Here is a 143626-nt window from a genome sequence, read left to right on the forward strand (position 1 = left end):
GTGTACACTTTCCCAGGTTTCCCTCATCACAGCTGGGATCTTGGCATTGAGGCAAGCCTCCGAGCTCATCCAGCCGTCCCCACTTTCCTATATTTGTGAATGTGTGTGTGTGTGTGTGTGCGTGCACATGTTTACTGTTGAGTTTTGAGAGGTCGCTGGGTGTTCTAAATGCTAGTGCATCGTTAGATGCACGGCCTGCAAATATTTCCTTCCAGACTGGAACTTGCCTTTTCATGCCCTCAAACAGCGTCTTTCCCGAAGCAAAAGTTTTTAATTTTGAAGAAATCCAATTTATCGACCTTTCCTTCACGGACGGTGCTTTCTAGGGTCAATTCTAGAACTCTTTGCCTTGCCCTAGAGCCTTTTAAGGGTCTTTCCTTCAAAGTTTCATAGTGGCACATTCTGCATTTAAATCCGTGACCCCCTCTGTTGTACATTCTACACTAAATCCATGAGCCCCTCTGACTTAATTCTGTGTAACCATGAGGTTTGGCTTAAGCTTCTTTTTTGTTTGTTTGTTTGACCTGGGGATTCCAACAGGTCTGGCACCATTTGTGGAAGTTTCTCCTTCCTGCATGGAAATGCTTTAGCACCTTTCACAAGCATCGGAGGGGCACTTTGACTTCTCTTTCTGGGTCATCTGTTGTGCGCCGCCGATAAATATTTTTGAAATCTGGGTGAAATCCAGGCAATGTGAAATCAACCATTTTAAAGGAAATGATTCAGTGGCACTTGGTGCTTTTGCAACGCTGTGAAGTTGCCAGTGCCCTCCAGCTCCAAAGCATTTTCGCAGCCCTTTCCCTGTCAGCGGTCACTCCGTCCCCTCCTCTTCCAGCCCCTGGTCCCCGCACGAATCTGCTTTCTCTTTCTTCCCATTTGCCTGGCCTGGACCTTTCACAGTGAGGGAATCAGACAATAGGTGGTCTTACCTTTCTTTCTTCTTTCACGAGCACCATGTTTTCAAGGTTTGACCACATTGAAAATATCAGAGCTTCCTCGGTTCTTTTCTCCCAGCCCCCCTCCCGCCTTCCTTTCTGTCATTAAGGAAAATATATTTGGAATAGGCTTAGAGTTATTTTATTTCCTAGATGGAACGCATATAAAATGCACTTGTGCTGCAACGACTCTGCAACTCCCCCGGAGACTAAATGCTCTCCCTGGTGAGACTCACCCTTGGGTAGTGTGTGTGCGTGGCTGTAACCGATGACCGACTGGTGGGGTCAGGGGAGGCTTAGGTCCCCCAAATCCGTGAGGTCACCCCAAATCCCCCCTGGGCAGGATGGGGAGTGACATCCCCTGCCCCCGCCCCGGGTCCCACCTACTATAAGCCCCACACTCCACCCACCCCCCACCTACCCCAGGAAAGGAGATCTCTCACTTTCCACCCCACCCCCACCCCCGCCGACCGCCACCCCAGGGCCTCGGGGCTTGTCAGGTCACCTCACCAGGGGCATCACCCTTGGGACCGCCTTTGTCTGGCCCTGTTTTCTTTTGCCTCCTGAAAAGGGGGCGATCCTGTCTCCTGGGTCTCCTGCCTTGCCTTGGTACCTCCACGATGTGCCAGAACTGGCAGAGCTGGATATCTCTGTGCAATGCATAAGAATTTGGAAACCCAGGACCTCCCTAGAGGGTGAAAGTGTGGAATGGGGGCTATGCGACTCCCCCCTTGTCTCCAAATTACCAGAATGGACAAAATAGATGGTGCGACATATTTTCTTACAGAGACAGTAAAGGGTGGCTCTTTGAATTCTTGATGCATGTTGGGGAACCAGATTTGGGGCTGAAGGAGGTTGAGGTCCGGGCCAGGTCTCCCATCCCCACCCCCTGCAGCTGGGACCCCCACCCCAAGATAGGGGCCTCACACATTACCCAGGAGGTGCACTGCAGGGAGGCGTGTGTTACAGCCACCCACTGCTGCATAACAAACAGCCCTCAGACTCAGTGGCTTAGAACAACCATTTTATTTACTTGAAACTTTTTTTTTTTTCCATAGACGGGCACCGGGAATCGAACCCGGGTCTCCGGCATGGCAGGCAGGAACTCTGCCTGCTGAACCACCGTGGCCCTACTTTACACTTTCTATGTCAAAATCGTTCCAAACTCCCATGACGGTTGTAAAATAACATACTAAATCTACACAGAGAACCCCACGATCATTTTATCTGGCCTGTGATTTTGTGGGTCCAAACTCCAGGAAGGGCCCAGCCGGGCAGTTTGTCTCTACAGAGGTGGTCTCTCTCCAATTGACACAACCTGCTGGGGAGGAAGCCGCAGCTCAGGGTACACACCAGGCATGCCAGATGCCCCTTTTGTCCCAGACACCATGCAGCTCTCTTCTTTCATTTTCCCAGCCTCCTCCCCACCTAAAGAGCTGCTCATTTCAGACAACCTAGAAGACGGAACATAGAATAAATGTCACACCTAAGCTGGCCCTCCTGGAGATAAGGATGGCAAACACCAGGGAGTGACTCCACCCAGACTTGTCTCCAGGTGGTGTTTACATAGCATTGAGGCTCCCCCCCACCTTGCTTAGACTCCCAGCTTTAAACACCCTTTCGTCACCTGCTGTGCCAGGTAACTTCCATGTGTCAAGGGTTCCCTCTTCCCACATGTCACCCGGGAAATAAAAATTATACCTCCCAAAGCCTTGGTGCAGCCTCTGTTCAATGAAAAGAAAGTAAACCTCATTACTGAATCTCTTTAATTAAAAACCCTTTTGTGTGGAGGACTTTGAAGTTTCCAGGTTGTTCTAGGCTAGTCCTTGCCCAGTCTGATAAGATAAAGGAGAGGCGATGGTGTGGGTAAAAGGGAGAGTGTTGGGGCTGAGGTGGGGTCCACTCACCTTGATTCAGGTTCATTACTTGTTGCTTTAGTGAGAAGCTTCCAGGGAGCTGCACATCCCTTCCTGAGCAGTGTGCAAAGTTCTTCTGGAATATTCCAGAATATTCCGATTTATGAAATTATGAAGTTCCTGGCCAACATGCCTGGACTCAACCCTGATGCGAACACAACTTGGGATTGTTTGGTCGATCTCTAGAATGCCCTCGATGTAGGGAGCAGTTTGCTCCCTTGGGTTGTAAAAACAAACAAAAGTTACAGCCCAAGTCATCTTATAGGACATTCTGTTTATCTGAGCAAGTGTGGACCCTTGATTTTGGTTTTGGACCTTTTTGGCGCTGTCCCCAGAAGTGGATCCTGGGATGGGTTTTTGTGGGAAGATGATTTATTAGGATTCTGCAGGAAAATCTGGTAGGGCAGTGATTCTCAACTGGGGTGAATTTGCCAGGGGGACACTTGGCGATGTCTAGAGACATTTGTGGTTGTCATGACTTCGCGGAGTGGGGTGCTATTGGTGTAGAGTGAGGAGAATCCAGGGAGGCTGCTTAACACCCTACCCCACCCTGGAGAATGACCCGGCCCCTTTGTCAATAGCATGGAGGGTGGGAAACCCTGGCTAAAGGAGTGGGAAACCCTGAAGTAAAGGAAGCTGACAACGCAGCTCAGAGCCTGCTTTCTAACAAAGGATGGCAACTGTCAATATGTACCAATAGATCAGTCAGAGGGCCTGAGCCCGGATCTCCTACTGACCCAAAACAGAGAAGGGTGGAGACCGATCGAAAGACCCTCTACCTGGGGTTGTTGGGTGGAGCTGCTCATCTGGGTTGCCTTGCTCTAGTTCAGGGTTTAGGGTCACGTTGGCTCATTTCATTCGCTCCTTCAAGATGGCACTCCCTGCTTCTGCTCCCGGGAATTCACACCATTGTGTATTCCCCACCATGCTGAATGGGGCTGGTCTGAAGGACCAACGGGAGACTGGAGAATTGCTGGAGAGTGGCTTCCAAGATTGGGCTGTAAAAGGCACCACGGTTCCCTCTTGCGTTCCTGGATCAGGCGCTCTGGGGGAAATGGGATAAGGAGACCAAGCCACTTGTCCTGCTGAATGTACCCCCTTTGGGCTAGGTCCAGTTGCTCCCTGATGGGGTCATTTGGCTTTGCTTCTTGACCCCCGGAATTTCTTATACACAGGAAATTAAATTGGAAGATGATGGAATCAGGTGAAACCATTCTGGCTTGACTGTTTCAGAGGTGGTGCCAGCTAGTTCATATTGGAGACTCCCCATATGGTGGCTTCACATTTAGGGGTGCCACAGTTCACCCTGGAACTTAGAGTGACGAGTCTGACCTCTTTTCTGTAAAGCCAGGAGGGTACATCTAGACGGGATTGTTTGTGATGAGATTTTGGCACACATGGGACCCTGGGTTCCCCTCCAATGACTCACCTCAACACAACCTTTATCTGGAGGGATAATGACACCAAGAGATGCAAACTTTAAAAAAAATGTATAATTTTTAAAAATATAATATATATTCACCTACCATGTAATCATCCAACATGCACCATCAGTGGTTCACAATACATCATATAGCTGTGCATTTAGCACCACAATGACTTTTTCTTCTTTTTTGTGAAAAATAACATTTATACCAAAAAGCAATACATTTCAAAGCACATCACCACAATTAGGTGTAGAACGTATTTCCAAGTTTGGTATATGGGTTACCACTCCACCATTTTAGGTTTTCACTTCTAGCTGTTCTAAGAGACCGGAGACTAAAAGAAATATCAATATAAGGATTCTGCAATCATACTCACTTGAGACGCGAACTTTTGTTGGTCCCAGCGGAAACATGCCTCCTTCCTTTCCCAAACCCAGTTACCCACTCAGCTCATGAGCTGCCGGAGTTCATGTTGGGTGGCGCTCAAGATGAGATCCTTGTCTCTGTGGAGGAATATTCCCGGCTGGGCCTGGGCAGATCTTGCAGCCCGATGAGGCCTGAAAATCTAAACAGTCCAGATATTAAGGAGGTCACCGGCACCCAGGGACTGATTGCGGCCGGGTCTCACCTGCTCGGGGCTGGTCACCCGACCACGCTGCCATCACGAGGCCGCTCCCCAGGCTGAGACCAGGCTGGCTCTTCGGAGGTGTTTCCCCCATAGACCCTGTGCCGATTTGAATGCACTTATATACCCTAGAAAAGCCATGTTTGAATCCCAAATCAATCTTGTGGAAGCCACGGTTTCCTCTAATCCCTCTTCAGTACTATAGGTTGGAAACTGGATTAGGTCATCTCCATGGAGATGTGACGCAATCGATTGTGAGTGTTAAACTCGATTAGATGGAGATGTGTCTCTATTCATTCGAAGCGGGTCTCGATTAGTTTACTGGAATCCTATAAAAGAGGAGATATTCAGGAGAGAGAGAGTTCCTTCGAGAATGAGGAGAGAGCCTCAGAACCGCGACAGAACGATGAGAGAACCACAGAGCCCAGCAGCCAGTGACCTTTGGAGGTGAAAATCGAGAAGGCCACCCGGGACCGTTATGAAACAAGAGGTCTGGAGAGGAAGCTAGCAGATGTCGCCATGTTCGCCGCGTGTCCTCCCAGCTGAGAAACACTGAATTTCATTGGCCTTCTTGAACTCAGGTATCTTTCCCTGGATGCCTTTGATTGGACATTTCTATAGACTTGCTTTTGTACATTTCCATGGTCTTAGAACCGTAAATGAGCAACTTATTAAATTACCCCTTTTAAAAGCTGCTCCAGTTCTGATATATATTGCATCCCAATAGCTAGCAAACTAGAACAGACCCTGACAGATGAACATAGAGTAAATACAACTAAGAAGCATCGACCCACCGCTGACCTGTCTGGCACATTCCAATCGTCCTGCCTCCCCTCTCCCCGCCCCCACAATGCTTTCTTTAATATCAGGCATATTGGGTGCACCTGGGTGACAGCCCCAGGATCCCAGATCTGGGAGGAGGTGGGAGAGGGGGCGTTCCACCCTGGGAAAGGGGCAAACCCTGTTCATCAATGGTGGTTTCGTAGAAAATTGTAGAATCTCCAGAAATTCAGGGACATTTCAGGGATAGGCTTTGCACGGAGCGCCCTCTGGAGGCCGCCACTGATGTTGGTAAACTGGTAGCAGAGAGAGGAAAGCCATGTAGAGAAACTCAAAAAATTATTCCAGTGGACTGGGACAGGCATTTGATCAGCAAACAGCAAAAAAAAGAAAAAGAAGAAAAAAAAATTGATCCATGAGGCGGGCCAGAAAGACTCAAGAACCTTCTGCCATCTTCTCTTGTCACCGCTGGGGTGGCTCAACTTTCCCAAATAAAGACAGAACTTTTTTTATTAAGGTGAATTTGCTTGCAGGGAAATGCGTAGCTCTAAGTGCCCAGTTTGACGAGTTTTGACAAACGCTTGCCCTGACAGCGCCCTTACCCCATCAAAATCCAGAGCATTTGAGAAAGTTCTCTCCCCTTCCAACAACCATCTTTCTAATTTCTACCACCGTATATGTTTTGTCAGTTCTGGAAGTTCAGCTAGAAGGCGCCATCGAGACAGAATCCTTCGGGGTCTGGTAAAGAACTGTGATCTGGCAAATGTATTACATGAGGTAGGAAGATTCATGTCAAGGAAAGAAGTCTTTAAGATTATTTTGTTTCTGGAAAAGATGACTTCTACGTGAAATTTTTGTTTTTTAATTTGAATTGTAACACGAACTGCTTTTTGGATTAAATGAGTTAGTCTCTTCCCTGGCAGTCATGGAAATGTGAGATGGTTTAAAATAGAAAGGTCTTCACGCTGGAAAACAGCTGGGCATTATCCGCTAAAGCTGCATTCATGCCTCTATATCCTAGGTCCATACTCAATAGCAATGTGCACATAAATTCCACAAAAGACATGCAAGAGAATGCTTGTGGCCAGCTTTATTTCTCATAACCCTCCGCTAGAAATAATGGACATATCCATCGATGATAGAATGGACAGCTCAGTCGTGGGATGGTCCTACAATGGAGCATGAGACTGATGAGTTGTCACTGGGAGTCCCATAGATGGTGGGGGCACAAAAGAACCCGGCTGAATGATTCCATTTGTAAAAAGTTCCGATCAGGCAAAACCTGTTCATGGTGATAGAAGTCAGAGGACTGGTCACTTTTGGGGGGAGGTGGTTCACAGTTGAGGGGACCTGGGGCAGGCTTCTGAGGGTGCTGGTGATTGTTCTAATCCTTGATTTGGGTCTCGATTGCCTAAATGGGTTCTCTTTGTAAAAAACATCATCAGGCTGATGCAAGCCTTTCCTTTGAGGGTATAACTATAACAAAATGCTTTCTTTAAACAGTGACACCCAAAAGTAAAGATCCTTGCAAAAGTGGTTGTAGCTCCCTTGACCACCTAAAAGTCTAAAAAAGGGTAAGCTGAAATAGAATGGTTACTGATTCGCTGGTTTTGTGGGTTTCATCCTGACTTCGCTGACAAAAGCAATCATAGTAATGGTGATGAAAAGCAGGGGATGAAAGACATTCATCCTTTTCCCCCAAAGCGCTGATATTTTAAAGCGAAGAGACTAGCAGTCAGTTCCCTTAACAGAAGGTATTTTGTTAAAGGTTTTGCACATTTACAGTGTCTGCAAAATTAGGCGCTTTTGACAAACATTTTTAGTATAAAACAGGATAAAGGAGATGGCATATTAAATTGAACTTTTATTTTTCACACGTAATAATATTTTCTCTATTGCTAAAGGAAATATGTTTCAGGGATTTTTTTTTTCAACATTGCATTTCATCTCTGTGGCAATGAATGGGATGGTTTTGGCAGGAGGCAAAATTGTGGGTCCAAGCATGGAGTATTTTAATCCCAGCAAAGGCTCACACTTTGGCATCACAGCTGAAATGGTTAAAACTTTCTGAATGCCCTGTATTTGCCTTAATAAAAGCACCACCTTTCGATGAGCTGCTATTTTAGAGAATATAAAATAAATTGTGCATGCAGCTTTGAGGCCCAAATGTGCTCTAACCTAGCTGTGGTCTTACAGGTTTTTTTTTGTGTATGTGTGAAAACTGTTTTATCGTGACGTGTAACCCATGTTCAGAAAAGCTTATACAACACACATGGGTAATTTAACATGTTGTCATAAAACCAACACATGTACCTCTGCCAGGACCCAAGAAGCCCCACTCTACCTTAACTGTGAAATCTGTCAGAAAGCCCATCTTTGTCTTCCCAGACATAACCAGTTAACTTGAGTTCGAGGATCATTACTTCCTGGCTTCGTTTGGACTTTGCCCACATGAGTATGAGCCTAAATAAATTTAGGTTCTCCTCTTTTAAAACTTTACATACATGGAATTATACTGTTTTTATTCTTTTGCATCTGCTTTCTTTTTATTAATATCTGTCCATGTTATTCCATGTATGTGGTGGTTTGAAGCTGTATGCACCCCTAAAAAACATGTTCTTAAATTTAATCTGTTCCTCTAGGTATATAGTCGCAGTAAGTAGGATCTTTTGATGAGGATATTCAGTTAAGGTGTGACCCAGCTCATTCAGGATGGGACTTTATCCACTTACTAAGTCCTTTATAAAAGAATGAAATTCAGAAAAGGAGATAGAAAGCCACAGAAAAAGAAGCTGACATTAATGGAACCCAGAAGAGAAGGGAGAGGCGAGAAGATACTGCCACATACCTGCCCACAAGGCAGAGGAGCCAAGGATCACTGGCAGCTGTTTTGGGAAGAAAACACTGCCATGCTGATGCCTTGTTTTGGACATTTTCTCATCTTTAAACCATAAGCTGGTAAATTCCCATCGTTTAAGCCAAGCCATGTCACGATATCTGCTTTAAGCAGCCCAGGAAATTAAAACCATGCAATTGAGTTCATTCATTTTCATGACTGTGTGATCAAAATACCGTTAGGTTATTTACCCATTTGATCTGAGTTTTCCAAGTCTTGGGCTCTAATTTTTCTTAAATGCTGCTACGAACACTCTTGTTCACATGTCTCCATACACATATGTGGACATGTGTGGATTTACCAGGTTGTGGCATTTGGTTATCTTCAAACTCACTTGATCATCCCAAAGTCTTTTTCAAAGTCATTGCACCAGTTTACATTCCCACCGTGAGGTTCTGATAGCCTCCACTGCCTTACATCCTTGCCAACGCTTGTTATTAGCAGACCAGAAATTTTGTTCCCAACCTGTTGGGTCTGTCTTGATATCTCATTGCAGTTTTCATTTCCATTTCTCTGTTTACTAATAAGGTTGAACCCCTTTTCATACATACATTGGTTATTTGGATTTCCTCTTTCATGAATGATCCTATCAAGTGTTGCCCTATTTCAAACTTGCTCCCTAACCTTTCCTTATTGATGTCTACAAATTCTTTACATATTCTGGATATGAGCCTTTTTTATCAGTTACGTGGGTTACAAATATTACTGATATCTTTTGGCCAGCTCTTTTTTTTTTCTTTTTTATCGCTACCAAATTGTTTATAGTGAACGCATCAGGACCACTGAAAAAGGAAAGGTGGAGAAGGGTACATTTTAGATATTTCTTCATCGTTTGCATTGTTACAAAAGATAAGCATATTTTTACAGTTCGAATGACTGCAAATTTCCACAGAATTAAAAAGACAGTTCAAAGTAAATCAAATTGCTTTGACAACTGAATGCAGGGTGGTGCTAGCCTCCTGGATCCAGTCTTTTATTTTTATTTTTCTTATCACCACAATTGACTTTATTTTTCTCCTTTGTGAATTATAACATATTTACAAAAAAAAAAGCAATACATTTCAAAGCACATCACAATTAGTTGTGAACAGATTTCAGAGTTTGGTCTTGGTTACAATTCTACAATTTTAGGTTTTTACTTCTAGCTGCTCTGAGATACTGGAGACTAAAAGAAATATCGATATAATGATCCTGCAATCATATTCGTTTGTTAAACCTGACATTCTCTGTATAACACTATCAACTTTGATCTTTCTCCCACTCTTTAGGGGTGTTTGGGCTATATCCATTCTAACTTTTTCACGTTGGAAAGGGCCGTCAATAATATGAGTTAGGGGACTGGAACTTGTTGATGTTCTGGAGAGGCTGGTCTTTTAGCCAATTCTTAATTCTAATATTAGAATTAGAATATTAATTAGTTCTTAATTAATTAGTTCTTAATTCTAATTTTAGATTAGAATTCTCATACTCTAATATTTTTAATTCTAGGATCATTTTTTCCCTTTACTGTTAGGGCTTTATGCATTCTCTTCCAGAATCCCTTCACCCCCAGGTTATAAAACTATTATCCTATATCATCTTCTAACGCTGAATTGTTTTACCTTGCCCGTTGAGATCTACCGACCTCCTGAAATTGGTTTTGTGCATGGCGTGAAGCATGGGCCTCGTTTTCTCTTTCTCCCATCGTGATCATCTTGGCACCATTTGTGGAAAAGTCTCCCTTTCTGCTCTGCCCTGCCACCTCCACAGTAAATCAGCCCTTGATTCAGGGGCTGGGGGCCTTGGAGCCCCCAAGGGCCCCCAGGTGTCTGTCCATGAGCCTGTCTTAAGGATGCCAGGTGCATGACAAGTCCTGAGTGCGATGCTATGGCACGTGAGGGCAGTTCGGCGGTATGGTCACCAGGTCCCTTCAGTAGGTCACCCAACCATCTCAATACCATGGGAACTCTCGCCCTAATCAATAGCTTCATGAAGAGTTTGCAGACTCTTGGGGGTATCGTTTGCGCCACTGGATGAGCAGGAAGCACTGGCAATCAGGGCACCACCAGCACCCCAGAACTCTACAACTTAAACAGAGAGCCCCAAGGGCTTGGGGCGGGACTGCACAATGCCCACAGAACCTTCCTGCCCTATGCACTCCCATTTGCAGTGGGATTTTGACAAAGGGGCATCGCTCTCTCCACCCCCTGAGCTCAGGAATGGTTTGCACATGCTTTGACCAATGGAATGTGCTGGAAAAGGTCGGGCGTGTTCTGTAGTCCAGGCCCCAAAAGACTCCAAGAAGTCTTGCAGCATCTGCCTTTTCCCCGACATCGCAATGGAGGCAGGAAGCTCCCAGCCAGCCGCAGCCAGCACTGCCTGCCCAGTACAGGAATGGAGCCATCTCGGGCCACCGGGCCCCGCTGCCCGCCCCAAGTACCCGTGGCTGCATAGCTTAGTCCCAGTTAGACCAGCAGTAGGACTGCCCAGCCAACCCATGGGATGATGAAAAGCAAAATGTCTAGTTTCCCTGCCCCTTGACAGTTTATTATGAAAAATTTCAAACGTACAACACATTCTAAATAATTTTATAGTGTGCATCCCAGACTGAACATCTACATTCCATCATGGCTATTTTAGTATCCCTGTCTTATCTCCAACCTTCGGTCCCTTCATCATGCCAGTTTATTTATTTATTTTACTTTTTATGGTATTAATATCTGTACCACTCAAAATTTCAATTTTAGCAACTCTCAAGTGTACTTTAGTTGTATTAACTATAATATTGTGCCACTACTGCCCCATCATCCATCACCACAACTTTTGCATCATTTCAAATAGAAACTGTGCATCCATTTAAGCAACAGCTTCTTCTCTCCCACCTGCCCCACACCCTGTTCCCTTGGTAATCTGGAATCTTCTATCTGCCTCTAGGAAATCTGTTACTTCCGAGTATTTTATGTATGCATGATTATACTATATCTGTCCTTTTGTGTCTGGCTTACTGCACTCAACATGATGTCTTCCAGCCTCATTCATGTTGTCATATGTATCACAACATCCAGTATTACAGCTGAATAATACTCCATTGTGGGCATGTTTATCCGTCACCTGTTGATCGACCCTTGGGTGGCTTCCACCTCTTGGCTCTTTGGAATAACACTGCGATGAGCATTGGTGGACAAATATCTAACCGAAAACTGCTTTCGGTTTTTTTTGCATATATACCCTAGAAGTGGAATTGCCAGGTCACTCATTAATCCAATGTTCAACTTCCTGAGCAACTGCCTCATTGATTTCCACAGCAGCTACACCATTTCAAAGTCTCACGAGCAACATAGAAAAGTCCTTATTTCTCTGCATCCTTGCCAGCATTTGTTTTTGTGTTTTTTTTTGTTTTAAGTAATGGCTGTCCGAGGGGGTGTGAGGTGGTATCTCATTGTGGTTTTGATTTCCCTTCTCCTGATAACCAGTGATTTAAGTATCATTTCATGCATGTATTGGCCATGTGTTCATCTTATTTTTCAATCATTTCCGGGTTGCAAGCATCAGTTTACTGCCTCCCGAATAAGTCAGTGTGAAAACCACCAGCATATCGGTCACCTGAGTTTGATATTTGCTTATTTTATTTTTTTTGAGGTGAAATCTACAGGTAATGACTTGCATGTTTCTGAAAAGGAAACTTCTGTTAAGATCCAGAATGCCCCATTCATCCCCTGGTTGGAGAATAACGGCTCCTAAAGATACCATGTCCTAATCCTGGAACCTGTGACAGTCCCATCCCGTGGCAAAAGGAACTTTGCAGACGGGATTAAGTGAAGGGCCTTGAGATGGGGGATTCTCCTGGATTATCTGGGGGGTGGGGGCTCAATGTCATCAGAAATGTCCTTTTCAGAGAAAGACTCCAAGGTCAGCATCAGAGAAGAGGACGTGATGACGGAGGCAGAGATTGGAAAGTGATGGGTGGCCACAAGCCAAGAAATGCGGGTGGCTTCTAGAAGCTAGAAAATGCAAAGGGCATTCTCTTCCAGGACCCCCAGAAGGAAGGGATGTCCTGTTGACAGCTTGGCTGTAGCCCAGTGAGGTCCTTGCTTCTGATCTCCAGAACGTAACATAATAAATCTGTGCTGTTTTAAGCCCCTAACTTGGTGGCAATTTGTTTCAGTATCCTTAGGAAGCTGACAGACAACCCCAGAAATGTCCCCCCCCCCAGGTGACACATCTATGTCTCAAGGCGGTTGCTGTGTGGTAACAGGTATCTAACTGAAACAATGACTATTTATGTAAATAAGCACACGGTGTCTGGGATTATTACAAAGATGCAAGAACAAAGCCACTTCTTTGTCATCAGTGGGAGGTGTTCACCTGGGGCAGGTGCATGAACTACGTGCCTTTAGCCACGAATTACAGGAAATCAGACTTAACTTGCTTAAAACTGTAAAGACGTTTATTAGCTCATAGAACAGAAAGCCCCAGGCTAGTTCGGCTTGCAGGTATGGTATGATCAGGGTGTTTCAGCCCAGTTACGCAGACCCAGACTCCTTCCATCCCTCTGCTCTAACCCTAACCTTCAGGCCCCCTCCTCCTTCTCATGCACAGAACCCCTTCCTGAATTTCCCGCCCTGGCAGACTTTCATCACATTGGCAAGGTTTGTTTGCCCATCCATTCCCGAACCAAGCAACGGGCGAGGCACTAGCTCTCACCACTTTAGTGACTGTCATCTTGGATCTTAGTTTCGAATCAGCAGTTATTTTAGGCACTGTTGATACAAATATCATGGTCTGTATTTATATTTTATGTTAACAGATTAAGAAAATAAGAAATGAAACAGGTTATAATCAAGATCTTCAGGGACTTCTATGGCTTATCTATTAAATTATAGTTGGAGTGAGAAACTAAGGATTTAATTAGGCATATGATAGAGCAGGGGTCTGCAAACTTTTTCCATAAAGGACCAGACAGCAAACATTTTCTGCGCTGCAGGCTCTGTGTTTCTCTGTTGCAATTACTGAACTCTGCTGCTCTATGGTAGAGGCAGCCAGAGGTACATGCAAATAAATGGCTGTGGCTGTGTACCAATAAAACTTTATTTACAACCATAGGTGGAGGGCCATATTTGGCTCATGGGCAGGCCATAATTTGCCAAGGGGGACAATGTTAGAATTACATTGGAAATAGCAGAATGAAGTTACGATTTAAAAAATATACTTTTTTGAGTCCATCAGTGAAGGAGCCTCCGAAAGGTTTTCTGCCAAAAACTCATGTTTGATAATTGGAGAGCTCTCCCAACAGTTAAACTCTTCTCTACCTGAAGAGTTCCCCATAACTGGGTCTGTACTCATGGACAAGGAAGGTGCAATGTGGCATATGTTTGCTCAGTGTGGCATATGTTGAGCCAGGAGGCTTAAAATTCTGGGTGGGAGTGGGTTGTAAGGGTAGTTCAGTGGTAGACTTCTCACCTACCATGCAGGAGATCCGGGTTCGATTCCCAGTTCATTCACCTCCCAAAACATAAAAACAAATGGTGCTGCAATAATAGGATACTCACATGGAAAAATAACGAATGACCCTGCGATACAGCATACAAAAAAAAAAGAAGGTCCAGGTGGCACATCTAGGGGAGCCCCTTATCAACGAACATTAGAGTTAACTAAAACAACTCTAGACTGTGAATGCACATGGATGCATAAGGATTCTCAAAACTGATGAACGAGGATTTCCTTTCTTTGTCCAGGAGCTAGTACTATCTCTGAACCTGATTTTATTCGGATGAAAAAAAAAGTTTTCATTTCTGTTTGTCCTTTTTCAGCACTCCTGTCCCAAAAGAGTGATATCCTCTTATCATATTACATATATTCATGAAGATTCCAACTCTATAAGATGGGTCTATTCTTTGTATGACACAAAGACAACAAAGTAATATGCCAAAGTGCTAATACTGGTAAAATTTGGAGGGTGGATGAGAGATGATATTAATTTTTATTTTCCTATATATTTCCTATCTTTTCCAAGTTTTGTTTTATTTTTCTCTTTCGTTTTAATTACAGAAGTTGTAGGTTTACAGCTGTCCATAAAATCCTGAGTTTCCATATAGCACCCTATTATTAATACCTTATATTAGTGTGCTAATATTTTTCATATATTACTTTCAGAATTAAAAAAATTTTTTTTGCATCCCCTCTCCCAGGCTGAACCTCCCAGGCTGCATCCCCAGATGAAGGGACCCTGTTGTGGGCCCTCCTGGCTTCCTGTCCCTCAGTTTTTTGACATTTGGTCACTGATGCCCTTGGACGTGCTTTGATTGTGCTTAGTGGTTTGGGGGGTTTCCAGCTCTGCCCACGCTGCCCAGCGAGCCCTGGCCCAGCAGAGGCCCCATCTACCTGCTGGGTCCCCAATGCACGGACGCCCCCTCGCCAGGGGCCCCAGTTTGCCCCCTCTGTACTAGGGGGTCCCCTACACTGGAGGAGTAGAATACCTGGGGCTAAGGTCTGGGTCCGGGATCCAGGTCTGGGGTTTGGAGCCTGGGGTGCAGGGACTAGAATGTGGGGTCGAGATTTAGAGTCGGGGTCTGGAGTTAGGGATCTAGGGACGAGACGCCCGGGAGAGGTATCTGAGTCTGGGTCCGGCCCTCCCCTCCCCACCCCTCCCCTTTCCGCTCGTCTCCCCTCCCCCTCCTCTCTCCCCTCCCCGCTCTCCCCTCTCCCCTCTCCCCTCCCGGGTCCCTCCTCTCCCCTCCCCCTCCCCCTCCCCCTTCCCTGCCCCCTCCCCCTCCCCCCTCCTTCTCCCCCCTCCCGGCCCCGCCCTCCCCCCGCGGCGCCGCACCGACAAGATGGCGGCGGGTGGGAGCGGCGGGCGCGCGTCGTGCCCGCCGGGGGTCGCCGGCTCCGGCGCGGGGGGCGGCCCGGGGCCCAGCGCCAACGCGGCCGCCCCGGCCCCCGGCAACGCAGCTGCCGCCGCCGCCGCCGCCTCCGCCGCCGCCCCCGGCTCGGGCCCCGCCGCCCCCGGCGCGCCGCCCCCCGTGCCGGGCCCCGGGCCGAGCGCGCAGGCCGCGGCGGGCTGCGGGGAGCGGGCGGCCGAGGAGGCGGCGGGGCCCGGGCCGGGGGCGGCGGGGCCGGGGGCGCTGCTCCGCGAACCCGCGTACAACTGGCAGGCCACCAAGCCCACGGTGAAGGAACGCTTCGCCTTCCTCTTCAACAACGACGTGCTCTGCGACGTGCACTTCCTGGTGGGCAAGGGCCTCGGCGCGCAGCGCGTCCCCGCGCACAGGTGGGCCTGCCGTCCCCGACCCCCGCCGACCCCGGCCCCCGGGCCCCTCACGCCCGGGCTCGTCCGGATTCGGATCCCTGGGCCCCAGCACTCGCAGGCCCCCCGTCCCCGGCCGGGGACCCTGGGTGCCGCCACCCACCTTCCACTCCCCCCACCCTCGAGACCCCCGGGGCCCCCGCTCCCGTTAGAGGCGCTTGCCCCAGCGACCCCTGGAAGCCAATCACACGAGCCCTCCAGGGATCCCTGGGATCTACGACCGGAGATTCCTACCCGGGACCCCCTGCCCTTGATTGATCGGTGGGCCCCGCCCCCAACTGCGCCCCTGGTCCGAACACGCACACCCCCCCTACCCCAGCCTCTTGGCTACCCACCCACCCCCAACCCAGACCTCTGGCCTTAGAAACCCACCCCCCCCCACCCCCCCCACCCCCCCCCCCGCCCATCTCCTCAGCCTGGGCTCAGGAACCTGGCACCACCACCCCCAACCACCACCATTTGCTCCTGGTTCAGGGGGCTCTACCTTGCTCTTCTTCCCTCAATTTGCCCTAGAGGGATCTCTTCTTCCAAGCCTCTGCCCCTTCCGTGCACCGTGAGCTCAAGTGCAGCAGCACCCCTGTTCCCCTCCCCTCCCCGACCTGTAGTCACCGGCCATCCCCAGGCCTCCTTTCTGGAAGGAGGGGTTGCTCCAGCCTTCTTCTCTGCCACCCCCCTGCAGAGTGCAGCCCCCAGACTCCAGGGTTCTTCCCATCCTGGGTGACATGCAGCTCTTACTGAACTTGTGTCTTTGAGACCCTTTGTTTCCGGCTTGCTCTTGGCTTTTTCTGCCGGTCGTGGTCCTCCCTGTTTGGGTCTCTGGGGATTGGTGGCCGTGTCCCTTGGCCCGTGCTTGTCTCTGCATTCCAGCCCTTTCCTTCTCCATCCAGGGGGCCTGGCCTCTGCTGCTGCCCCCCAAGCTTGGAATGGGAGGCCTTGGGGGTGGGCAGCCTGTGAACCCTCTCTACCCCTTGCCCCCCTGCGCCTCGGCCTGCCCATGGGGTTCCTCAGTTGCCGCCTGGCACCATGGGGTCTTGAAAGATGTTCCTTCTTTCCCATCACCTCCCTTGAAACATGCTGGAATAAGTAAAGCGAAGTTGGCAGCCCCCTCTCCCTCCCAGCTCACGGTCAGCTCTTTGGGGTGGAGTGGGCCATTTGGGGATCTGGGTTTTCTGTTGGAAGGGGCTGGTGGAACCCTGTCACTGTGAGTTTTGGAAGTACTGGACTTTGGGCGTGTGTCTGGTTCCTGGAGTGTCTGTTTGCATGTTGACCAAGGGGGACCAAGGATCCCCTGAGCAAAGAAGGAGGCAGGTGGGGGTTAAGTGAGGATGGGGTAGCTAATGACGATTTCCGGGCATGTGGGGGGCTCTCCAGGTTGCCCAGGAGTGGTAGTGGTCTGACCTTCTCCAGGGGTAGCCGCCTGAGCAGATGATACCGAGTGGGCAGCATGGGGAGCTTCAGAGTCAGGGGTGTGCAGGCCAACTGGAAGGAGCTGGGCAAGTGGGAGCCACAGCAAGGCTGGAGCCAGAGGAGCAGGGGGGCGGGGCGCAGCTTGTGGAGTGGTATTCAAGGGCTCTCAGAGGTGCTTGGGAAGGTTGACCGAAGGGGGAAGTGGAATGGTGCAGTTTTTCTTTGGGACAAGGTATGTCCCATGGCTCCCTGAGAAAGTGGCTTGGCAGATGAGGGAGAGTGGGGAATGGGGGCGGTGGGCTGTAATGTTGGGGTCTCCTGACTTCTGACTTAAGTGTGTGCAGGCAAGGACAAGCTGGGGTGGGGGTTAAGTGTTCCCTGGGGCACGTGGTGCTAGGGGGGTCTGATATCCCTGGCGGGGTGATGTATCAGCATTTGGGTTGGGAAAGTGGCGTTGCGCCCGGAGCAGGTGTGATCTGGGGTTTGCAGCATGTGGGGCTCCATGAGTTGAGCAAGTGACTGGAGAAGGGGGGCCCTGGAACCATTTCTCAGTAATGCCAGTGAGGGGCCTCCTGGAAAGTGGGGTCTCAGGGCACAGGGACGGGTGGGTCCTTCAGTGCTGGGCAGGGCAGAGGCGTCAGAGTTGTAATGCTTCCTGGGGATGGGGGGCAGGCCGTGAGGTGTACCCACATATAGGGCTTGAAGGCCATGGTCCTGGGGCAAGCTGGGCACCGGGGCTGCAGGTTTGTTTTGGTTTAAGATGGGGTGGGGGTGAGTATCTAAATGCCATGTCGGTGAAGCCTGTCCTCTCTGGCAATAGTAGCTGCAGCGACTTGCCCTGAGCTCGCGTGTTGGACGTGTCTGCCGCCCCCCAGAAGCGCCCAGAGGCCCTGCCACTGGAGCCCCGACTGTACGCTCGCACTTCTCCTTTCTTTCCAGGCCTCAGGTTGTAATTCCACTCATGCTCTTGACACTTTACCTGCGTGGGTGGCGCAGGCCATTGCTGGGCCAGGAGTGGCTGCGTGGCCTGGGCGGGTACCCACTGGGCCTCAGTGTTTATACCTGTGAGATGGGGCGGATGGGACACCTGGGTTAGCTGGAGATTAAAGGCCCTGGCAGCACATGCAAGGCCGCAGACAGGCTTAACGCTGGTTGACCTGAAGAAGAAAGTAAATCCTGGGGAGTCCACTCCAGAGAAAGTGACGGCCTTTCATTGCAGGAGAATCCCAAGTGTAAGGTGTAGAGACGCACCAGCCCGAGGTGAACTCTGGCTGGACTGGGCTGGGTGTGGGCACTGGCTTCAGGAGAGCAGAGCAGACAGGGGACAATGGTAACTTGAACGTGGGAAAGCTGAGCGGGTCCATCCAGGGGTCAAGGTCAGGTCACCAGTAATGTCATGTGGGTGTCAGGTGCCCCAGGCCAGGATGGGAGGAGCAGGGCACAGTTACCTCCACATTGTGGATTGAATGGAGCCCCTGCCACAAGCCCTGGAACCTGTAAGTGGGCCCTTCTCTGTCTCCATTACTTTGCCTTTCTAGTTATTTCATATGAGAAATTACACACTATTTGTCCTTTTGTGTCTGGCTCATTTCACTTAATACAATATCTTCAAGATTCATCCGTGTTGTAGTAGCGTGGACCAGCCCTTCACTTCTTTTTACAGCTGGACAGTGTGCCATTGTCTGGATGAACCGTATTTTGTTTCTCCAACTACCTGTTGATGGACCCTTGGGTTGCTTCCACTTTTTGGTCATTGTGAATCATGCAGCGATAGATGTTGGGGTAGAAATATCTGAGTCCCTGCTTTCAGCTCTGTGGGGCATATACCTTGGATGGGCAGTATATCTTCATTCTGTAATTATATATATATATATATGGTAGTTCTTTATGAGAATCTGCTAATTATTTTCCACAGCGGAGCCACCATTTTACATTTTCAGGGTTCTTTGATAGGAGCCATGCTTCTGGGGTGAGGTAGCTCATGGTTTTAGTTCGCCTTTCCCTGATGGCTAATGAGGTGAGCATCTATCTGTTCATGTGCTTTTTTTTTTGGCCATTTGTAGATCTTTGTTGGAGAAATGGCAATCAGTTCCTTGTCCCATTGTTTAATTAGGTTGTTTGTCTTTGTTGTTGAGTTGTAGGGGTTCTTTATATGTTCTGGATGTTAAGTCCTTATTAGATTGGGGGTTTCCAGATATTTTCTCCTATGGTGGTTTTTTCACTTCCTTTCTTTTTAATGTTTTATTTTGAAATACTTTCAAACGTACAGGACACTTAAAAAAAATGTGCAACCCTCGTAGTCAACTCCAAAGTACCCTCTCCCTGCCCAAATACCTAGATCCACCAGTGTTAACATTTTGCCATATTTGCTGAATCTATCTGTCCACCTGCCTGTCAGTCCATCTAGGTAGCTGTCTGAGGTTGTACACATGATGCTCCTTGAACACTTAATGATTCCATGTACATTTCTTAAGACCGAGGCTATTCACTAGTGAAACCACTGAAGTGCAGTTATCAAATTCAAGAAATTTAACATCAGTCTAAGGCTTACAGTCTACATTTCAGTTTTTTCACCTGTCCTGTTATTGGGAATTGAATCATGTCCCCACAAGAGACATGTTCTCAACTACTCAACTACTGGTCCTGTGAATCCATTTGTAAGTTGGACCCTTGAAGATGTTATTGCTTAAGGTGCTCACACTGAATGAGGGTGGCCTTAATCCACTAAGCCGAAGTCCTCATCAGGAATGGAAATTGGAGACAGAAAGAGAAGCCACAGGGATTAGCTGCAAGCTAGAAGTTGGCTGAATCTGGAAGAGAGAGGGAGGATGCTGCCATGACCATTACTAGGTGACGGAAATGCCAAGCACTAGGGACGCCCAGCAGCCCGGAACCCAACAGTCCTCAGGGAGAAAGCATCGCCTTGCTGACACCTTGATTTTGGAGTTCTCCTATCCACAACACTGTGGGCCAATAAATTCCTGTAGTTTTAGCAAATCCATTGTTGGTATTTCTTTTAGGTATTTGTTTCATTTGGCTAAGGAACAAGATGGTTTTTAGTACCAGGAAGTGGGGTGCTGCTATTGCAAATACCAAAAATGTGGAAACAGCTTGGGAGTTGGGTGATGGGTGGAGATGGATGGATCTGAAGAGGCCCAGATGGCTTTGAAGAATACAGGTGGAATATGGAAGCTAAAGCTACTTCTGTTGGGGTACTTACATCCTGTTGTTCAGGAAGAGTGCGGCACCCCAGTGCTGGAGAGGGTGGGCCCTGCACCCCAGTGTTGGGGGCTTGGGAGGGGAGGAGTGCTGCTTTGTCAGGCCCAGAGGAAAAAAACCTTGATTCATAGATGACTCTCAGACCTTGAAATCTAATGGAGTGTGCCTTCTGGGTTTCAGAGTTGTTTGGGACTTGTGGTGCCTGTTTTCATTCCAGTTTCTCCCTTCTGAACTGGGAATGTCTGACCTCCACCTGTCCCACCATTGTACATTGAAAGCAGGTCCATCAGATGGGCTTTTTGCCCCAGGAAGGACCAAACTCATAGCTGGTTTTGATGAGACTCTGTACTTAGCATTGTTCTAAGATGGCATCAGGCTTCAGGGACATTGTGGTAGGGTGAATGTACTTTGAATGTGGGAAGAATGTGTCTTTTTGGGATCCAGAGGATGGACTGTGGGGATTTACTAATTTACCCCCACAAAAGACATGCCCAGGTCCCAATTCCTGGCCCTGTGGGTGGGAACCCTTTTATAAATAGGTCCTTTGAAGGGGTTGTTCGTTAAAGTGGGCACAGACTGAATGGATTGGATCTTTTTTTTTTTTTAATTTTTTAATTTTTAAGAAAAAAATTACAGGAAACACAAACATTCCCAATATGTGATCATTCCATTCTACATATATAATCAGTAATTCACAATATCATCACATAGCTGCAGATTCATCATCATGATCATTTATTAGAACATCTGCATCAATTCAGAAAAAGAAACAAAAAGACAACAGAAAAATAAAACGAAAGCAGAAAAAAAAAACCGTACACACCATACCCCTTACTCCTCCCTTTCATTGATCACTAGCATTTCAAACTAAATTTATTTTAACATTTGTTCCCCCTATTATTTATTTTTATTCCGTATGTTCTACTCATCTGTAGACAAGGTAGATAAAAGGAGCATCAGACACAAGGTTTTCACAATCACACAGTCACTGTGAAAGCTACACCATTATACAATCATCATCAAGAAACATGGCTACTGGAACACAGCTCTACATTTTCAGGCAGTTCCCTCCAGCCTCTCCATTACATCTTGAATAACAAGATGATATCTACTTGATGCATAGGAATAACGTCCAGGATAACCTCTCGACTCTGTTTGGAATCTCTCAGCCATTGACACTTTGTTTCATTTCACTCTTCCCCCTTTTGGTCTAGAGGATTTTTTCAATCCCTTGATGCTGGGTCTCAGCTCATTCTAGGGTTTTTCTCAATCCCTGGATGCTGAGTCCCAGCTCATTCTCAGATTTCTGTCCCACGTTGCCAGGAAGGTCCACAACCCTGGGAGTCATGTCCCACGTAGACAAAGGGGGAGGGTGGTGAGTTTGCTTGTCATGTTGGCTGGAGAGAGAGGCCACATCTGAGCAACAAAAGAGGCTCTCTTGGGGGTGACTCTTAGGCCTAAATTTTAAGTAGACTTGACCTATCCTTTGTGAGGTTAAGTTTCATATGAACAAACCCCGAGACTGGGGGCTCAGCCTATAGCTTTGGTTGTCCACACTGTTTGTGAGAATATCAAGAATTCAACTTGGGGAGGTTGAATTTTCCCCCGTTCTCACCATTCCCCAAAGGGGACTTTGCAAATACTTTTCCGCTCACTGATCAAATCACTCGGGGATTCATCGGGGCATCACTCTGGACAAACCAACGAAATCTCATGTCTTACCCAAGGTTCCATGTACTTATGTTGTTCAACCAAGCTATCTACATAAGTTATATTAGGAAATGCACTAGTCAAAATATAAATTTTGTACCAAATAAACATTTTTTTGCTTTAGTTTCACACCTAAGTTGAAATTTTAAAATATTAATTACCATCTATTTTCAGCACCCTGCAGTAATGACATTCCTTTGTTCTTCCTCATGCAAAAACATTTTTTAAATTTGTACATTTAGTCACTGTCATTATATACTCTAGGCAACCCTAGATTATACCATCTCAATCTTTGTCATCTATCTTTCTTTCTGATTTCATTTGTGCCCCCAGCCCTCCTCCCTCTATCATTCTCACATGCAGCTTCATTCAGTGTTTTAACATAATTGTATTACAGTTAAGTAGTGTTGTGCTGTCCATTTCTGAGTTTTTATATTCAGTCCAGTTGCACAATCTATCCCCTTCAGCTCCAATTACCCAATATCTTACCCTATTTCTATCTCCTGATGGTCTCTGTTACCAATGAAATTCTCCAAGTTTATTTACTAGTGTCAGTTCATATCAGTGAGACCATACAGTATTTGTCCTTTTGTTTCTGGCTAATCTCACTCAGCATAATGTCCTTAAGGTTCACCTATGTTGTTACATACTTCATAACTGTATTCTGTCTTACAGCTGCATAATATTCCATCGTATGTTTATACCACAGTTTGTTTAGCCACCTGTCGGTTGATGGACATTTTGGCTGTTTCCATCTCTTGGTAATTGTAAATAATGCTGCTGTAAACATTGGCGTGCAAATGTCTGTTTGTGTCCTTGCCCTCATGTCCTTTGAGTAGAGACAGCATATAGATGGGTCTCGTTCCCTAATCCATTCTGCCAGTCCATGTCCCCCAACTGGAAGCTTAATCCATCAACATCAGTGTTCTTACTGCCTGGGCTTTTTGCCTTTTGGCTTTTATATGTCCTAATTTTCCTTCTTTTTACCTTTACTCATGGTCTTCCTTTCTACACTCTTCTCCACACCTCTCTCTTCTGCCTTCATATCTGTCTCTAGTGCCCCCTTTACTATTTCTTGCAGAGCTGGTCTCTTGGTCACGAATTCTCTCAGTGATTTTTTTGTCTGAAAATGTTTTAATTTCTCCCTCATTTTTGAAGGAAAATTTTGCTGGATATAGAATTCTTGTTGGCAGTTTTTCTCTTTTAATAATTTAAATATATCATCCCACTGTCTTGTCGCCTCCCTGGTTTCTGCTGAGAAATCTATGCATAGTCTAATTGGGCTTCCCTTGTATGTGATGGATTGCTTTTCTCTTGCTACTTTCAAGATTCTCTCTTTCTCTTTGATCTCTGACATATTGATTAGTAAATGTCTTGGAGTACTTCTATTTGGATCTGTTCTCTTTGGGGTACAGTGTACTTCTTGGATCTGTAATTTTAAGTCTTTCATAAGAGTTGGGAAATTTTCAGTGATAATTTCTTCCATTAGTTTTTCTCCTCCTTTTCCCTTCTCTTCTCCTTCTGGGACACCCACAACACGTATATTTGTGCGCTTTATATTGTCCTTCAATTCCCTGAGTCCCTGCTCATATTTTTCCATTTTTTCCCTATATTTTCTGTTTCTTGTCGGATTTCAGATGTTCTGTCCTCCAGTTCACTAATCCTATGGTCTGTCTCTCAGAATGGAAATTGTAGGTTTCCATTGTTTTTTTTAATCTCCTCTACTATGCCTTTCATTCCCATAAGTTCTGTGGTTTGTTTTTTCAAACTTTCGATTTCTTCTTTTTGTTCATTCCTTGTCTTCTTTATATCCTCCCTCAATTCATTGATTTGGTTTTTGATGAGGTTTTCCATATCTGTTCGTATATTCTGAATTAATTGTTTCAGCTCCTGTAGCTCATTTGATTTGTGGTTTGTTTCTTTGACTGGGCCATATCTTCAATTTTCCTAGTGTGATTTGCTATTTTTTGCTGGTGTCTAGGCATTTAATTACCTTAATTAGTTTATTCTGGAAATTGCTTGCACTTCTTTTACCTAGGGTTTTCTTGGTGGATGAATTTTTTGTCTATTTGTTCTTTGACATTCAGTTCAGCTTTATCTGGACCTCTAGCTTAGTTTTTGTTTAACAGAGGAGAATTTTTCAGTTCTTGTTTTCTTGTTTCTTGCCCTGCTTGTATGGTGCCTCCCCCCACACATACACTTAGGAGGGTCTACTTAGATATTATAGACCCCAACTGGATTTTCCCAGACCAAACTGGCCTCCTATCAGGAGGAAAGAGTCACCTGTGTCAGTTTTCCCTGAGGGTGAGATCCAGCAGGTTGAAAGACTTTCCTGTGAAGTCTGTGGGCTCTGTTTTTCATATCCTGCCCAGTATGTAGCGCTTGTCTGCCTGCAGGTCCCACCAGCATAAGATGATGTGGTACCTTTAACTTTGGAAGACTCTCCCTGCTAGGGGCATGGTGAAGACAGAGGAGAGGTTGTAGTCTGGTTTTAATGGCTTCAAATTACCAAGCCCTGGTGTCTGAATTCCTTGAGAGAGAGATTCTACCTGAGTTGGGCTTCACCCCTCCCCTGGAGAAGGCAAAGGCTCCAGACAAGCTCTCAAACAACCTTGTTTCTGCCTATGTCTGAGGCAGTTGCAGCCTGAGAAGTCCTACCACTGAGTCCAGAGGCATTCAAGCCTTTGTAGAAACACAGCCACAAAAACCTCTGTTTCCTTTTTTTTTTTCTTTTTCCGTCAGCCCTGCCTGCTTGGCTCCAGGGCAAAAATCAGTGAACTCTGCTTTGACCAGGTTCACCTGAGCTGGGGACCTAATTTTAGTAGTCAAAACTTGTTAATTAATTCCACAATTGTCCTTTAGTTGGGCTCAGTAAAGTCTCTTTCCTTTCCCCTCTGGGAAGCAGCCTGTGGGGGAGGGGCGCCGGCCACCACGGCTTGGGGAACTCACGGTTCTGGGGGACTCGCAGCTGGTCCAGCTGGTCCAGACTGGGGTACGCTGTGTGTCCAGTCACTGACGTGGCCCAGGAGTTGTTCTGTACCGTTTCTGGTTATTTAGTAGTTTTTCTGGAGGATGAACTAAAATGTGCACATTGTTATGCCACCATCTTGGCCCGGAAGTTCTCAATGGATTGGATCTTAACCCAATGTGGCTGAAGTCCTTAGACAGAGGAAATTGGACACAGAAGCCACAGGAGCAGCCAGATGCTGAAAGTCAACAGAACCGAGAATGTTCTAGTTGTGTTGGAATCACACAACATCTATTCCTTTGTGTCTGGCTTATTTCACTCAATAGGATGCCTTCAGAGTCCGTCCATGTTGTCACAGGTATCAGAACTATGGCCCACTTCATGGCTGAATGATGAATAATACTCCATTCTGTGGATGGGCCACAGTTTGTTTCTCCATTCATTTATAGATGTTTGGGTTGCTTCCACTATTTGGCCATGATGAGTAACAGATGTGCAAAGATCTGTCCAAGTCATATGATATTCTACAACTTTCTGTTCAAGGCTTACTATTTCTTTACAACCTCTCCAGAACTTATTATTTTCCTTATTCCCGCCCCCCATGTTCTCCTCACCTCTGCTCTATGATCATTGGTGGTTTTTTTTTTAAATCAGATTTCATTGAGATAAATTTATATACCATAATAACAGCCATTGTAGTTGGTGAGATGCTTTCTTGATTTGCATTTCTCCAGTGGCTGATGATGTTGAGCATCTTTTCATGTGCTTCTTGGCCTTCTGTTTATCTTTGGAGAAATGGCTATTCAAGTTCTTGGCCCATTTTTTTTTTATTGTATAGTGTAACATATATACAAAGCAAAGAAATAAAAAAGCAATTGTTTTCACAGAACTCTTCAAAAAGTGGTTACAGGGCATATCCCAGAGTTTGTCATGGACTACCATACCATCCTCTCATTTTTTCCTTCTAGCTGCTCCATAATTTAGGAGGCTAGAGGGCTTAAATACTTTTTTATCATCCCAATCGACTTTTTTTCCTTCTTTTTTTGTGAACAATAAAATATATACAAACAAGCTATAAATTTCAAAGCACAGCATCACAATTAGTTGTAGAACATATTTCAGACTTTGACATAGGTTACAGTTTCACAATTTTAGGTTTTACTTCTAGTTGCCTAAAATATTGGACACTAAATGAGATATCAATTTAATGGTTCAGCATTCATATTAATTTGTTAAGTCCTAGCTTCTATGTATAATTCCATCATCACCTTTGATCTTTTCATACCTCTGTGGGGTTGTTTGGGCTATGGCAATTCTAAATTTTTGATATTGGAAGGGTCTGTCACTAATATGGGGTAGGGTGATGAAACTATCTGATGTTCTGGAGAGGCTGGCCTAGGTTTCAGGACTTATCTGGACCAGGGACCCATCTGGAGGCTGTAGGTTTCTGGAAAGTTACTCTAGTGCATGGAACCCTTGTGGAATCTATATTACCCTAGGTGTTCTTTAGGATTGGCTGGAATGGAGGTTGGCAGGTTATGATAGGTAGCAATGTCTACCTGAAGCTTGCATAAGAGCAACCTCCAGAGTAGCCTCTTGACTCTGTTTGAACTCTCTCAGCCATTGATACTTTATTAGTTACACTTTTTTTCCCCCTTTTGGTCAGGATGAAATTGTTGATCCCACGGTGCCAGGGCCAAATTCATCCCTAGGGGTCATTTCCCACATTGCTAGGGAGACTTGCACTCCTGGATGTCATGTCCCACGTAGAGGGGAGGGCAGTGATTTCATTTGCAGAGTTGGGCTTAGAGAGTGAGACCACATCTGAGCAACAACAGAGGTCCTCCAGAAGTAACTCTTAGGCATTCCTATAGGTAGTCTAAGCTTCTCCGCTACCTACATAAGCTTCACAAGAGCAAGCCTCATGATCAAGGGCATGGCCTATTGATTTGGGTGTCCCTAAATTTTGACACAGTATCATGGGATTCCCTTATGGTAAGGTTTAATATTTCCATATTTTTCTCTCATCCGTCAGGGGACTTTGCTAATACTTTTTGATTATCTGCTTAATATACTCTAGGATGTATCCAGGCATTACAATATTCTATACAGGATTATAGAATCCTCTTTTATTTATTTATGTATTTATTTTTTAAATAAAAAAACCCCAAATAAACGCATACATTCCTATTCTGATAATTTCTTTCTACATATATAATCAGTAATTCACAATATCACCACATGGTTACATATTCATCATCATGATCATTTCTTAGAACATTTGCATCAATTCAGAAAAAGAAATAAAAAGACAACAGAAAAAGAAAACAAAAACAGAAAAAAAATATATATATATATACCATACCCCTTACCCTTCCTTTTCATTGATCACTAGCATTTCAAACTAAATTTATTTTAGCATTTAGGACCTCTTTCTTATTCTAGGCTCCTTGTGTTTCAGTTGTTCAAATGAGCTATACAGATAAGTTATATTATGCCCTACAGAAAATTTCAGTTCCAGACCAAATAACCTTTCTTCCATTGGTCTCAAAAGGTATGTGAGGTTCTAAAATATAGACACTGTCTTCCTTACCCGTATATTCTGAATTACTATAACCCCAACCTGTTCGGCTTCATTCTTATCTCTAAATATCAGGTCATATATATAAAACAGCCTCTCAAAATCCAGAAATAATCACTACTCTGGACTTTTAATGTGTCTGCTCTAGAAACTTACAATCTAGGCCCCTGTTTTCTTATAAGCATTTTCTAAAGGTGACCATACCATTCTTGTTCTTTTGTTTCTGGCGTATTTTGTCTCACCAAATGTCCCACATGTTCATCACATCATTGCATGCCTCACGACTTTGTTCCTTTTTGTAGCAGCCCAACCTCCGTTCATGAGTACACACCATCGTTTGCCAGTCTACTTCTCCGTCGGTGCATCCCGCAGCCACCTGCATTCATCGGGCATCATGTAGAGGGCCCAAAGTCCACAGTCTACCAATGTTCTCAATTTTAGACAATTTTATTGTTCCCAAGAGAAAGAAAACCAATAAACACACCCTCACCAAATAGGAAATCTAAACCTCCTCTTAACTCTTGTCCCTCACCCCATTATTTACCTCTGCTGTTGCTGTGATATTGCTGATGGTTTCCTTTTGAACATAGCTCATAGCATGCAATAGCAATTTTCCCCCTGCAACCTGGACTTAAACACTCTTTCTACAAGAATCCTATCTTTGAAGTAATTCTTGTGAGAACTAATTCATATTTCTAGTGTTTATCAGTTGGACACATAGGTCTATACAACCCATTTTAATCTTGTTCATCTTCAACATGGTTATATTACTTCTAGACCCACTAGAGAACCACCTTCACCCCTATCCCCTTCCATTGGAGTTCAACCTCATTAACTAATGAGGTTCACCCATCTCTGGCTTCTATGTATTTCTAAATTGCCTATACTCTGTATTATAAGCCTTTGATTATACATTTATGCTGGTCATAAAAGTGGAATCATACAACATCTATCCTTTTGTGTCTGGCTAATTTCACTCAGCGTTATGTCCTCAAGGCTCATCTATCTTGTCATGTGCTTCAGAACATGTCATTTTGTCTTACTGCTGCATAATATTCCATCGTATGTGTATACCACATCTTGTTAATCCACTCGTCTGTTGATGGGCATTTGGTTTGTTTCCATCATTTGATGATTGTGAATAATGCAGCTGTGAACATCGGTGTGCAAATGTCTGCTTGTGTTATTGCTTTCAGCTCTTCTGGGTATATACCAAGTAGTGCTATTGCTGGGTCATAGGGCAACTCGATATTTAGTTTCCTAAGAAACTGCCAAACAGTCTTCCATAGTGGCTGCACCATTATATATTCCCACCAGTAGTGCATAAGTGTCCCAGTTTTTCCACATCCTCTCCAACATTTATAGTTTCCTGTTTGTTTAATAGCAGCCATTCTTAGAGGTGTGACATGGTATCTCATTGTAGTCTTGATCTGCATTTCCCTTATAGCCAGTGAAAATGAGCATGTCTTCATGTCCTTTTGAGCCATCATATTTGCTCTTCAGACAAATGCCTATTCATATGTTTAGCCCATTTTATAATTGGGTTGTTTTTTTGTTGTTCAGTTTTTTTTATTTCTTTGTATATATAGGAAGCCAAACCTTTGTCTGATATGTAATTTCCAAATATTTTCTCCCATTGAATTGGCTGCCTCTTCACTTTTTAAAAAAATTTTTATTAATAAAATCAATCAACATGCAACATCTTAACGTATGAACATTCCATACTTGGTGTGCAATCAGTGGCTCACAATATCATCACATAGTTATTTATCACCGTGATCATTTCTCAGAACATTTACATCACTCCAGAAAAAAAAATAAAGAAGAAAAAAAGAACAAACCCATACATACCATACCCCTTCCCCTCCCTCTCATTGAACACTAGTATTTCCCTCTACTCAATTTATTTTAGCCTTTGTTCCCCCTATTATTTATTTATTTTAAAACTTTTTAATTGTATAATATAACATATATACAAAGCAAAGAAATAAAAAAGCAATAGTTTTCAAAGCACTTTTTTTCATTTGGTAAGTGTCAGTTTAATTTTAGTACGAAACACTAAAGCAACCCATTTTCCAAATAATTTCCATCCAACCAGCAATATATGAATAGCTCCGCATCCTTATCAACGTTTCACTGTCAGTCATTTTGACGTGGCTGTTATAGTGGCCTGTGGTGTTCTCTTGTGATTTTAGTTTTGTGTGTTTTTTTAAACTTATTAATAAAATCAGCATACAACATGAATATTCTTAACGTATGAACATTCCATACTTGGTGTGCAATCAGTGGTTTACCGTATCATCATGTAGTTTATATTCACCACCATGATCATTTCTCAGAACATTTGCATCACTCCAGAAACAGAAGTAAAACGAAAAAACTCATTCATACCGTACCCCTTCCCCTCCCTCTCATTGACCCCTAGTATTTCCCTCTACCCAATTTATTTTAACATTTGTTCCTCCTATTATTTATTTATTTTTAATCTAATTTTTTTTACTTACCGTCTATACCGTAGATAAAGGAGCATCAGAACAAGGTTTTCACAGTCACACAGTCACTTGCGAAAGCTATGTCATTCTACAATCATATTAAAGAAACATGGCTGGGCAGGCCACGGTGACTCAGTAGCAGAGTTCTCGCCTGTCATACGGGTAACCTGTATTCATTTTCTGTGCCTGACCATGTACATATATATATATTATATGTATATATATATACATAATATATATAATATATATATTATATATATAATATTATATATATAAAACAAAAAGAAACATGGCTACTGGAACACAGCTTTACATTTTCAGGCGCTTCCTTCCAGCCTCTCCATTACACCTTAACTAAAAAGGTGATGTCTATGTAATGCGTAAGAATAACCTCCAGGATAACCTTTCGACTCTATTTGAAACTGTGAGCCACTGACACTTTATTTTGTCTCATTTCTCTCTTCCTCTTTCAGTCCAGAAGGTTTTCTCACTCCTTTGATGCTGAGTTCCAGCTCCTTCTAGCATTTCTGTCCCATGCTGCCAGGGAAGTTTACACCCCTGGGAGTCATGTCCCACGTAGAGTGGGAGAGGGCAATGAGTTTGCTTGCCATGTTGGCTGAGAGATAGGCCATATCTGAGCAACAAAAGAGGTTCTCTGGGGGTGACTCTTAGGCCTAATTTTAAGGAGGCTTAGCCTATCATTTGTGGGGATATGTATTATATGAACAAACCTCAAGATTGAGGGTTCGGCCTATTGATTTTGTTGTCCTCACTGCTTGCAAGAATATCAGGCCTTCTCCATATGGGAGAAGTTGAATTTTTGCTCTTTCTCACCATTCCCCCAAGGGGGCTTTGCAAATAACTTTCTTTTTTTTTTGTCCACATGGGCAGACACCGGAAATCAAACCCAGGTCTCCGGCATGGCAGGTGAGAATTCTGCCACTGCACCACCATTGCCCGCCCCTGCAAATGCTTTTTTATTCACTGTTCAAATCACTCTGGAATTTATCAGGGCATCACCCTGAACAAACCTACAAAATTTCATGTCCTACTCAAGGTTCCGTGTACTTATAGTGTTCAGTAATGCGTAAGAATAACCTCCAGGATAACCTTTCGACTCTATTTGAAACTGTGAGCCACTGACACTTTATTTTGTCTCATTTCTCTCTTCCTCTTTCAGTCCAGAAGGTTTTCTCACTCCTTTGATGCTGAGTTCCAGCTCCTTCTAGCATTTCTGTCCATGCTAGTTATATTAGAAAATAACTGTCCATACAAGTTATATTAGAAAATTCTCTAGTCAAAATATAAATTTTGTACCTAATAAACATGTTTTGCTTTACTCTCACACATAAGTTAATGTTTTAAAATACGAATTAACATTTATTTTCAGCACCTTGCAATATTGACATTCCTTTGTTTTTCCTCATATAAAAACATTTTTTAATTTGTACATTTAATCACTATCCTTGTACACTCTAGGCATTCCTAGATTATACCTGTTGCACAATTTGTATCCCTTCAGCTCTAATTACCCAGTATCTACTCTGTTTCTATCTCCTGACAGTCTCTGTTCTTAACTGAAATCCTCCAAGTTCCTCCAGTGAGACCCTACAGTATTTGTCCTTTTGTTTCTGGCTAATCTCACTTGGCATAACGTCTTCAAGGTCCATCATGTTGTTGCATACTTCATAACTTTATTCTAATTTACAGCTGCATAATATTCTGTCATATGTATATACTGCAGCTTGTTTAGCCGCTCATCTGTTGATGGACATTTGGACTATTCCCGTCTCTTGGCAATTGTAAATAATGCTGCTGTAAACATCAGTGTGCAGATGTCTGTTTGTGTCCTTGCCCTCATGTCCTCTGAGTAGATACCTAGCAATGGTATTTCCAGATCATATGGCAATTCTATACTTAGCTTCCTGAGGAACCACCACACTGCCTTCCACAGCGGTTGTACCATTTTAATTCCCACTGGCAGTGGATAAGTGTGCCTCTTTCTCCACATCCTCTCCAGCACTTGTTGTTTTCTGCTTTATTGATAATGGTCATTCTGGTGGGTGTGAGATGATACCTCATTGTGGTTTTGATTTGCATTTCTCTAATAGCCAGGGAAGTTGAGCCTCTTTTCATGTGCCTTTTGACCACTTATAATTCCTCTTCTGAGAAGTGTCTGTTTATGTCTTTTGCCCATTTTGTAATTGGGTTGTCTGTCTTTTTGTTGTTGAGTTGAAAAATCTCTTTGTATATTCTGGATACTAGACCCTTATCTGATATATCGTTTCCAAATATTGTCTCCCATTGTGTAGGCTGTCATTTTACTTTCTTGACAAAGTTCTTTGATGCACAAAGTGTTTAATTTTGAGGAGTTCCCATTTATCTATTTCTTTCTTCAGTGCTCATGCTTTCAGTGTAAGACCTAGGAAACCGCCTCCTATTATAAGATTTGTAAGATAATTCCCTATATTTTTTTCTTTACGTTTTATGGTCTTAGATCTAATGTTTAGGTCTTTGATCCATTTTGAGTTAATTTTTATATAAGGTGTGAGATATGAATCCTCTTTCATTCTTTTGCATGTGGATATCCAGTTTTCTAGGCACCATTTATTGAAGAGGGTGTTCTGTCCCAGGTGAGTTGACTTGACTGTCTTATCAAAGATAAATTGCCCATAGATAAAAGGGTCTATATCTGAACACTTTATTTGATTCCATTGGTCAGTGTATCTATCTTTATGCTAGTTCCATGCTGTTTTGACCACTGTAGCTTTGTAATATGCCTTAAAGTCAGGTAGCATGAGACCTCCGACTTCATCTTTCTTTTTCAGGATATTTTTAGCTATTTGGGCACCCTGCCCTTCCAGATAAATTTGGTTATTGGTTTTTCTATTTCTGAAAAGTAAGTTTTTGGGATTTTAATTGGTATTGCATTGAATCTATAAATCAATTCAGGTAGAACTGACGTCTTAACTATATTTAGTCTTCCGATCCATGAACAAGGTATGCTCTTCCATTTATTTAGGTCTTCTGTGATTTCTTTTAGTATTTACTTGTAGTTTTCTTTGTATAGTTCTTTTGTATCCTTAGTTAAATTTATTCCTAAATATTTTATTTTTTTGGTTGCAATTGTAAATGGAATTCTTTTCTTGATTTCCCCCTCAGGTTGTACATTATTAGTGTATAGAAACACTATAGATTTTTTTTAACTTTTTTTTATTAATTAAAAAAAATTAACAAACAAAACATTTAGATATCATTCAATTCTACATATACAATCAGTAGTTCTTAATATCATCACATAGTTGCATATTTGTCATTTCTTAGTACATTTGTATCGATTTAGAAAAAGAAATAAAAAGACAACAGAAAAAGAAATAAAATGATAATAGAGAAAAAAAAGATTATACATACCATACCCCTTACCCCTCGCTTTCATTTACCACTATTTCAAGCTGAATTTATTTTAACATTTGTTCCCTCTATTATTTATTTTTATTCCGTATGTTTTACTCGTCTGTTGACAAGGTAGATAAAAGGAGCATCAGACACAAGGCTCTCATAATCACACAGTCACATTGTGAAAGCTACATCATTATTCAATCATCATCAGGAAACATGGCTACTGAAACACAGCTCTACATTTTCAGGCAGTTCCCTCCAGCCTCTCCATTACATCTTGACTAACAAGGTGATATCTACTTAATGCGTAAGAATAACCTCCAGGATAACCTGTCGACTCTGTTTGGATCTCTCAGCCATTGCCATTTAGTCTCATTTCACTCTTTGCCCTTTTGGTTGAGAAGGTTTTCTCAATCCCTTGATGCTGAGTGAGATTGCTTGTTGTGCTGGCTGGAGAGAGAGGCCACATCTGAGCAACAAAAGAGGTTCTCTTGGGTATGACTCTTAGGGCTAATTTTAAGTAGGCTTGACCTATCCTTTTGGGGTTAAGTTTCATATGGACAAACCCCAAGACTGGGGGCTCAGCCTATAGTTTTGGTTGTCCATACTGCTTGTGAGAATATCAAGAATTCTCCATTTGGAGAAGTTGAATTTTCCTCCTTTCTCACCATTCCCCAAAGGGGACTTTGTAAATACTTTTTTTATTCACTGTTCAAATCACTCTGGGATTTATCAGGGCACTACTCTGGACAACCAACAAAATCTCATGTCCTACTCAAGTTTCCATGTACTTATGGTGTTCAGTTAAGCTGTCTACATAAGTTATATTAGGAAATGCACTAGTCAAAATATAAATTTTGTACCAAATAAACATTTTTTTGCTTTAGTCTCACACATAAGTTGGAATTTAAAATACTAATTACCATCTGTTTTCAGCACCCTGCAGTAATGACATTTGTTTTTTCTTCCTCATGCAAAAACATATTTAAAATTTGTACATGTAGTCACTATCATTATACACTCTACGCATTCTTCGATTATATCCCCTCAATCTTTATCGTCTATCTTTCTTTCTGATTTCATTTATGCCCCCAGCCCTCCTCCCTTGATCATTCTCACATTCGGCTTCATTCAGTATTTTAACATAATTGTATTACAGTTAGGTAGTTGTGCTGTCCATTTCTGAGTTTTTACATTCAGTCCTGTTGCACAGTCTATATCTCTTCAGCTCCAATTACCCAATATCTTACCCTGTTTCTATCTCCTCATGGTCTCTTTTACCAACGGAATTCTCCAAGTTTATTTACTAGTGTCAGTTCATATCAGTGAGACCATACAGTATTTGTCCTTTTGTTTCTGGCTAATCTCACTCAGCATAATGTCCTTAAGGTCCATCCATGTTATTACATACTTCGTAACTTTATTGTGTCTTATGGCTATATAATATTCCATCATATGTATATGCCATAGTTTGTTTAGCCACCTGTCTGTTGATGGACATTTTGGCTATTTCTATCTCTTCGCAATTGTAAATAATGCTGCTATAAACATTGGTGTGCAAATGTCCGTTTCTGTCCTTGCCCTCATGTCCTCTGAGTAGATACCTAGCAATGGTATTCCTGGGTCATATGGCAATTCTGTATTTAGCTTTTTAAGGAACTGCCAAACTGCCTTCCACAGCGGTTGTACCATTTGACATTCCCACCAACAGTGGATAAGTGTGCCTCTTTCTCCACATCCTCTCCAGCATTTGTCATGTTCTGTTTTATTGATAATGGCCATTCTGGTGGGTGTAAGATGATATCTCGTTGTGGTTTTGATTTGCATTTCTCTTATAGCCAGGGAAGTTGAGCATCTTTTCATGTGCCTTTTGGCCATTTGTATTTCCTCTTTTGAGAAGTATCTGTTCAAGACCTTTTCCCATATTGTAATTGGGTTGTCTGTCTTTTTGTTTTTGAGTCGAACAATTTGTATAAATTCTGGATACAAGACCTTTATCTGATATGTCATTTCCAAATATTGTCTCCCATTGTGTAGGCTGTCTTTTTACGTTCTTGATGAAGTTCTTTGATGTGCAAAAGTGTTTAATTTTGAGGAGTTCCCATTTATTTATTTATTTCTTCAATGCTCTTGCTTTGGGTGTAAAGTCTAGAAAACTGCCCCCAAGTATAAGATTTATAAGATATTTCCCTACACTTTCTTCTCACAGTTTTATGGTCTTAGATCTAATGTTTAGGTCTTTGATCCATTTTGAGTTAACTTTTTTATAGGATGTGAGATATGGGTCCTCTTTCATTCTTTTGCATATGGATACCCAGTTCTCTAGGCACCATTTATTGAAGAGACTCTTCTGTCCCAGGTGAATTGGCTTGACTGCCTTATCAAAGATCAATTGTCCATAGATGAAAGAGTCTGTATCTGATCACTCTATTCGATTCCACTGGTCAGTATATCTATCTTTATGCCAGTACCATGCTGTTTTGACCAATGTAGCTTCATAATATGCCCCAAAGTCAGGTAGTGTGAGACCTCCAACTTCATTTTTTTTTCTCATGATACTTTTAGCAATTCGGGGCACCCTACCCTTCCAGATAAATTTGGTTATTGGTTTTTCTATTTCTGAAAAGTGTGTTTTGGGAATTTTAATTGGTATTGCATTGAATCTGTAAATCAATTTAGGTAGACTTGACATCTTAACTATATTTAGTCTTCCAATCCATGAACACGGTATGCCGTTCCATCTATTTAGGTCTTCTGTGATTTCTTTTAACAATTTGTTGTAGTTTTCTTTGTATAGATCTTTTGTCTCTTTAGTTAAATTTATTCCTAAATATTTTATTCTTTGGTTGCAATTGTAAATGGAATTCTTTTCTTGATTTCCCCCTCAGATTGTTCATTACTAGTGTGTAGAAACACTACAGATATTTTTTTCAGTGTTGATCTTGTAACCTGCCACTTTGCTGTACTCATTTATTAGCTCTAGTCATTTTGCTGTGAATTTTTCGGGGTTTTAGACATATAGTATCATATCATCTGCAAACAGTGAGCGTTTTACTTCTTCCTTTCCCATTTTGATGCCTTGTATTTCTTTTTCTTGTCTAATTACTCTGGCTAGAACTTCCAACACAATGTTGAATATCAGTGGTGATAGTGGACAACCTTGTCTTGTTCCTGATCTTAGGGAGAAAGTTTTCAGTTTTTCCCCATTGAAGAATATGTTAGCTGTGGGTTTTTCATATATTCCCTTTATCATGTTGAGGAATTTCCCTTCTATTCCTATACTTTAAAGTGTTTTCAACAGGAAGGATGTGGAATTTTGTCAAATGCCTTTTCTGCATTAATCGAGATGATCATGTGGTTTTTCTGCTTTGATTTGTTGATATGGTGTATTACATTAATTGATTTTCTTATGTTGAACCATCCTTGCATACCTGGGATGAATCCTACTTGGTCATGATGTATAATTCTTTTAATGTGTTGCTGGATTCAATTTGCTAGAATTTTGTTGACGATTTTTGCATCTATATTCATTAGAGAGATTGGTCTGTAGTTTTCTTTTTTTGTAATATCTTTGTCTGGCTTTGGTATAAGGGTGATGTTGGCTTCATAGAATGAATTAGGTACCTTTCCCTCCTCTTCAATTTTTTTGAAGAGTTTGAGCAGGATTGGTACTAATTCTTTCTGCAATGTTTGGTAGAATTCACATGTGAAGCCATCTGGTCCTGGACTTTTCTTTTTTAAGACCTTCTTAATGACTGATTTAATTTCTTTACTTGTGATTGGTTTGTTGAGGTTGTCTATTTCTTCTCAAGTCAAAGTTGGTTGTTCGTGCCTTTCTAGAAACTTGTCCATTTCATCTACATTGTTTATTTATTAGCAATAAGTTGTTCATAGTATCCTGTCATTACTTCCTTTATTTCTGTAGGGTCAATGGTTATGTTTCCTCTTCCATTTCTGATCTTATTTATTTGCAACCTCTCCCTTCTTCTTCTTGTCAATCTTGCTAAGGGCCCATCAATCTTAATGATTTTCTCATAGAACCAACTTCTGGTTTTATTAGTTTTCTCAATTGTTTTCATGTTCTCAATTTCATTTATTTCTGCTCTAATCGTCATTGTTTCTTTCCTTTTGCTTGCTTTGGGGTTAGTTTGCTGTTCTTTCTCTAGTTCTTCCAAGTGGACAGTTAATTCCTTGATTTTTGCCCTTTCTTCTTTTTTGATATAGGCATTTAGGGCAATAAATTCCCCTCTTAGCACTGCCTTTGCTGCGTCCCATAAGTTTTGATATGTTTCATTTTCATTTACTTCGAGATATTTAGTGATTACTCTTGTAATTTCTTCCTTGACCCACTGTTTGTTTAAGAGTGTGTTGTTGAGCCAACAAGAACATTCTTTTTTTTAAATTTATTTATTAATTTAAAAAAATTTAACAAGCGAACTAAAACATTAACATATATAATCAGTAATTCACAATATCATCACTTAGTTGGATATTCCATAATTTCTTAGAACATTTGCATCAATTCAGAAAAAGAAATACAAAGGCAACAGAAAAAGAAATAAAACGAAAACAGAAAAAAAAAAGATGATACATACCATACCCCTTACCCCTCGCTTTCATTAGCATTTCAAACTAAATTTATTTTAACATTTGTTCCCCCTATTGTTTATTTTTATTCCATATGTTCTACTCGTCTGTTGACAAGGAAGATAAAAGAAGCATCAGACACAAGGCTTTCACAATCACACAGTCACATTGTGAAAGTTATATCAGTATTTAGTCATCATCAAGAAACATGGCTACTGGAACACAGCTCTACATTTTCAGGCAGTTCCCTCCAGCCTCTCCATTACATCTTGACTAATAAGGTGGTATCTACTTAATGCATAAGAATAACCTCCAGGATAACCTCTCCACTCTGTTTGGAATCTCTCAGCCATTGACACTTTGTCTCATTTCACTCTTCCCCCTTTTGGTCCAGAAGGTTTTCTCAATCTCTTGATGCTGAGTCTCAGCTCATTCTAGGATTTCTGTCCCTCGTTGCCAGGAAGGTCCACACCCCTGGGAGTCATGTCCCATGTAGACGGGGAGGGTGGTGAGATTGCTTGTTGTTTGGCTGGAGAGAGAGGCCACATCTGAACAACAAAAGAGGCTCTCTTGGGGGTGACTCTTAAGGCCTAAATTTTAAGTAGACTTGACCTATCCTTTTGGTGTTAAGTTTCATATGAACAAACCCCAAGACTGGGGGCTTAGCCTATAGCTTTGGTTGTCCACACTGCTTGCACCATGAACATTCTTAACGCATGAACATTCTGTACTTCTTGTGCAATCAGTGGCTCACAATATCATCACACAGTTGTATATTCATCACCATAGTCATTTCTCAGAACATTTACATCACTCCAGAAAAAGAAAAAACTCATAAAAACTATACCCCTTACCCCTCCCTCTCATTGACCACAGTATTTCCCTCTACCCAATTTATTTTAACATTTGTTTCCCCTATTATTTATTTATTTTTAATCCATATTTTTTACTCAACTGTCCATACCATTCCATTCACCTTTTGATGGACATTTAGTTGTTTCTGCCTTTTGATTATAGTGAATCATGCTGCAGTGAAGTTCAAATAAAAATATCTGTTTGAATCCTTACTTTTAATTTTTTTACGTATATATGAGGAGTGGAATTGCCAGGTCATACAGTAATTCTGTGTTTAACTTTTTAAGGAACTGCCAAACTATTTCCCCCAGTGGCTGCACCATTTTCTGTTCCCACCAGCCATGCACGACATTCTAATTCCTCCCTATCTTGCCCAAGGCTTGCTGTTTTCCATTTAAAAAATAATAGCCATTCCAGTGAGTGTGAAATGGTATCTCACTCTGGTTTTGTCCAGAATCTTGTGATGGAAAATCTTACTGATTTTATTTATTCCATTCTAATACAAGTATATTAGATATATAGTGCAGTATGATATGTCACAAATTTACCTCTGAGCATGGCTCAAATGCATCATTTAAAATTTTTTTAAGGAAATTTTGAGATAAGTTCATATACCATAGAATCCATCTGAAGTGTACAATCGCTGTCTTCTAGTATGCACAGAGTTGTGCGTTCATCACCACGATCAGTTTTAGAACATTTTTACCCTGAAGTGGGTTTACTCTGTCCCATGTTCCATTCTCTGGCTTTCCTTCTAGTGATGGACAGGACCCTAAACTTTCTTTTTCGACCGCATTTGCACCCACATGCCACTATTGTTAGTTACGCTTTCTGTCATGTGCCTCCACACCTCCGTCCATTTCCAGACATTGAGAATCAACCCTATTACAGACTCTGCACAAATTCAGCATCAGCCCCCAATTCTCTGCCCTCATTCCACCTTCTGGAGATCCATGTTCTACACACTAACACCAGGAATTTGCTAGTTATATTTAGCTCCTATCAGTGACATCATACAATTGTTGTCCTTTTGTGTCTGATGTATTTCACTCAGCGTAATGTCCTCAGGATTCATCAGTTTAGTCACAATCATCAGGACTTCCTTCCTTCTTTTTTTCAATAATAATCAATGTTATTGATGAATAATTTACATACAATAAAATATACCAATTTAAAGTGTCCATTTGCATGAGTTTTGACAAATGTTACGCGTGTGTGTGCAGTACAACACCCAAAATAGAAAATGCTTCTATAATTCTGGAAAGTTCTCTCGTGAGGCTCTGCAGTCAATACTGCCATTCCATCCTTGGTCCCAGGCCACCACTGTCTGCTTTCTACCACAATATATTTGCTTTTGCCTTTTCTAGAATTTCATATAAATGGAAACATATGGTCTATACTTTTACATTTCTAACTTCTTTTCCTTAGTGTAATGAACTTCAATTTTGTTGTATCAGTTCATTGTTTTTATTGCAGAGTAGGGTTCTGTTGTATGACTGTACTACAATCTGTTTATGCATTTAATTGTTGATGGACATGTGGATTTTTTTTTTTTTTTTTGCATGGGCAGGCACCAGGAATCAAACCTGGGTCACTGGAATGGCAGGCGAGAACTCTGCCACTGAGCAACCATTGCCCGCCCCATGTGCATTCCTTTTATTTTTAGGAAATTACAGACGGTGCTTCTTTAAATATTTGCATACAAGTTTTTTGCACATATATTTACATTTCCCTTGGGCACATCCCTAATTATGATGGCATGAAATATCTTTTTTAATCCTTTTACTTAAATTTTTTTTTTATTTGAAAGTCTTCACATGCATACATTTTATACATGGTGTACAATCAGTGGCTCACAATGTCACCACATAGTCATGTATTCATCACCATGATCATTTTTTAGAATATCTGGTGGTCTGTTCTCTGCTCTTAATTGATTCCATTGTTCAATACTTCTATCTTTGTGCCAGTGCCATCCTGTTTGACCACAGTTTTAAAATCAGGTAGTATTAGTCCTCCCACTTCGTTCTTTTTTAGGATGCTTTTAGCTATGTGGGGTCTCTACCTTCCAGATGAATTTGGTGACTAGCTTTTCCAAATCTTCAAATTAGAATGTTGGAATTTTTTATTCAAGCATTGAATCTGAAGATCAGTTTGGGGAGAATTGACATTTTAACTATATTTAGCCTTCCTATCCTTGAGCAGGGAATGTTCACCTATCTAACTCTCCTTTGATTTCTTTTAGCAGTGTTGTGTAGTTTCCTGTGTACAAGTCCTTTACATCCCTAGTTAAGTTCATCCCTAGGTACTTGATTCTTTTAGTTGCTATTTTGAATGGAATTTTTTTCTTTAATTGACTTGCCAGTTAAGTCATTGCTTGTGTATAGAAATGTTACTGATTTTTGCACATTGATTTTATATCCTATCACCTTGTTGTATTTATTAGCTCAGGTAACTTTGTTGTAGATTTCTCAGGATTTTCCAAGTATAGTATCATGTCATCTGCAAATAGTGAACGTTTTACTGCTTCTTTTCCAATTTGAATGCCTTTTATTTCTTTTCCCTCTCTGATTGCTCTAGCTAGAACTTCTGGTATGATGTTGAATAACAGTGGTGACAGTGGGCATCCTTGTTTTGTTCTCGATCTTTGAGGGAAAGCTTTCAGTCTCTCTCCATTGAATACGATGCTCGTTGTGGGTTTGTCATATATGACCTTTATCATATTGAGGAAGTTACCTTTGATTCCTACCTGTTGAAGTGTTTTTATCAGAAAAGGGTGTTGAATTTTGTCAAATGCCCCTTTTTCAGAATCAGTCGAGATGATCATTTGATTTTTCCCTTTTGATTTGTTAATGTGCTGTATTACATTAGTTGATTTTCTTGTGTTGAACCATCCTTGCATTCCTGGTATAAACCCTACTTGGTTGTGGTATATAATTCTTTTAATGTGTTATTGGATTCGATTTGCTAGTATTTTGTTGAGAATTTTTGCATCTATGTTCACTGGGGAGATTGGCCTATGGTTTTCCTTTCTTATAGCATCTTTACCTGGTTTTGGTATTAAAGTGGTGTTAACTTCATAAAATGAGTTAGGTAGAGTTCCTTTTCCCTCAATTTTTTGGAAAAGTTTGTGCAGGATTGCTGTTAGTTCTTTTTGGAATGTTTGTTTCCCCCTTTGAAGCCTTCTGTCCCTGGGCTTTTCTTTGTGGGTAGATTTTTGATGACTGATTGAATCTCTTTACCTGTGATTGGTTTGTTGAGATCTTCTGTTCCTCCTGAGTCAGTATAACTTGTTTGTGTGTTTCCATGAAATTGTCCATTTCATGTAAATTGTTTAGTCTGTTGGCATATAGTTGTTCGTAGTATCCTTTTATGATTTCTTTTATTTCTTCAGGGTCTGTGGAAATGATCCCCCTCTCATTTCTGATTTTATTTGCATCCTCTCTTTTTTTCTTTGTCAGCCTTGCTAGTGGTCCACTGATTTTATTGATTTTTCTCAAAGAACCAACTTTTGGCTTTATTGATTCTTTCTGTTGTTCCTTTGTTCTCCCATTCATTTAACTCTCTTTTAATCTTTGTTAATTTTCTTCTGTTTGCTTTGGGGTTAGTTTGCTGTTCTTTCTCAAGTTCCTCCAGGTAAGCAGTTAAGTCTTCAATTTTTTTTCTGTTTATTTTTATTGTGAAATACAACATTTATACAAAAATGCAATAAATTTCCAAGTACATTGTAACAAGTAATTATAGAACAGTTTTTAAAGTTTGGTATGAATTAGAGTTTTCTTCTTTTTTAATACAGGCATTTAGGGCAATAGATTTCCCCCTCAGCACAGCCTTTGCTGCATCTCATAAGTTCTGATATATTGTATTCTCATTTTCATTCATCTTCAGATAGCTACTGATTTCTCTAGCAATTTCTTCTTTGACCCACTGGTTGTTTAAGAGTGTATTATTTAATCTCCATCTATATGTGAAAATTCTAGTTCTTTGGTGGTTATTGATTTCCAGCTTCATTCCGTTGTGATCATAGAAAGTGCTTTGAGTGATTTCACTGTCTTTAAATTTATAAAGACCTGCTTTGTGTCCCAGTATATGACCTATCCTGGAGAACGTTCCATGTGCACTAGAGAAGAAAATATATCCAGGTGTTTTGGGATATAATGATCTGTATACTACGTCTATTAGGTCTAATTTATTTATCACATTGTTTATGTTCTCTGTTTCCTTTTTGATCCTCTGTCTGGTGGTTTTGTCTAACAGGAGAGTGGTGTATTGAAGTCTTCTACTGTTATTGTTGAAATATCTATCGCGTCCTTCAGTTTTGCCGATGTGTGTCTTATATACTTTGGAGTCCTTGATTAGGAACATAAACATTTATGATTGTTATATCTTTTTGGTGAATTGTCCCTTTTATTAATATGTAGTATCCTTTGTGTCTTATGACATAAAAGTCTATTTTGTCTGTTATTAGTATAGCTACTGCTGCTTTCTTTTGGTTACAGCTTGCATGGAACATTTTTTTCCATCCTTTCACTTTCAATCTATTTGTATCCTGTCTAAGATGAGTCTCTTGTAAGCAGCATATAGCTGGATCATATTTCTTAATCCATTCTGCCAATCTGTGTCTTTTAATTGGTAAATTAGTCTGTTAACATTTGAAGTTATTACTGTATAGGTGTTTCTTGAATCCACCATCTTATCCTTTGGGTTTTAATTGTCACAACTATATATATTTGTTTCCCTCTTTCTCTTTTTATCCTTTAAGTTATCCTTACTGGTACTCTTCAAATCTGTGCCCTCCTCCAGACCTCCCTCTCCTTTTTTTTTTTTTCTAGCTGGCAGAACTCTCTTTAGTATTTCTTGTAGTGCTGGTCTCTTATTGACAAGTTCTTTCAGCATTTGTTTGTCTCTGAAAATTTTAATCTCTCCCTCAGTTTTGATGGACAGTTTGGCTGGGTACAGAATTCTTGGCTGAAAGTCTTTCTCTTTCAGGATCTTGAATATATGATACCACTGCTTTGTCCCCTCCATGGTGCCAGCTGAGTGTCTGAACTCAGTCTTATGTGATTTCCCCCGTATGTAGTAGATTGTTTTTCTGTTGCTGCTTTCAGGATTTTCTGCTTCTCTTCAACATTTGACTGATTAGTATGTGTCTTGGGGAAGGCCTGTTTGGATTTATTCTGTTTGAAGTTCATTACGCTTCTTTGATTTGCTTATTTATGTCCTTTATAGGGGTTGGGAAGTTTTCCCCCATTATGTCCTCAACTAATCTTTCTAGCCCTTTTCTCTTCTCTTCTCCTTCAGGGACACCAGTGATTCTTATATTTGTGAGCTTTGTTTTGTCCTTCATTTCCCTGAGATCCAGTTCAAAATTTCCCATCTTTTTTGCTATTTGCTCTTTTATGTGTTCAGAATCAGTTGTCCTGTCCTCTAGTTCGCTTATTCTTTCTTCTGCCTCTTCAAATCTGCTGTTGTGTGTCTCTGATATATATATACATATATACTTTTTTTTTTTTTTTTTTTTTTTGCATGGGCAGGTACCAGGAATCAAACCTGGGTCTCCGGCATGGCAGGTGAGAATTCTGCCTGCTGAGTTCTGATATATTTTTTTTCAAAGATTTACAAATTTATTGAAGGAATAAAGTAGGGAGGCAGCAGGTGGGAGAGCAAAAAGAAGAAAGCAGGTAGGAGCCTGCAATTGGCTTCCTCCTGGGGAGCCAGCAGAAAGAAAAAGAAAATGGCTCTGGTCCTTTGTTCTGGGAGCTGTTTTTTTTTTTTTTTAACTTTTTTTGTTAATTAAAAATAAGTTAACAAACAAAACATTAAGATATAATTCCATTCTACATATACAATCAGTAATTCTTAATATCATCACATAGTTGCATATTCATCATTTCTTAGAACATTTGCATTGATTTATAAAAAGACAACAGAAAAAAAATAAAACGACAACAGAGAAAAAAAAAGATTATACATACCACATCCCTTACCCCTCGCTTTCATTTACCACTAGCATTTCAAACTAAATTTATTTTAACATTTGTCCCCTCTATTATTTATTTTTATTCCATATGTTCTACTCTTCTGTTGATATAGTAGCTAAAAGGAGCATCAGACACAAGGTTTTCATATTCACAGAGTCTCATTGTGAAAGCTATATCATTGTTCAATCATCATCAAGAAACATGGCTACTGGAACACAGCTCTACATTTTCAGGCAGTTCCCTCCAGCCTCTCTGCCACATCTTGAACAACAAGGTGATATCTACTTAATGCATAAGAATAACCTCCAGGATAACCTCTCGACTCTGTCTGGAATCTCTCAGTCATTGACACTTAGTCTCATTTCACTCTTCCCCCTTTGGTCAAGAAGGTTCTCTCAATTCCTTGGTGTTAATTCTCAGCTTATTCTAGGGTTTTTCTCAGTCCCTTGATGCTGAGCCTCAGCTCATTCCAGGATCTCTGTCCCACGTTGCCAGGAAGGTCCACATACCTGGGAGTCATGTCCCACGTGGTGGGGGGGTGGTGGTAGTGAGACTGCTCATTGTGTTGACTGGAGAGAGAGGCCACATCTGAGCAACAAAAGAGGCTCTGTTGAGGGTGACTCTTAGGCCTAAATTTTAAGTAGACTTGACCTATCCTTTGTGGGATTAAGTTTCATATGAACAGACCCCAAGACTGGGGGCTCAGCCTATAGCTTTGGTTGTCCACACTGCTTGTGAGAATATCAAGAATTCAACTTGGGGAAGTTGAATTTCTGCCTACTCTCACCATTCCCCGAAGGGGGCTTGCAAATACTTTTCCAGTCACTGATCAAATCACTCTGGGATTCATCGGGGCATCACTCTGGACAAACCAACAAAATCTCATGTCCTACCTGAGATTCCAAGTACTTATGACAATCAATCAAACTATCAACATCAGTTATATTAGGAAATGCTGTAGTCAAAATCTAAATTTTGTACCAAGTAAACATTTTTTGCTTTAGTCTCACACATAAGGTGACATTTTAAAGTATTAACATCTATTTTCAGCACCCTGCAATAATGATATTCCTTTGTTCTTCCTCATGGAAAAACATTTTTAAAATTTGTACATTGTACATTTCACTATTCTTATTCACTCTAGGCGTTCCTAGATTATACCATCTCGATCTTTACCGTCTATCTTTCTTTCTGATTTCATTTATGTCCCTAGCCCTCCTCCGTCTGTCATTCTCACATGCAGCTTCATTCAGTGTTTTAACATAATTACATTACAGTTAGGTAGTCTTGTGCTGTCCATTTCTGAGTTTTTATATTCAGTCCTGTTGCACAATCTGTATCCCTTCAGCTACAATTACCCAATATCTCACCCTATTTCTATCTCTTGATGGTCTCTGTTACCAAGGAAATTTTCCAAGTTTATTCACTAATGTCAGTTCATATCAGTGACACCATGCAGTATTTGTCCTTTTTTTTCTGTCTAATCACACTCAGCATAATGTCCTTAACGTCCATTCATGTTGTTACATACTTCATAACTTTATTCTGTCTTACAGCTGCATAATATTCCATCTTATGTAAATGTCACAGTTCGTTTAGCCAACTGCCTGTTGATGGACATTTTGGCTGTTTCCATCTCTTGGTAATTGTTAATAATGCTGCTGTAAACATTGGTGTGTAAATGTCCATTTGTGTCCTTGGCTTCGTGTCCTTTGAGTAGAGACAGCATATAGATGGGTCCTGTTTTTCAATCCATTCTGCCAGACTATGTCTTTTGATTGGAGAGTTTAATCCATTACCATTCAGTGTTATTACTGCATGGGTAGTACTTTCTTCTACCATTTTGTCTTCTGGATTTTTATGTCATATCTAATTTTCCTTCTTTTTACCTTTACTCATAGTTTTCCTTTCTACACTCTTCTCCACACCTCTCTCTTCTGTCTTCGTATCTGTCTCTAGTGTTCCCTTTAGTATTTCTTGCAGAGCTGGTCTCTTGGTCACAAATTCTCTCAGTGATTTTTTTGTCTGAAAATGTTTTAATTTCTCCCTCATTTTTGAAGGACAGTTTTGCTGGATATAGAATTCTTGGTTGGCAGTTTTTCTCTTTTAATAATTTAAATATATTATCCCACTGTCTTCTCGCCTCCATGGTTTCTGCTGAGAGATCTGCTCATAGTCTTATTGGGCTTCCCTTGTATGTGATGGATTGCTTTTCTCTTGATGCTTTCAAGATCTTTTATTTCTCTTTGATCTCTGACATTCTGATTATTAAATGTTTTGGAGTATGTCTATTTGGATCTATTCTCTTTGGGGTACGCTGCACTTCTTGGATCTGTAATTTTAAGTCTTTCATAAGAGTTGGGAAATTTTCAGTGATAATTTCCTCCATTAGTATTTCTCCTCCTTTTCCCTTCTCTTCTTCTGGGACACCCACAACACGTATCTTCATGCGCTTCATATTGTCTTTCAATTCCCTGAGTCCCTGCTCATATTTTTCCATTTTTTTCCCTACAGTTTCTGTTTCTTGTCGGATTTCAGATGTTCTATCCTCCAGTTTTGAAATCCTATGTTCTGTCTCTTGAAATCTACCATTTTAGGTTTCCATTGTTTTTTTCATCTCTTCAACTGTGTCTTTCATTCCCATAAGTTCTGTGATTTGTTTTTTCAGACTTTCAGTTTCTTCTTTTTGTTCTTTCCTTGCCTTCTTGATATCTTCCCTCAATTCATTGATTTGGTTTTTGATGAGGTTTTCCATGTCTGTTCATACATTCTGAATTAATTGTTTCAGCTCCTGCATGTCATTTGAATTGTTGGTTTGTTCCTTTGATTGGGCCATATCTTCAATTTTCCTAGTGTGAGTTGTTATTTTTTGCTGGCGTCTAGGCATTTAATTACCTTAATTAGTTTATTCTGGAGATTGCTTTCACTTCTTTTATCTAGGGTTTTCTTGCTGGATGAATTTGTTTTCTATCTGTTCTTTGACATTCCGTTCAGCTTTATCTGGACCTTTAGCTTAAGTTTTGTTTAACAGAGGAGAATTTTTCAGTTCTTGTTTTCTTGTTTCTTGCCCTGCTTGTGTGGTGCCTTCCCCCCATGCACACACACTTAGGAGGGTCTACTTAGATATTATAGACCCCAGCCAGATTTTCCCAGACCAAACTGGCCTCCTATCAGGAGGAAAGAGTCACCTGCATCGGTTTTCCCTGAGGGTGAGACCCAGCAGGTTGAAAGACTTTCCTGTGAAGTCTCTGGACTCTCTTTTTCTTATCCTGCCCTGTGTGTGGTGCTTGTCTGACTGCAGGTCCCACCAGCATAAGATGATGTGGTACCTTTAACTTTGGCAGACTCTCCCTGCTGGGGGCATGGTGGAGACAGAGGAGAGGTTGTAGGCTGGTTTTAATGGCTTCAAATTACCAAGCCCTGGTGTCTGAATTCCTTGATGGAGGGATTCCACCTGAGTTGGGCTTCACCCCTCCCCTGGGGAAGGCACAAGTTCCAGATAAGCCCCCCAAAGAGCTCACTTCTGCCTATGCCTGGGGCAGTTGCAGCCTGAAAAGTCCTGCACTTTATCTAGAGGCAGTCAAGCCTTTGTAGATACACAGCCACAAAAACCTCTGCTTCCTTCTTATTTTTTCCCCCTTTTTCTGTCAGTCCTGCCCCCTTGGTAGCGGGGCAAAAATGAGCAACCTCCACTTTGATCAGGTTCACCTAAGCTGGGGGCCTGTTTTTAGTAGTCAGAATTTGTTAATTAGTTCCACAATTGGCGTTTATTGTGCCCATTCCCTGCTGCTGGTCAAGTCCTTTCCTTTCCCCTCTGGGAAGCAGCCTGTGGGGGAGGAGCGCTGGCCACCACAGCTTTGGGAACTCACGGTTCTGGGGGGTGCTCGCAGCCAGTTCAGCTGGTCCAGACTGGGATATGCTGTGTGTCTGGTCACTGACGTGGCCCCAGGAGCTGTTCTGAACTGTTTCTGGTTATTTAGTAGTTGTTCTGGAGGACGAACTAAAACGCGCACGTTGTTAAGCCGCCATCTTGACCCGGAAGTGGAAGCTGTGTTTTAAAGGGAAAGTGATGCTAGGAGGGGAAGGTGTCCACTAGGTGGTGTGCTGTCCCCTGGCTGGATGGGCTTGTTGACTTAAGGTGTGATGGGTGGCTGAGGTAGTCCCTTTGATGTGCAGGTGCGTGCGTCAGGCAGGGTGAGATGCTGGCGGGGAGGACAGTATCAGCAGTGCTGTCTGGAGGATACAATACTAGCTAGTATGGCAGTTGGTTCTTATCTGGGTCCTTGGACCTGCCAAGGATGCAGAGGAGGGGCTGAGAGAGTGCTGCATCGAGTTCCTTTGCTCTTAGAATTCTTTTTCTGAAATCCCACAAGTGTGTCCAAGGGGGTGGGGTGGGGGCACGGCTGTCAGACTATTTCATGTGACAGTTCATTGTGGTACTGTAGTGTCTCTTCTTGCTGTGGAGGGGGGTGGGCTGCAGCCTGATGACAGCCAACTGAGGGAGGAACTTCCTTTCCCTTCCCTCACCCCTACAGCCTTTCCCCCCACCCCAAACCAAGCCCAAGGAAAGGGTGGGGATCCTCATGCTGAGCCTTCCGTTCAGCAGGAGGGAAAGGAAGGCTAGTAGCTGTACCCCCTGACCTCATAGTTAGGTGGAGGGAGCAGGAGCATGTGGCTACTACCAGTGAGGGAAAAGTCGGGGAGCAGTAGAAAGGGGAGGAAATGGGAAAAACAGATCTTACATATTCAAAAAAATGATTGAAGACTTAAATGAGGGTTTTAACAGAAAGATGCAGGTGGAATAACTCACTGTGGTCTGTGATCAAAATGGTATGGAGATACCATGGCAGGGTTCTCCCCCGCCTCCCACCCCCGCGACGTCCGAGTGTTAAAGGTGATGGGTCAGTGTGGGTTGCAGTCGGGTCACACGGGTGGAGGGGGTGGGGGCAGTGGGCAAGCAAGAGGGGCTCAGTTGCTGCAGTGCTGTCTCTGGCCGGCGGGGTTGTTCTCCTGGAGGTCCACTCTTCAGGTTACCCTGGAACATCACTAACATATTTTTTATTTGGTCTACATCATCTTTAATCTCTGTGATGTCTCCTATTTTTCTGTTTATTCTTTCACATTTCTCTTTATGCTCTTCTAGTATCTTGATTTCCTTTACATCTTTAGCCATCCCGTTGATTTTATTTAGTATAGTTTTATGAACATCTTTGATTAGTTGTTCCAAAATCTGTGTCTCCTCTGATGTTTTAATCTGGTCATTAGGCTGGGCTGTATCTGTCTGCATCTTGATATGCTTAGTGGTCTGTTGCCTTCAAGGCATGTAAATATCTTTATAGGGTTACTTTGGAAGTTGATTTCCTTCAGTAGTCTGAAGCCTTGTGTTTGTGGGATGGGTGTGGAGCAGGATGTGGGGTGTGGGGCAGGGCACAATAGGGTGGTGACAGGTTGCAGTGCAAGTAGAGGCACAGGTTGGGGACACTTCGCTGGTGTCTGTGAGCATGGGGTACAGAGCCCGTGGGGGCCAGTGCAGCTCAGGCAGGCCTTGGAGCTCAGGCTCAGGGTGCTGCATGGGGGACACAGAGGTAGGGCGTGGTGGGTGGCAGGTGTGGGGGCTGTGCAGATGCACAAGGGCTGGTGCACACAGGCAGGATGTGGGTGGGTGCGTGCAGGGTGGGGGTATTGGTGTGGGGTGGGGGGCACAGAGGTCAGGGCACAGGACGGGTAGGGCGTGGGTTTTTATTTGTTCAGGGGGAGGGGTCCGTGGATGTGGATGTGCAAGTGTGTAGGGACGGGGCACAGGTTGCAGGGATTGCAGGATGTGGGTCAGGGTGGGTGATGTTGGGTAGGTGGGGCCCTGTCGTGAGTGCGTGGGTGGCGGGAGGGGTTAGGGCAGGGCTGCACGTGTGTGCAGGGCAGAGGCTGTGTAGCTCCGACGTGCACGTGAGCACCTTTTAGCAGTGTTCTGTAGCTTTATCTATGTGGGTCCTTTACATCCTCGGCCAAGGTTTTCCTATATATTTGGTTCTTTTAGCTGCTATTGTATATGGTATTTTTTTTCCTGATGTCTTGCTCACATTGTTCATTACAGTGTATGGAAGCACTGCTAATATTTGTGAGCTGATCTTCTGTGCTGTCACTTTGCTAATTCATTTATTAGGTCTGGTAGCTTGTGGATTTTTTTGGACTTTCCCAATATTGGATCATATAATCTGCAGATAATGAAAGTTTTACTTCTTCCTGTCTGATTTGAATGCCTTTCATTTCTTTTTCTTGCCTGGTTTCTCTAGTTAAAACTTCTAGTGAATGTTGGATAACAGTGGTGACAGTGGGCGTCCTTTTGTCTTGTTCCCTGTTTAAAAGGGAAAGCTTTCAGCCTCTCACCATTGAGTACGATGTTAGCTGTGGATTTTTCATATATGTCCCTTCAGTTCCTATCTTTTGAAGTGTTTTTAAAAAGACGGAATGCTGGATTTTGTGCAGTGCCTTTTCTGTGTCAGCCGAGATGATTGTGTGGTTTTCCCCCTTCTCTTTGTTACTGTGGTGCACTGCTTTAATCGGTTTTCTTGTGTTGAACCGCCCTTGCATACCTGGGATAACACCAACTGGTCATGTGCATAATTCTTTTAATGTGCTTTAAGATTCGATTTGCAAGTGTTTTGTGAAGGATTCTGGCATCTGTATTCACTAGTGAGGTTGGTAATTAGCAAGATCGGTAATTAGTGAGACTGGTAATTTTCCTTCCTTGTAGTATTTTATCTGGTTTTGGTATTAGGGTGCTGTTGGCTTCACAGAGTGGTATTAGGGTGATGTTGGTTTCATGGAATGAGTGAGTCCTCTTTGGTTCTTTGGAAGAGTTTGAACAGGTTGGTATTCTTCTTGGAATGACTGGTAGAATCCACCTGTGCAGCCATCTGATCCTGGGCTTTTCTTTGTTGGGACTTTTTTTTTTTTTTATTCGATAGCTTGATTTTTTTTATTGTAAAAAACAACATATATACAAAAAGCAATACATTTCAAAGCACAACACAACAATTACTTATAGAACATATTTCAGAGTTTAGTATGGGTTATGGTTCCAGTGTTAGGTTTTTACCTCTAGCTGCTCTAAGACTCAGGAGACTAAAAGAAATATCAATAAATTGATTCAGCAGTCATACTCATTTGTTAAATCCTGTCTTCTCTGTATAACTCCACCATTACCTTTGATCTTTCTCCCAGTCTTTAAAGGGTATTTGGGCTATGGCCATTCTAAATTTTTCATGTGGGCAAGGGGTATCAATAATATGGGATAGGTGGATGGAACTATCTGATGTTCTGGAGAGGCTGGCTTCTCTGGGTTTCAGGACTTATCAGGCCTAGGAACCCATCTGAAGGTTTTAGGTTTCTGGAAAGTAATCATAGTGCCTGAAACTTTTGTAGAATCTCCGATTCTTTAGGGGTAACAGGAATGGTTTTGGTTGGATTTGGCAAACCGTAATAAATGGAGATACCTAGATGAAGCTTACATAAGAGAAGCCTCCAGAAGTTTGTGTAAGAATTGCCTCCAGTTGTTGGGAGATTTTTGATAACCATTTCAATCTCTTTGAATGGTGAGTGGTGTGTTGAGGTCTCCTGTTTCTCCTCTCGAGTCCATGCAGGTTGTTCATGGGTTTCTAGGAAATTGCCCATTCCATCTGAGTTGTCTAGTTTGTTAGTGTATAGTTGTTCACTGTATCCTCTTAGGATCTTTTTGATTTCTGTGGGGTCAATAGTGATGTCCCCTTCTCATTTCTGATTTTATTTATTTGCCTATTCTCTCTGTTTTTCTTTGTCAGTCTAACTAAGGACTTATCAATTTTGTTGACCTTTTCAAAGAATCAACTGTTGGTTTTCTTAATTCTCTGTATTTTTTTTCTCATTTTCATTTATTTCTGTTTTAGTCTTTCCTATTTCTTTCTGCTTGCTTTGGGATTAGTTTGCTGTTCTTAGAGCAGCTAGAACTAAAATATCAATGAAATAGTTCAGCAATCATACTCATTTGTTAAATGCTGAACTCACTGTTATAACTCTTCGCTTTTTTTTATCCTTCTCCCAATCTTTAGGGGTATTTATGAGCTATGCCCAGTCTCACTTTTTCATGTTGGAAAGGGCTGTTGATAATATGGGGTAGGAGGATGGAACTGTTTGATGTTCCAGACAGGCTGGAGCCCTCTGGGTTTCAGGACTTATTTGTCCTAGGAGCCCTCTTGGAGGTTTTAGGTTTCAGGAAAGTAAACTTACTGCATGAAACTTTTGTAGAGTCACATTTAGAGCACTGGATGTTCTTTAGGGTTGATGGGAGTGATGTTAGTTGGGGAATGTCAAACCATGGCAGTTAGCAATATTTAGCTGAAACTTGCCTAAGAATAACCTCCAGGATAACCACTCAAATCTGTTTGAAATTTCTTAGCCACTGAAACTTTGTCTCATTTCTCTTCCCCTTTTTGGTCAAAAAGGCTTTCTTAGTCTCCTGATGCTGGATCTAGGCTCATCCTGGGAGTCCTGTCCTATGAGTTTTGAATCTAATGTGGCTGTGCTGTGCCCTCTCTCCATGGTGTCAGCTGGCACCTCAGGTCATGATGTCCCATTTCCGGTGCTGTGAGCCTCGATCACGACAGCGTCTGCCTGGCTTCTCCCTTCCATGCCACCATTTTCCCTTGACATCAGCCAGGGCCTTTCAAGTGATACTCTGAGACTACATCGATATCCTGCTTTTTTTTCCTGTCTTGCTTTTGCTTCATTTCAGCAGTTGGAGCTGCTGGTAATAATTGCCTGAAACTCTTACTGCTTTAGTGTTTGCCATAAGGTGAGTTTCCACCTCCATCATGCCTTTTGCGCTTATTGATTGGGATTCTGCTATAAGCAGGGCTATCCTTTCTCCTTTATTTATTCACTTATTCCTTTCTCCGTTATTCATTCATTCATTCATTCAGTTGTTCACTTATATCCGTCAGGACTCACGGATATTGATTACATCCTTTGGGTCAGAACCCAGTACTCTCGTTATTTATTCTGTTGCTTATGTTGTCCCAGACTTGGCCATCAGGAGCCCCTTTGCATTGGCCCTGGATCCTTTCACTGCTTCCCCACCATTTTTTGAGAATTTATTCCCTTCCTGGCTCTAGAAGGTGCTCCAGGCTCATCCAGGGTGTCCCCTGCCCCAACCAGGAGGCAGCCAGTTCTCCAGGGAGCCCTGGATCTTTTTATTGTTGAGTGGTATCTGGACTCCGTGTCTGCGCAGCAGACGGGGTGCCTGCTCCTTCTCCCAGGGTCTTCTCAGCTGAACGAACAGGGATATGGCCTCTCAGGCTCCCATGCGCCTCCACTGCTCCAGGTGCCTCCACTGCTCCCATGCGCCCCCACTGCTCCCACGCTCCTCCACCGCTAGGTGCGCCCCACTGCTCCAGGCGCCTCCACCGCTCCTAAGCATCTCCTCTGCTCTCACCTGTCCCGTCTGTCCTCAGGAACCATGACACCCGCAGCTCTGACCCAGCCCCACACCGCAGACTTCATTCTCACCCCTACTCCTTGTTTCCCTCACAGGGAAGCCTGCTCTCCTGACCGTGGGTGTTTGCAGGCTGCACGTGACTGGGTGCCAGGACGGCCAGCGCCTGTCCTGGGAAAAGCACATCTGCCACACAGAATCTGCTGTGTGGGGGCAGTTTTTGTCATCAGTCAGTTTTCTGAAGGTGCTTAGAAAAGTGCTGAGTCCCCCAGGGGCAGAACCAGCCCCCAGCTGAGATCCCCTGGGTGAGGGGATTTCACTGAGCCCCCAGAGACTCTGTGTCCCACAGACATCTGACCTGACAGCCCAGGAGTGAACCCCAGAAGCTGAGGGCTCACCCCGGTTTATACGGTCGCCACCTGTTGGGGATTTTTTCTGGGATGTGGCATGAGCTGGAATCCAACTCAGCTTTTTTCCCAAATGATTACACAGGTTTCCCACCACAGCACTGTTGGTATTTGGAACGGGATTGTTCCATGTAGGGGCCTGTCCTGGGCACTGTAGGGTGTCGAGCAGAGTGCCTGGTCCCCCCACTCAGCGCCAGTGGCACCCTCTGCCCCGTTATGACAGATGTCCCGTGACACCGCCCAGGGTCCCCAGGGCAGTCACACCAGGGTCCCTGCCTGGCAGATGGGGATTTTGTGCATGGGTTAAGGTGCCCTTGGGCGCGGCCGCTGTGTCCCTGAAGCAGGGGGATGCCCTGTCCACGAATGGGTCAGCAAACGTTGGCTGGGAGACAACTTGAGTGGAATGGATAGACTTAGGGACAGGTGGAGAGGGATAGGAGGTGCTGAGCTAGGTGCCCCAATTTTTGGTTTGAATGTGAGGGGGCCGGTGTCTGCTCAGGCTGGTGAGAGAGCAGGAGAGGACTGGGTGGGGTACCCAGTGGGGAGGGGGAGGGTCACTGAGGTCCTCAGAGGTCTAGGGTGCAGAGGCTGGCCCCCCGAGCTCAGGTGTAGTGTGACTGTGATGGGGAGGACACCTAGAAAGGGGCTGTACCCATTGGTTAGTGAAGGAGGAAGTGGGGCTTCTGGCAGAGAGGAGTCGGCCTTTGGGAACCCTCTTGCCGTGGTTGCTCTTTTTTCCCCAAATCACCTCCTCCTCCTCTCTGCCTTTTAGGACCCGTGGTGGGGCGGCATGTGGGGGCTGGAGGGTGGGGCAGTGACTCCGGGGGCTTGGATGGGCAGGCGGGCTATGCTGTGGGACCCCTTCTGAGTGGGAAGGGGGCGAGGGGGCACCACTGGCTGACAAGGGTCTCTCGGGCCGGCAGGTTCGTGCTGGCTGTGGGCAGTGCCGTCTTCGATGCCATGTTCAACGGGGGGATGGCCACAACATCTACAGAGATCGAGCTGCCCGACGTGGAACCTGCTGCTTTCCTGGCCCTGCTCAAGTGAGCCTGGGGGGGCAGGGGAGGGTTGGGAAGGGCGGGAGGTTGTGGGGCTGGGCACAGGGCAGGGGCCCAAGGGTAGTTCTGGGCCCTCCCTCCAGAGGAGGAAGGTCTTTGGCTTATTCTGGATGTAAGGTTTAAAAAAATCAGGAACTATGGCCCCAGTCATATTGAGTTATGGCTTCCCTTCTCCAGTTTGGCCTTGTTTTCCCCTGAAAACACCCTTAATCATTCTGCCCTTAATCACCCTATTTCTAGATAGCATCCCATCCTAAGGGACTGGGGACTAGGACTTCAGTATATCCCTTATGGGGACACCACCTGTTCTAGTTGGAAACTGTTTTGTATCCCAGAAAAGCCATGTTCTTCTAATACAGCCTTGTGGGGGCAGAACTCTGTTGGGTGGGGCCCTGTACTTAGGTTGTCCCTATGGAGATGTGACACTACACATTCAGGGTGGGTCTTAATCTGCTTACTGGAGTCCTTTAAGACAGAGAGATTTTGGAGAAAACACAGATGCTTAGAGACAGAAAATGCCTCCAGGAGATGCTAAACTGAGAGATGAAATCTCACGTTTGCCCTGGAGAAGCTGAGAGAGGACCCACCATTGCTTAAAGGAGGAAAATGTCCCAGGAGAATTCAGAAGGCCCTGTCACAGGATCTGAGAGAGCCATTTTGAAACCAACCCAAGAGAGAAGGGCCAGCAAACCTCGCCATGCCCCTTCCCACATGGCAGAGGAACCCTGGACATGATCAGCCTTTTTTCAGTGAAGATATCCTCTTGTTGATGCCTTAATTTGGACATTTTCATTGCCTTAGAACTGTAAATTTATAATCTAATCCCCTTTGTAAAATTTGCTGTTATTTGCAAATACCAAAAGTGCTAGAACTGCTTTATAAGTGGATAAGGGGAAGATTCTGGAAAAGTTGTGAGATGCTTGATAGAGAAGGCCTAGATTGTTTTGAAGAGACTATTGGTAGAAATGTAGACTCTAAAGATACCTCCCATGAGGTTCTTAGAAATGAGGAATGGTCTTTGCCAACTGGAAGGAAGGCAATCCTTGTTTTAAAGTGGGAAATTGAATCCTGATGCTGGATGGAAGGTAGAATTTGAAAGCAACGAGCTGGGATTTCTAGCTGAGGAAATTTCCGAACTAAATGTGGAAAATGCAGCCTGACTTCTCCTTGCAGCTTATGATAAAATGCAATAGAAAAGGATAAGCTGAGAACTGAACTCTTGGGTACAAAGAAACCAGAAATTGATGGTCTGGGGTCTGGAAAATTGGGGACTTCCAGAAATTCTGTTTCTTTATTGATCCTCTGTCTAGATGTTCTGTCCATTGATGAGAGTGGGGAATTGACATCTCCAACTATTATGGTAGATGTGTCTATTTCCCTTCTCAGTGTTTGCAGTGTTTGCCTCATGTATTTTGGGGCATTCTGGTTCGGTGCAAAATATCTATGATAGCGACTAAATGAACAAATTTTTAAAATATTTTTGCATGAGGAAGAAAAAAGGAATGTCACTCCTACAGGGTGCTGAAAATAGATGGTAATTAATATTTTAAAATGTCATCTTATGTGTGAGACTAAAGCAAAAAATGTTTATTTGTTACAAAATTTATATTTTGACTAGTGCATTTCCTAATGTAACTTATGTAGATAGTTTGATTGAACACCATAATTACTTGGAATCTCAGGTAGGACGTGAGATTTTGTTGGTTTGTCCAGAGTGATCCCCCGATGAATCCCAGAGTGATTCGATCAGTGAGTGGAAAAGTATTTGCAAAGCCCCCTTCGGGGAATGGTGAGAACGGGGAGAAATTCAACTTCCCCAAGTTGAATTCTTGATATTCTCACAAGCAGTGTGGACAACCAAAGCTATAGGCTGAGCCCCCAGTCTTGGGGTTTGTTCATATGAAACTTAACCCTGCAAAGGATAGGTCAAGCCTACTTAAAATTTAGGCCTAAGAGTCACCCCCAAGAGAGCCTCTTTTGTTGCTCAGATGTGGCCTCTCTCTCCAGCCAACACAACGAGCAGTCTTACCACCCTCCCCCGTCTACGTGGGACATGACTCCCAGGGGTGTGGACCTTCCTGGCAGCGTGGGACAAGATCCTAGAGTGAGCTGGGACTCAGCATCAAGGGATTGAGGAACTCCTAGAATGAGCTGAGACTTAGCATCTAGGGATTGAGAAAACCTTCTCAACCAAAAGGGGAAAGAGTGAAATGAGACAACGTGTCAATGGCTGAGAGATTCCAGACAGAGTCGAGAGGTTATCCTGGAGGTTATTCTTATGCGTTAAGTAGCTATCACCTTGTTAGTCAAGATGTAATGGAGAGGCTGGAGGGAACTGCCTGAAAATGTAGAGCTGTGTTCCAGTAGCCATGTTTCTTGAGGATGATTGAATAATGATATAGCTTTCACAGTGTGACTGTGTGATTGTGAAAACCTTGTGTCTGATGCTCCTTTTATCTACCTTGTCAACAAACGAGTAGAACATATAGAATAAAAATAAATAATAGGGGGAACAAATGCTAAAATAAACTTAGTTTGAAATGCTAGTGATCAGTGAAAGCGAGGGGTAAGGGGTATCGTAGGTATAATCTTTTTTTTCTTTTCTGTGTTCATTTTATTTCTTTTTCTATTGTCTTTTTATTTCTTTTTCTGAATTAATGCAACTGTTCTAAGAAATGATGAATATGCAACTAAGTGATATTGTGAATTACTGATTATATATGTTGATGTTTTATTTGGTTTTTTAAATTTTTTAATTAATAAATTAAAAAAAATTAATTGGCCATAGATCTGAGGATCTATTTCTTAACTCTCACTTTGATTCCATTGATCTATATTTCTGTCTTTTTGCCCGTCTCATGCTGTTTTGACCATTGTGGCTTTATAATATGCTTTAAAGCCAGGAAATGTGAGTCTTCCCACTTCATTCTCTTTTTCATCATGTTTTTGGCTATTTGAGACCCCTTACCCTTCCAAATAAAATTGATAATTAGCTTTTCCATTTCTGCAAAGTAGACTGCTAGAATTTTTATTGGTATTGAATTGAATCTGTAGATCAATTTAGGTAGAATTGACATCTCAGTGATATTTAGTCTTCCATTCCATCAACATGGAATGTCTTCCCCTTTACTCGGGTCTTCTTTGATTTTGTTTAGTGCTTTGTAGTTTTCTGTGTACAAGTCCTTTATATCTTTGTTCATTCCTAGATATTTTACTTTTTTAGGTGCTTTTTTCCTTTCTGATCTGGATGCCTTGTATTTCTTTTCTTGTCTAACTGCTCTGCCTAGAACTTTTAGCACAGTGTTGAGTAGCAGTGGTGCCCATGGGCATCCTTGTCTCATTCCTGATCGTACAGGGAGAGCTTTGAGTCTCTCACTGTTGAGTATAATGTTAGCTGTGGGTTTTTCATATACACCCTTTATCGTGTTGAGGAAGTTTCCTTCCAGAACCCACGGCTACCAGGCTTGTGGACTTTATCCCACCTGTGGTGTGCGCATGTGCCCAGGGTCTGCTGAGACGGCGTGTGCCTGCAGTGGGCTCTGGCCTCTCGCTCACGGCCGCCTCCCCCTCCCCAGGTTCCTCTACTCGGACGAGGTTCAGATCGGCCCCGAGACCGTCATGACGACTCTTTACACCGCCAAGAAGTACGCCGTGCCCGCCCTGGAGGCCCACTGCGTGGAGTTCCTCAAGAAGAACCTTCGCGCCGACAATGCCTTCATGCTGCTCACCCAGGTGAGAGTGCACCCAGGTGAGATGGAGTCACCCAGGTGAGACGTGTTCACATAGGTGAAATGAGTTTACCCAGGTGAGATGGGTTCCCCTAGGTGAGCGTTTACCCAGAGATCTCAGTCTCCAAGATGAATCACATTTCAGCTAACCCCCTCGGACTCTGGAGTCCCGTGGCTGTGGGTGGGTGGGTTGGGTGGCACTGCCTCCAACCCGTGGCTGTGCCTGCCCCCCTTCTCCACCTGACTCACAGTGCCACAGGCCATGAGCCTTGTGGCTGAGACGCTCTACTCTCACACTCGATGCACAGGCCCTGGGAGGGCAGGCATGTGCTCAGATATGCACAGACCCCACGAGGGCAGGCGTGTGCTCAGATACGGGCATATGACATTCCTACGATGGGACAAGTATGTAACTACCTCATTGGTAAAGTTGTATCTTTGATTTGCAAAAGATTCCTGAAGAAGCCCATCTCCCTTCAGTTTAGTTCACCTGTCTTTAAAAGAAAGTTCAGTGTAGCCGTTTTATTGGCTCGATAATCCTTTTGGGGAAAAAACCTCTGTGCTGTGGATGAGCAGTGAGCATGTGCTGTGGGAGCTGGCATCACTCACGCACGGCGATCACCTGATTAAGCAGAGCCATGTGGCCCCAGTGATATCGAAAGGCAATTACGAATCACAAGTATTCCTTTATGCTAAGCTTTCCAGATTTAAGCTACATTTGTAAGTGTCAGGGATTTGCGGTATCCTTAGCTCCCTAAGCTATAATTTATTTGAATCCACTCTTCAGTGATCAGCAATAACTGCAATTGCTTTGAATGCATGAACTGAGTAATGGTCCCCCAGTTAGTGTCTGAAGTCACCATATGACAGAAATATTTACTACACGTATCCCATCTGTCATTTCTTGGAAGGGCTAAGGATTGCTTGAGCTGGTAGCTCTGTGGCACCCCTGCTCGTTTTCTCTGCACTTCACAGGGTATTTAGCATGACCAAACTGTCATGTTTTCTGGTTAGCCTGAAATACGGTATTATTTGATATGTATCTTGTATTTGTAACCTGAGCTTTACCACCTAAGTGTAATTTTCACCTGTTGACTCCCCAAGAGTAAAATGAAGGCACTGTATGTTAAAATATTTTTTGTAAGAAATTTTGTCACATGGAGCAGCATTTTAGCATGGGAAGTTCCATTGGTCATGACAGCTTTTGGAATGTTTCAGAGGTCCGCAAATACTACATGAATTAAAGGATCTGTGGTGAACAAAATGCCAGTATTTTACCCAAAGGCAGGATCTGGGCGGGGAGGAGAGCCAAGTGACTGCAGGCACGGGACCCATCTTGGTGTAAAACGTTGATACTTTGTTCTGCTTCTCTCCAAATCCATTTTTGCATGGATTTTGTGTGCATGTGGTAAAAGAGAAATAGTGAAATTTGCCCCTTTAACCCCTTTCAGGGGCTCTACATGCAGAGGGTGGGGTTCCCACCCCCCAAACAGACCCCCACACCCTGTAAGCAGAAACGCCCCTTTCCCCACCCCCGCCCCGGCATCCTGAATTCCAGCTTTGGTGTCTGTGAGGTTGCATCATTTGGGGCATTTCATATAAGTGAAATTATTTAAGATGTGGCCTCTTTTCACTGGCTTATTCCACTCAGCATGAAAACTTCAGGGTTAATCCCTGCTGTAACAGGAATCAGACCTTGACTCCTTCTTACGGCCGAGTAATACTGCATTTCTGCAGGGCTGCTTCTCCCTTTCGGGCGTCTGCTGCAGACACTTGGGCCATGTCCAGCCAGCGCAGCTCAGGCAACCGCGCGGACATCAGAGCACAGACACCCGTCTGGTCCTGCCCTCCCTGCTTTGGGTCTGCTCCTACAGGCGGGGCTGCCAGGGCATGCGGTGGTTCCGTGCCCAGCTGCTCGGAACCCTGGCCTGGTGCCTGTGGCGGGGGCTCCAGTTCACATCACAGTGCATGCGTGCCCCTGGTTCTCCGCATCCTCGCCAACACTTATTGTCTTCTGTTTGTTCGTAACGGCCGTCCCGGTGGGTGTGACATGGCGTCTCCTTATGCGTTTGATTTCCCTTTCACTGATGGCGTGTTTTCATGAGCTTGTTTGGCCACCTGAGTACCTCCCTTGGGGAAATGTCTAGTCCTCGGCCATTTTTAAATTGGGCCCTTTGTTTTTTTGTTGGTGATGTAGACATTCTTAATAGAGTCTCACTATCAAGACCTTATCAGATATATGATTTGCCACTATTTTCTCCTATTCTATAAGTTGTCTTCACTTTCCTTATAATTTCCTCCAGCGCACAGAAGTTTTAAATTTGCATGAAATCAAATTTACCTGCGAAATTTTTCTTCTGTTGCTTGTGCTTTCAGTGTCACATCTGAGAATCCACTGTCCACTGTCTTGTCCTAAAGAGATTTTCATGTTTTATTGTAAGAGTTTTGCAGTTTTAGCTCTTTTATTTAGGTCACTGCTCCATTTTGAGTTAAATTTTTATATGCTTGGGGATGATGCAAGATTATTTTGTCTATTTGGGGCCCCTTGTGCCATATGAATTTGAGGATCAGCTTTTTCTTTTCTGCAAAAAAGGCTGCAGGAAGTTTGGTCGGGAGTGCTTGAATCTACAGGTGGCTTTGGGCAGTCCAGACGTCTCAGTAATAAATCTCCAGTCTTGAACATAGGATGTCCTTCCATTTATTTAGGTCTTCAGTTTTTCTCAGCAATGCTTGTAGTTTTTGGTGTACAAGTCTTTTAACTCCTTGGGTAAATTTATTCCTAGGAATTTCATTCGTTTAAATGCTATTATAAGTGGAATTGTTTTCTTGATTTCCTTTCCAGATTGTTCATTACTGGTGTATAGAAACCCACCTGCGTTCTGCATGGTTATTTTGTATCCTGCAACTTTGCTGGATTTGTATATCCGTTCTAAGAGCTTTCTTGTGGATTCTTTCACATTTTCTCTATATAGGATTGTGTCATCTATAGTAGGGATAATTTGGCTGCTTCTTTTCCAGTTTGGATGCCTGTTATTTCTCTCTCTTGCCTGATTGCTAGTATTTTTTTCTTTTATTCCTAGGTATCTTATTTCTTTTAGTTGCTGTTGTAAATGGAATTGTTTTCTTGGTTCCTTTGGGGATTTCCCATTGGTGGTTTGCAGAAACACAACGCATCTTTGCGTGTAGATCTTATATTACAGGGCCCTGTGAAATCCGTTTCTCAGCCTCAGTAGCTTTCCCATGCATTCTTTGAGGCTGTGCGGGTCTTTACAGGTGCTGTCGGCCCAGCTGCCTGGAAGGCCCGAGAATCCATTCATTTAGAGCATCTGTGTCACGTCCTCTCTCGGCCGGTTTGGGGAGAAGCGCCTTTATCCTGACAGCCATCCCACTGTTTGTCTGCAGCTTGCCCTTTTCTTGCTGCTTCCTACCTGGCATTGATCAGAAATTAGTCTTCCTGGCAGACTGCCGTGCGGGGTCAGGGTGCCCGAGAAGGGGTGTGGGGGTCCTGGGGCGTCATGTGGGCCCCGAGATGGCCGGAAGAGTGGGAGGCTAGGCTGGGCAACCGTTCACCACCAGGCCTAGGGCCCCAAGCTCGAGGGGTGAGGGGGTGGGGTGAGGTGCAGAGGGGCCCAGGGCGGTTATTGGGGACGGAGCCGGAACCATCCCTGAGCTGGGGGCATGTGGAGAGCCCCGGCTCCCCCAGCTCTGCAGGCGGCCTTTCTGACCCCTCTCCCGCCCCCAGGCGCGGCTCTTTGATGAACCACAGCTCGCCAGCTTGTGCCTGGAGAACATCGACAAGAACACAGCTGACGCCATCACCGCCGAGGGCTTCACTGACATCGACCTGGGTGCGGTGGGGAGTGTGCACCCTGGTTGGGGGGGAGTGCCGGCCTCGTGGGGGGGGAGTGCCGGCCTTGGGTGGGGGTGCCGCCTGGGGGGCGTCCCACCGTGTGCGGGGCTCCTGCCTTTGGGGGGGTGGCACATCGTAGGGCCCAGTGAGGAGGTGAAACAGCCCCTTCCTCGAACTCTGATGGAAGGTTCCACCCTCAGCTGGGCCTCGCAGGGGGATCCTGGGGGGAGGCAGGGAGGCTGGGGGTCCGGCTGCAGAGGCGCTGCTGAACCCGGTCCCGGCTGCAGCCACAGACCCCGCGCCCGCATCCTGGCGGCCCCCCCACCCCCATGGCGCCCTCACGCCCCTTCTGCCCCCCAGACACGCTGGTGGCCGTCCTAGAGCGCGACTCCCTGGGCGTCCGCGAGGTCCGGCTCTTCAGCGCCGCTGTCCGCTGGGCCGAGGCTGAGTGCCAGCGGCAGCAGCTGCAGGCGACGCCCGAGAACAAGCGCAAGGTGCTGGGCAAGGCGCTGGCACTCATCCGCTTCCCGCTCATGACTGTCGAGGAGTTCGCTGCAGGTAGGCCCTCCTGGAGCCCTCCCTGCAGACGCCCCCACATCCCTCACAAGGACAGGTAAATGCCCTGAGTATAAAGAACAGAGTGAGCCTTACCAGAGGCCCCTTCCCCACCCATCGCCGTGCCCCAGCTCAGCACACATGCAGGTGCCTGCTGGGCTCCAGGCTGGGGGGCCCCGGGAGTGGCCTGGTGTAACTGCCCCGTGGGGAGGGGTGGGCGCGGCCCTGAGCCCCGCTGTGTGGACACTGACGTCCAGGCTGGGTGCTGCCTCTGCTCACCGCTGTGTGTGGTGGTAACAGGGCACAGGTTCACATCAGCACAGGAGAAATGAGCAGGGTGGGTCCTGGACCCCAGGCCTCCCGCGTCCCCTCCTCACGGGCTGCAGGATGTGGCAGCATGCAGGGAGCGCCTGACGGGAAACCCCCCATCCCGAGCTGGTGCCCGGGGTCTTCATTGGGGTCCCCCCACGGGCCTGGTATGTAGTGGGACCGGCCTCCGTCACTCAGACCCAGGGCCCACCTCCAGGGCTACACGGGCCCTGGGAGACCCCAGGCTCGGCCAGGCCCGGCCTTCCTCTGGCACACATCTCCGTCTCCCTTGATGCCCGCACCCAGGTTTGCAGGGCCCCAGTCAGTGCAGGGACAGAGACTGTGGCCTGCTTGGGATGTTCTCTGGGCTCCAGCCAGGCCCCGGGCTCAGGGGCAGGGTCCACACCACAGGGACCCTCAGTCACGAGTGGCCACTGGGCGTCCAGCATGTGCCTGGCCCTGTGAGTATCGTGTCCTGGCTGACATCAGGGCTGGACCTTTTTCTGGGCTGGGGCCGTCCTGGGCACTGTGAGGTGTTGAGCAGCCTCCCTGGGCCCCCCGACTCGAGGCCAGCAGCCCTCCGAGGAGCAGCAACCACAGAAGATCCCAGACATGTCCCCTGGGGTCAGATGCCCAGGTGAGGGCCTGGCCACCCCTCTGTGTCATCCTCGCATTCTCACACGACCCCCTCTGATCCGGGTTCTCCCCCAGACTGCCCTCGCCATGGTCCCCCACCTCCTCATCAAACCCTCTGGACAATCCTCAGTCCCCTTTGACTTCCCTCCCAGTCTGCTACCTCTTGTTACCCTGTCTGCCCCTTTCCTGGGCCCCCTCACCCACCCTCCTGACTTGGGGTCCACTCAGACCTTCAATTTTTTTTAAAATTTTTTTTAATTTATGATACATAACCACATACAAACACAAACATTCTTACCATACGATCATTCCATTCTTGTTATATAATCAGTAACTCACAATGTCATCACATGGTTGTATATTCATCATCACAATCATTTCTTAGAACATCTGCATCAATTCAGAAAAAGAAATAAACAAAAAAATTCATACATACCATACCCCTTAACCCTCCCTTTCATTGCTCACTAGCATTTCAATCTACTAAATTTATTTTAACATTTGTTCCCCCTATTATTTACTTATTTTTACTCCATATGTTTTACTCATCTGTCCATAAGGTAGATAAAAGGAGCATCAGACACAAGGTTTTCACAGTCACACAGTCACATTGTGAAAGCTATATCATTATACAATCATCCTCAAGAAACATGGCTACTGGAACACAGCTCTACATTTTCAGGCAGTTCCCTCCAGCCTCTCCACTACATCTTGAATAACAAGGTGATATCCATATAATGCGTAAGAACATCTCCAGGATAACCTCTCAACTCTATTTGGAATCTCTCAGCCATTGACACTCTACTTTGTCTCATTTCACTCTTCCCCCTTTTGGTCCAGAAGGTTTTCTCAGTCCCTTGATGCTGAGTCTCAGCTCATTCTAGGATTTCTGTCCCATGTTGCCCGGAAGGTCCACACCCCTGGGAGTCATGTCCCACGTAGAGAGGGGGAGGGCAGTGAGTTTGCTTGTCATGTAGGCTGAGAGAGAGAGGCTGCATCTGAGCAACAGAGGAAGACCTTCGACTTTGAACCCCACACTACCCAAGCTCTACCTGGCTTCCTCCAGAGCCTGTGAGGCGTCTCCATCCACACCCAGCCCCCTTCTTGGGCTCCCATCCGCAGTCCTGCAGGGACTGGCCTCTCCTTCTCCCTTATCGATGCTTGGCCTCTGGGCAGCCAACCTCACCTGTACCTGCATTGTCTGGCTCTGGACTCAGACCCCAGGACCTCCTGTAGCGATGTCCTGTGCATGGAGACAGGTGTATTTCTGGTGTGCTGGGGCTCTCCCTGCCCTTCTCCTCTCTGCCAGGTGCCCACGGCGGGGACATGGTACAGGGCTGTACCAGGCGGGCAAGGGTGGGTATCTCCACGGGGAAGAGCAAGTGACAGGGACATGATGTCATCACCTGGGGGCCTCTGAGGAGCCCCCTCCCTAGGAGCTGCTCACTCGTTTTCAGAGCGGAGCGTGCCCATGAGTAAAGGGCCTTTGGCCAGCCCCCGACCCACCCCTGGGGACCATCACCTCCTTGTCCTTCCAGACTTTTCCTCCTGGGTGTCTGCCCCTGCAGACACGTTTTAAACACCCAGCCGATGTTCTGGGTTGTTTTGTATCTTCCTTCCACAAGTCACTCGTGTGACCCATTTTCCTGGAGCTGCTCGCAGTCAGGGTTGTGCTGAGCTTCCTGCTTGTTCCCCTCGCATCTGCCTGGGCCCTGAATCCAAGGGACTGAGACTGGAGATGCCACTTCCCACTGCCCCTGCCTGAGTGACGTGATGGGGGTGACAAGGACGAGGTCTGACTTGAGGCTCATTGTCCCAGATTGGGTGGGTCTGTCTCATTGCCTCCTGGTTACAACCTTCTGGAACCTTCCAGGCCCTGGGCCTGCGTGTTGGGGCCTGTCTGTGCATTCTCCAGGAGCTTGGCCGGGGCTTTAAGCTGGGGAGCGGGGGAACAAGGGAATGGCGTAAGTGTCCCCGTGCTGTGGGGCTGAGAGGCTTGGGGGATGCAGGGGCCCAGTAGGACCCAGGGGGATCTGGGCCTGTAGGCTGCCTGTGTTCCCCGCTGCCTGGAGAAGATCTGAGGAGTGACCCGCTGCCTTCCCTGGCCTGCAGGCCCCGCGCAGTCTGGGATCCTCATGGACCGCGAGGTGGTGAGCCTCTTCCTGCACTTCACGGTCAACCCCAAGCCACGGGTAGACTTCATCGACCGGCCACGCTGCTGCCTCCGCGGGAAGGAGTGTAGCATCAACCGCTTCCAGCAGGTGGAGAGCCGCTGGGGCTACAGCGGCACCAGCGACCGCATCAGGTGGGCCTCGGGCGTGGCACCCAGGTACAGGGTACACTCAGCCGGACCTGCTGGGGTGGAGCTGTCGGGGTCCCGGTGGCCTTGCTGCAGCCAGGCCTGCCCACCTGGGGACACTGCCACGGCTCTTGGCAAGTCGCTGAGGTGGGCCCCACAGCCGCAGCCCGTGACCCCAGTTGGCACTGACAGGGGGACCCTCTGAGCCATAGCAGCATCACCCTCACAGGGAACGTGTCCCTAGTGTCCATCTGTTGGACCATGTTTTAAATCACCGCTGTCTGCCTGTGACCTTCAGGTTCTCGGTCAACAAGCGGATCTTTGTGGTTGGGTTCGGACTGTATGGCTCCATCCATGGCCCCACTGACTACCAAGTGAACATCCAGGTGCTGCATCAGGGGTCATGGGCCCCACAGGGAGGGCAGGGTGCTGGTCCTGAGTCCACGGGGGAGGGCTGGGTCCACGGGGGAGGGCTGGGTGCTGGTCCTGGGCCCCACGGAGAGGGCAGGGTGCTGGTCCTGGGCCCCACGGGAAGGGCAGGGTGCTGGTCCTGGGCCCCACGGGGAGGGCAGGGTGCTGGTCCTGGGTCCACAGGGGAGGACTGAGTGCTGGTCCTGGGCCCCGGTCTCCCTGGCGACGTGTCCGCCCCTCCTCACAAGTGGGCCGAGCTGTGGGGTGGGGGTGCCCCTGGCCTGGTGTCCCCGTTGGCCGTCCCCGGCCCTGGTGCAGCTGCGTCCCCCCAGATCATCCACACGGACAGCAACACCGTCCTCGGGCAGAACGACACAGGCTTCAGCTGTGACGGCTCCGCCAGCACCTTCCGCGTCATGTTCAAAGAGCCTGTGGAGGTGCTGCCCAACGTCAACTACACGGCTTGTGCCACGCTCAAGGTGTGCCCGCCCGCCCCTCCTCTCACTGGTCCCGACCCAGCCAGACACAACCCCGACCCCAACCCCAAACCAAAACTTGGCCCCAATCTGACCTGGCCCCAGACCCTGACCTAACCCTGACCCAATTGGTCATGACCCCAAGCTGACCCCATTCCCAGGCCCCTGACCCCAACCCTAACCCGGACCTAACCCTGACCTGATCCCGATCCTGACCTGATCCTGACCCTGACCTGATGAGGATCCAGCCCCTAACATGACCCCAGCCCCAAATCCAGACTCCTGACCTGAACCCCGACCTTGAACCTGGATCCCAACCTGACCTGAACCCAGACTCTGACCCCAACCTTGACCCTGGATCCCCTACCCAACCCGGACCCCGACCTGGACCCCCAACCTGACCCCCACTCAGACCTTAACTCCCAGACCAGACCCTGACCCGGACTCTGACCCCCAACTTGGACCCAAACCCAGAACCCTGACCCTTGCCCCAGCCCCGCCCTGACCCTTAGCAGCCTCTGCCCCTCCGGGGGGGGAGGGTGGTGGGTCCCCTGTGGCCCCGGGCCTGGGCGCTGACGGCCGTGCCCCACAGGGCCCCGACTCCCACTACGGCACCAAAGGCCTTCGCAAGGTGACCCACGAGTCGCCCACGACAGGGGCCAAGACCTGCTTCGCCTTCTGCTATGCGGCCGGGAACAACAACGGCACGTCGGTGGAGGACGGCCAGATCCCCGAGCTCATCTTCTACACCTAGGGCCCGGCGTCCCGGGGCGCGGGCGGGCAGGGGCCGGGGCCACAGCTCAGGGACCCGTGTGGGCGGCGTCTCACGTTTATTTTTCTAACTGCACATGGCAATGCATTTTGGATTTCCAGTTCCGGGTAGGAGACAGCATGGGCGGCTCGTCTTGCATTTAGGTTTGGGTCTTGTTCTTTGTGTTCTTGTCCATTCCCCCAGGGCCACCCTGAGCCTGGAGCCCTCCTTCCCCCCAAGCCTGCAGGGCGCCCCCCAGGAGCCGGGGTCCCGAGGGACCTCCAGCCCAGGGGTGAGGGTTGACTGATGGGGTGCCTGTCCCCTCGGGACCAGCACAGGCTTCCCCCAGGGGACTCGGCCCTGCGGGCGTCAGGGCGGACAGAGTCCCCAGCTGGGTGCAGCGTGGAATCCGGAAAGGGCCCCCAGCCCGCGCCCGCCTGTCCGTGTAGCCCCCCCACCACAGCTGTTCCCCAGCCCCCTGTGTGTTTCTGCCCTATGACTCCTGCAGACCCTGTGTCCTCCCCAAAGCTGTGCCGAGGGGTGCCCCTCCCCTCCCCTTGTCCCCTACGTGATCTTTTTTAATAAAAGAAAGAAATGTTCCCACCCCGAGCTGCGTGCTTCTTCTTGGGGGCCCTTCCCTGTGGCCCCTCCAGCCCCAGGTGTTGAGGAGGGGCAGGTGGTCCCGGGGCCGGCCTGATGCCCCTTCCCTTTTCTGCACGTGTTGTCTACTGTGTGCGAGGGTTGGCTTTTGGGGGCCCCGTTTTGTGGGACCACCCTTGGAACCCCTTATTTGCTGGCCTTCAGGCTACGAGCCTCCCTTCCTCCTGAACGACCAGCGGCCGTGGGGTCCGTCATGTCCCTGGGCCCACTCCTTTTCACAGGCCCTCTTTAGCTCCTCTTGTGCCCTCTGTGCAGTACCCATTGGCAGGAGCGAGGTGATGACGCCACGCCGCAGGGCAGGAACACATCCTGGCTGGGATGGGTGGGCGGCACATTGGTTTTCTGAAGGACTGCAGTGTAGATGGCGGGTGTGATGGCAGCTGTAGACACCCGTATGGGAACGGAGCATGAGGGGCGCATGACCAAGGGGGAGTCACCATGGGCCTAGCAGAGCAGAGCCGGGGCCAGGGAGCAGCACAGTGTGTGCTCGGCTGGTAGCGACTCCTGTGACCACGTCCTGACCGCGGCCCTGTAGGTCTCGGGCTCTGCATGGCAGAAGGGGCAGTGCGGGTGGAGCAAGGGCCACAGTGTGGAGGGTCTTCCTGCGTCACCCCAGGTCCTTACAGAGGGAGGCCCTGTAAGGGCCTCTGGGACGAGGGTGCCTCTGGGAGCCTGGAGAGGCAGGGGAGCAGATCCTGCCTGGAACCAGCCCTGCAACACTTTCACCGTGAGGGACTGCTGAGGGCTGAAAGCACTGGCTTTGGCGGTCTGCTAGGCCGCAGGGGGCACTCGAGCAGAGAGCACCTGGCTGAGAGATGCCTCGGGCATGGGGTAGAGAAGGCGGCCGAGAGGAGGGACCCCGGGTGGCAGTGGCTGAGCATCACTTTGGGGTTTGGGGCTGTCTGGTGGAGGTGTCTTTGCCAGTGTGTTCGTGGATCACACTTGCTTGGTGCTTATGATTTTTATGATTTTTCTGGCTACTCTGTCTTCAATACCTGCAATCTTGCATGTTCCCTCCTCCTGGGCTTTAGGGAACAGGGCTGGTGTGCGGTGCTTTTGGCTGGTTGTGGCCCCATGGCTTGGTCCTCTTGGGTGGTGGCAGCTAAAGACGACATGGTATCTGAGTTAAAGCAGACACGTCTCTGAAGCTGTGCCAAGAGTGGCAGGTGTGGTGTGAGGAAAGTGTCCTTCGGGGCAGGATGCCAGTGGCCTCTCAGGAGACAAGTGGGCAGAGCCTGGGACGAGGTGCTCTGGGGTAGCAGCGGGTGCCAGAGCTCCGGCCCATGGGAGAGTTTGGCCTGTCGGGTCAACAGGGAGGCCAGTGAGTGGATCATGGAGGGCAGCAGGTCAGAGATGAGGTCCCAGGAGGTGGCTTTGTTACAGCGCAGTGCAGCTATGATCTGGTTTACATTTGGGAGGATCCCACTGGCTGCGGGGGAAGGGCAGCTGGCAAGGGGGAGAGAGGGATAGGGTGCCCATTTCCAGCCATGGCAACATCCTGCTCCCACACCGTGAAGGCTGGACCGCAGGTAGAGGCAGTGCAGGCTGACAGCACAGGTGGTTGGAGGGAGGAGGCCACCAGGTGAACCCCACACTTACCCCAGCTTTGCCTGGGGGCATTTCCTTAATGCTGGTGAAGGGAAATGGAGCAGAGGAGAAAGCAGCAGACTTACCAGCTTCGAGAACACAGCATTTAGAATTTGTTGGCTGATAACATGGCTGGAACTGGAAGGAAAAAAATTCCAGAGAAAAGGCAACTGCAGATAAGGAGGCCCCCAAGATTGGCTGATTGTTAAAAGTGCACATGCCCAGTGTGGGACTCAAGAAACCTATCAGAAAGCAGCCACTGGGCGGCCACCAAGCCGCAGAGCAGAAATTTTAGAAGTAGGAGGGCTGGGGTCAGAGGAGGGCAGTGAGGTTTTCGATTAAACGCAAGAAGGTCCTGCCCACAGGGTAAGCACAGCACCCCTGGGCGGAGGGCAGGGCTGAGACTTGCTTTAACAGTGCCTGAAGCGAAGACACAGTAGGGAACAGGGCACAGAGCACATTAGAGATGACAGGTAAGTATTTCCCAATGTGAATGAAAGATGTCAGCTTCCGTATTTCTTTTAAAAGAGGATTTAAAAAAATAAGTCACGGTGACTTCTGGAGAAGATGGCGGCTTAGTAAGATGCGCGGGTCTTAGTTCCTCCTCCAGAACAGCTACTAGGGAAGTAGAAACGATACAGAACAGCTCCCGGAGCCACGACAGAGACCAAGAAGACAGCGTACCCCATTCTGGAACGGTTGACTGGCTGGGAGAACCCGCTCCGGTGAGATCGCCGAGGGGCATGGGCTTCCCCGGGCCGGGGCGGCAGGCGGCCGGAGTCCCTCCCTCCCTCCCTCCTTCCCGGGCCGGCTGGGAGAATTGGACAGGCGGTCCCCTAAGCCGCGGTGGCTGGCGTCCCCCCCCACGCGCGGCCCCTCCGGACCAGCTGGGAGAATTGGATCAGAGATACCCAAGCCGCAGAGAACAGTGACCGGGGTCCCTTCCAAACACGTGGCTTCCCGGTCCGGCTGGGAATGGTGGATAGGCACTCCCCCAAGCCGCGGCGACTGGCGCCCCCCCCGCCATGCTTGGTGCCCCGGGCCGGCTGGGAAATTTGGACAGGCGCTCCCCCAAGCCGCGGAGGCCGGCGCCCCCCCACCACGCTTGGCGCCCCGGGCCGGCTGGGAAATTTGGACAGGAACTCCCCCAAGCCACGGAGGCCGGCGACCCTCCCCGCGCGCGGATCCCCAGGCCGGCTGGGAGATTCGGATTGGCACTCCCCCAAGCCACTTCGGCTGGCGACCCGCCCCTACAGCGAGAGTTTTCCAAAGTTAAAGGAGCCACAGCATCTTTTACTGGTGGGACCCGCAACAGATGAGTGCCATGAGCACCACCTACTGGGCAGATTAAGAAAAACAGAGCCCAGAGATTTCACAGAAAAATCTTTCAACCTGCTGGGTCTCACACCCAGGGAAATCTGATTAAATGCCCAGACGCCAGCAGAAGATAACGGATCACGCTCAGAAAATTGAAGATATGGCCCAGTCAAAGGAACAAACCAACAGTTCAAATGAGATACAGGAGCTGAGACAACTAATGCTGAATATACGAACAGAAATGGAAAACGGAAAAATAAGAAATTATCACTGAAAATTTCCCAACTCTTATGAAAGACCTAAAATTACAGATCCAAGAAGTACAGCGCACCCCAAAGAGAATAGACCCAAATAGGCGTTCTCCAAGACACTTACTAGGTAGAATGTCAGAGGTCAAAGAGAAAGAGAGGATCTTGAAAGCAGCAAGAGAAAAACAATCCATCACATACAAGGGAAACCCAATAAGACTATGTGTAGATTTCTCAGCAGAAACCATGGAAGCTAGAAGACAGTGGGATGATATATTTAAATTACTAAAAGAGAAAAACTGCCAACCAAGGCTTCTATATCCAGCAAAATTGTCCTTCAAAAATGAGGGAGAAATTAAAACATTTATAGACAAAAAGTCACTGAGAGAATTTGTGACCAAGAGACCAGCTCTGCAAGAAATACTAAAGGGAGCACTAGAGTCAGATACGAAAAGACAGAAGAGAGAGGTATGGAGAAGAGTGTAGAAAGAAGGAAAATCAGATATGATATATATAATACAAAAGGCAAAATGGTAGAGGACAATATTATCCAAACAGTAATAACACTAAATGTTAATGGACTGAATTCCCCAATCAAAAGACATAGACTGGCAGAATGGATTAAAAAACAGGATCCTTCTATATGCCGTCTACAGGAAACACATCTTAGACCCAAAGATAAACATAGGTTGAAAGTGAAAGATTGGGAAAAGATATTTCATGCAAATAATAACCAGAAAAGAGCAGGAGTAGCTATACTAATATCCAACAAATTAGACTTCAAATGTAAAACAGTTAAAAGAGACAAAGAAGGACACTATCTACTAATAAAAGGAACAATTAAACAAGAAGACATAACAATCATAAATATTTATGCACTGAACCAGAATGCCCCAAAATACATGAGGAATACACTGCAAACACTGAAAAGGGAAATAGACACATATACCATAATAGTTGGAGACTTCAATTCACCACTCTCATCAATGGACAGAACATCTAGACAGAGGATCAATAAAGAAATAGAGAATCTGAATATTACTATAAATGAGCTAGACTTAACAGACATTTATAGGACATTACATCCCACAACAGCAGGATACACCTTTTTCTCAAGTGCTCATGGATCATTCTCAAAGATAGACCATATGCTGGGTCACAAAGCAAGTCTTAACAAATTTAAAAAGATTGAAATCATACACAACGCTTTCTCGGATCATAAAGGAATGAAGTTGGAAATCAATAATAGGCGGAGTGCCAGAAAATCCACAAATACGTGGAGGATCAACAACACACTCTTAAACAATGAGTGGGTCAAAGAAGAAATTGCAAGAGAAATTAGTAAATACCTCGAGGCAAATGAAAATGAAAACACAACATATCAAAACCTATGGGACGCAGCAAAGGCAGTGCTAAGAGGGAAATTTATTGCCCTAAATGCCTATATCAGAGAAGAAGAAAAGGCAAAAATTCAGGAATTAACTGTCCACTTGGAAGAACTGGAGAAAGAACAGCAAACTAACCCCAAAGCAAGCAAAAGGAAAGAAATAACAAAGATTAGAGCAGAAATAAATGAAATTGAAAACAATAGAGAAAATCAGTAAGACCAGAAGTTGGTTCTATGAGAAAATCAATAAGATTGATCAGCCCTTAGCAAGATTGGCAAAAAGAAGAAGAGAGAGGATGCAAATAAATAAGATCAGAAATGGAAGAGGAGACATAACCACTGACCTCACAGAAATAAAGGAGGTAATAACAGGATACTATGAACAACTTTATGCTAATAAATACAACAATTTAGATGAAATGGACGGGTTCCTAGAAAGACATGAACAACCAACTTTGACTCAAGAAGAAATAGATGACCTCAACAAACCAATCACAAGTAAAGAAATTGAATCAGTCATTCAAAAGCTTCCTAAAAAGAAAAGTCCAGGACCAGACGGCTTCACATGTGAATTCTATCAAACATTCCAGAAAGAATTAGTACCAACCCTGCTCAAACTCTTCAAAAAAATCGAAGTGGAGGGAAAACTACCTAATTCATTCTATGAAGCCAACATCACCCTCATACCAAAACCAGGCAAAGATATTACAAAAAAAGAAAACTACAGACCAATCTCTCTAATGAATATAGATGCAAAAATCCTCAACAAAATTCTAGCAAATCGAATCCAACAACACGTTAAAAGAATTATACATCGACTTCCGGAGAAGATGGCGGCTTAGTAAGACACGCGGGTCTTAGTTCCTCCTCCAGAAAAGCAACTAAAGAAACAGAAACAATACGAAACAGCTCCCGGAGTCACGACAGAGACCAAAAAGACAGCGTACCCCATTCTGGAACAGCTGAACGGGCAGGGAGAATCTGCTGCGGTGAGATACCCGAGGGGCGCGCGTTTTCCCGGCCGGGGCGGCTGGCGACTGGGGTCCCCTCCACGCACGTGGCTCCCCGGTCTGACTGGGAACATTGGATAGCGGGGCCCTCCCATCACGCTTGGCGTTTCGGGCCAGCTGGGCAATTAGGACCGGCACTCTCCCAAGCCGCGGCGGCCAGCGACCCCCGCCTCCATGCGCGGGTTCCCGGGCCGACTGCCGTGCAGACAGACGAGCGCCACGAGCGCCACGAGCGCCACCTACTGGGCAGGAAAAGAAAAACAGAGCCCAGAGATTTCACAGAAAAAGCTTTCAACCAGCTGGGTCCCACACCCAGGGAAATCTGATCAAATGCCCAGACACCAGCAGAAAATAATGGATGACGCTCGGAAAATTGAAGATATGGCCCAGTCAAAGGAACAAACCAATAGTTCAAATGAGATACAGGAGCTGAGACAACTAATGCTGAATATACGAACAGAAATGGAAAAACTCTTCAAAAACCAAATCAATAAATTGAGGGAGGACATGAAGAAGACATGGGCTGAACAAAAAGAAGAAATAGAAAATCTGAAAAAACAAATCACAGAACTTATGGGAGTGAAGGACAAAGAAGAAAAAATGGAAAAAACAATGGATACCTACAATGGTAGATCTAAAGAGACAGAAGCTACAATTAGTGAACTGGAGGATGGAACATCTGAATTCCAAAAAGAAACAGAAACTATAGGGAAAAGAATGGAAAAACTTGAGCAGGGGATCAGGGAACTGAATGACAATATGAAGCGCACAAATATACGTGTTGTGGGTGTCCCAGAAGGAGAAGAGAAGGGAAAAGGAGGAGAAAAACTAATGGAAGAAATTATCACTGAAAATTTCCCAACTCTTATGAAAGACCTAAATTTGCAGATCCAAGAAATGCAGCGCACCCCAAAGAGAATAGACCCAAATAGGCGTTCTCCAAGACACTTACTAGTTAGAATGTCAGAGGTCAAAGAGAAAGAGAAGATCTTGGAAGCAGCAAGAGAAAAACAATCTGTCACATACAAGGGAAACCCAATAAGACTATGTGTAGATTTCTCAGCAGAAACCATGGAAGCTAGAAGACAGTGGGATGATATATTTAAATTACTAAAAGAGAAAAACTGCCAACCAAGACTCCTATATCCAGCAAAATTGTCCTTCAGAAATGAAGGAGGAATTAAAACATTTATAGACAAAAAGTCACTGAGAGAATTTGTGACCAAGAGACCAGCTCTGCAAGAAATACTAAAGGGAGCACTAGAGTCAGATACGAAAAGACAGAAGAGAGAGGTATGGAGTAAAGTGTAGAAAGAAGGAAAATCAGATATGATATATATAATACAAAAGCCAAAATGGTAGAGGAAAATATTATCCAAACAGTAATAATACTAAAAGTTAATGGACTGAATTTCCCAATCAAAAGACATAGAATGGCAGAATGGATTACGACCCAGCAATACCACTGCTAGGTATCTACTCAAGGGACTTAAGGGCAAAGACACAGACGGACATTTGCACACCAGTGTTTATAGCAGCATTATCTACAATTGCAAAGAGATGGAAACAGCCAAAATGTTCATCAACAGAGGAGTGGCTAAACAAACTGTGGCGTATACCTACGATGGAATATTATGCAGCTTTAAGACAGACTAAACTTAGGAAGCATGTAATAACATGGATGGACCTAGAGAACATTATGCTGAGTGAGTCTAGCCCAAAACTAAAGGACAAATACTGTAAGGTCCCACTGATGTGAACCGACATTCGAGAATCAGCTTGGAATATATCATTGGTAACAGAGACCAGCAGGAGTTAGAAACAGGGTAAGATAATGGGTAATTGGAGCTGAAGGGATACAGACGGTGCAACAGGACTAGATACAAAAACTCAAAAATGGACAGCACAATAATACCTAAGTGTAATGTAACTAGGTTGGAACACTGAATGAAGCTGCACCTGAAATATGGTTTTTTGTTTCTTTGTTTGTGTGTTTGTATCTTTTGTTTTTGTTTTTTTCTTTTTCCTTTATATATATATATATATATTATTAGTATTATTATTTTAATTCTCTTCTCTATATTAGCATTCTATATCTTTTTCTGCTGTTTTGCTAGTTCTTTTCCTAAATCGATGCAAATGTACTAAGAAATGATGATCATACATCTATGTGATGATACTAAGAATTACTGAGTGCATTTGTAGAATGGAATGATTTCTAAATGTTGTGTTAATTTCTTTTCTTTTTTTTTGATTAATAAAAAAATTTAAAAAAAAGAGAAGGAGGTATTATAACAGAGAAGATAGGATTTAACAAATGAGTGTGACTTCTGAATCACTATAATGATATTCATTTTAGCTTCCAGTGTTTTGGAGCAGCTAGAATTTCATTAAACCTGAAAATGTGGAATGGTAACCCATGCCAAACTTTGAAATCTGTTATGTAACTACTTGTCAAAATTTACTTTGAAAATTATTTCTTTTTTTTTTTTTGCATGTATGTTATTTTCACAATAAAAATATGTTTTTAAAAAGACAACAACAACAACAACAACAACAAAAAAGAATTATACATCATGACCAAGTAGGATTCATCCCAGGTATGCAAGGATGGTTCAACATAAGAAAATCAATTAATGTAATACACCATATCAACAAATCAAAGCAGAAAAATCACATGATCATCTCAATTGATGCAGAGAAGGCATTTGACAAGATTCAACATCCTTTCCTGTTGAAAACACTTCAAAAGATAGGAATGCAAGGGAACTTCCTTAAAATGATAGAGGGAATATATGAAAAACCCACAGCTAATATCATCTTCAATGGGGAAAAATTGAAAACTTTCCCCCTAAGATCAGGAACAAGACATGGATGTCCATTATCACCACTATTATTCAACATCGTGTTGGAGGTTCTAGCCAGAGCAATTAGACAAGAAAAAGAAATACAAGGCATCAAAATTGGAAAGGAAGAAGTAAAACTATCACTGTTTGCAGAGGATATGATACTATACATCGAAAACCTGGAAAAATCCACAACAAAACTACTAGAGCTAATAAATGAGTACAGCAAAGTAGTAGGTTACAAGATCAACATTCAAAAATCTGTAGCATTTCTATACACTAGTAATGAACAAGCTGAGGGGGGAAATCAAGAAATGAATCCCATTTACAATTGCAACTAAAAGAATAAAATACCTAGGAATAAATTTAACTAAAGAGACAAAAAACCTATACAAAGAAAACTACAAGAAACTGTTAAAAGAAATCACAGAAGACCTAAATAGATGGAACGGCATACCGTGTTCATGGATTGGAAGACTAAATATAGTTAAGATGTCAATCCTACCTAAATTGATCTACAGATTCAATGCAATACCAATCAAAATCCCAACAACTTATTTTTCAGAAATAGAAAACCAATAAGCAAATTTATCTGGAAGGGCAGGGTGCCCCGAATTGCTAAAAGTATCTTGAGGAAAGAAAACGAAGCTGGAGGTCTCACGCTGCCGGACTTTAAGGCATATTATGAAGCCACAGTGGTCAAAACAGCATGGTATTGGCATAAAGATAGATATATCTACCAATGGAATCGAATAGAGTGCTCAGATATAGACCCTCTCATCTATGGACATTTGATCTTTGATAAGGCAGTCAAGCCAACTCACCTGGGACAGAACAGTCTCTTCAATAAATGGTGCCTAGAGAACTGGATATCCATATGCAAAAGAATGAAAGAAGACCCGTATCTCACACCCTATACAAAAGCTAACTCAAAATGGATCAAAGATCTAAACATCAGGTCTAAGACCATAAAACAGTTAGAGGAAAATGTAGGGAGATATCTTATGAAACTTAGAATTGGAGGCGGTTTTATGGACCTTAAACCTAAAGCAAGAGCACTGAAGAAAGAAATAAATAAATGGGAGCTCCTCAAAATTAAACATTTGTGCATCAAAGAACTTCATCAAGAAAGTAGAAAGACAGCCTACACAATGGGAGACAATATTTGGAAATGACATATCAGATAAAGGTCTAGTATCCAGAATTTATAAAGAGATTGTCCAACTCAACAACCAAAAGACAGCCAACCCAATTACAAAATGGGAAAAAGACTTGAACAGACACCTCTCAGAAGAGGAAATACGGATGGCCAAGAGGCACATGAAGAGATGCTCAATGTCCCTGGCCATTAGAGAAATGCAAATCAAAACCACAATGAGATATCATCTCACACCCACCAGAATGGCCATTATCAACAAAACAGAAAATGACAAGTGCTGGAGAAGATGCGGAGAAAGAGGCACACTTATCCACTGTTGGTGGGAATGTCAAATGGTGCAACCACTGTGGAAGGCAGTTTGGTGGTTCCCAAAAAAACTGAATATAGAATTGCCATACGACCCAGCAATACCATTGCTAGGTATCTACTCAAAGGACTTAAGGGCAAAGACACAAACGGACATTTGCACACCAATGTTTATAGCAGCGTTATTTACAATTGCAAAGAGATGGAAACAGCCAAAATGTCCATCAACAGACGAGTGGCTAAACAAACTGTGGTATATACATACGATGGAATATTATGCAGCTTTAAGACAGAATAAACTTATGAAGCATGTAATAACATGGATGGACCTAGAGAACATTATGCTGAGTGAGTCTAGCCAAAAACTAAAGGACAAATACTGTATGGTCCCACTGATGTGAACCAACATTCAAGAATAAACTTGGAATATGTCATTGGTAACAGAGACCAGCAGGAGTTAGAAACAGGGTAAGATAATGGGTAATTGGAGCTGAAGGGATACAGACTGTGCAACAGGACTAGATACAAAAAATCAAAAATGGACAGCACAATAATACATAATTGTAAAGTAATCATGTTAAAACACTGAATGAAGTTGCATCTGAGCTATAGGTTTTTTTGTTTGTTTGTTTGTTTGTGTCTTTTTTTCTTTTTTTTACTATTATTATTTTTATTTTTTCTCTATATTAACATTCTATATCTTTTTCTGTTGTTTTGCTAGTTATTTTCCTAAATCGATGCAAATGTACTAAGAAATGATGATCATGCATCTATGTGATGTTAAGAATTAGTGATTGCATATGTAGAATGGAATGATTTCTAAATGTTGTGTTAATTTCTTTTTTTCTTTAATTAATAAAAAATATATATATGGAAAAAAAAATAAGTCACAAATAGTCAACTATCCTAGAACATCCAGTAGAGAAAAGAGAAAGCGGGAGAAGAGAGTTTACTTTTGAGAAACAACAATCATATCGAATGGAGACTTCAACAGAGACTGTGGAGCAGAAAACAATGGAATCACTTAAACTTTTGAAAGAAAGTATATATTGCCAACTAGAATTTTGTGCCCTTCAAGAATGCAAGTAAAAACAACATGGTATCAACACACTTCAACTGAACTGTTGAGTAATTATATCAAAGCTAAAAAAATTTTAAACTCCAATTAAAAGGTAACAGTTGTAGGGTGTGAGGTTGGTTCAGTGACGGAATTCCCAACTGCCACGCAGGAGACCCGGGTTTGATTCCCAGCCCATGTACTTCCCAAAAACAAAGAAACAAAAAGAATAATTCAACAAATGGTGCTGAAATAAGGGGCTACTCACATGGAAAAAGAATGAAATGTGATCCCGCCATACAGCATACAAAAAAAGATAACAGTTGTCAGATTGGATACAAACAAGTAGCAAAACTATTTCCTAATTACAAGAGATATTTTGATTATAAAGATATAAAATAAATGAAGACAAAAGATGGAAAAAAACATGCTACTATACAAAAACATATTAACCAAAAGAAAGTTGATGTACCTATATATATATTTTTTACATTTTTTAATTGTGAAATACAACTTATGTATAAAAAAGCAATAAATTTCAAAGTACACAGTAACACGTAGTGATAGAAGAGATTTCAGAGTTTGGCATGAGTTACTTTGTAAATACCAAGCCTCCGTTTTCGGACTCCATCACCAGCGCGAGCTGACTCTAGTCCCCTGTCCACTGGAAGGGTCCGATCGGGTCCGTGACCCAGCACGGCTGCTGCATCCTGCCCCCAACTCCAGGGAACCCAGAACTCAGCCCGGATCACCTGGGATCTGGTCAGCTCGAGAATGCGGGAAGGGAGGCTACCTCCATCCACCGCCACACTGTGGTTGATTTTGTTATAATTAAGCGATTTTTAATTGGGGTAAAATATACATGATGTAACAATTGTTTTAACCAGTGTATGTGGGCAATTCTTCGACATTCGGTACATTGACCAGACTGGAACCTTCGCCGCAATCTGCTTCCCAACCATTTTCACCACCAGCCTCTTACTCATTTAGCTATAACTCTCCATTCCCGCACCACCCCGGGTAACCACTGTTTGCTTTCCGTCTCTCGGTTTGCTTGTTCGAAGTACTGCATGTAAGAGAAACCATACAGTATTTGTCCTTTGGTGTCTGGCTTCTTTCACTCAACACAGTGTCTTCAGGGTTCATTCACGTTGGCGCATGCATCAGGACTTCAGTCCTTTTTACACCTGAATAATATGCTGTTGAGTGGATGGACATTTCGCTTATATCATCATGTGTTGACGGACACTTGGGTTGCTTCCCCCTTTTGGCTGTTGTGACTCATGCTGCATTCGAACATGGGTGCACAGGTATCTGTCCAAGTCTCTGCTTTCATTTCTTAGGGGGTCCATACCTAGGAGGAGAATGAACGGGTCCTGCAGTAATCTAGGGTTGACTTTCTGAGGAAATGCCAAAGTGTTTTCCAGTGACTTGACCATTTCACATTTTCATCTCACAGTATTTGTGGGTTCCAATTTCTCTGCCTCCTTGCCAAAATTTGTTATCTTCAGCTTTTTAAATAGCCATCCTAGTGTGTGTGAAGTGACATCTCATTGTAGTTTAAATTTGTATTTCTCTAAAGACTGGTGAAATTGACCCTCTCTTTTCATGTGTTCGCTGGCACTTGAATATCTTCTTTGGAGCAAGGTCTCTTCAAACGCTTATTCCGCCTTTTTTTTTTTCTTAATTGTGAAAAATAAAAGAAGCAATAAATTCAAAGCACACCACAACAATTGGTTGTAGAACAGATTTCAGAGTTTGGTATGGGTTACAACTCCACAATTTTAGGTTTTTCCTTCTAGCTGGTCCAAGACACTGGAGACTAAAAGAAACGTCAATGTAATGATTCAGCAGTCATACTAATTTGTTAAGCCTATCTTCTCTATTATAACTCCTCCTCCTTTAATCTTTCTCCCAGTCATTAGGAAGAATCATTTCGGCTATACCCATTCTAATTTTTTTCACATTGTAAAGGGCTGTCTATAATATGGGATAGGGGCATGGAATTAGTTGATGTTCTTGGAGAGGCTGGCTCCTCTGGGTTTCAGGATTTATCTGGCCTAGGAATCCATCTGGAGGTTGTAGGTTTCTGGAAAGTTACCCTAGTGCATGGAACCTTTGTAGAATCTCAGATAAAGCCCTAGGTGTTCTTTAGAATTGGCAGGAATGGTTTTGGTTGGGGGTTGACAAACATGATCAGTAGCAATGTCTAGCTGAATTTTGCATAAGAGTAGTCTCCAGAATTGCCTCTCGACTCTATTTGAACTCTCTCAGCCACCGATACCTCATTTGTTACACTTCTTTTCCGGTCAGGCAGGCATTGTCGATGTCAGAGTGCCAGGGTCAGGCTCATCATGCCTAGGCATCATATCCCATGCCGCCAGGGAGACCCTGGATGTCATGTCCCATGTAGGGTGGAGGGTACTGATTCTACTTGCGCAGTTAGGCTTAAAGAGAGAGAAGCTACATCTGAGCAACAAAAGAGGTCCACTGGAAGTAACTCTTAGGCATAACTATAGGTAGGCTAAACATCTCCAAAATAAGCTTTACAAGAGCAAACCTCAAGATCAAGGGCTTGGCCTGTTGACTTGGGAGTCCCTAATGTTTGAGACAACGTTGGGTTTCCCTGGTGGTAAAAGTTAATAGTGTCATATTTTCTCTCCCATCCCTTGACTTTGCCAATACTTTTTAATTATCTGCTCCACATACTCTGGGATGTATCCAGGCATTACAGTAAGCTACACAGAATTACAAGCCCTCAATCCCATTCTGGGCTCCATCTGTTTGGCTTTTTTAAGTGAGCTATCCAGGCAGGCTTAATTAGATTATGTGCTACAGAAAATTTAGGTTCTGGACAAAATAAACCTCTCTTCCTTTGGTCTCACAGAGTAGGTTAAGTTCTAAAATACAGACAGTGTCCTCCTCACCTGTGTTTTCTGATCTACCATAGTCCTGACCTGGTCAGCTTCACTCTTATCTCTGATTGAAGCCTGGTCTGTTCTTCAGTTTCTTTAACAGTTGTCGTATGTGGCAATGTTGACCTTCAGAACTGCAGAGCTCCAGCTCTGAGCCTTAGGTGTCACACAGGTACCCAAAGTTCCAGGGAAATACCAGGTTTTACATACATAGCACAGCCTCTCAAAATCTAGAAATAACAGTTACTGCTTTGGACTCAGTGTGACTACTTAAGAGCTTACAGTCTAGGTCCCAGTTTTCTTATACCTGTTTTCTAAATGAGACCATACAGTATCTGCTCTTTTGTTTCTGGCTTATTTTGCATCATATACTGTCTCACAGGTTCATTCACAATGTTGCATGCCTCAAGACTTCATTCCCTTGCTCCATTTTTAAATTGGGCTATTTGTCTTTTTGTTGTTGAGTCCTTTATATAACTGGATATTAACCCTTATCAGATACATGGTTTCCAAAGATTTTCTCCCAATCTGCATGTTGTCTTTCACTTTCTTGATAATGTCCTTTGATTGACATAAGTTTTTAGTTTTGGTGAATATCATTTATCTATTTTTGTTTTACTGTTGCTCATGTTTTGGTGTAAAATATAAAAATCCATTGCCTATTACAAGTTCCTGACGATATTTCCCTGTTTTCTTTCTAAGTGTTTTATACTGTTAACTCTTATATTTAGGTCTTTGATCCACTTTGAATTAAATTTTGCATATGGTGAGAGGTAGGGATCCATACTTGTTCTCGGGCATGGGGATTTCCAGTTGTCCTGGTAACCATTTCTTGGAGAGATCTTGGATATGTTGCTCATGTCCACACAGCAACAGAACTAGGTGCCTCCACCTGGCCAAGTTGACAACTGAATGTAACTACCACAAATTGTATTGTTTTTGTGGATGGAGTGTTCTATATTTATCCTTTAGGTCTGAACTGATTAATATGTTATTCAAGTCCTCTATTTCCTGATCAATATTCTGTTTAGATGTTGTACTGGTTTGAAAGGATTTTGTACCCTAGAAAAGCCATGTTTTAAACCTGATCCATTTATGGAAGCAGCTGTTTCTTCCTATTCAGTACTATAGGTTGGAATAGATGATCTCCACAGAGAAGTGACTCACCTAATTGTGGGTATTAACTTTTGATTAGATGGCTTCCATGGAGTTGTAACTCTACCATTTCCAAGTGGATCTTGATTGGTATACTGGAACCCTTTAAAAGAGGAAGCATTCTGGGCGGGCCATGGTGGCTCAGTGGCAGAGTTCTCTCCTGCTGTGCTGGAGACCCGAGTTCAGTTCCCGGTGCCTGCCCATGTTAAAAAAAAAAAAAAAAAAAAGAGGAAGCACTTTGGAGAGAGTCCCCTTTAGAGCCACAGGAGAGCCACGAGAACCAGCAGAGCCCAGGCAGCCAGAGACCTTTGGAGTTGAAGAAGGAATATGTCCCTGAGGGAGCTTCATGAAACAAGAAGCCTGGAGAGAAAGCTAGCAGATGTCGCCATGTTCACCATGTGCCTTTACAGTTGAGAGAGAAACCCTGAATACCACTGGCCTGCTTGAACCAAGGTATCTTTCCCTAGATGCCTTAGATTGGTGGACATTTTTATAGTCTTGCTTTAATTTGGACATCGTCACAACTTTAGAACTGTAAACTTGCAACTTACTTAATTCTGCCTTTTAAAAGCCATGCCATTTCTGGTATATCACATTCCGGCAGCTTGCAAACTAGAACAGATGTTCAAAAATTATTCAAAGTGGTGAACTGAAATCTTTAACCATTATTGTAGATCTACTTTCCCTTCAATTCTCTCAATTTTTCTTTCATATTTTGGGGGCTCTGTTTAAGGCACATATATGTTTATAAGCATTATACCTTCTTGCTTTATGTTTATAATCATAACTACTTACTGAATTAGACCTTTTCTTCAATATATAATATTCTTCATTGTCTCTAATAATCTTTTTCGACTGTTTTGTCTCATGATAATTTAGCCACTGTGCCTATCTTTTGATTACTATTTGCATGGAATATCTTTTTCCACCCTTTTACTTTCAACCTCTTTGTGTCTTTGTGCCTAAAGTCAGTCTCTTTTGTAGACAGCACACAGGTGGATCATACTTTTTCATTCAATCTGCCAATCTCTGCCTTTAAGGTAATAACTGAGAAGGATTTGCTTCTGCCATTCAGCTATTTGTTTTCTGCCTGTATTTTATATATTTTTTATTCTCTGTTAATCTGTTACTGACTTTTTGCGGGGTATTTATTTACTCTTTTGTAATGCACTATGTTGAGTCCCTTCCTCTTTCCCTTTCCTTACATTTTCTGGTTGCTTCCTTAGTTGTTACTTTTTTAAATATAATTAATAACCTTAAAGCATTAACATCCTAGATATTGCAGTATACAAACTCTCTACTCCTATGTATCACCTTTCCTCCTCTATATTGTTATTGTCTCAGAACACATCTTTATATATTGTGTACCCATTAACATAGATTTTAAATGTTATTTTACACATTTGTCTGTTAAGTCATTTTGTAAGGAAAGGTAGTTACCCAGCAACAGTACAATGACACAGTATTTCATATTTTCCTAGGTGGTTACTTTTATCAGTGTTCTTCTGTGACTTTGAGTTATTGTCTAGGGTCCTTGTATTTCAGCCTGAAGGACTCCCTTTAACATTTCTTGTAGGGAAGGTCTTCTGATCATGAACTCTTTCAGCTTTTGTTTACCTGTAAATATCTTAGTTTGTCCTTCATTTTTGAAAGATCCTTCTCCTGGATACAAAATTCATAGTTGACTTTTTTTCTCTAAGGACTTTAATTAAATAAACCATTCTTCTACTTCTGGCCTCCATGGGTTCTGATGAGAAATCCATTATTCAGCTTATTGGGGATCCCTTGTATGTCCCCCTGTATGAAGAAGATGAGTTGCTTCTCTCTTGCTGCTTTAAAAATCCTCTCCTTGACTTCAGATGTGGACGCTTCACTATAATGTGTCTTGGTGTTGAGCTCTAGGAGTCTATTCTGTTTGTAGTTCATTGAGCTTCCTTCATGTGTACATTCACGTCTTTCCTCAGATTTAGAAAGTTTTCAGCCATCATTTCTTCAAATACTTTTTCTTCCCTTTTTCTCATCCTTCTGGGACTCCAATGATTTATTAATTGGTTTACTTGATCATGGCCACAGGTCTCTCAGGCTCTGTTCATTTATCTTCATTTTTTTCTTTCTGCTCCTCACACTGGATAATTTCCAGTCTTGTCATCAGGTTCCCTGATCTTTCCTTCCTATACAAATTCGCTCTTGAATCATCTAATGAGTTTTTTTATTTCAATTACTTTGCAGCTCCAAAATTTGCTTGGTTTCTTTTTACTGTTTCCATCTCTTAATTTTGGTTCAGACATTTTCCTAACTTCCTTTAGTTCTTTGTATATGGATTCCTTTAGCTCACTGAACATATTTAAGACATTTGATTGAAAGTCTTTGACTAATATGAACTTCCTTATGGATGGTTTCTGGCAAATTGTTTTTTTTTTTCCTTGAATGGATGGTACTTTTCTGTTTCTTCATATGTTTGTAATTTTTTGTTGAGAACCTGACATTCTGAGTATTAACTTTGTTCTAACACTGGAAAACTAGTTCTCTCACGCCTCAGTGATTGCTAGATGCTTTTTGTTACAGTTATTCTTGGACAATGGAGCCATCGGTTTGGAACTTTTTAAAACTATTTTTGCTTCTAAATGAGGAATGGAAAAATGGAAGAGAAAAGTCTTGCCTCTTTTAAAACTCCTCTGCTGCTTTTGCCTAAGGGGAGTTGAAACAATGGCTATCTTCAGAGACAGCCCCCGCAGTGATCTAAAGGCAGGGAACAGCAGTCAGACCACACATCCCTGGATTTTGGAGCCTACTCCTCATATCCCACCCTGGCCCCACCTAGGCAGCCCACCCCAGGAACTGCACCAGGAACCTGGGCTGCAGTCCCCACTGCTGTTGGCTACGAGGCTGCAAGGAGGGTAAGATTCGCCAAAATCTACCAGTTGGCTAGCCTGTTCTCCAGCTCCTCTCTGCATGCTGCAGCATGTTCCTCTAGATGACACAGAGTTCCAAGACAGTTAATGCAGACAGCTTGCCCGCTCAGTAGTTGGTGGAGGGACCAATTCCTCAAGCCCCCTACTCTGCTATCTTCCCAGTCACTCTCACCATAGTTGATTTTAATGATTTATTTAAAGTGTGGGACTCCATCATGATTCTAAGATATAAAAAGCAGTTGTTCTCAATATTATCCTCCAGTGTCCATCTTTTCCACCCTGTTCCTCTCACCCCTACAAGGAGCGAGTCTCAGTGTCTGGTTCATCCTTCCTGTATTTCTTTTGCACAAATGAACAGATTAGTGTGTATTGGCTCACATCTCCTTTCTAACGTGAAGGGTACCTTGCTGTGGATACAATTTTGCACTTTGCTTTTCTCACTACTTTATAATGGATATTAAGGAAGCCATTCCATATCAGTTGAGAATCTTGTACTTCACCATGCACGCACATAGAACTGGTGTCCTGGAAATCAAACCTAGTGTGTATGAAACAACCCATGGACTCACTGTCCGTTCCACTTTTCCTCTCCCTTCTCCCTTTTATGGAAACATTATTTCTTTTTTGTCACAGCATATAACATGGGTACATCAGACTTCTGCCCTAGTCCTCACCTTTGTTTCAGCCTTAGATGTACCCATATATTATTGTTAAATGCTCACCATCCGTCGCTTGCTGATACTTTCTATCTCATGGTTGGGTAAATCTCATGCTCTAATAGTTTCCTCAGGAAATGTCAATGGGTGCACTGTTCCCTAAGTCCTTGTACATGAAAAACAAATTTTTCCATAGCCTTGATATTGGAGGACATCTTGGCTGAATATGAAATCTTTGGTTCATACTTGCTTTTACTGAGAGTTAAAAACAGCTGCTTCCATTCTTGCCTTGCATGTCAGGTTTTAAAAGTCTGGTGCCAGTCTGATTTTTTTGCCTTGAATATTATGTTTTTGTCTGTGGATTTTATCATTATTTCTTTTTTCTTTTTAAAACAGCGTTATTGTGGTATAATTCATTTACCACACAATTCACCCTTTTAAAATGAATAATTCAGGGGATTTTTAGCATATTCAGAGGATTGTGCAACCATCCACACAATTTCATTTTAAAGTATTTTCATCACCTCAAAAAAACCCTGTAGCAGTCATTTCCCATTCCACCTCCTTCCCTAGGCAACCACTAATCTACCTTCTGTCTCTATAGAGTTCCTTATTCTGAACATTTCTTATAAATGGAATCATGTATTTCTCCTTTTGTATCACTCAACACGTCTTCAAGGCTCATCCATGTTACAGCATGTATCAGTACTTCATTCCATTCTGTTCCTAAATAATACTTTATTGTGATCAGTGTATTACATTTTATTCACCCACTCATCAGTTAATGGACCTGTGGGTTGTTTCCACTTCAGGCTATTATGAATGACGCTACTATGAACACTTGTGTATCCATTTTTGTGTGGACACATTTTCATTTCTCTTGGGCATATACCTTGGAATGGAATTGCTAGGTCACATGGTGACTATATATTTAACCTTTTGAGGAACTACCAATTTGTATTCCAAAGCAGCTGAACCATTTTACATCTCCTCCAAGCAAGGTTATAAGAGTCCCAACTTCTCCAGTGTTCTAGTTTGCTAGCTGCTGGAAGCAATACACCAAAATGGAATGGCTTTTAAAAAGGGGTAATTTAATGAGTTGCTGGTTTACAGTTCTAAGGCCGAGAAAATGTCCCAATTAAAACAAGTCTAAAGAAATGTCCAATCAAAGACATCCAGGGAAAGATACCTTGGTTCAAGAAGGCCGATGAAGTTCAGGGTTTCTCTCTCAAGTGAGACGGCACATGGCGAACACAGTCAGGGCTTCTCTCTTGGCTGGAAGGGCACATGGCGAACATGGCATCACGTGCTAGCTTTGTCTCCTGGCTTCCTGTTTCATCAAGCTCCCCGGGAGGCGTTTTCCTTCTTCGTCTCCAAAGGTCGCTGGCTTGTGGACTCTGCTTCGTAGTGCTGCAGCATTCTCTGCTCTTTGAATCGCTCATTCTCCAAAATATTTAGACCAATCAAGACCCACCCAAATGGGTGGAGACATGTTGTCCCCTAATCCAGTTTAATAACCATTCTTGACTAAATCACATCATCCAGGGAGATGATCTCATTACGGTTTCAAACATACAGTATTGAATAGAGATTATTCTACCTCTATGAAATGGGATTTATATTAAAACATGGCTTTTCTTAGGGGGCATACTTCCTTTCAAACCAGCACATCCAGTGTCTACATTCATTGTCTTTTTTATTAGAGCCATCCCAGTGGGAGTGAAGTCTTTTCCCATTGTGTTTTGATTTGCATTTTCCTCATGGCTAATGATGCTAAGCATCTTTTCAGGTGGTTGATGGTCATTTCTTCTACTCGTTTTTGTTCCTTACAAAAACTGTTGACATCCAGAAACATTTTCAGAACCGGTATATTTTCCACTGCTAAGACACTTGTTCTGACGCCCACTTCCATGCTCTCTCCAACGTGCCATTATCTGTGTTCTGATGTATTTGCCAAAGAACTGTACATACAAACGGTTCAACTTGGCTTTGTGCTGCCTGAGCTACAAAAAGTACAGGAAGGTTTAGAAGGTCTTTAGAATAATGCTACAGTTAGGATGTTGCCAAAGCAAGTGCTTATTCTAAATCCCTGAGCTGCACAGTGCCTTGTCAAATGCACCTCTGGACTGAGTCTTTTTCAGTGGCACTTTTCTTTTGAATTCTTCCTTTGCCCTGACCGTCAGGTACTTGTGACCAAAATCACTTGGAACCTGCCAAATTACTTGTAAAATCCTTCTGTACAAAGCATGCTGCCTTCTCATGAACTGCTTCAGAGTTAGTGTTGCCAGGAGTGTAAGTGGGAAGCGGCCGTGTCCATCAGACCGTCCATCCTTTAAATACACTAAGTTTTACTGGTATGTGTCTTGTGGTTTATTGTTCTGGCTTAATTTTTGCAGATGCTCAGTAGGTTCTTTTGATGTGCAGATCCAAGTCTTTTTCTATTTCTGGAATTTTTTTCTAGGATGATGGTTTTAAATATCTTTTTACTTCTTCATATACTCACATAAGACCATTATCCTTTCTTTGCTGTCTCCCATTTCCTCTACATCCTTCCTGACCATTCTTCTCATTTTAGCTCTTGGTTCATCCTCTTGGTTGTCTTTCTGCCTTCGATACCTACAATTTATTCTTCATTTCCAAAGTGATTTTGGCTTCTTCCATTTCCTTTCTGAATTCAATTAGCTATTTTCAGTTCTCCGTTTTTTTGTCCATTTCTGTTCTAAGTTTTGAATTTCAGTATCAAGGTGCTATTTCCCATCTGCAAATGCCTATTGGAATATACATGTATTTTTTTATTAATTTTGTTTACAAACATTCTATATCCAAACCTACACCCCTCCCTCCCATTAACATATCTTCTGTCTCTGTGGATCTGCTATTTCTAGACATATTTTGTAAGTGACATCATTTCACTGAGCATGTTTTCGAGGTTCTTCCATTTTAAAGAGTATCAGAATGTCATTCCTTCTTATCTGAGTAACATTCCATGATATGTGCATACATTTTATCCATGCAATTGTTAATGGGCACTTACATTATTCCCAACTTTTGTCTACTGTGGGTAATGCTGCCGTAAACACTGGTGTACAAGTATCTTGGAGACCCTGTTTTCACTTTGAGGATATACTTAGGGTGGAATTTCCAGATCATATGATAATACCACCTGTGACTTCTTGAGGAACTGCCATATCATTTTCCAGTGTCTGCACCATTCTATGTTCCCAACAACGCACCAGAGTTCCTAATTGACCCACATTCTCACTGTATTGACACTTCCCGTGTCTTTAACAGTAGCCATCCTTGTGGATGTAAAGTGGATCTCATTGTGGTTTTGACTTGTATTTCTGTAATGGCTAATGAGGTTGAGAATTGCTTCATCCATTTATGTATCTCCTTTGGCAAATGTCTACTCGTGTCCTTCCCTTATTTTTAAGTTGGATTTTCTTTTTGTTATTGCCTTGTAAAAGTTTTTCATGTTTTGGATATTAAGCTCATATTTGATATATAGTTTTAGCTACTGTCTCTCATTTTGTATATTCTATTTATTTAGTTCTATTTTCTTCTGCTTCATGGTCATTTATTGGGGAAAGGGGGCATCTTCCTCAGCTCTGACTTTTGGTATGAATTTCCCACATTTTTTCCCCTCTTTTTCCTATTTCTGTTAATGGGTTATTTGGGGGATCCCTAGTTTAATGACGGTCTTGTCATGCTAATGGAGTTCTGGCCTCTAGTTTCATGGTTCTTGTGTTTCTTGCAGAATTCCACATCCTCTGTTTGCTGCATTTTCCCTTCAACAAACTGCCAATAGCACTTCTCCCCTTTTGCTTTTTTCCCCTCCCCAAGAAACAATGTGTTTCAAAGACACCCCTTTCAATTATGGGCCCTGGGCCCGTTCCCTGAGGTCTGTACTCCCAGTTGTGTGAGCGCTAGAGGATTTTTCACTTGTGGGAGACCTGACTTTTCCGGTTTTACTTCTTTGGAAGTTTGGGCATTGTTTGTGTGCAATTTGTCTTCCCCTTCTAGTTGTTCTGTGTGGTTTGGGGAGGAAACCCCAGGAGCAGGTAGTCTAGCTGGTGACCCTGTCTTCAACTAACTGGAAATCCTATTAATTTGGGGCAGGGGGGGAGACAGACTAGTGATTATCACCCAGTGTCTTTTTGGCCCCCAGGGAGCTCATCCTCCCCTTTCCTGTTAATGTGGTGACTGTGAAGCTCACCAAACTCCCCGACCCCCTGTGCCACCACAAGTGATGCACCCTAACACTTGTCATCTCATGTCCTCTGGGAAGTCCAGGTAATTTATTTAGATTTTAAAATGCTTTGGGTAGAACCAGACAAGACAACAGTTTCCACTTACACCTTTGTGATTTCTTCATCTTGACTAAGTTAACAACATAGTGGTTTTTGCTCTCTTCCCCTCAAAAACAAAAAAACAAAAAAACAAAGGCCTTTTCCATTTCTTCTAGTTCATCCTCTATGCTGTGTTCCTGACGGATTTGGTCCTGTTGCTACAGCCCCTTCAGCGCAGTCTGCCCTCCCCTGAAAAGATGGCCACGCCCCTGGAGAAGGACAGATGCCACTCGGGGTTGGTTTCATTTTCCTTTTATTTTTTTAAAAAAAAAGCCCCTAAATTCTATGGCTTCAGGAAGCATCAGAGAAACATAAATGCCATTCTGTACACTTTGTAAAGCAAGAACTAGACTCACACGGCCGCCACCTGGGGACCGCCCCAAGCTGCTTCTGCTCCACCCAGCAGCCGTGGCCTCGGGACCCCCAGTGGGGATGGCACACGGAGGTCTGTGGCCCCCCTGCACACACCCCTGGGAGGGCTGGGCTTTAAGGCGTTTTGTCCCCTGCTGCTTCGGCCTGGCAGAGCCGAATCTGGAGACCAGAAACCGCGTGCCCATAGGCCCTGGGCGCAGGAGCGCCTGGACAATCCCTGGGCTTGGCCTTGGAAAGCAGGCACGCCGAGGGCCACCCCCCTGGCAGGATGTGCCCACCCCATGGGGCCGGGCTGGAAGGAGGCGGTGGCAGTGCCCGTGAGCAGGCCGCCCGAGCTTTGGTGCAGCATTTTGGTTGGGAGCTGGCTCCCGCTGCGGCTGTCCCTTCCCCCTACGGTTTGGGGGAGTCCCCGAGCAGGAACGCCCTGCAGTGTCCCACCCGGCCAAGGCCCAGCCCTGCCACCCCTCGAGAAAACGGCCTTTGGATCGAGGGAGACAAGCTGGACTTTATGACACTAACCAGGGAAGCCTGGGCAGCTGGACAGGGTCAGCGCCAGGGGTGAACCGCAGCATGGGGGCCACCGGAGCTCACTATTCACGGCAGCAGAAGGGCGGGCGGGCAGGGGGCAGGCGGCCTCTTTTTTTTCCTTTTTTCCTTGTTTTAAATAGTTAACGCTCTTGGGGAGGACTAGACACAGGTGTAGAAATTTCGGCCAAAGTCTTACGTGAAGGAAGTGACCCCCCCCCATCGCAGAGGTGGGGGCTGGCGGGACTCTCGGGGCCTTGGCAGGGCCCTGCAGTCTGCGTCCTGGCATCGGGCCGGAGTCTGGCCCTGGGCTGTGGCGGCCGGGCCGCTTGTACTCCTGGACAAGCTCATGCCCCAAAGGGCTGCAGTGGGAAGGCGTACCCGCACCCAACATCACTTGTGCCGCTGCAGCGATTTTCTCTTTCTCCTCTTGAAGAAACAGCAGCACCTGGGAAGGCGGGCACAGGACGGATGGACGCTGGCAGCTCAGGCCCTGGCCCACCACATGCCCCCTGCACTTATCCCACCCAAAGCCTTACTTGGTGTCATCTGCCACCTCCACTTCCGCAGGGGCCGTGATGGGGGCATTGGAGTGACCGGCTGTGGGGTCATCTGCATTCAGCTCCCCATTGGTCGAGTTCAGCGCCTAGTGGGGAAGACAGCAGGGAATCTTCCAGGCTGCCTACGCCCTCCCTGGGTGTGCTGGCGCCTGGCCCAGCCCCTCACCTGGTTTTTGCCATGCGGCTGGGGTTTATCCCGAAGCTGAGGCTGGGAGGGCAGGTCGCTGTGGACTGCACCAATGGGTGTCGGCTAGAGGAAAGGTGGGTATCAGCGCGGGCTGGACAAAGGCCCAGGGCACAGTGCCCCACCCTGCTCCTACCATGGGTTCCCCGGTGGAAACCCCTACCCAGCCCCCACCCTGCCCCCCGTCAGGGGCTCCCCAGCCTGGCCCCCACCCCCCTCGCCTACCAGGGGCTTCCCGGCCCAGTCGTACTCGTAGTCGAACACGAAGCCACTGCGGTCGAAGAGGTCAGAGAAAAGCTTCCGCAGATAGTCGTAGTCGGGCTTTTCAAAGAAGTCCAGCCTCCGGACGTAGCGCAGATACGTGGCCATCTCCTCTGTCGAGAGAGCCCAGCAGTGCTTTGCGGGAGCCTGGCTCCCAGCCCCCCCTGCAGGCTGCCCCTTACCTGGGAAGTTCTCGCACAGCACCTCGATGGGCGTGGCCCGCTTGGTGTCTCCAATCTTCTGGTACCGCTCCTTGAGCGTGTCTGCCTGTGGGGACACAGGCGGCGCTGGTGCTCAGGGTGGGCGCGGAACTCCCAGGCCCCCAGGTCCGCCCAGCTCTGGGACTCACCTTCAGCCCCTGCCAGGGGAGGCTGCCGCGCAGGAAGTACATGAACATGTGGCCCAGGGCCTCCAGATCGTCCCGGCGGCTCTGCTCTGGGGGAGGAGGGGTGGGGGAGCTCATCCCCAATCCAGGGGCCCGGGTGTGGGCTGAGCCCCGGCCCCCAGCCCTTCCACAGGTGTGTGCTGAGCCCTTCCCCCAGCCCCTCACCCTTGCCCAGGTGTGTGTTGATGCTCATGTAGCGAGCAGTGCCCGTCAGGCTCTTGTGCTCGCGGTATGGGATGTGCTTCTTGGTCTCGGGGTCAATGTATTCCTTGGCCAGGCCAAAGTCGATGATGTGGACGGTGTGCTGCCGCCGGCCCCCCGGCCGCCCCACCAGGAAGTTCTCGGGCTTCACGTCACGGTAGATGAGGCTCTTGGTGTGCACGTACTCCATGCGCGTGATCTGGAAGCAGCAGGGCCTCGGGTGGGCGCCCTACGACCAACACGGGGCCCCCTGCCCACCCCACCGGGCCCCTTGCCCACCTTTACCAGGCCCCCAGCCTTGCTCTGCCGGGTCTCCCACCCACCCCACCTCCCTTCCTGCCCCGCCCTGGGCCCCACCAGCTGGATGGCGATCATGAGCACAGTCTTCAGCGTGAATGTGCGGTCACAGAGGTCAAACAGGTCCTCCAGGCTGGGCCCCAGCAGCTCCAGTACCATGGCGTTGTACTTCCCGCAGGGGCCAAAGTAGAAGACCTGGGGCACACCCTCTGCAGACACACATATGCCCTTGCTGCAGGCACTCCCAGCAGTGTGCTCCCTACCCCCAGCCTGCACATCCCAGGTCCCCGCGGTACCTGCCGTGCTCAGCTGCTTGTAGAACCGGTACTCCAGGTGCAGCTGTGGAGCTCGAGACTTGATCGGCTCCTGGGGCAGAAGAGGACCCAGGGGATGTGGGTTACCCACTCGCAGACACATGGCTCCCTGACCCAAGTTCCCCAATGTAGTGGTGCCAAGGGCAATCTAAGCTTGGGCCCCCCAGGCAGGGTGCTGAGTGGGAGGTAGGAGGTAGGGCCATCCTTGGCTGGGGGCACAAAGGGTGACTCACCAATTTGATAGCTACGTATTCATTTGTATAGAGATTCTTTCCTGTGAGGACAGAAAAGCATGTCAAGGACAAGACCAGGGCCGCCCCCAGACCCTGAAGCCCTGAGTCCCCTCTTCCACCTCCCAGGTGATAAGAGACAAAGCCAAGGCCCGCCTCTCCCCAAAGGCATGTCTCCTTGGCCCTGGGCAGTCTGTTTTGAGCTGGAGGCCCAGGAGGGGCTGGTCCCAATGTCCACCCTCAGCCTGGGGACCATCCACCCAGCTTACCCCCCAGCACTGAGCTCCCACGGAACCGAGCCAAGCATCCATCAACAAGCCCTCTCTGCTGCCCATGGCCTGGACTGAGGCCAGACCCCCAGGTCAAGTGACCTCAACCTACTCAAGGGCCCCTCAGTAGCTTCCCTCAGTCTCCCTGGTAGGAGGGCTCCCGCACGCACAGGGGCCAGTGCCTCCCACCTTAAACAAGGAGCAGTGCCTGGAGCTCCTGGGGCCACCCCTGCCCCCTGCAACAGTTAGTTACCTACCCACACCCCACAGGGCGCCGTGGACACCCAGGCAGACAGATGGGGCTCCCTCCCCAGCTCCTCCCCCATGCTCTACCATCACCTTGGCCGACATCACTCCCTGGGGGAGGTCTTAATCTGCATGGGGGAAGGACCATCCAGAAGAAACCCAGGGGAGCCCACAGCCAGCCCCAGGACCTGCTGCCAAAGGAGCCGTCTTCAGCCTGCCCATGTGTGCGTGGAGCCCAAGGTCCACACGTATCCATGCCGAGGCCACCTTCACACACCCACAGTGTTCCACCTGTCACCATGTATAGCTGTACTACAAGCAAGCATCCCAAGGATGAACCCTAGGGCTGCACGCTGGCAGCACCTCACTTGTCCTTGTGGCTCTGTGCGGTGCCTGCATTAGGAGGCTGTCAGCAGCCACATCCTATTCTCTCCCGAGCACCGTTTCACGGGCCTCATGGCTGATGGGTATCTGAGTGACCAGGGCCCTTTGTGACCCTCACCTTGGGGCCTCAGCAGCAACTGCACACCACAGGCCACAGGGTTGGAGCCCCAGCCTGATACCATGCCCCAGTGTCTCCTTCACTGCCATGAGGGCTCAAGAGCCTCTGTTTTGAGTCAGCCTATCAACGACCCCTGCCCCAAAGCTGCAGGGACAGTGTGGGGTCCAACTGAGGAGGTGACATCTTGGCAAGACCACACCTTCCAGTCCGTGAACACATCAACCCCCTCCACGCGGGGTCACTTCTCTCAGCACATCTCCTTCCTCCACTCATCTCCCCGCTTCCACTTGGGAGCACCTCACTTTTCTCAGTCCATTTTGTAGCCTACAGGGTGGACTGGAATATCTTTGGATTCCTCACCGAGGCAGGTGGTTCCATGCTCTTATATTTAGTACTATTTTTCATTATCTAAGTGTTTCTTGCTCAAATGGAGATACACAATCCATCTGTGTATCGACATACAGCAACCTACCCACGTCCCCTCATTTCTGATGGCCCACTGAGGGGTTAACCACGTTTATTCCTTCCTTCTCAACCTTTGTGCCTCTGTTTCTCCTTTCTGCCTCTGTTTCCCCTTTCTGCCTCCCCTCTTGGCTGCCTGGAAGTTAGCAAGGGATTGCGGGCGGCGTGCCCATAGCCCTAGCTCACTGTTGGCTATGATGGGGTTACAAGCTTGGACACCCCTGCAGGGAAAGACAGCTCCCTCCCAGCCCTGGTGGCCGGGTCCGGGTTGGGAACAGGTTTGCTGCGTGTTCGCCCCCTAAAGCAAAGACTCCCAAGATCCCGAGGTGGGCATCCTTGCCTTGGGGTTGAGGACCAGCTTCTTGACCAAGGCCATCTCTCACCTGCCCACCGCCTCTGACACCTCCAGCTCCTATGGCCTCTGGGACCAGGACTAGCACTGGGGACACAAAGGGTCAGGCCAGATGTTCCCAAGACCAGAGGCTACATTGCTGCTTTATGGCCCACCAGGCATATCCTGGTCCACAGAACCAGCCCTTTGCCATCACTAGGGTGCAGGTGTTTGCTCACAGGCACTTGAGGGCTCAGGCTGGGCACAGCTGCCAACAGGAGGATCAGAGGTCACTACTGCAACCCAGCCCTGCCTCACAGTTCAGCTTTTGGATGTCTCAGGCTTACTCGGCAGAGGCTTACTAGCTGGCATGCGGATAAGCGACCCGGGAGAAGCCAGCACTATGCCCCTGGCCCCTCCAACCAGTCACCCTAACACCTCCCACGCACACATGGACATATGAGCAAGCACACATGCCTGGTCCTGCTCGGTCCAGGCTCTGACTCCACCCTACCTGCAGGCACCAGCATCCCCTACGGCCTACCTCTCTCACACTCCCCAAGGCCCTTGGCATGGAGCTTGCCACATGAACCTCCGTCCCTCAGTGGCACTGACCCAGACTGCCCTGTTAGAACGCCCATCTCAGCTGAGATCCTCCTCTACCCCAGGCTCCAGCAGGGAGATGCAAGCACCCTGCTACTATGAGCTGGGCAGGGGAGGCCCCAAGCTGTGGCCTGCAACCCCCTTCAGGGCAAAGGGCTGACCCAGGCTGGCTTTAAACCAGGTGCAGCTGTAACGAGGGGCCACTAGGAGTTGCCCCCTCATCTGAGATGAGGGGCTGGGCTAGATCTGCTCCCCAGGCCAGGCCCTCCTGGTTCTCCCCAGGGCCTGCAACTAAGGGACAGATGCCCACAGCAGATCTCCAAGTGGGGACAGCACCAGTCAAGCAGAGCCAACGGCACCCACAAGGGACTGGGGAAAGGTCTACCCTGATCCTCCCCCACCTTAGAGCCCAACATCACACTGGACATACAGATCTGGGAATGACAGATAAAAACCAAACCAAACCAAATCAAACCAGAAAACAGAAACCCAGGACTACCCACAAGGGAGGCCAAGGCATCAACCTCACCCCACAGTGCACAGCTGAGGTGGACAGAGGACACGGATGGAAGCTGCATGTTAGGCGGTGGGCTGTGTCCTCAGAGGAGGGAAGCGGGAAGGCTCACGCCACACTTTACCCACGACTGCTGCCAGCCGGCTCCCAGAGGACAGAGCAAGGTCAGCACCCATAGGGCGGGTGTTGCATGGGGGTGCCTGGGGTTAGCCCCAGAAATCCATCCGCCTTCCATCTCTGACAACTTCAGTTGCACCTGCCGAAGGCAAGTGAGTGCCAGGCTTGGTAGGTAATGAGCCCTAAGGAGCTGGGAACTGAAGGTTTTCCGAGCACCCCTGCTAAACCCCATATCTATCCCTGACAGGACACCCACAATGTAGAATGGCCACCCCAGCCCTCAGGTGACGTCGACTCTCTCAGAACCGCCCTAAGAAAGCAGAACACCGGTGCCTGACGAGACCCAGGGAGATTATGGAACAAGGCTCCACCCTTGGAGATGAGTGCTCAGATGATGAACAATAGCAGGCTCAAGGCTGAGGCCAGGCGGAGTTCACTGTGAAAGCATTAGCAGGAGGTGATTTCTCCCCAAAGGCTGCAGCATCCTGGTCTGGGAAGGGGACCCTTGGTCCTCAGCTTCTCCGTCACATGGTGATGCACGTGGCGGTTATTCCCAGCTTCTTTCCCTTCTGGATTCTGTTTACTTCCAGCTGCTCCCTGGGTCTTCTCTCTCCATCTTGACTTTCACTCTGCCTAGACAGGGCTCCAGTAACTGAACTAAATCACCTGGGCCACACACTGGCTGAGGAATACTATAAAGAGATACCGTCTTATTTACGAGGCATCTACACCATCAGAATGCGGATCAGGACCAGGGGGTATCCAAACAGGGAAACATCTTTCAATCTATGTTGAATCAACATAGCACCCAACACCGAGAGTCACCAGACCATGAGAAAGGAGGCCCGTCCCACAGCAGGGAACAAGGAAAAGAAACCACCTAAGACATAGACCCAGAGATGCTACAGACACTGGGAACAGCTATTTTAAATTTATATTCAAGGATTTAAAGAAAGGTAGCTGTGCCGGCTTGGATATACCCCACAAAACTGTGTTCTGAAGCTTAGTCCTTGCCTATCGGTGTGGGCCACTGTGAGCAGGACTTCTGACAGGGCTCCTTCAGGTGTGGTGTGGCCCAGTTCAGTCAGGACAGGTCTTCATCCTGTTACAGGGGCCTTACAGCAAAAGGCACAGGGAGAGAGGCTCCAGGAACAGCTGCACGTCAGCAGAACCAGAAGGAAAAGACACCACCATGCATACTGTCATGTGACAGAAAAGCCAACAAGCCCCAGTCAGAAAACAGGATCCCAAAAGGAAGCAAGCCTTCTGCCCTCGGAAACCAGAAGCCAAGAAATAAAATCCCAGTTGTTAAGCCAAACCATTTTATTTGTTTAAGCAACCAGGAAACTAAGACAATGGCCAAATGAATGAGCAGATGAAAAGTCTCAAAAGAGAAACGGGAATGTGCCAGTTTAAGCTGTTACGTGCCTCAGAAAAGCCATGTCTTTTCTCCTGATCCAATCCTGTGGGGGCAGCCATATTTCTTTTAACCCTGATTCAGTATTATGGGGTAGAAAATCTGGTTTGTTTCCACGGAAATGTGACACACCCAGTTACAAGTGGGAACTTTTGATTAGATGTGACTCCACCCATTAAGGCAGGTCTTGATCAGTTTACTGGAGTTCTTTAAAGGGGAGACACTTGGGAGTTGCTTGGGGTGTCAACAAAGACAGCAGATGCCTAGACATGGGTAGAGCCTGGCAGATGCTGCCATGTGCCTCCACGTGAGATGCTAAGCCAGCCAGAGCCCAGAATTGTGTGTGGAGGAGCTAAGCGAAGGCCTACAGGTGCTTAGAGAAGAGGCCACTGGCATCAGAAGCTAGAAGCAACAGAACCAAGAACAAGGACCAGCAGACATCAGCCATGTGCTGTCCCATGTAACAGACATCAGTCTTCCTTGAGTCAAGGTATCTTTCCCTGGATGCCTTAGTTTGGACATTTTTATGGCCTTAAAATGGTAAGCTTTTAATTAAAAAAATCCCCTTTATAAAAGCCGTTCCATTTCTAGTATATTGCTTTCCGACAGCATTTAGAAAACCAAAACAGGACAAATGGAAATTCTAGAACTGAAAGATATCATTCATGAAATGAAAAATTCACTGGGCAGGCTTAACATTAGACTGGACACTACAGGAAAGAAAAGGGCTCAATATACAACAGGGTAATAGAAACCGTCGAAACTGAAGCAGAAACAGGAAGAAGGTGAAAGCAAAACAAACCAAGCTTAAGGGACCTGTGGGACCACAAAAAGCCTTCTCAAAGTGCCTATAACTGGAGTCTGGAAAGGAGAGGGAAACTAAGGCAGAAAAATCACTGGAATGACACGCAATGACAGGAAAATGCAAACAAAACCCACGAGAGACCACCACAACCCCACACGCCTTAAACTGAAAAGGCCGCCAGCACAGGCTGAGGAGGAGGAAAGCTGGGCTTTCACGCACTTCCGGGAGGATCTCAAACGGCCTAACCATTGCAGAACTCAGTCTGGTGGCTTCTGTGGCCCGGCATGTCAGTGACAACAAAGGCCCTGAAACAACTGAAGGAATACTCAGGAAACAACCCACATGGCAACAGAGCTACACCCTGTGGAGACCCACGCCATGGGAGACCAGAGGGCACACAGGGCACACCAGGCAAAGGAGCCAAAGGAGGAGAGAGCGCATTACTCAACAAAAGAGTTTTCTCAAATCGGAAGCCACTACCCACCAACAGCTGCTCTGCTGGTGCTGTCCCTCCAACTCCGTGGCCCTGAAGTAGTCAGGTGCTGCCTCCCGTTGCCCAAAGAAGGACCCCCAAGGGCCACCTGGGGCCCCAAAGCTACCCGGGACCTGGACCTAACAAACTCCAGCTGAGTCTGTACTTCAGAGGGCCAGGCTGCCCACATGCACGAGTGGGTCCATGCATGCATGCATGTCAAAGGGATGTGCCTGTGCTGTGTGCATGCGAATGTATGTGCATGCGAATGGGTTTGTGTGCATGTATACATTAAAGGGCTGGGCTCTGTGCATGCACGAGTGGGTGCGTGTGCACGTGTTTGTGCATGTGAATGGGTGTATTTGCAGGTACACACACAGGGCTGGGCTGTGCATGCACACGAGTGGGTGCGTGTCTCTGCAGCTAACAGGTACATATGCATGTCACAGGACTGGGCTGGGTATGTGCACGTGTGCATGCACATGAGAGGTTATACGCTACGCACATCAGAGGGCTGTGCTGGGCGTGTGCAATGAGTGGTATGTACATGTGAGGGTCCGTGCCCTCTCCTGAGAGAAGGTGAGGCCAGTGACCACCACCCTGCTCCAGGCTCTGGGCTCTGAGCACCCTGGCAGCAGGTGGGCCGGGGTGTGGGGTTGCCGTGCTCTGGGGGCACCTGCCCAAGTCCTGGAAGTGACAGATGTGTCCGGATGGGATGACCTGCCTCCCTCCACCACTCCCCTGTCAAAAGATATGGAGTCCAGGTCCTTCAGTCCCTTACAACCTGTGGGCTCAGACCCCTAAGGCCACAGATGATGGATAAAGGGTCCTGTGCCCCAGGCCCAGGCCTGCAGACCAGCTTGGAACTGGGTGTGAAATGGGAAGACCCCATTTAGTTTATAGGGCCTGTGAACAAAGGGGCCTCTGGAATGGGCCTGAGGAGGAGGCACAACGTGCAGCATCCCATGTACCCTCTTCCGAGAGGACAGGGCCACCCCCCCCACACTGCCTGCCCCCACACCCCAGCAGAGGCCTCACCTAGGCGGAGCTCCCCGAAGTTCCCACAGCCGATCTTCTTCCCGACACGGAAGTTGGGGCCCACCATCAGGACCCCTGAGCTGGCGCCTGCACTCCGGACGCCATGGCTGCTCCGGTTCCCGCCGGTCTTGGACATCCTCCGGCCCTCCTCCAACTCCCCTTTCCCTCCTTTCTTGTCAAAATCCATAAGTTTGTGGTACCCTGGCCTCTCCACGGTGACTCTGCTGCCGAGCCAATTCCAACTCTGCAAAAGCCTGAAGTCGCAGCAGCGCTCCTGCAGTCAGCACGCCATGCAGCCCACAGGGCGGGGACCGTGGCTCCAGCTACTGGGACGTGGGGGCTCTCCAGGGCCAGGCAGCGGTACTCATCTTGGTGGCCTGGGGGCCATGCACGGGGGAAGGCATTCTGCTGGTGTCCTGTTGTTTCAGAACCCGTGGCTCCCAGCTGGTGGAAAGAGGGGAGAGGTTAGCATGCAAGCTGTGGCGGGGACACCAGGAACATTGCCAACTGGTGAGAGAGAGTGACCCCTAGGGCATGAAGCTGGGGACCCAGCCCCAGGCAAGGGACCCCAAGACATGGGACCTCAAGACATGGGGCTCACTGGCGTGGGGCCCATGGCAGGCAGGGCCTGTAGAGAGTTTACTCCCCAGTCTGTCCGTTTGGCTGTGTTGAGAGGACATGTGTCCTAAGGCCAGGTCAGGCGGTAGCTGGGCAGTGTGGGGAGAGGCAGCAGGATCCAGCTGAGGGGGCTCTGCCTAATGGGAGAAGGAAGGGCAAGTGGAGGTCTGAAGCCAGCGGGCAGAGGTGTCCACCAGCACAAGGGTGGAGACAGCAGGAAAGGCTGCAGGACCTGACCCCAGGGTGCTAAAGCAGGCACACATCCCCACTCTAGACCCCCAAGGCTGCAGTCATTGCTGCTAGGCTAGCAGAGTCCAGCCCAGGCCCTCACGGTGCCAGGGGACCTTGGGGAGAGAGCGGGAGACAAACACAGCTCCCCAAGGTATAGACGAGGAGACAGCCGCCCACAGTCAGGTTGTGTCCAGGAGCAGGCTGCACATGGGTGGGCAGCTGGCACTCCACCCAAGGAGGGGGACACAGTGTCCCAGCCCAACAGACCAACGTGTTCCTTACCCCTGGGTGCCTCCTCCAGACCCACCCTGTGTCCGCATAGCTCTCTCAGCACACCTCATCCAAAAGAGTAAAGACGCCTACCTGTCCAGGCACTGCACCCTCAGCACCCCCAAATCTGCCTCTGCAGGGCTAAGCCCAGGGCTCTCAGGCACACAGCATCTGAGCCAGAGACATTTTAAGGTAGGGATGTCCAGGCAGGCAGGTGAGGGCTCCTGGGCAGGACCACCCCTAGTCACCGGCCAGGCAGGCCCTCCCCTGATTACCAGGCCCTAGAGCTGCCTCCCCCAGCCCACGGCTGTTGCCCACATCCTGCCCATTCTGGCCCCTCCCCCATTAGCCAGCACCCACTCCCACAGCACCAGGGGTGAAAGGGTTCTGGGCAAGAGGCCACCCCACAGCCTGCTCCAACACTTGCCAATTCTCAGGGCATGAGGCCTGTAGGTTGCAGCTGGCTGAAGGTGCTGACCAGGAAACCTGGCTCTGGGAGAAAAACCCCCATTAAAAAGAAAGATGGGTGTGAGAGAGGAGCCTGGTCGGGGGACGGCAGAGTCAGTGTGTGTGTGACCGGGGAGTGGAGATGGGAGGTGGCATGAGCTGGAAAGACTGAGAAGAATGGAAGAACAGAGAGGGTGGGAAGGTCAAGGGTGAGAGAAGGGAATGGCAGAGCTCTCTCAGCTCTCCAACTCCCAGCAAGGCACCGCCAAGACCTGGAACAAACAGGGCCAACATTCCCATGGCAGGACCCAGCTCTCTGCTCACAGCTAAGGCATGCATGGAGGCTGCTTTTATCCTGCAGGCACCCCCAGCCAGAAGACAGCCACTGTCCCTTAGTGGGTGGCAGTTCTGGGCCCACTGGCACATGTCAGGCAGGGCAGAAGACCCCAAGGTGCTTGTCATGCCATGCACTGGTCACTGCATGAACTTTGGGGACAGGGGCAGCAACCAGGATGCCCAAGTGCTTCAAATATGCCCTGCATGTGATCTGCAGGAAACAGCTATGTTGGTGGAACTGTGAGAGCCCAGACTGTGTGGGCTATGGGGGGGCGACCCCACTATGGTCAGGGGGAAGGCAGCCTGGTGGTGCATGTGGCAGTCGGGGGCATGTGCAACAGGCATCTCCGGGCTTTCTGCCAAGTATGCTGCAGACGCTGGAGAAAAGCCTCTGGGAAGGCCCTGGAGGTTGTGTCTGGAGAAGACGCCTGCAGCTAGAGCAGCCTCCTGGGGCCTCCGGCTGGAGCAGCCTTCCCAGGCGCCCCAGCCCAGCAGCCAAAACATCCTGGAAGAAAAGCAGGCACATGTGGAGGGCAGAGACACCACCCTTAACAGGCCCTTGATATCCTCTGATTTCCATTCTGATGTGACAACATGCCTCCCACAATGGTCACATTAGATGGCGTTTCATCCTCTCACGGAGCTGTGCAGCTATCACTTGGTTCCAGGACATTCTCACAGCCCCACAAAGTTCCTGTGCCCCTCTTTCCTCAATCACCTTTCCCCAGCCCCTGGGAATGATGAATTTGATTCCTGTCTTGTATTTCCCTCTTTGGGATACCTCATTTCAACGGAATCACTGAACATGTGGTATTTTGGGTATGGCTCCCTTACTGGCATTTTCAGATGCCATGTTTTCAAGGTTTCTCAGCACATAACCGGTATCGGCACCTCACTTCTTTCCATGACCAAGTAACTCTCCACTGTCTGGACAGAACTATTCTGTCTATCCTCTCGTCAGCTGACGGACACTCAGGTGGCTTCCTGAACACGTATGTACAGATTTTTGTGTGGATATGTTTTCAACTCTCTTGGTGAATTCCAAGGAGTAGAACTGAGCGCCATGGGGAAAGTCCATGTTTAATCTTATGAGGAACTCCCAGGCGACTGCCCCAGTGGCCACCATCCCGCCCAGCATGGACAAGGCTCTGACGTCTTCACAGCTTGTGAAAGCCGTCTCTGTGGCTCTGGCCAGCCAAGTAGGCAGTGGTGCCTTGCTGTGGTTTTGATTTGCATTTCCCTGATGACTCTGGACTATTTTTAAACCCATGTTTTCTCCATCAGACAGAGGCTGGGCCTCAGCACCTGGCAGCGTGCCCAACACAGGAAACGCCCAGAAGCACCTGTCAGAGCAAGTGGCCAAGTAGAAAAGATAACGCCCTTTTACCATCTCAGGCCCACTTAGTGGCTGTCGGATTTCTAGAAATACTAACTCTCCGTGTTGTTCCAGGGTAAGAAGAGCCCAATGTGACCGATCTGGGTCCTGCCTCCCCGGCGGTAGCAGAAGTATCTCTTCATGCAAAAAGCCAACTGCTTAAGTAAAAATCACTCTCCCGCTAATCTCTGCACAGGTGTGGGACCAGGGCTGGAGGGGTGATGGGGAAAAGAACCCTAAATGTAGGGCACCATGGACACCAGCTGCAAGCAGTAACCCATCATCGGCGTGATCCCGGTCGAGCTGGGTTCCAAAAGACCAGGGCAGCGGGCCCCTGTGTGAATCAGAGCAGGGGTTGCACAGCCACGCATGGGACACCCGCATACCCAAGAGCTGAGAATGTGTCCTGCCCACACTCCTGCTCCTTCTTGGGGCCAGGAGACTCCCTGGTCTGCCCATGCAGGATGGCAGCTGCAGCAGCTCAGGGTGGGGCCCAACCTCAAGAGATGCTGCCCAGTGCCCCACCACTCTCTCACCTTCTCCCCGGGCCTCTGCCAGGCCCTACTGAGAGGAAGCCACACAGACCTAGACAGCAGCTAAAAAACGGCACCTCCAATGTGAGGGGGACCTCCAGAACAAGGGGGAGGGGCTCTAGAACAGGGGGGGTGCCTCTAGAACAAGGGGAGGGGTTCTAGAACAAGAAGGGGACCTCTAGAACAAGGGGGGTCTTCAAGACAAGGGACGCCTCTGGGACAAGTGGGGTCTGCAGAACCCAGGGGGGGCCTCTGGGACTAGTGACTGCCAGGACGAGGGGAGCCTCCAGGACAAGAGGCCACATGGTCTCCAGGCCTCTGCACCCATTGTCTGGTGTGGTCCCCACCCTGAAGGCCACAGCCACGGGGCACCAGGGCACAGCTGCCGGCCCCACACATGCACAGACACATGCCTACATGTGCCCACGTACAGACCTGCACACTCACACACACACCACCCCTACTCTCTAAAGGCCATGCAGTTCTTTCTGCCACAGGCGTCTTCCCCAAAGATGGACCCCACAACTCCGGTGAATTGGTTTCTCAGCTCGGCTAGTTTTCTGGTGGGTTCTTTGGGGCTTTCTGCATGGAGGATGGCATCACCTGTGAATAGGGACAGTCTGGCATCTTCTTTTCCCACCCAGATACCTTCTGTTCCTCTCTCTTGCCTGACAGCTCTGCTGGTGCTGCCCACTCAGTATGGAACAGGCCTCACGGGAGGTTCTGCTCTACCAGTGTTGGGCCCGTCGCTAGAGATAGGTATTTCCGATCTGCCCTCCCAGCTTCGTTCTGATGTGGGAGTTGACCTGGTGGGAGGCAGGGGTTGATTTCCTAGCCCTTACTATCGCCCACCTGGCCAGGCCCTTTATGTACTCGCTCCCACAGGCCCGAACATTCCAGTTGGCCCCCTTGGCCCCTGTTCTTGCCACTACCAAGGTACATGAGGATGGGTCCTCCTCCTGGTACACCTTCCAGGTGAATGTCAACAACCTGTCCACAACAGGGAAGCACTCTGTGCTTACAGAAATAAACTAATCGTGTTACCTCCTGTCGGTTGTCAGCTTTTCAAAACATATAAGGTGAGGGCGGCTCCTCTTTCTCGCACTGCTGCTCACCCGAGTCTGTATCTCACTCTGCAGGAGGCGAGGTGTTCACAGCCGCTATTTGTTCCCAGGCCCAAACGCTGAGTTGCCTCACTGGCCCTGGGTATACCTCGCTGCCACTTTCACCAGTTTGTTTTTAAATTAGGGAAGCATCTTAAATGCCCTGTGTAGGGCTATATGTCTTCTGGGGTCCTGCCCTGCTCCTCTTTTCCAAGAACCACCCACTGCCAACTCCTGAAAGAACTCCACATCGGAAGGACGAACTCCGAGCCACCAGGAGTTGACTGGGCAGTGGAGTGGGCCACGCCCTCCCTGCGGAGTTCTGGGCTGCACAGCTGGTGCTTACAGGCAGGTCCTCCCCTGTAGGCAGTGCCTCCCCCTTCGGGAACACCCTGGCCCCTGCTGACTCTGCTGCAGGCAATTAGCCAGCCTGGAGCAGGAGGCACAACACATGCTGGCTTCTCATGCAGTCCCAGAGCAGGACCACCCCTGCCGTCTTAGCAAATGCCCCAAAGCCATAGAAAGGGGTGAATCCCCAGAGGCCTAAGTATTCCTCTGAAGTTCTGTTCCTGACCCCAGATTCTGGGAAATCACTCCAACCCACCTCAAGGGCCTCCCGTCCGGCTTGTGACCACCCCTGCTTCTGAATCACTGCCTCCAACTCCAGCTGGGAGGTGCTGTCAGCTCCCCTTCAACCTGGAGCACAGGGGGCCTTCCTCATCAAGCATAGCCCATTGGCAGTGGCTCTGGATTGGCAAGTGTGGACGAGGGAGCACGAGCCCAGATCACGCGTGCAGCCTTGGGCGCCAGAGGCAGGGTGCTGCTACACCCCTACTGGCCCCTCGAGCAAGCACCGGGGGAGATGACCTCCACGGTCCCCTCACATGTTACCCTTGCTCCAGCCCTGGAACGACACCTGTCAATGTTCTCAATGGCACCTTCTCTGAATGCCGCATCCATAGCTCAAGGTGCCCTGATAAGGATGGCACTGACTACAACTCATCTTTCCACTGGCCCTGTGATGCGGAAACAGAGCCTGGGCTCAGGGTTGGGGTGCAGCCAGCCAGCAGCACATAGGCTCAGCTGCAGGGCCAGGAAAGGGAGCGCCTGGCTTGGCTACCTAGGCTGGAGCAGAGCTGTGCCCACAAACCCCACCCACATGGACTCCGCTGTGCTGAGGCCATGGCCACACAGGACACAGGTTCGCGCAAGACTTAAGCAGGGCAAGGCACGAGAAGGCAACACCTACTGCAGCAATCACAAAGAGGCCCATCAGCCTCCCTCGGTCCCAAGGAACCACCTCAACCCTTGGTCTCAAGGCCCCCAGACCCAAGTCTGGATGCCACTGCCTGTCCCAAACTCATTTGGCTCACAGCAGGGCCCTGGCTGCACTCGTGGAAAGTGGCTGATTCCTACACCATGAACCCCTGCACCCCATGTGTGCAGCCTGACAGGACAGATGGCCGGATAGAGTCCCACGTCCCAGGGAGGCCACTGGCCGGAACTGTGGATGACCAGCAACACAGAAGTGAGTCACCTTTCCTGGACTGCTTCGCACAAGCACACTGGAGCCTCAAAAGAGATGGTGAGAGTGAGCCCCGCACTGGACTGGAGACAAAAGGGACAAAGTAGTACCTTCACCCCCAGGACAGGGTCAGAGGCAAACAGAAGGGTGTGACGCCGCAGCCTGCAGCCCATCAGGTAAGCAGAGCCTTCCTGAACACCGGCTCCGAGCCCCTGCAGGTCCTGGCTGCCACACCTCAGTGGGAATAATAATCCCGACGCTGGGAACTAGAGGCTCTGTGGGGGGAGAAGAACTGTCTCAGAGCACAGGAGGGGGCCACATAAGGCCCAGGGCCTCGGGTGGAGTCGGGGTACATTGGTCCCCAGGCACTACCCTTTGAGGGAGATGCATCCTGGCAGGACCCGCCTCTAAAACAGCCTCACCACACTTGCTATCCCCAGGGGGGTCCCCAGGCAAGCACTGATCCCCGAACACCATGGACAACTGGCCACTCTGCCCAGAAGTTTACGTGGAACCAGCTTTGTGCAGAGATGGCCTCTGGTTGAGGACCAGGCCCCCACCAGCCCCACGGGGGCGAGCTACCTGCCATGTTCTTTTGGGGCTCCTCCATCTTGTCAGGTCCAGCAGCTCCCCTGATGGGTCCCAGGAACTCCCTTCTCCCTGAAACCTCCACTGAGTGATGTCACAGTTCCTGCGCTGACATCACTGCAGCCGCTCCCAGAGCAGAGCTGGGCAAGTCCTGGCAGGCAGGGACTCGGTGGGCTCCCCAAAGGACCAAGACGGATCTTCCCCTATCCCCTGCAGATCCTAGCAGGGCCTGGCTCTCAGCCAGAGGTGAGTCCTTTTGGAACACCACCTCAGATGCACTGGACTCAGGTCAAACCAAGTGGCCTGTCTCAGCAGCAAAGGCCAATCCTACCCTGAGGCTCCCCTGAGAAGTGGGGACCAAGGACATGTGTATCCCTGGGCTGGCCCACCGAGGCTCATGAGACCCATGCCAGGCACTGCCTCCCAGAGCTCAACCCTGCTCCAGGAAACATCTCTGCACCCCCAACCAGGAGGGACTCCGACCTCGGAGTAACGGGTGCCCCAACTGTGGCCCCTGAATCCCTCAGGAGGACTCGGGCCCTGGAGGCACAGCTAACCCCAGGACCAGACACTCTTCTAAGCTGACCGGCAGGGGGAGCCCAAAAGGAACAAAGCAGTTGGCCAGACAGACTCCAACAGCCAAGCGGGAGAGGAGGACACCCACACGGACAATGACAGGGGGAGACGATGATACACAGAATTAAAAACAGAAGGATCTACAGTGACACCAAAAAGATTCCACGCCAAGAGTATCAAGAAGAGGAGAGCACGAGCTCCCTTTCACAGGGGAGTAGGTGGAGGGGACATGCTGAGTGCACGGGTGATACTCAGGGCAGGGCGTGGCCCCTACGCAAGGGACCTGCGTTGGCCTCGGGGGCACAGGGACAAGCAGCCCGAGGGCCTCCTGACAGGGACTCAGAACCTCTGCCCAGAGGGCGCTCATGAACCTCCTCAAGAGGGCGCAGGCTCCAAAAACGGGGCTGCACACTGCAAGGGCTTTGCCATCCTGCAGGGCACAGCAGCAGGATCAGGTGCAAAGGAGAGTGCAGGCCAGGCAGCGGACAGGAGTGTGGGGCAGCCACACTCCTGTGCTAAGGGGACAGAGGGGCACCGCACTTACTCATAGAGGAGGGGAAGCATGGCAAAGGTCATCGGGTGCCCTGTGAGGAAGGCGCAACGTCTGTAGCACCTGGGAGGGACTTCGGATAACAGCAAGGGTGGGAGGAACATCTGAGTCGTAGCCTGGAGGGGAGCTGAGCGGGGTGGGGGTGTTTGCTACGGCATGGCCCTGTCCACTTGCCCAGGACAAGCTGAGCCCTGAAACCAGGAAACAGGCTGAGCCTGGAGATGAAGGAGATGGCAGGGGACAAGCAGTGCCTACACATGGGCAAACCTTCGGGGGGCAGACGGTGTGCGCAGTCTTCAGCCTCCTGTACGTAAGAGAACATCCCTGTTCTTAGGAGAGGCTACAGTGTCTAGGGACAAGGGAGCGTCTTGGCCATGCTCACAAACTGGTCAGCAAAATGGCTGTATGCGTCTGCACGTGCATACCTGCACGGGTGTGTATCTGCATATGTGCGTACACATGCACAGAAGTGGATAACTGTGGCAAAACGTCAACAACTGGTGAGTCAAGGTGAAGTTACAAGAGTTGGTAAGTTTGAAAAAATGTTTTTAATAAAGTCAAAGAACAAAACAAGATGGCAAGAAAAATAAAAACTTTATAAGGAGGCACAGTAAGAAAGTAAAGTCTGCATACTGGGGTGGGTATGTGTAGATGGTATAATTGTGGCTCCAAACCTGGAAGCCAGAAAGAAAAGACTGAGAAACTCAGCCCCCGCCCCCAAAATAATAAAGCTTGAATTTGTGACTGATGGTTTCAAATCCAGTTAAAAACTACACTCCTATTTTTTAAAAAACTGAGAACCTCTGAAAGAAAAATCTCCACAAACAAAACCACACACCGGCTCTGGAGAAGCTCATCCGGAGCCTCGGAAATGCCCACCATGTCCACACCCCACAAGCGCCTGCCAACTGGAGGCCAGGCCTGGGCCTGCTCAGGGCTCTGGGCCCCCCACCCTCACTTTCCAGGGCCCAACTCCCCTGTGTACCCTGAGCCCACTCTGCAAGGTTTCCCTCTTTTCCCACCTGCCTTCTACATGCCATGCCACCTCTCACCTGAAAAGCTAAAGCATTCCCAGGCCTGGGAACATGACCCAAGACACTAAAAGCTGGGGCACCAACGGGGACTTGTGCACCAGCGCTGGCAGCGTGATTCAGCCACCAAAGGGTGGAAGCAGCCTGAGTAAATTGATGGACAGATCAAGAAAGGAGAGCCACACGCACAGGGAGTGCTATCCAGCCATGAGTGGGAAGGAAACTCTGACCCAGCCATGATGTGGAGGTACCTTGGAGCCATGCCCGGTGTAAAGCCAAAGACACACAGAACAGGCAAATCCACAGACAGAACACAGGAAGTACTGGTGGGTGCTGGGCTGGGGGTGGGGGGTCAGGGAAGGCTGCTAGTGGGGACAGGATTTTCTCTTGGGGGGGGTCACAAAAATGCTTTGGAATTTGATAAAAGATGGTCGCTGCACAACACTGTGAACGTCCTAAATGCCAGTGAGCTGTCATTCACTTTATAATGACTCTGTTATATGACTCACCTAAGAAATAAGATGAAATGAAATGGAGCACAATCCCCCCACCCCATGTGAGCTCCTGGGCTGCCTGTTTCTCTGCTCTCCTCACTGGTCTGTCCGGCCCTGCGATGCCCAACCTGGGGCCACCAATTTAAGTGACTAATGTGTAAAACAGGGCATTCAATCCTTTGGCCTCACCAGCCATATGTGCTCTTCACAGGAGCTCTGGGGGCTGGTACAGACCGCTCTGGACAGCGCAGATCCAGAACATTCCAGCCAGTAGTGCTAGCCTCCACTTGACACCCCAGGCCCACCCAAACCACCAGGGTGAGGAGGGATGCCCCAGCCCCTGGAGGAATGAAGCCACTCCAGCACCCCTTGCACTCTAGGGCACTACCCCAGCCCCCAATGGAACTGGAGGTGATGACTGTGCACCTGAGCACACTAAACTCATCCAAGTATGCTATGTTGTGTGAGCTTTAATTTTTAAGAAAGTGAGTTGTATGGCATGAATTATAACTCAAAAAAGCATCTCAGAACAGAGCCCCAAGGCCAGTGGGGAAGAGGCTAAGCCGCATGTGTTCACGGGTGTGATCAGTGGCTGGGGCCAGTCTGAGCAGACCACAGAGAGGGGGAGGCTGGCCAGGAGGGACTGAGCAGGGGCTGCAGGGGCACACATGGTGGGAGGGGTCTAGACCAGGCCTGGAATGATGGGTAGAGAGTTGGCCCAACCCATGCAGCACCTGTTTAGGTGGGTGGGGGGGAGGCTGCCCCATCATGTCCTCAGCCCAGGCAGCTTTGGCAACTTGTGAGAGCTGGGAAAGACCTGGGAGCTCCCCTCACCCTGAGGAGTTCCCCTAGCCACAGGGATTCCTCAGCAGAAAGACCACCTTCCTGAGCAGTTCCCCTCCCCCAGGGTCAGGAAGACACCTCAAAATACAGGTTCTAACCCTACCCAGAGATTTGGGTGCAGGCAGCAGAACCAAGGCCTGGGAACCTATTCCTGATAACTCCCTGTCCCTGAACCCAGGGTCCAACCCCATCCATCCCGCCAGCTGGTGGCTGCCTAGTGAGCCATGAACACCAGACAAACAGCTAGAACACCCTAGTCTAAGAACGACCCAAATCTGCACAGGGGTCCTCCCACTAACATCCCTGTTGTCTGTCTGAAGCTCACACTCTACCAGGCGTCCTGAACTCCACCGAAGGCATCCGGAAGCCTTCCTCCCGGCCAAGCGCACCAAATTGCCCCAGCACTTTCCGGGCCCTGCACACACCTAGGCTAGGGAGAAATGGGAACTGCACGCGGCCCAGGGCACACAGCAGACTTCCTGTAGCAGCTGGACCTGTGCCTGGGCATCATCGGCCTGTTGGAAGCCGCCTAGGTGAGACCCCACGTGGCATTTGGGAATTGCTGAGTGGTGGAAGCCACCCCCAGCAGAAGGTCGGTAGTGGACTTGCCAGGCTGGGCCCGTGCACACCAGGTGGAAAGCAGGGAAGAGAACCAAACCCGGTGCTCTTGGCTCTGCCAACAAGGTGCAGGGCCAGGGCGGCTTATGCCCATCAGCGCCCCACCCCTTCCCACCCTAGAGACCTGCTGGGAGCAACCCAAGGAGCCAGGAGCCCTGGTCTCCAAACCCGGGGGGGTGACAGAGCCAGGAGGCTGCTGGTGGGCAGCTCCCAGGACAAACCCTTGCTGTGCCTGCTGCATGCAGCGTCTTGGGGGCCCCTGGGGTAAAACACTCAAGTGAAAACGTGAGCCAGCAGCCCTATGGCCTCGCACACTGTGTCTCCTCCAGGCACCCCCCACCCCCCATCCCCATCCTGCTATCTCAGAGGGGAGGGTGCCTGGAGGAAAAGGACGGTCTCCCCTCTTATGACTGTCCCGCCCTGCCCCACCCCATTTCCTTCTTTCGGCAGCCCCATGCAGGACTGCAGCTCCTCAAGGGCAGGGCTAAGCTTACTGACCCCCAGGCCCTTGGCCGCAGATGCCCAAACATTAACCACCCAGGACCAGGAAGCCCCTGCAGCCCCAGCTCAAGATGCTGCAGCCAGTGAGCTCTGTGGCACATGGGTTCTAGCCACAATCTTTTTGCTCCCCAGCCCCCCTGGCAGCATCATGGGGCAGTGTCTGGGGACATTTCTAGTTGTCACTACTGGGGCATTGAGTGAGTGGAGCCTAAGGAGGCCGCTCAACACCCTGTAGTACCCAGGATGCTCCCACCCCAAAGAACGACCCAGATCTGGCCCTGAGTGTTGACAGCAGCAAAGCTAAGAAGCCAGGAATCCCTGCTCAGATCCACCCAAGTAACATCAGGAAGGAGAGAAAAAGCTGACAAATGGAGGTTGGAATTCCTGGGAAGGAGTGCTTCAAGAAAACCGGGATGGCAAATGCCAGCTCAGGTCTCCATTTCCTTCCTGCTCAACCAAACCTCCTTGGGGCAGAAGAAGGCTACAAGAGTGCAGGCCCTTAACAAGCTGCGTGGAGGCAGACTATGGTAAGCAGTACCAGCGCCCCTGTCGTGGTTCAGCCCAATCCACTCTGGTCTCGCCAGAAGGCTCCTCATGGTACCACTCCTCAGTCCACCTCCAGAAAGGACAGGCCCATGCAGACAGGCTCCCCACCGCCCCACCACATTCACTGACATATGGAGGTGCTGCAGCCTCAAACCAGGTCTGTTTAGGGAACTCTCACTAGGCCTTATACCCAGATGCTGCTTCTAACCCATGTGCCTACAGACCTGCCACCCTCAATTTGCAGAAGAGGACCCTGAGGGTCAAAGGAGCTAAGAAACACCCAAGTTACTGTAAAAGGCTTGGAGTGATGGGATTCCTCACATTAAATGGTGCTGCCACCAGACACAGTAATTCCACTCCCAGGCATCTATCCAAAAGGAAAACAGGTCCACACAAACACATGTAAAACAGACGTTCGCAGCAGGGTAACACAGGAGAGCCGCGTCAGGAGGAAGCAGCTCAAACATCCACCCACTGATGAACGAAGAGACAGCAGGGGGTCCATCCAGATGACAGACTATTATCCGCCATAGAAAGGAATGAAGTTCTGTCCCCTCCTACAAAATGAATGAACCACAAAAACATAACACTCCGTGAAAGAAACCAGACACAGATGGCTACCCATTATGTGACTCTGTTTCCAGGAAATGCCCAGGACAGGCAAACTCAGACAGGAAGCAGGTTAGTAGTGGCCAGCGGCTGGGGGTTCAGAGTGGAAAGGCCGGAATGGGAGGGCTAACGGTGTGGGGTTTCTTCTGGGGTGATGAAAATGTTCTGGAACAGGTAGCAGTGATGGTTGTACAACTTTGTGACAGTAATAAAACCACCAAATGGTGGGCTTTATTAAATGGGTGAGCTGTATGGTATGAGTGCTGCATCTCCATAAAGCTGTTTTTAAAAAAGCAACTTGCCAGAGGCTCCTGGCTACCAAGGAAGAGGCCGGGTTTCACCTTCAGTTTCCAACTCCACTGTACCCCGGGCACGGCGCAGACACTTCTACCGCATCTAGGGTCAAATGCTGCCAGGAGGCACTCCCCACCCCTCCAGCCTCAGCACTGAGCGGAACAACCACGAGACAAAAGGCAACAGAGCATGAGTGAGCGCTGCTTCCCATGGGTGTTGCTCCCCAATCCCAGGAGCACCAAAGTGGACAGACGGGGACACAGTCTGGGTGTTTCGAGCTCCAAACGCATCTAGGCTCCTGAAGTCACGGGCCTGGACCCAGTCCCAGCTCTGCCACTCACTGGCTACAAGACCCTGAGGAGGAACCTCCCCCCTGCCACAGGAGGCCCAGCAGTGCCTTTGAGGGCAGAGACGAGGGACCCTCGCTGAGAAGGACTGCCCAAGAAGATTGGGAGCTGGGATTTTGTTCACACCACAGCAGTCCCCACACCCACCACAACTGTTCAACCAGCCCCGCAGGCCCCCAGCGGGATGCAGATACAATGGAGCACACGCAGGACAAGGAGCTCGGCCAGGGGCCCAGTGGTCACCCAGAAGTGTGATGCATAAGAGCCCACAGCGCCCTGAGGGCCGTCAGGGCGCCGGGCCAACATGCTGGCCGTGTCCACCTCTGCAGCGGGGAGCCGTCAGAGCTGCTAGAGGTGGCAAGCATGGAGTGTTCCCACATGAGCCCTGGGCCAAGAGGAGGCTGGCAGGCAACAGGGGTCTAGGGGCCCCATCACAGAGCCAACAAGAAGTGGCTGTTGGGGGTGGGGAGGAGGCAAAGGGTAACGCACTACCTGGGCTTGGGGCCTGGAGACTGACCTGCCCAGAGGTGGGGCCAGGCACCCGTCCATCCTAAAAGGCACCCATCCACTCTGTCCCTCGGCTGGACAGCCAGGGTAAGCCGATGAACCGGGGCCAGGGTGACCGTGCAGTAACCGGGCCAGGAAGAGGTCTGTGTGCCCAGGACTAAAGTCCACGGAGACAGTGGGGCAGGGCCAGCCAAAGGGCAGGCACAGCAGGGCAGACATGGGGGGTGGGAGTGGGCAGAGACACAAGGGGACAGAGACGTGGAGGGCAGAGATACAGAGGAGCAGAGACACAGGGGGGCAAAGAAGGGGGAAGAAATACTGAGGGGCAGAGACAGGGGCATAGACACAAGGGGGTAGAGACATAGGGAGCAGAGAAATGGGGGAGCAGAGACAAACGGGGCTCTGGGGCATGAGGGGATCCCGACCCCCACCTGCTGACCCAGGGGAAGGTGAGGGCAGGAAGCCGCTTGCTGAGGTGAGGCAAGTGGGGACCTGCTTGAGGGTGGGGATGGTGGGAGCAGGAATAGAGAAGAAGGAAGGGTGCTAATGAGGCCCGGGCTGGCAAGGATGGCAGACGTCAAGGCTCCCACACAGCCAGACCTTCAGGGCAGCCACATTTTAGCCTGACCACGAGACAGACCCCCCAGCAGCCCACAGAGGAGTGTGTGGCATCCTGTGGAGGCCTGGAAGGGGCGGCAAGAGTTCAGCACCCACGGGCAGGGGCGCGGGCAGCCCCACGGTGACCCCCAGGCCTCTGCATATGGCCCCCACACACAGCTGGTCCTGCACAAAGTCTCCCTCAGACAACAGCCACGCAGGCCCAGAGAGGTCCACCCAAGACAACTTCAGCAAACAAGGGAAGGAGGATCCCCTTCACTGTGGCCACTCACATCCCTTCGGAGTCCCCTAGCCTTTCACACCACGAAAACTTAGGGACTGCCTTGAGGTGCTCGGGTTAGAAAACTAAAACCTACAGGGCACTTGCTCCCTGTTGGGAAGCCTCGAGAGACCCCCAAGCCATCTCCAAACCCCAGACCCTCTGCTTACCCTCCCCCAGGAGGCTGTCCCACCCCACACCTGCAGGGCACACTACCCTCAAGCTACCACTCCCAGAGCCCTCCCAGGGGCCGACGGTCTCAGAACAGAGTCAAGCACCCATCATAGTCACTGTCTCCAAAGTCTGCTTTGGGTGCCCACCTAGCGAGGGACACCCACCCGGGCAGAGCCTGGTGGTCTGTGCGAGCAGAAGCACCTGTGAGGGTGCGGCCCACTGGGAAGAGGCCATGGAAGGGGGAGCTGGCAAGGGTCCATGTGGAAAGCCCCATGCATGTCGCTACACATCGGCATCGCTCCTGCGGGGCACAGCGGAGACTCCAAGGAGAGCTGGGTCACCTCGAAGAGGGATTTTCTGAAGTCTCTAAAGGGAATCCCATGTCCAACTAAAATCACACAACACGATAAATAACACATCGACTGATGATCCCAGGACCCTCTTCTAATACAGTATAACCTGGAAGGGCCCAGATAGCACCAGATACCTGACCGGCCCCCTGCCCCACACCCACCTGCCCAGCCCCACACCTGGTCCCCTGTGCCCGGCCCCCAGCACTCAGCCCCCTGCCCCACACCAGCCCCCCCCCAGCCCCACTGGCCCCTGTACCCAGCACCCCAACACCTAGTCCTCTCACTATAGCCTCCAGCCCCAAACCAGCCTTGCACCCTGTCCCCCACACCTGACCTGGTCCCCCAGACCCAGCCCCACACCCGCCCTGTAACCAGCCCCACCCCCTCCCTGGAAGGGAGAAAACCCTTGTGATGCTCCTGTGGGATGGACCCAGTGAATGTTGTGAATGTGGTACTCCTGGTAGTCTGTGACTCTCAAAAAACACCCTGTTTGAGAACTGCTTTTCAGGGTGGAAGCCACTGGGCAGTGGAGGGTTCAGCCAGCTCGGAGGTTCCAGGAGGGAGTCACCAGCTGGGGCCCAGAGCTCAGCTCCACAGAGTCCTGACGCAGGGTCTCAGGCCTTCACCCCCTGCCATGCCATTCTGGCAACTCTGCTCCCAGGCACGGTGTCCCCTTCCTGCAAGGGACACTGCTCCTTCATATCAATTCCTGCTTTTGACACCTCAGTAAATAAGCCTTAAAGGAAACTTTGTATCACAGGTCAGGTATGCTAGATAGTTAACTCTTTATACCTGTTGAAAAGAATTATGAGAATACAAACTTTTATATTTTGACATGATGTGACCTAAACCCATATCCGAGCTCAGCATGGGGATACCACTGAGCCCCTGAGCTGGTGGTCCCAGAAGCAAGAAGAGACACATAAAGTAGGAGGGCTCGGAATGGGAGAAGGCATCGGGGAGAGGGGCCCACAATGGGAGAAGGCTTTGAGGAGACAGGCCCTGAGCCACCCTTGTAAACAAGCAGACATGGGGAGGGACAAGGGAGTAGGCCCAGGAACAGGGCTGAGGGGCCCCTGGGGGCCACATGAAGAACGTGGAAGAACCCTGAATGCTGGGTTGAGGATGTGTGGCCTGGCCTTGTGAGTGGCAGCAACACTCCTGGCTTCTGAGCAAGGAAGAGATGAGTCTCGTCCATACCCTTGCCACCCAGCAATGATTCCACGCCCTCCCTGGTGGCAGACACTCATTCCAAGGGGAGCCCCACACCCCCAAAGAGCCTGGCATGGTCCCGAGGAACAGGCTGCCCCCAACCAGCATTCTCCCTATCCTCCGCTGCCCTCAGAGAGCTCCCTTCAGCAGTCACATGCCCACTGTCGTTGTGCCCAGAGAGCCCATTTCCCCAGAAGCACAGGGCACAGATGAGCCTCAAAGACTCGTTCAGAAGCACTAGGGCAGCCTGAGGACTTGCAGACCCTGAAGGAGCATGGCAGCTGAGGTGACACCACAAAGAAGACAAGGTGCCGGCAGAGCCTGAATTATTCAAGTGAGCCCAGTCTTTGGATCACAGCCCTGTTAGGTGACAAGGACTCAGCTCTATCAGTCAGTGTGGGGGCAGGGACGAGGCCAGGGACAGATGGTGACACCTGTGGGTCAGTAGCTGTGGCTCTACCTTACCAGAAGTGACGTAGAGGCCTCAAATCATGCTGACCTGTGCCTTTGCTCTGTCAAGCGTGGGTCACTCGGCTGGGGACAAGTGCAATGAGTGGGAACGGAGGTCAGAGGAAAGGGGATGGGGGTTACAACATGCTCTCGCCCCTCCCAGGAGGAGCAGGTGAGAAACCAAGACAGGCAGAAGGTCAGGGGTCCCCACTTAAGATGAGCAGATGGGCAGAAGTGAGCCAGGGGTAGGGCCAGCACTTCAGGGCCTCCCCAGGCCCAAGTGCTGGCCATGGGGAACAGTCCAGGGAGGTGGCCAGGGCCAGATGCGCCCCTCTCAAATGAGGTGGCAGCTCTATCCCCAGGAGCCCCAAGTGGTTACCAATGCCTCATGCCCTTTTCTGCAATTTTGGGGTGAAATCGTGCATAGGCAGGTGTCTTGGGCCAGGCCCATAGACAGACGGAAGTGATAACCAGACATGGTGGCAGGACTATGCCCTCCTGCCCCGCACAACCACCACTGGTGTCACTGGGGCCAGGGACCTCTTCTGGGCACTGCACCGTCTCCCCTAAGGTGGAAAAAGAGGCAACAAGCTTAACAACCTCCTGACCTCACAGTGCCAGAACACAGCCCCAACAGCTGGTCCCCACATCCCCCTCCTGCTCCCTCCTTACTGCTTTCTGGCCACTGCCCCGCCTGGGGCCAGGCCTCATTGGCCAGTGAGCACCTAGCAAGGACAGGCCTTGCCCAGCTCATCTCGGGGGGCTTTAAGGGCCCAGAGTAGGACACAAAGATCATTCCCGCCCAGTAAGGGGCTCAAACCCCACGTTGACGAGGGGCCACTCCATGCAACCAAGACGTACAACAGGACGTAACTGGACATAACGCCATGAGGAGACTTACAGTCAACTATCCTCGTGGAACAGCCTCTGCCCAGTGACCGCAGCCCACCTGAGGTTTGCACATGTCCCCCTCCCCCGACAGGGAGACACAGACACAGGGACCCACGTCTGTCTGCGACACTGCAAGGCGGTCTTGCTTCCTTAATTAACAGCTTGCTCGCCAGCTTCCCCAAAGCCTGGGACAAGCACACAAGGAGACTTTCAACTGAAAACACCTCACCTACTTTCTTCTGCAACTCAGACGTAAGGCTATATAATTAAAAAGAAGAAAGTAACACAAAAGCCAGAGCAGTAATTCAAAGAAATCTCTGTGTGAAAAGTTCCAAAGGAGCAGCAGCATTGGACCCACACACACCTGACACCAGCAGTTATGAAGCCCTTCCCCTAACTTTCTTCAGAGAAAGCAGAAGACACTGAACTGGCTAGGACCTCACTTTACAAGGTGGAGGGACAGGCCTGTGCTGCATGCAGTGCGACCAGGACAGCACGAGGCAAATGGGGATGATGCACAGGGGAGCTTCACCTGCCACGGGGGATGGGGTGGAACTGGGGGTCTCCCTCCCCACACCCCTTCTCAGCTCGCCCCAGAGCAGCCTTTCTGGTTTTGTGCCACAACTACAAACGTCACCGGAGGGTTCTGGAAAACAAGGCCCTGGCCCCAGAGGCGTGTGCTCAGGACAGTTCCTCCACCCTTCGCATCTCCAGGCGTATTCTAGTGGAGACACATGCGGTGACCCCAGCGGCCCCTCTGGACTTGCGACTTATGCTTCCCCATCGCTTCCTCTCCCAGCAGCCAGGAGCCTGGGGGGCTGCCTGCTGCCTGGGGACAGCCCTGCTCCAGCCCCCACTGCAGCCGCCCACACCCCCTATACCCACCCCTGGGAACTGAGTGGGTTCGGCAGCCACAGCTGGGCCCTTCCCGGTGACTGAAACCCTTGTCCCTCCCCCGTGGCTCACACCCACGGGTCCCAGAACCCACATCGAGGCCCTTCCTGGCTCACCTGGGGGCGGGGACAGAGGGCACTGGGGAGCCAGAGCTCCGGCCAATGGGCCATACACCCAGACACCACACCAGTCTGGGACCCGTTGTGGGGAGACTGGGGTGAAAAGGACGACACCCCCTATCCCCACACTCTGTGAACAAGGCTGTTGGGAGGGCGAGCTGCCCTCAAACCTACTGGGGCAACCACGAGTTCTCCCAGGTTCTTGGCTTCCTTTGGGGCTCCTGACCCCAAAAGTGAGTCTTCCCCAAGAAAAAGTTGGGGTGCGAGAGGGCTGGGAGGAATCGCTGGCCCTGGCCCCCAGCACGGTGGGGATTGGTGCGCGCGGCCGGTTCGTCCAGACACTCCACCCTCCTCCCAGATGGAGTGTTTCCGGAAAACAAAGCCGGTGGCCAGGGCGGAAGGGGGAGGGCGCGGGCGGGCAGTTCCTGAGCGGCACCCCGCAACAGGTCCACCCACATCAGAGCCCCTCATTCCCGTCTGGAGTGTGGGCTGAACGGGGGTTAGGGGACAGGGCCTGGAGTGGGGGGTCCGCAGGGCTGGATGAGGAAGGTGGGGGCCCACGGAGCTGGGGACAGGGATGGTCTGCAGGGCTGGGGCCTGGGGTACTGGATGACAAATGGGGGTCCTGAGGACAGAGGGCAAGGGCCAAGGAGCTTGGTGAAGAGTGTGGGGGTTCACAGAGCTAGGTGAGGATTGTGGGGCCCACAAGGCAGAGAGCAGCGGGCTGAGCGAGGACAATGGGGGTCTTCAGTGCAGGGGGCAGAGTGAGGGGTTTGGGGGTCTGCAGGGCTGGGTGAGGAGTACGGGGGTCCTAAGGGCAGAGAGCAGAGAGCTGGGTGACGAGTGTGGGGTGTGCAGAGCTGAGTGAGGAGTGTGGGATCCTCAGGGCAGAGAGCAGAAGGCTGGGTGAGGAAATGTGGGGTCCTCAGGGAAGGGGGAAGGGGGCGGGGAGTGAGAGTGGAACCTCAGGACAGAGAACAGGGGACAGGGAGCTGGGTGAGGAGTGTGGGGTCCGCGGGGCCTGGTGCGTGGGAGCCCCGAACGGCGGGCGCCGAGGGTGGCAGCCCGGGGGTGCCGAGGCGGGGGCGTGCGCGCCCTTACCTGTCGGCCTCCGTCGCGGCCGTGGCCCCGCGGCCCGCCGGGCTCCTTGGCCCGGGCTCGCCTCAGAGGCGCGGCCCCCGCTCCGGGCCCCGCTCGTGCTCCGGCTCCGGCGCCCTCTCGGGCCCCCGCTCCCGCGCCGCCGCCCAAACGAGCCTCCGCATGTTCGGGGCGGGGGCCGCCGTCCCCGCCGCCCGCGCCCGGGCTCCTGCACCGCGTCCGCAGCGCCGCCGCCGCCACAGGGGCCCGCGCGTTTACGCCGCCAGCGTCGGCCAGCGGGGGGCGGCGGCCGTGCGGGGTCCGATGCGCAGGCGCCGTCAGCGGGGCCCAGTGCGCAGGCGCCGTCCACGGGGCCGAGGCCGCTACGTCCTATCGCAGGGCGGGGTCGCGCCGGCCCGCCGACTGCTTTGCGACGTCTAGTGGCGCCGCACGACACGCGCCGCGCTTTGCGGCGCTCCGGGGTCGACTGGGCCCTGTCCGCGAGGCCCCTAAACGCTCAGGACCGCGGAGACGCTCGCGGTTGAGGGCAGGGACGCGCGGCGTCCACCCTCGCGTGGGCGGGGCTTTACCGACCCCGCCCCTCCGTTGCTATGGCGACGCGTGGCTAGTCACCCCGGCGCCACCCAGCCGCGGCTTCTGTGGCGTCACGGTCTCGCCACCTGACGTCACCGCCGGGCGTGGTCTCGCGTGGGGTGGCCCGTGGGCGCCCGGAGCCGGAAACAGAAGGCTTTCTCCCACGAAGGGGCCAGGACTTTCCGATGATGGAGTTGGGGGAGGGTGTTTGCCATCTGGGTCTCCCGGCCCGAGGGGAGTGCCGTTCTGGAATGTGGCGCCCCTGGCAAAGCGTGGTAGGTAGGCTGTTCAGGAGTAGAAGATGACGTGGAGCCAAGGGGAGGGTCCTGGCGCGGCCAGTGACAAAGGCCTGTAGCGGACCCACGACGTTCGGGCCAAGAGTACTGCTGGGCCTCCCGTGCCAAGGATAGGGCCTGGCACACAGCTGTAGCTCAATAAGTGTAATCTGCAAAGTGCTTGTTCCTCCGCTGTCAGGGTGTGAGGGCTGGAGAAGTGCTCTCCACACACCCCGCTCACAGCCGAACTGGGGCATCTTTAGAGTTGGAGGAGACACATCAGTTCGACTGTTTAGGAAGCGCCTTCGGGGTTCTGAGACAGAACAGTGAGCTTGACCCTTGGGGAGTGCTCTAGTCCCGGGGACAGAGGAGCAGGACAATAAACAAATGAATAAACAGGAATCCCTGGGGAATGGACACACCTTTGGTTGGCTAGTCACAGAACCCCAAGGGCTAAAAGCTAGAGGCCAGAATATATGGAGGAAGACAGCACATCTCCCATTACAGCCAGATGGGGTTGCAAGCATTAAAATGGGAGGCTGAATGGCAGTTTGAAAAGGGCAAAGCAAGCCCTTGGATATGCAGGACATAGTTTTGTTCCACAGCAAAGCAGCAGAGGCAGCCGGTGCTTCCCCAGTCCTCCTCCTTCCTCACCTCTCACTTTAAATGTCACCTATTGGAGGAAGCCCAAGCCAGGTCTCCTGTTATCCTTTCTCACAGTAGCATGCTCCTCTCCTTCCTGATTCTGACCATGCAGAAGCACATCTGCTTAACATCAGTCTCCTTCAGCAGCAACAGGGCAGGGCCCAGTTATGCCAGCTGGAGGTATGAGACTTTGTTTTAGTTGCTGTATTAGTTTCTTAAAGCTGCCGGAAATGCGATATACCAGAAATGGAGCAGCTCTTAAAAAGGGAATTTATTATGTTACAAGTTTATAGTTCTAAGGTTCTAAGTTCTAAAAATGTCCCAACTAAGGCATCAAGGGAAAGATACCTTGACTCAAGAAAGGCCGATGAATCCGGAACACCTCTGTCGCTGGGAAGGCACGTGGCTGGCATCTGCTGGGATCTTTGGCTTCTGGTTTCAAACAGCTTCCCTGGCGGCATTTTCTTTCTGTATCTTCAAATGTCTGAGTCTCCTGCTGGCTCTCTCACTTCTGAGCTCTCTCCAAAATGTTACCTCTTTTAAAGCCCTCCAGTAAATTAATCAAGACCACACTAACCGGTGGAATCACATCTCCATCTAACGAAAAGGTCCCACCCACATCTGGGTGTGTCATATCTCTATAGAAACAATCCAAAGTTTCCATCCCACAATATTGAATCAGGATTAAAAGAAACATGGCTGTCCCACAAGATTAGATCAGGAAAAAGGACTTAGCTTTTCTGGGGTACATAACAGCTTCAGACCAGCACATGTGCAATGGACTGGCATAAACAATGGGAATTTATTGGCTCACAGTTTTGAGGCTAGGAGAAGGTCCAAACTGGGGCATCATCAGGACAATGCTTTCTTCCCAAAGACTGTGGCATTCCAGGGCTGTCCTATTGGTCCTAGGCTCCTCTGTCCAGCCTTTCCATGCTTTTCTGAGGTCTGTTGATCTTCAATTTCTTTCTGCCCATGGATTTCTCTCTTTTTTCATTCTACTTATAAATGACACCAGTAATACAATTAAGACCCATCCTGAATGAGATGGGCCACACTTTAACTGAAGCAACCTCAACAGAAAGCCCTACTTGCAATAGGGTTGAAGCAAGATAAAATAGGACAACTTTAAGTCCCTGGTTTCCTATTCAGTTCTGAAAGTGTTAACAGATAACTGCAAGTTCTTGTGTCTTATCTAATTCCAAAAGAACTAATACAGAGCTGCAAATTCCTGGGACAAAAATTTCCCTAAGGCATCAAAACCTCCCCAAACCATTGAAACCTTCCCAAACTATAAAAGCTTGTAAAATTCTGGGCCCAAAGCAAATTCTTATTTAATAATAGTAAGCACAGGGTCATAAAGATTGCTAACCATTTGCCCAAAGACAAATTTTAGGTATGTGACAACAAACCATGAAATTTCACTAGCTATCTCCCCCTAGAACAAAGAAGACACCTAGTATTCAAAGGCTACTATGGAAACCTGCTACCAACAAAACTTTTCTATAAAACAAGCTAACCCACTCCACTCAGTGGGTGTCCCTCCCTTGGCACATCCACCTTAACTTCTCTAAGGTGTACTCTCTCTCCTTCTCTTTAATGAACTTTACAACTTATTCCTACTGGCCCTCTCATCTCTAAATTCTTTTAGTGCCAAGACTGACGAACCCGGATTGGGGCTCAGCTGGCACCATTGCCAGCAGGACACTGGGTATAGATTTACACCCACAGGAGTGGATTAAGTTTAAGAACACGTTTTTCTGGAGTACATACAGGTTTAAGCCACCACAACCACCTCCCCTCTCTGGTCCTTCCCTCTTCATCTGTCAATTAGGGGTAACAGTAACCTCTACCAGTACATTGTGGGGATCCATGAATTAATGAATGAAGGATTTTTCAGCACAGGACCTTTCTCTCAAATGTATTTCTCTCGTATCACTTGGGACCTTTGAAAACTCAAATGGCTTTTCATGCCTCCTCTTTTTTTTTTTTTTTTTTTTTTTTTTTTTTTGCATGGGCAGGCACCAGGAATCAAACCTGGGTCTCCGGCATGGCAGATGAGAACTTTGCCTACTGAGCCATCGTGGCCCACCCCTGCTTCCTCATTTTTAACCCAGTTCAACTGTGACCCACATGTTCGCGGTTCCTTTTGGCTTTCATCATGAGGACACCATTTGGGAAAGTTGGGGGTGGAAACAGCCCCTCCGGAGAGCTCCATACAATAATATAAGCTCCCAGAAAGTAAAGCAAATATCCTAGCTTCCCAACAAATCTCAGCAGCTGTAGGACAGGAAAAGGAGACAGGCAGGAAGCACCTCCTTCTCTCTCCCCACTGTGGACAGACCCTGAAAACAGGGCTAGGGCTTTGTCCTGGTTTGAATTGAATTAGTGCCCCCTGAAGCCGGGCCTCTTCCCCCCACCATGAGGCTCTTTGACTTGTCCATTTCCACTTTTGAGAGGTGGAAACCAAGGTAAAGAGAGGCAAAGTGTCTTGCCCACCATCTCCAGGATTCAAACCTCCAACACTGCAGCCCTTAACCAGGGTCCTGTGCTGGGGGGATGGGAGGCAGTATCCCCACCCCAGACCCAGAGCAGGCCTGCCTCATATGCCCATGACCCACTGTGACAAGATGAGGCCAGAAGACATGTTGGCAAGGCCATGAGGAGTCAGTGGTGGGGAAGCCATGAAGGAACTGAGACCCTGGGGACGCAGAAACTTCTGGGGTGGACCTTCCACCTACCTCGCCGTCTCCCCCCTCCCCTTCCTCTCTGACAAGGTTTACACCACCTGCAACCAGGACCATGTGACCTTCAGGCCAATTCTGATTGGCCTAGGTTGAGCCAATCAGGAGCCAGCATTGGTACCTGGCTTATGTTAAATGTTCGGGTGGTGAACTCCTGCCATTTGTTGGTTGGTTTGTTTAGATACTGCATGGAGTGACCTACTGTGATGGTTCAGAGGCTTTATGGGCCCCAGAAAATTACGTTCTTAAAACAAACCCATTCCCATAGTTGTGGACCCATTGTAAGTAGGAACTTTTGGTGAAGCCCAAAAGTTAAGGTGTGGCCCACCTCGTTCCACGGTGGCCTTAATCCTCCCTGTGAAGTCCCTTATAAATAGAGTGAATATGGAGAGAGAGACAGAGAAAAAGCTAGAGAAGCTGAGAGAGGACACACAGAAGCAAAGAGAAACCACAGAAACAGAGAAGAAGCCACTGAAGCCAGAAGCTGGAAGCAACAAAACCCGGGAGGGAAGGGGGAGGCCAGCAGACGTGGTCCTGTACCTTGAGGCTTGCTGGGAGCCAGGCTTTGGGGAGAAACCATCGCCTCTTGACACCTTGAATTGGACATTTTTATGGCCTGAGAACTATAAGTGTGTAAGTTAATAAATTCCCATTGTAAAAGCCAACCCTTTTCTGGTATATTACATTTCGGCAATTTTAGCAAACTGAAATGTCCGCCTTCTCAATTTGAGTGAGATTGAGGGATTTCCAAGGATGTGGGACTTTTGGTGCTAAAACTGGGGAAATCCTGGATGAATTGGTATGAGTTAGTCATCCTGAGTGTGGAGAGCTAGAAGTGTCACGACAAGGATTCACTGGGGGCCTCAAGGCCTGGATGAGTGTCCCTCAAAACTTCATGTCCATCTGAAGCCTCAGGATATGACTTTATTTGGAAATATAGTCACATCTTCGTAGATGTGATTCATTAAGGAGCAAGATGAGATCCTGATGGGGTAGTGTGGGACAGCAGTTATTAGACTGTCCCTATAAGGAAAGACAGGGAAGGAGATGGGGCTAGTACCAGGTGGCTCTCGTTGAGTTGCAGGAGGGAAACTGAGTCACACCAGCTGTATGAAGAACCTATTTCTTCTTCCTGGCGCACATGTTGTGTCTCCCACGGCCAAGTCAGTTCTACCGCAAGGCCTCCCCCACTGCCAGTTTTAACCCATTGAATGAAAGCAACATGTGTCATATCCAGGCTCATTAAAAAGAAACAAACAAACATGCCAACCACCCTCCCTTCTGCCACTAGATGCAGAGAACATGGATTAGTCTTGGGGCTGGTGGAGCCCAAGGCATGGAAGAATCCTTAATCCCCAAATCACCAAGTGGATTGCCCACTGTTTCGGTTTGCAGAGAAAAGGCTGCTAGCATCCGAGACACTTCTGATTCCAGTGGCTTCCTCTCCAAACATCTGTGGGCCCTCATAACTTCTCCAAGGTATTATTCTGGATTTTATCTCTTCACTTCCCTTGGCTCTCTCCAGGTTCTGGCTATTTTTGTGAATCCTTGCTCAACACACAGGGTATTTCAGTCTGCATCTCCAAACATCTGTGTCTAGGTGTCTGTTCTCTGTATCAGTTCTGAGCTCTTTCTCTCTCTGTGAGCGTCTCTAAGGACCCCAGTAAACTAATTAAGACCCGCCTTGAATGGGTGGGTTCACACTTCCGTGGAAATAATCTAATCAAAAGGTCCCACCTTATAACGGATCTGCCCACAAGATTGGGTTAGGATTAAAAGTACAGGGCTAAATGATGATCATACATCTGTGTGATGATATTAAGAATTACTGATTGCATATGTAGAATGGAATGATTTCTAAATGTTGTGTTAATTTCTTTTTTTTTTAATTAATAAAAAAAAAAGTACAGGGCTTTTCTGTGGTGTACACAACAGTTTTCAAACCAACACACCCACCTTGAGCAAGAAGTAAATTTTTGTGTTTACACCATGAAGCTTTTTTGGGGTCTATTTGTTACAGCAGCAGAGCCTATCCTGGCTGATACACTGGCATGGTCAAATGAGGTTATTCATTGAGGTGTGCAGCTGAGAAGACTTGGTGGGCCTTGGCCAGCTTCAGACAGGGCTACAACCAGCAACAATTCAAACAATGCCTACAACTTGAACTTGCTCTTTCTTTCTTTCTCTACTTCAAGCTCCTTTTTTCCCCATAAACAGGCTTCATCTTTCATTGGTGGAGGGTGGGGTAGCAACCCTGAAGAAATATAACTTCCCTCTTTCAGCATCCTTATAAAATCTTGGGAAAGACTTTCATCAGTCAGTGAATGACGCAGGTCACTTCTGAGCCACTGAATGCTGCTGATGGAGTACTGCCGGGCCGGGTTCCAGAATCACCATGGTGGGCAGGGGGCTGGATTCTCTGGGCACATAGGAACCCCAGGCGGAGGGGGTGTTGCCAGCAGAAATGGTGAGAGACTCTGAACCAATGGATACAACAGCTGCCCATGAACTTGGCCAAATGGCCAGCCAGAGAAGCCACAGAATTCAGGATGGCTCCAATTACAAAAGTCTTTCCTGCTCAGCGTGGCTGGGCGCCCAGCCTTGGCTCGCTGGTCCCAGTGCCTCACCCTCTGAAGGGACAATGATCATCGCTTCACGGTCGTGATCAAGCAGGAGACAGCTACAGATGACCCAGAGCTTGATGGAGCCATGTCCAGCACTGAAAGTGCATACGACCCTGCTATTTTCCTGAATTTGCTCTAGGAAAAAGACTGTGGAGTTAATCCCCAAAGAAACGAAATTCCCAGAAGTAGTAGCAGTGGGTGGGGGATTTGCCCCTGTGGTTGCCCTTGAGTAAGTCCTTGGATCTCAGCCCCATCTGTAAAGGATGGAATTGGGCACTGCCTGAGCTACTAGATCGGTTTCCACATGATTGATTGGTGATGCCTGCCCTGAGCATGGGAGGGAGAGGTGGCCACTTCACTTATTTACCATCCCAAGACCAGGCCACTCATGACCCCTCAAGTTCCCACATTCTACCATCAGTGATTCTATACCTGTCTCCTACTTCTCCATTTCAAATCATTCCAGGGCTTTCTGAAGATTAGAGTAGTGGGCCCTGGTAGTGCATGAATGCCAAGTTTATTGGGAACCAAATTTGGTCTCCAGTGTGCAGCCTGGATCCACACTGGGGCCCCAGGAAGCAGTGGAGGATGTAGGAACCCACAGTGAGCAGGGGCTGGCCTTGCCCAGTTTGGCCTGGAAGGGCTCCTGCAGGGAAAAAGTCTAGGACCCTTGGGCGCAGGAGGGTTGGTGGCTCTCCTTGGGAGACACTGGGACTTGCAGATTCATAGTGGACAGCAAATCCAGCCAGGGGATTCTGGAAAGGTTACCTCTCCATGTGGCTTTGGCTCTGCCATCCCAGAGAAGGGGAGTGGTCCTTTGGGGATGTGTATATGTGTGTGTTTGTGAGCATGTGCATGAGTGTCCATGTGATATAGTGTGTGTGTGTGATTGCACTATTTATGTTTCTACAGGGATGCATGGCTGTAGGCTTGTGATTGATACGTCTGCATGAGGTGGCATGTTGGTGTGTGTGTGGCATGTATGACAGCACATCTATGTGTATTTGTGTCTTGTTACATGTGTATGTGAGCATGTGGAGTGTGTTTGTGCTTGTGCATGGACATATGTCTGTGTGTTTAGTGTGTGTATATTTATGAATGTAGGCATGTGTGTCTGATTGTGGATGTATGTTGCATGTCCATGTGTGCATGTACATATGTGTGTCTGTGTGTATGGGAGCATGTTGTGTCTTTATGTGTGTTTGTGTGCCTGTCCCTGTATGAGTGTTTGTGTCTGTGTTTGGGTTTGTATCTGTATTTAATTGTGTGTCTGTGTCTGAGTGTGTGCTGTGTGCATTTTTGTGTGTAGGTCGTGTGAATGTACATGTACACATCTGTGTGGACATATTGCATGTCTGCTTTTGTGTGTGTCTGTGTGTGAATGCGTACATGTGTGTGTGGATGCACAGCATATCTGCATTTTCACACCTCTGTGTGTGGATGCACACATGCATGTGTGCTGTGAATGCACGTGTATCTGGGGGGGCACGTGCTGTGTTTTTGTGTGTGTTTGCATACATGTCTGTGTGTAAGTATACATGTGTGTTTCTGTGTTTGGGTGTGTGTCCATATTTAATTGTGTGTCTGTGTGGTGGTCTGTGCAGTGTGCATGTTTGTGTGTAGGTCATGTGAGTGTACATGTATACACCTGTGTGGACATATTACATGTCTGCATTTTTGTGTGTCTGTGTGATTGCATGCATATGTGTCTGTATTTGATTGTGTCTGTGTATGGGTGTGTGTTTGTGTGCATGTTTGTGTGTGAATGTGTTTGCAAACACCTATGTGTGAATCTATGTGTTTCAGTGTTTACGAAGCACAGGCCTCTTGTCCGGGTCTAGGGACAAGACCATGTCTGCATTTGCACACATGGATATATGCGTGCATGTGTGTGTAAATGCATGTGTACATGTCTGTGTGTGGGCATATTGCATGTCTGTGCTTGCATGTGTGTCTGTGTGTGAATGCATGCATGTGTGTCTGTGTAAGGACATGTGTTGCGTATCCGTGTATGCATGTGTGTGTGAATGCCTTCCTGCATGTCTGCGTCCACCATGCCAGGTGCCCGGGTCTGCCCCATGTGCCGTGCTTTGTGTGGGTGTGGGTGCCATCTGCATTCCTGACATGTGCTTTGCACGAGGTGTCATTTGGGAACTGCCCAAATGGATCTGGGAGGATCCAGCTGCACGGGCTGGCCCGCTCCAAGGTGTGGGATGCCTGGGGGTGGGGGGAATCCAAGGTCAGACGTGTGGTGTTTTGCCCGGGGTGAGGGTCGGGGAACCTAAAGGAGGAGCCTCTCCAAGGGGGAAATGGGAAGGAAGTTTTCCGCTCGAGGCCTGGAACTGGTTGTGCTGATGACACACCCCCTGGGATTTGACTTCCTTTGGGTCACATTCCACATCCGGTTTTTAAATGGTCCTCCTGACATGCCATCTGCGTATCTGCCCCGAGCCCTGGGTCCCTTGTGGTCCCACCTGGCAGAGATGGGGGTTGAGGGTCTGGCCGTGGCCCCTCCCACATCCCATGCCCCCAGGACCAGGAGAGACATGAGCTGACCCTTCCCCGACTCCCCTGGGGTGTCAGCCCCCTAGAGCCCCTACCCCCAGCCCAGCTCCCATGTCCAGCACTCCGGTGCTGCAAGACCAGCGGAGGGTGGCACCCCTAGACCTGGACAAGAGGCCTGTGCTTTGTAAACACTGAAACACAAAGAGAAAGCATTTTCTAAACCACCTGGGCATGGTGGATTAAAGAGGCCCAGAAATTCTGCACCACTCCTGATCCATCAAAAGACAAGTCTGTCTCTCCTGCCCTTGAACGTGACCTGCTCTGCTGGAGAGAATGCAGCAGACGTGCCATGGCACGGCTTCTGAGGCAGGGCCCAGAGAACATTATAATTTGTATCCCCTTCCTTGGCCCCACCGCCATATTGCAAGGAAGCCCAAGGCACCTATTTGAGTTTCCTGGTAGGGTGAAACAAGCTGGGTTAAGCCATGAAAATTTACTCATTCACGGTCTTGAGGCAAAAAGAAAGTCCAAAGTGAGGCATCCTCAAGGTCGTGCTTTCCCCTGAAGACCATGGTGCCTTTCAGGCCTGGCTGCCAGCCGTCCTGGGTCCTGGGCTCCTCTCCTCACGTCCAGGCACTTGGCAGCTCTCCTGGCCTCTCCTTTCTCCTCTGGGTTCCATTTCAGTTTCTTTCTTCCTCTGGCTCTGTCTGTCTGTCTCTCTCTGCATGTCATTCTCTTATAAAGGACTCCAGTAAGAGGATGGCGACCCGTCCTGGGTGGGACAGGCCTCACCTTAACTGAGTAATCTCATCAGAAGGTCCACTGACGGTGGGCTCTCACCCACAGGAATGGATGAGTGTATTAGCTAAGGTTCTCTAGAGAAACAGAATCAGCAGGAGTTATCTGTAGATATAAAATTCATAAAAGTGCGTCACATAACCATGGGAGTGTAGAGCCCAAGGTCCGCAGGGCAGGCAGGCCGCAAGCTGGCAACTCCAATGAACGGTCTGGACGAACTCCACAGGAGAGGCTCGCCAGCTGAAGCAGGAAGAGTGACTGTCTCTTCCGAATCCTCCTTAAAAGCCTTCCCGGTGACTAGATTGAGCATCACTCATTGCAGAAGACACTCCCCTTGGCTAATTACAAATACAATCAGCTGTGGATACAGCCGACATAATCATGATTTAAGTACAAGAAATGTCCTCAAAGCAACAGACAGGCCAGCACTTGCCCAACCAGATAAACGGGCGCCACCATCTGGACAAGTTGACACATGAACCTGACCATGACAATGAGATTGAAGAGTATGTTTTTCTGGGGAACACACAGCTCCAAAGTACCACACCGCCACAATGAGCAGGCAGCCCAGGAGGAAAATTGAGGCCATAGCCACAACACCGACCAAGCCAGCTGGTCTGTCTGTCCCACCAGCCTTTCAGTTCCTGCAGAAGTGGGACCAGCTGTCTTTAAAATGTCAGCACCAACCCTCGGCCCTATGAGTGAGCCATCTTGGGTGTTCCAGCCCAGTCTCACTGACTCTGCCACCTTGGGGAGAAGGAGTCTACCCAACCCTCAGCATACAAGAGAGAATAACAAATCCCCCAAAGCTGAATGGGGTCTTCAGCTGATGCTTTTCTCTTCCCTAACCCTCCCCTATGCTTGTAGGAGATTGAAGGGCACCCCAGAGGTGGTGAGAGGGAAGGATCTTTAAGCCCCTGACCAAGCAGTCTTCATGGATCTTCATTTGCTCCTGCAAAGCCCCCTGCCCCCCAGGACCCCCACTCCATCCTGGAGCATCTGTGTTCAGCTCTGTTCTCTCACCTCCAGCCTAGGCCAGCCCCTCCCCACCTTACTAGATATATGAATCGGTCCTTGTCTCCCTGCTTTGGGTGGTGGTGAGGATGGAATTCAATGCTCCTACAGTGGCTAGTTCTACTTCTTAGCCTCATCTCCTCCTTCAAGACACCTTCTCCCCTCCCCAGCTACACCACTTTCTCCTTCCCAGCCCAGCCCATTCCTCTCCACCTGTGCTTCTGCCTGGCTTCTCCAGACCCAACATACTGACCCATTGTTTTGGTTTACTAAAGCTGCTAGAATGCAATATACCAGAAATGGAATGACTTTTCTAAAGGGGATTCATTAAGTTACGAGTTTATTGTTCTCAGGCCATAAAAATGTCCAAACTAAGGCATCCAGGAAGGGACACCTTGACTCAAGGAAGGCTGATGTCTGTTATATGGGAAAGCACATGGCTGGCTCTGCTGGTCCTTGTTCTTGGTCCTGTCGCATCCAGCTTCTGATGCCAGTGGATCCTCTCTAAGCATCTGTGGACCTTCACTTAGTTCCTCTGGGACACAACTCTGGGTTCAGACTTGCTTAGCGTCTCATGGGAAGGCACGTGGTGAGTCTGCTGGGCTCTGGATCTCCAAACGTCCCTAAGTGTCTCCTGTGTCGAATTGCCAAGCATCTCCACATGTCTACATCTCTTCTGAGCTTCCTCCACAGTTTTTCCCCTTTCAAAGGTCTCCAGTAAACTCATCAAGACCCACCTTGAATGGGCAGAGTCACGTCTCCATCTAATCAAAAGGCCACACCCATAATTGAGTGGGTCAATCTCCATGGAAACAATCTAACCAAAGGCTTCATGCTAAACGATAGGTCTGCCCCCACAAGATTGGATTAGGAAACGAACATGGCTTTTCTGGTGTACACAACAGTTTCAAAGGAGCACACCCATCAGAGCTTAGGCTGAAGGCCACCTCTTCTGATACCTCAGGCAGAAGGAGCTGAGACCACCAGCCTCTGGCATCCCCTTTCTCTATCTTCTTCTTTGATCCTCTGGGAGGTGTGTCCCCAACGGGTGCTCATGGTGAGTCTACCCTACCAACCTTTCAGCTCCTTGGGGACCTTTGAGGGACTAAGCCTTCTAATACCCTGCCACTCACCCTGGCTTAGGCACAGATGCAGTGCCCATTACTGTTGCCTTTCTGGAAGATAATCTGTCAATATCTATTGTATCTGTCACCTACTGCTCTGTAACAAATCACCCCCAATGGAGTGGCTTCGTGCATTTGCCACCTCACAGTTTCTGCAGGGCAGGAGTCAACTCAGGGCCTCACAAGATTGCAGTCAAGGAGCTGCCGTTGCTGGGTTCTCCTCTGAAAGCTCGAATGGGGACAAGTCCATTTCTAAGCCCATTTGGCTGGTTGGTACAAATATTATTTTCTCCACTGCTGCTTGCTTCTTCAAGGAAAGTAAGAGGGAGAACAAATTTGCTTGGAGAAATATATATGCATGTGTATGTAATGTGTAGCATATATATATATATATATATATTTATATGCAGCATATATTGTCTGTTTTTATATATACATTTACAGGAGTGACAGGCCATCACCTGCGCAATATAAAACCATCTAACCAAAGCTCAACACTCTGGTGACATCACCACCTGTGCTGGTTTGAAGCTGTTGTGTACCCCAGAAAAGGCCATGTTCTTTTAATAAACTTTTGTGGGCGTAGACCTATTGTTGGTGGGACCTTTTGATTAGGTTGTTTCCGTGGAGATCTGACCCCACCCGTTCAAGGTAGATCTTAATCCTTTTACCAGGGCCCTTTATGAGGTTAAAAGGATACACAGAACCTAAGAGATGAAATTCAGAGAAGCACCCAAAAAGCTGAGAGAGGAGACCACTGAAGCCAGAAGCTGAAAGCAGTGAAAGGCAGGCGAGAAGGACAGCAGACGCTGGCCATGTGCCTTCCCACGTGACAGAGGTGTCCCAGATGTCAGCAGCCTTTCTTCAGAGAAGGTATCATCATTGATTCCTTAATCTGAACATTTTTCACAGCCCGAGAACTGTAACTTGTAACCTAATAAGTCCCTGTTGTTAAAAGCCAGTCCATTTCTGGTATATTGCACTCTAGCAGGTTTGGCAAACCGAAGCACCACCTTTGCCATATCCTGTGGGCTGGGAGCAAGTGGAGCTGGTGCTCAAACCCCAGGAGAGCAGCTGACAGCGAGGTGCAGCCCCCAGGAAGCAGCAGCCATGGGTGTGTCCACATCCACCCATACCCTTGACCTGTAACCCTATTGCCAGCAGCCTGCCTTAGCAACACGCTTGTGAAAGCACATTGGAGTTGCCACGGCAGCCTGGTCAGTTGGGACGAAATGACAGGAAAGAAGCCAATGATCGGTAGCCAGCACCAGTCCAGCAGGCCATGGAGAACTTCCAAAGGGCCCAGCAGGGCCTGAGCCAGCCACTAGCTCAGAACATGCATACAGCACGTCCTCTTCATCTGATTATAACAGATGCGTGAATGTAGGCTAGTGAATTGTGTTTGCGTCTCTCCTGGCAGGAGCCCCAACCATCCCCTCTGGGTGACGTCCTTTGGAAGAGACAGTCTAGGGGATGTCATAGGGTGGCAGGCATCCGGCCGACTCAGTTTCCTCGCCCAGAGCACGGGATAAAAACCCTTCCCTGCAGGAGCCAAGAGGGCCAGGTGAGGTTTGGGGGTCTGTCACCCCCAAATCCCCCATGCTGGGAGGCTAGCCGGGAGCCCTGCTGGGAAACCCACCTTGTACAGTTCTTGGCATGGGGTCTTTCAGCCGCCAAATACGTCACCTCCACCTCCCTCCCGGAGGCGCCCCAATGGGAAGCTGTAGGGAGAGGGTCGCCTGGTGGGAACCATGGGCCACCTCACGCTCTCCCACCCTCCCATCTCCTGGCGCGTCCCACCAGCAGAACCATCTGGAAGCCAAGGGCCGGGGAGCCTCCATAACTGCTCTCAAAATGCTAAATCTTATCAGGGCATTTACATAAATGCATAAGAAGAAGAAAATCAAACCCAGTGTCGACAGACAGTCACGCCCTGCAAGGAGGCCCTCCCATCCCTCATATGGGGGTGAATAGTGTCGCCCCCCCCCAATCCACACACCTCCCCCATCCAGGTTCACCAGGAATCTCAGAATAGGATTCTTCGGCGGTGGCGGCGAGGCGGCAATAGGGTCCTTGCAGGCGTGACCGGGTAAGGGAAGAGGAGGTCGTATTGGAGAAGGGGGCCCGCAATCCAAGGACTGGTATCTTTGAAATGGGCACGGGAAGCAGAGACGCACGTGGGGGGCAGGCTGCGGGACCACCGGGGCAGGGGTGGGGGGACCCGCCTATAAGCCAGGTGGGGGGAAGGCCAGGCGACCCCAGAAGCTGGACGAGGCCAGTGGGACGCTGCCCGGGAGCCTCGGGAGGGAGCAGAGCCCTGCTGTAGCTTGATGTCAGCCTCCAGACTCCGGGACTGGGGAGGAATCGGCGTTGGTGTGTCTCTCGGTCACCTCTGTTCTGTCTGCCTTCTCCTCCTGCGGCTCTGGAGCTGTGTGCACCCCAGAGGGAGCAGCCAGAAATCAGTGCAACTTGGAAGAGGAGGGAGAGGCCACCCTGTGTCCTGCCGGGTGACAAGCCAAGGAGCATGGATGGCTGGCGGCCGGTTGGAGCCTCAGTTTTAGGGAAGAAACCACTGCTTTGGTGACCCCTTGATCTGGCCTTTCTCTTAAGAGTCAAAACCCTGAGCCAGTAAATTCCCATTGTTTCAGCCGAACCATTGCCAGATATCTGCTTGTGCAGCCCGGGAAACTAAAGCTCTTTTTCCACACCATCCCTCAGATGCCCATGGGTTGTGGTTGCGTGGAGAGGAGCCCGCGGCTACCGGCCTTGGCAAGGATCAGACGTCCCCCGTTCTCCTCCTGCCCGGGAGAAAGCCATGGTCTCCCCTGGGCTTAACACAGCCATCAGTTAACAGACTCTGACATCAAGACTGGCCAGAGGTTGGGGGGAGATCATGCAAAGACTACCATGTGGATGAAATGGAAAGCCTGGTGGTCAATGGACAGATAGACAGCCCCCAGCCTGGCAGCTGGACTGACAGGGCAAGCCCCCAAGCCAGCCCCAAGCAGGGAGAAAAAAACTGATGCCAGGCGGGCAGAACGGAGCTGCTCGGGCAAGGCCAGGGTCCCAGAACTGCCTGAAAACTCACTGTAGCTGCCACTGAGGCAGGATGGCCCAGTGCCTAGGGGCTTGGCCACTCTGTGTGTAGCCTCCCTGCCTCAGTTTCCCCATCTGTTCAAAGGGGAGCTGTAATACTTTCTGCCATCATCCCTTCATTCCACACATGTAAATCGAGGGCCTCTAAGGCACCAAGCTCTTTATCAGGTGCTAGGGGGCAAACAGCGCTCGTCCTCAGGGAGCCTGGAGTGTCCAGAGAGGATCCACCAGGAGGCGTCCACCAGGAGCTGAGATGTGGATTTGCAGCTGGGGCCTGAAGGGCTCCGGGCTCGGCTCCTGAGGAGGCCGGTGTGGGTGGGGCAAAGGAACTCAGACTTAAGCTGCGGGCCACAGGGAACCATGGTGGGCTCTAGCCCAGGGCAGGGGCCACACTGGCAGGACTTTGAGCGCCCCCTGGTGGCCAGATGGAGAAAGGCCGGGGTGGGGACCAGAGTTGGAAGCTGGGAAACAAAGAGAAACTTGGACAGAGATAGGGGGGCCTGGGCAGGAGTGGGTGGGCAGTGTGGGTTGAGGAGGGGTCAGATTTCCGGGCATCTTGCAAGCCAGCAGGACTGTCCACTGTGGCAAGCAACAGAGAAGAGATGGAGGGATGGGGAGACCCCAGGTTCCGAGTTTGCAGCCAAGCAGAGGATGGTGGTGTCCACTGCAGAAGGGAGGGAGGTTGGAGGGAGGGCGAGAGGGCTTGACAGGGGAGGGGGCTCAAGGGTGCCCTGTGGGCCCCCCATCCTCAGGCGTGGCACCCTGGACGTGATAGCCATAGCCTCACAACACATGTTGTTCCTGAACACAGACAGACAGACACACAAGTGTTCACACACACAGACACATATACAAATATAGACATAGGCGCACATATGCACACATTCACACATGCATATACAAATATGCCCATACCAAAGACACACACACACACAGACATACACAAACACTGATACACACGCACATACCCACACGGACACAGAATGCACACAGACGTCTGCCCACACAGCCACACATATGCATGCATACACACAAACACAGGTACACATATGCACAACAAAGCGTGCATGTACACACGGGCCACGGAGGCAGACACATGAACACAATGATAAGTGTGGACACAAACACAGAAACACACGGACACACACGAACCTGCAAACATCTGCAGGCAAACCCACAACACCAACAAACAGACATCTAAGCCCAGAGCCACATGTAGACAAACGCCTCCACTCACCAGCTGGGAGCAGAGTTGCCCACCCCCTGCCCGTCCCCCAACCCTGAGCCCTCAGGGTAGTCTGTGTGGGAACCCCAGCTCCATCGCCGCTTCCCCTTTCTTCAGTCCTTTCCTCAAAGACATAGCCTGCCCATCTCGCCAAGGGCTCCGTCCCCTCTCCGATTCCCACCACAGCCTCCCAGGGTCCAGCCCAGAGAGACCCCTTGCCCCAGCCCTGGTCCTGAGCCTGCTGGGGTGGTGATAAAGTGGTCCATGGCAGAGGCGAGAGGGGCAGGTCCAAGGAGCTGGACCCCTGGGCAGAGAGAGAGAGGGAGAGAGGAGGCTTACGTGGGAGGTGAGGCCACAGGTGGCTGGAGTGGGGCCCACGGCCGAGCCCAGAAAGACAGTGGCCTTTGAAGGCTGCACCAAGGCGGAAGAGGCAGCAGAGGAGGCCAGCAATGGGCTGCTGGAGAAGCAGCAGGGCACCAGGCAGGCCTCCGCGAGATAAAATGTGGTACGCCGCCTTAGCTGTGAATTTAATCTAAGCAACAAGTAGTTTTTTAGCATGAGTGTGTCCCACATAATATTGTTACCAGACAAAGGCGATGGATTCTCTGCCTGATGAACTCAAATGACCAATTCCTGAGCCACCGGGGTTTTAAAGGGTTTACCACTAATTGGAGAGCTGATGGCCTATGGGCCCAAAATCCATCTCCCTGCACTGCAGTAATTCTATTAGTGAAAAAGATAGGCAGGGTTTAGGATAATGAGCACAGTGGCCCCAGATGATGTAATTAGAGGGGATCTAATGACTGAGCATGCGCAGATTGATTCCATGCTTAGTCACAGGACGTATGTGAGAACATGGCAGCCTTCATATGATGATGGCCGGATTTTTACTCTTATAATGAGGTCTAGGGGATTTGTAGGTTCAAGTCTAACCTACTGCACGTGTCAGGTGGGCCTACTTTGGTTGGGTCCTGTGGTAGTTAGATTCATTTGTCAACTTGGCCAGGTGAAGGCACCTAGTTCTGTTGCTGTGGACATGAGCCAATGGTATGTGAACCTCATCTGTTGCTGATTATATCTGTAGTCGGCTAGGAGGCGTGCCTGCTGCAATGAATGACATTTGACTTAATTGGCTGGTGCTTAAATGAGAGAGCGCAATGTAGCACAGTCCAAACAGCTCAGCATACCTCATCTCAGCACTCGCAGCTCAGCCCAGGCCTTTGGAGATGCAGAAAGGAATCACCCTGGGGAAAATTGTTGGAACCCAGAGGCCTGGAGAGAAGGCCAGCAGAGATCACCCTGTGCCTTCCCATGTAAGAAAGAACCTCAGTTGAAAGTTAGCTGCCTTTCCTCTGAAGAACTAATGAAATAAATCCCCTTTTATTAAAAGCCGATCTGTCTCTGGTGTGTTGCATTCTGGCAGCTAGCAAACTAGAACAGGTCCAGTCTCAGTTATCAGGTTATTGTTCCTGGTTCCATTGCTTCCAGCTTCTGATCCCAGTGGTTTCCTCTCTAAGCATCTGTGGGCCTTCACTTAGCTCCTCTGGGACACAATTCTGGGATTCTGGCTTGCTTAACATCTCATGGGAAGGCACATGGCGATCTCTGCTGGGCTTTCCTGTGTTTAGGCATCTGTTCTCTCTGTCGGCACTCTGAGAATCTCCAAATGTTCTTTTTCACACAATTTCAACCAAACCAACAGGAGAACGCAGCTGACCTCTACTAAACCAGACACAAAAGAGGTTTGCAGAAATGAGAACAAGTCCATGCTTACCCCTCATTTTCTTTCTTTCTTGTTTTGCTTTGGAAGGTGTGTTGCGGTAGCTTGGAGCTGTACAGATGCCAGAAAGACTTGTCCTTAAACCGAATGCATCCATGTGGGTGTGTGCCCGCTGTAAGTAGGACCTTTGGGTGAGGCTCTTTTGGTGAAGGTGTGGCCCCAGTTCAATCACGATGGGACCTAATCCTCTTCCTGGAGTCCTTGATAAGAGAATTCAGACACACACACATAGAGAAGCACCAGAGAGGGCAGCCAGAAGCGGGACATCAATGGAACCGGAAGAGAAGGGTGAGGCTGGAAAAGCCGCCATGTGCCCTGGCACGTGGCAGAGGAGCCCAGGACTCAGGCTGGCCGATTGTCGGTCTTCAGGGAGAAAGGATCACCTTGAGGATACCTTGATTTGGACTTTCTCTTAGCCCCCAAACCATGAGCTGATAAATTCTCATTGTTGTAATAACTTTCTACTTGATACATATATATTTTTCTTTATGGGATATTCTTTTTTTTTAATTTCTACTCCATATTTTGAGAACCTTCGCAGTTTTGAAAGCTAATCCAATGGTATTTAAGTTCGCATTTACGATTTAGACTTTAAGAAACTCTGATGGCTGTATGTATAGATATAGGATAAAATGCTAGACCCAAGATTTGCTTTTACAGTAATCATTGGGAATGTTAATGGACTAGATGCACGAATGAAAAGACACAGATTGACAGAACGGATTAAGTAATAGGATCTATGTATGTGCTGCTCACAAGAAATTCACCTTAGTCCCAAGAATATAAACAGGGTGAAAGTTAAAAGATGGAAATAGAGGGGGCCAAGATGGCGGCTTCGTGAGGAGTGGGATTTAGTTCGTCCTCCAGAGCAGCTAGTACAGTACAGCGCAATTGCTGGGGCCACGTCAGTGACTGGACACATGGCAAAACCCAGTCTGGACCAGCTGGACTGACTGTGAGCCCCCCCCCGAACCATGAATCCCCCCAAGCCATGGATACCAGTACCCCTGCTGCACAGGCTGCTTCCCAGAGGGGAAAGGAAAGTGATTTTACCAGCAGCAGGGGCTGAGCGCAACCAAGCTCCAATTGTGGAATTAATTAACAAATTCTGACAACCAAAAATAGGCCCCCCAGCTCAGCTGAACCTCCAGTAAAAGCTGAGGTTGATAGTTTTTGCCCCAGTGCAGGGGGGCCAGGGCTAACGAAAAAAAGAAAAAGAAAAAAAAAACCAAAGGCTTTTTGGATCAGATAGCACAAAATAATAGAAAGGGTCTGGGCCCTGAAGGAAAGGAGGGGGCACACAGGACCTGGAGATACACAGACCAAGGTGCCAACTTAAGCTCTTAATTGCCAAACTTGAGGAACCGGGTTCCTGCTCTGAAAAGAACTTTTTTCCTTTCTTTTTTTTTTTGTGGCTGTGTTTCTATGGCTTGACTGATCTTTGGATACAACTGCAAGACTTCTCAGGCTCCAACTGCCCCAGCCAAGGACAGAATTAAGCTTGACTGAGAGCTTGTCTGGAGGCTGGGCCTTCCCCAGGAGAGGGGTGGGGCCCAGCTCAGGTGGAATCCCTCCCTCAAGGAGTTCAGACCCCAGGGTCTGGAAAAGTGAAGCGATTAAAGCCAGCCTACAATCTCTCCTCTGTCTCCACCACACCCCAGCAGGGAGAGTCTGCTGAAGTCAAAGGTACCGCACCATCTTATGCTGGTGGGACCCACAGGCAGACAAGCGCCACATACTGGGCAGGATAAGAAAAACAGAGTCCAGAGTCTTCATAGGAAAGTCTTTCAGCCTGCTGGGTCTCACCGTCAGGGAAAACTGACACAGGTAACTCTTTCCTCCTGAGAGGAGACAAGTTTGGTCTGGGAAAATCTGACTGGGGTCTATAATACCTAAATAGACCCATCCTAAGGGGAAAAAAAAGGCATTATGCAGGCAGGGCAAGAAACAAGAAAACAAGAACTGAAAAATTCTGATCTGCTAAACAAAACTGAAGCTAGAGGTCTAGAATAAGATGAACTGAATGTCAAAGAACAGATAGACAACAAAGTCATCCAACAAGAAAATCCTGGATAAAAAAAAGTGAAAACAATCTCCAGAATAAACTAATTAAGGAAATTAAGTGTCTAGATGCCAGCAAAAAATAACAAATCATACTAGGAAAGTTGAAGATATGGCCCATTCAAAGGAACACACCAACAATTCAAATGAGATACAGGAGTTGAAACAATTAATTCAGAATGTTGGAACAGACATGGAAAACCTCATCAAACATCAAATCAATGAATTAAGGGGGGCTATAAAGAAGGCAAGGGACAAGCAAAAAGAAGAAATCGAAAGTCTGAAAAAACAAACCACAGAACTTATGGGAATGAAAGGCACAGTAAAAGAGATAAAAAAACAATAGAAACCTACAATGTTAGATTTCAAGCAGCAGGAGATAGGATTAGTGAACTAGAGGACAGGATATCTGAAATCCAACAAACAAAAGAAAATTTAGGGAACAGAATGGAAAAATAGGAGCAAGGACTCGGGGAA

At 47.9% G+C, this 143626-nt stretch overlaps 2 protein-coding genes across 7 annotated transcripts; one reads left to right on the forward strand and one right to left on the reverse strand.

The window, feature by feature from the left end:
- The first annotated feature begins 15388 nt into the window (after positions 1-15388).
- Positions 15389-69612, forward strand: BTBD2 (BTB domain containing 2). Its single transcript, XM_077121268.1, has 9 exons — positions 15389-15825; positions 55857-55976; positions 59567-59723; positions 63462-63567; positions 63930-64127; positions 67182-67374; positions 67667-67754; positions 68112-68258; positions 68848-69612. Exons 1-9 carry the CDS (start codon positions 15389-15391, stop codon positions 69007-69009), a joined length of 1608 nt encoding a protein of 535 aa, XP_076977383.1. The 3' UTR covers positions 69010-69612.
- A 23194-nt stretch (positions 69613-92806) lies between these two features.
- CSNK1G2 (casein kinase 1 gamma 2) lies at positions 92807-122768 on the reverse strand. 6 transcript variants are annotated; one of them, XM_077121270.1, is made up of 12 exons: positions 109696-109893; positions 109224-109388; positions 102676-103119; positions 95903-95943; positions 95416-95721; positions 95023-95257; positions 94822-94907; positions 94655-94739; positions 94437-94585; positions 94194-94277; positions 94007-94113; positions 92807-93915 (listed from the first exon to the last, which is right to left on the reverse strand). In XM_077121270.1, exons 3-12 carry the CDS (start codon positions 102860-102862, stop codon positions 93861-93863), a joined length of 1335 nt encoding a protein of 444 aa, XP_076977385.1. In that variant the 5' UTR covers positions 102863-103119; positions 109224-109388; positions 109696-109893; the 3' UTR covers positions 92807-93860. The 6 variants fall into 6 exon arrangements, 5 of the variants coding, with proteins under 5 accessions (XP_076977385.1, XP_076977388.1, XP_076977386.1 ...); XM_077121273.1 differs by lacking the exon at positions 109224-109388 and having other exon boundaries at positions 95416-95564; positions 95652-95721; positions 109696-109883; XR_013159568.1 differs by lacking the exon at positions 109224-109388 and having other exon boundaries at positions 93899-93915; positions 94462-94585; positions 95416-95564; positions 95652-95721; positions 109696-109888.
- Between the last annotated feature and the right edge of the window lie 20858 nt (positions 122769-143626).

This window comes from Tamandua tetradactyla, chromosome 11 (genome assembly GCF_023851605.1).
Source record: "Tamandua tetradactyla isolate mTamTet1 chromosome 11, mTamTet1.pri, whole genome shotgun sequence".
Lineage (NCBI taxonomy): Eukaryota > Metazoa > Chordata > Mammalia > Pilosa > Myrmecophagidae > Tamandua > Tamandua tetradactyla.

Excerpts from the sequence above, each read along its gene's own strand:
- BTBD2 (XM_077121268.1), top strand. The coding sequence starts at position 15,389 with ATGGCGGCGGGTGGGAGCGGCGGGCGCGCGTCGTGCCCGCCGGGGGTC. Across the intron at positions 64,128-67,181 it reads TGTCGAGGAGTTCGCTGCAG|GCCCCGCGCAGTCTGGGATC; the intron begins GTAGGCCCTCCT and ends CCTGGCCTGCAG. Across the intron at positions 67,375-67,666 it reads GGCACCAGCGACCGCATCAG|GTTCTCGGTCAACAAGCGGA; the intron begins GTGGGCCTCGGG and ends TGTGACCTTCAG.
- CSNK1G2 (XM_077121271.1), bottom strand. The coding sequence starts at position 102,862 with ATGGATTTTGACAAGAAAGGAGGGAAAGGGGAGTTGGAGGAGGGCCGG. Across the intron at positions 95,258-95,415 it reads TCATGATCGCCATCCAGCTG|ATCACGCGCATGGAGTACGT; the intron begins GTGGGGCCCAGG and ends TGCTGCTTCCAG. Across the intron at positions 93,916-94,006 it reads GAGGTGGCAGATGACACCAA|GTGCTGCTGTTTCTTCAAGA; the intron begins GTAAGGCTTTGG and ends CCGCCTTCCCAG.